Here is a 137,026-nt window from a genome sequence, read left to right on the forward strand (position 1 = left end):
ATGTGTCTTTTCAATAGCCCTCAGCCGCTGCCAGCGCAACAGCGACCTCCTTCGCTTCCACTATCCTGGAGCTACGTGTAGTTGCGCAGCTGATTAGCTTGCCTGCGTTGTCAACCACTACCGAAGCTGCCTTAATGTAATTTGTATGTCTATTGCATGGATACAGTGATGCACCCGTGAAAACCGTGTTTTCTAGTTTGGCTGAATGCCTTTCCACATAATCTGCCCGCGCCTGCCTTCTGGCCGCGTGGAGATTTGGATCCATGTTTTTCGGAATGGGATTGACCTGCAGGGTCTTACGGATCTCGTCGGGTATATCGGCGGATCGATCGAGATGCCTCCTTGGGTCGCGATCTAACCTTGTCAGGATCGCTCTTCCCGTAGCCGTGTCTCTGAGTCGGTGAAACTGTGCTCCAAGCTGTGCTTCTGCAGTTCGGCGAAGGTGTTGCTAATCCCTAGCTGTAGCAGCTTGTCGTTCGGTGTGTTTCTTGGAAGGTAGAGTGCCGTCTTGTAGGCCTTCCGCAGGATTGTCTCTGCTTGTTCAGTTTCGCTCTTGATCTTCATCAAGTAATAAATACGGGCTTTGCTGTTGCTTTCACAGGCGCGCGCAAAGCAAATATATTACTGACGCAGATCTAGATGCGATGATTGTCGATGTATACAGGCATTCAAGACTAAAGCAATTAACATTACGTTCAGTGGTAATTGAAACATTCAAGAGACTGGTGAAATCTCCTCCAATGACAGTCGGTTCTTGCATTACAATCCTGTTGTACGATTTCTAGGTGTCATTTTTGTCAGAATTTTCCGTCGTTTCAAGATGCGATGTCTACGCCTGGTTCACCAATCTAGGTTGCCATATTTTTATTGCATAACCCACCTCGAATGGCATAGGAATATACATAGTGTTGTTTTGTGTTCCCTCCCACTCATTTTCCAATTTGTAATAAATTATGGATGAATCATCTTTTTGAATAATCCTCATATGTTATCGAAATGGTTTCTATTTATCTAAATTTACTGTAACACTGCTCGCTACCTTATTGTCTGAGAAGACAAGAGCATAGTAATCTTTGTCGGCAGCAAGAAAGGAACCAGGAGGAATAATAGCAATGTTGGTGTAATTCTAAACACATTTCTTTCCTGCAACTGTCTATGAAGTTCTTGTAACCAGCCAAAACAAAATTATTTTCACGAAATACAGGTAAATAAACCATCGCGCGTGCTTCGAGATCAGGTACACCCCTCTAGCATACACGTAGGCCCAGCGTAAAAGTCCACCTGGATTCATTTTCTTGCGAAAGTATACATATGTATCTTAATTGTATGGAATGTCATGAGTTCATCGTTTACACACTTCTTTCCTAAACTTTTCCCAATAACTTCAGCTTCAAGAAGCGTATGCTATGCTATGCTGTGCCATGCTATGCAGTCGTTGCGCAACTCTAGCCTTGGTGCTAATGGGACTATCTTGTGCAAGCTGTGTACTCAGGGAATTGGTTTTATTTTCACTTTCCTTTTTTGAAGTAGGGGGGGTGGGGGTGGTATAGTCTCGCAGCAACTTTACGTTATGCTGTGTTTGACGTACGAATTTCCCTTCTCAGCTGAAAATTAATGTCAGGCTTTAAACACCGGACGAAGCAGCACATTGTTAATTTACTTAACTTCGACATCAGCTCTTGTACTTAGAGAGAAAAAAAAGGAAACGATAATAGGAACGCGACAAATATTTTCCCACAGCAAACATTTTGGAAGTATGAGCAGTCATTCTCTGCGTAAGTGACTATTAATGCCGAAAATAAACCCTGCCAATATACACGACCGGAAACGATAATTCTCATTACAATACAAACGAACGCCTTCCCGCATTCTGAATGTATTTCGTCCGAAAGGCTGTCGACACGAGCTGCTGCGAAACACCACAAGTCTTAATGAGAAGGCAAAAAAAAAAAATGTAGCACAACGTTATCTTCCTGACAGCACGAAGTGTACCGAAGATAGCGTTCATACAGGAATTTTAGATTTGTCACAAGTATACAAAACTTGACCCATTTCGCTCAAAAGCCAAGTCGTCGTAGTCGTCAGTGCCATTCGGTCACAGCAGCATGCACCTCTGCATCGGGTTCATGGGCGACTGGGGCGGGCAGCCGAACACGTCGGCGAACTCTTTGACGTGCTTAAAGGCGGCGTCGCACTGCGCATGCGCGAAGCCGCCGGAGCGTGAGGTGCCGCCGCTGCAGCGCGTGAAACACGCGGCCACGAAGAACAGCTGGTCTCGCGAGAGGAACTCCAGGCCCTTGGCAGGATTGTCGTCGGACGCGCCGCTGCTCGACCGGTAAGCGTCCAGGCTCGTCTTCAGGGAGATGGGATCCAGGTATCGAGCCCAGCTGCTTTTATCGCGCTGTATACAGAAGCAGGATTGGCTGTGAAGAGACGCATTTGTACGACAAGTCTTCCGGTGACATGTGAAGAAGAAAATGACAAACATTACGCATATTCAACTCAAAACTTGCGTGATGCGACGTTTTCGTGAAGCGGTCACATAAACTCTGCGAAACAAAATGCGATGCATGCAGTTGTGTCATTTCCTTCTCATGCAACGTGAAACCTCACACAATATCTAGGTTTACGCACCGCACAGGTAGCAACTTTATTATTGTAATAAACATGCACTAAACGTTTCACGAGCTATGGTGAAATGGCAACGCCGAATCAGGCGAAAGCATAGCTTAAGACGTCGACGCTGCAATGTCACGTGGACGAGGGCCGTTCATTATGTTTGTCACGGCAAGAACAGTGGTGAGAAGCTTATGGCACAGATGAGGATACGAAACATGTGTAAGTACTTCTGCGGCTATCCAGTGGCACAAGAATGAAGAGGAAATATGGCGACGTTTAACTTCGTGAACACGGGTTATGCGCAAGCATATGGGTGCTTTTCCGGAGTTTATAAACTATGCCATCTTGCCTGGCACACCCGCGTTGTCGCAAGCTACCTAGCATGTTCTTCTCGAGTCTCCTGGACACGCTTAGCCCACGCCTTTTGTCGGTCTCATTCAGCTAGTGCCTAGCGCTTGCTGACAACTTCGGTGTCGGTCGATTCGCGCTCGGCCTGCCGCCGCTTGCGTTGCTGTTCCGTCCTTCTTGCTAGACACTCAGCCTCTCGACCGCCAGATCAACCCGGTACATTCCGTAGCACCCAGTACAGAGTCCGTAGCAACCACGGTGGTAATAATTGCCAGAGGCGGTGAACCCAACGCGCCTCTGCCGAACCTCCTCTTCCACGACGTTCTGCCTAAAAGACATGTTTTTTGCCGCAATTGAACACTCACAAAAGGAAGACACAAAGACAACACAGGCGGCACTTCCAACTGATTTATTTTGGGCTATGACCCAATATATATACATACACGCATGCGCTGGCTGTTCACAGATCTACGTTACCCAGCGGTCAAACAATCTTGTTTCTGATTTATAGAGCACGATAGATGTATCACTAATTCAATTTGTTCCTTTCTTTTTTATATAGTAGGCTTCCATCAGCGTCCAGTCTGTCCTATATAGGACAGACTGGACGCTGCATCCTCCCCCTTCACCGCACGCTCCTCCCTTTCTTCCTCCGTGCGCGTTCCTCCTCTCCACATTCAGGTGCCCTCCTCCTTCGGCGCTCACTTCCCTCTCCCAGTTCGGCGGCCTCCGGCTTAAAGGGACACTAAAGCGAAACAATAAATCAGTTTAGACTAATGAAGCATTGTTTGAGAACCCTGCAGGTAGTCATTTCAAAAATGTTGTTTGATTATTAGATGAGAAAATGAAGGTCCAAGTATCAGTATTTGAATTTCGCGCCGAAACCATAGCGCCGGTACGTCAGCGTGACGTCAGGGATTCCAAAGTATGTTTTCGCATTTGGGCCGCGTTGGCTGAATAAAGGTTCCCGAAACTTGCCATGTTTAATATTTCGTTCCTTTAGAACACAATGTAGTCAATTTGTACCGCTATATATAATTAGTAGGCCCTAGAAGATGCCATCAAAATCCATGACGTCACAGCCCCCAGGTGCGGGAACTTAAGTAGGCATCGCCACCCGCATTTCGTTGTTGCGCTTTTTATGGCTTACCAAACGTCTTATCGTTGTAAGAGTGGTGTTTTTGGTGTTGTAGAATGGCAATTTACTGATGCAGAAGAAATCATTTTTCACTTTAGTGTCCCTTTAATCACGCCAATCGCACAGACAGCATGTCCGCTTGCGCGTAAAAGAAAATCTCCTACCTTAGCTTTTCGCCCGGCTCTAAACGCATTTACATCGACAACACGTAAGTTTCGTAGTGGACACCGCCATCGTCCCAAAGCCTCTTTTGCAATGATGGTCTCCGAGACGTCGGAGCGCTAGGAAAACAGCACGCGCCGCCCCTTTTCTGAGGCCATGTTGCGACATGCGCAACGTCGTCCGTGTGCGCTGTCTTAGCAGTAGCACAACCAAGTGCGTTTACATACCCTGAGCCCCGAGCCCAGCCTGTTTTCTTTACTCCTTCCGCATTCTTTTATACGACCGGCGGTTTTCGTACCATATCTATGGCTGCGCAAAATCTAAATCTCTCTATTGCCTGCCGCGATATCTGAAATACTCTGAAATACATGCATTGACCGGAGTTGCGATTATTCCGGTACCATTCCACCATATTAAACACCCGGGATGGAACGGAAACGGGGTCGCGGCATCAGTCGGGAAGATGCAATGGGAATGGAATGAAAGCCCGGGATTCTGGGGTGAAGTTGGAATGGAATGGGCACATATTCATGGAGCACTAAATGTGATTTTAAGCGAGACTTCAAAGAGGGTGAATTTGCGGATTATAATAAAGTAGACTAGGTCAATTTTATTAAATTTCTCAATACTTACTCAAAACCGTACCTTCCGGTATCTACCAATAGGTGACTACCTCAGTCACGATAAAGATAAGCGATACAGTATTCTGCATTTCCGAAGACCCAGAAGCCTTTCTGCGTTGCAATGTTGAAGTGATATTAAAGACAGCATCTTTTAGTTGTGGAGAATTATTGTAGTAAGAGCAAGCGATTCGACACTGTATAGGACTGAGAGGGCGAGATAACAGGTGGTCAGAGAGGTGTGCTAGAAAATATGGTGGCCGTTAAAATGCTAGTGAAGTTTAAACAAATAGCGTCTTTAAGAAAAATATGTGAATGTGTTTCGCTTTTATTTTAGCCATATAAGCGACAGAATAATCTGGCTGGAGGCACGACACGCACACCGATGCAATATTATTTTGTACTTTGCTTTACTAGAATAAATACTGTTGCATAAGTAGTGCTGATTTTTGGATATGGCGGATGGATTTTATTTGGAAGGCAAACCTTGCTTGTATCGCCGCGTGCGATGTTGTCATGAACCGCCAAGCGTGTGAGCAGCTCATTTGACGCTCACTTCAGCGGTCACGAGTGGGTAGCTGTAGGCTAATAGTATTTGCCAGATCGCTGCACCTTGTTGTCTAAAATTATTTGGCTAAAGAAAACACTAGGCTTAATCCTAAATATAAGAAAAACTGTGTAAACACCACGAAACGAAAGTGCTTATGAAGGCGTCAGTCACTATAGAGCTTTCTTTTATTTTTTGTTATTAATTTGAAGAAGTGACTGTGCCTTTGCTTTTTTCTTTTTCTTTTTATTCACTTGTTCTCAGGTGGGAGGAACTTCGAAAAAAAAAAAGGCACCAACCACATGAGAAGCTGCTGGTCCATTTTCCCGAAACTGGCATGTTTTGTATAGATATGCGTGTATTATGGTCGCAACAACTGAACGCATTTTGTAATAACGCCACTTATTCGAGACTTCAACCTGCGCACCGAGCACACGTATCTACTGTCAATAAGAGTAGATATTTGAGATTACAGGCAACAACGCACTGCGAAGGCAAAATGCACTGAGCGCGTTTGCTTCTTTTGCGACGAAATAGGACGGATCATTATTTGAAACGTTGTTAAGACACTCAAAGTATGCTTTTCACTTACTACACACGCAAAGGCTCAAGTGTTAAGGAATTATAGAGAAATTGTTTCACACTTATTAAACTTGGAGGAACGGAATTTATTTACTATAAGCCACTGCAGGAGTGGGAATGATCCAACTTAAAGAATGCCGAGGAGTTAGAAGGAGTGGAATTATGGGAATCTCAACTCTCCGGAATGGAGTGGATGGAATGAAAAGCCCCACTTCGCAACTCTGGCGCTGACGTTCATCCCTCGGAACGGCGGTGAGTGACGAACAATCCCGCACGAATTGCGAACGATGCGTGTAACTTCCATGGCTTGCGGGTTCGGTTGCAATGCATGTTTACATTGGGGCGTGGCATCCATCCCCACATACGGCAGTGGATAAACTATTGCAGCAATGGTTCTTGTGCGACTAGAAATGCCCGAAAACGTTGCCCGCGTCTATTCACGATCCCCTGAAAAATGTAGATTATTCATTGCGTGTACGTTAGTAGGTACACCCCTGAGCAAAAGTATACGGACCAGGGATTGCGCGATAAAGCCGATTTTTTTTCCTCTGCCTGTGAACGCAATTTTGACATTGAGGACTGCAGTCCAGACTTGGCATTGCGAAATTTCCAATGTACTCGTCAATTTCAGTTTATGCATGTTAAATGCAAAGAAATTTAGTTTTTTTCGGAGACCCTGTGGTCCGTGTACTATTGCTCACGTGTGTGCGTGAGACATGTTACGGTCAACGCGCGGACAAATTATGAAGTGTGCGGCCTCATTAAGAGCTAAGCTGTAATTGCTGAACGATTGTTCGATGCCTGTTTAACATCGTTACGTGAAACACGTACCGGTTCTCCCGTTACTCAGGAAGAACGGAAGGGAAAATGCGAGGAATTGTTCACTTCGAGAGAATTGAGGCCACGTTATTACGGATAACGAGTAATGAAAGCTTGAAGTGTGTATAGGGTAAATACGAACTTTCGAAATTTCCGAATACTCGATTTCTTCCTCTATTCGTGCGTTATATGCGGGGCGTGAAGTAGGTTTATATTTTGCTAAAGTAGGAAACGTGTTCTGGGTAACGTACGATGAAAGGTTTGCTTGCGTAACTTACAGCTTTGTAAAGATTACCTGTTCAAGCGTTCCACAGCCAACAAGCGTATTTTAAGACCCACGAAGGAATTTTTCCAGATGTTCTCAAATAACTCAACGTGAACAGGGAGTGTATTATGCGTGATGGGCGGGCAAAGCTTCCAGCGCGTCAGGTGATTACGGGATTTGTAGAAAATGTTAACAATTTCTACAAAGCGCCATACGGCCGTTCCCAGATTCCTAGAAGAACTGTACGGTGCATTGAGCTCACGTTCGGCGGAAATATGCTATAGGTGATGAGTCAAGCAGGCTTAACGTTTCAGACCCAACTACAATTGTTGCAAATGATTTCTGAACTTCCATTTACTGCGTGCAACGGGCGGCGTCTCGGGCGGCATCTTCAGCAAGCCGAAGACGCCACCCGAGTCCACGGACTTCGAGCCGCTACCTGAGGCCACCACAATCAAAGATGCCGGACCATTCTTTTCAGTAAAGTTTTCCTCCTTCTTCTTCTTCTTCTCATGGAATCAGATTCTGATTCTACAAGGTCGCACAGATGCGCTGTTTTCCTTTTTTTTTTCGCCTCTATCTGCCGTCTCTCCGTTCGTATATACTATGCAGAGAGCAGCGGCGCGTGCAAGGTATGCAAATGTTACGATCACCGATTCGAGCGGTTTACACTCGTGGCAGCTGTTAGGTAACCCTCGCTGAAAGTTCATTCCGCACTCACCAAAGACGGAGAGCTGCCCTGCATGCACTTCAGGTACGTGTTGACTGCGGGGTCTATTTTGGACTTGGAGTAAGCGTCGAGGAACAACTCGCCGAGCCCCTGCGCAACAAGGCTACCCACTCCGGCGTAGTTGAAGGCGGCCGAGGCCTTCGCGTCGAAGTATGGAAAGCTGAACGCGTACGGCAACAGGGACAGGTCCGGTCCCTGCGGTACGCTGCCGTTTTGGAGCACGTATAGCCGGAGCTTCTCAATGGCACTCGACAGCCGACTGAGTGTAGGGTCGGACAGAGCATCCCGCGGAAGCAGACGCCAGTTGCCCACCAGCGACTTGCCCATGTCTGGCTGGGGTCCGCCTTTAGAGACAACGACGTCAAGGAACACAGTGTAAACACCCCGTCGATGCGAAACCGCGAATATTTTGCACCGCGCTAATCGCTCGAAAGCTCGTCATGTCAGACAATGCCTGACAGAGTGCCAAAATTTACAGTTGTTTCCTTCCAGTGTATCCAGTTAAATACGTGTACCAGAATACCGCAGGCACTTTCCTCATCAATTACCAATTTCCGAAACACTTCCTGATGATATATATATATATATATATATATATATATATATATATATATATATATATATATATATATATAATCACAGCCATAAGACGGCAACACATAACCAAGCCAAGGAAAGCATCCCACCCCACCCACTGTCTGCGAAATCAAAACTTAAGATGCGGGTGGGTTTTATTATTTTATTACAGAATACTGCAGGCCAACATGTGGCCCAGGCAGGAGTGTATTTGTTTACACAGTATTGATGCGAAATACAAACATCCTAAGGAGAAGGAAAAAATAATAATAAACAGAAAAAAACGTTGTCACAATAAAAACATCAATGTACAGTGCAAGGAAGTGCGTAAAGTAGAAATGAGAATTTTTGTGGAAAAAGTAAGAGGGAAGAAAGATTTGCAACAAGCAATGCAGACTTATCAAGCTTAACGCAGCGAGGATAGACAACATCCTTCTTGACGCGCAGGATAACATGCACTAAAGCAAGCATACGCAACTACTTTTACAACAAATGCAGTTTTTCCGTGGCATATGGTACGTTTTTGGACAGAAATACATCGGCTGCCAGGGAGTTGCATTCGTTGATTGCTATTGAAAAAAAAAAAAGGAAAACTCGAGGCAGTTAGTGCCCGCAAAAATATGGGTTATCTTGCCGGAATTATGATTCCTGGTAGGTCTGGCTGATAGGGAATGGAGATAGGATGAATGATCAAGTTGTAACATTTCCAGAGGCGGGAAAGCAATTTTAGACGTGCTACCTTTCTTCGGGATTCCAGGATGGCAATGGTATTTTCGTTCATCAAATGAGATGGGCAGTCACAACGTGCAGAGCAATTAAATATGAAGCGGGCGGCAAGTCTGTTTGTTTTCCCGTCTGTTAATGTTTATTTTCGTGAAAGGGTCCCAGACGACGCAAGCATATTCTAATCTCGACCTTACCAGTGTGTTGAACGTTGAGTTTCACGGGTGGAGGTGAGAGTTTCAGCGTGTTCCTTAGCAGACCGAATTTACGCCGAGCAGACGCACAAGCATTATTGATGCGTTGTGACCAGTTCAAGCGATTGTTGATTGTTACATCTAAATATTCAAAAGAGTCGGTTTCAGTGACTGCTGATTGGTTAATAGTGTATTGATATGGCAGAATATGTTTTATTGTTGTTTATGCGCAAAAAAACTGTTTTTCTTCATTAGGTTTCATGTCCCAGGTATCGCACTGTTCAGAAATCGCAGTAAGTCTCTTGTTCGGGATTACTTCGTCATTAGTATGGTGAATCACCTTGTAATGTATAAGCAGCCACCCGCGAACAATTTAATATTTACGCTATCGTCAGTGCATGCGGTTATATCATTAATGTCTACTAGGAAAAGCAGCGGTCCAATGCATAACAAAAGAAATTTATCGGATTGTGTGCATTTCTTACTTTTCCTTACGTTAACTTCATGTTCAAAGAACTAATAAGGCTTCAAAAACATTTACAGCGTGTTTCCACCTGTGTTAAACAAACTCTCAGAACGGAGACGCACTACGTTTAAAACATGTTTTACACTAGCCTGGCGTTTCTTGTGGGTTAAATGAATAGCAAATTGCCGGTGTAGTTTTGGCAAAAGATCGGAGTCCGAAGGTGAGGGAAACATAAGTTATCGGGAATCAATGCACGAAAGTCACCGTGCGCGAAGGACGCGGTGACGAAAGCGCTTCCGGAAGTGTTTTGAAGATTGGTCATTGATGCAGAAAATGGGCCTGCGGTATTCTGGCATAAGTATCTACAATGGAAGGTAACAATTACAGATTTTGGCACTCTGTTAGACATTGTTTTACCCAGAATAAGTGCTTGAATAGTACGAGTTGGCAAAGGGAAACCAAGGGCACACATTCGAAACCACAGATTCTCGTGTTTACGGTATCTGACGTCCTCTGTCATTTCATAAACATAGAGAAAGACAGAATTGGCGTTTTTAAACCAGTTACAATAGAACATGGCCTTTACAAAGTAAAATCTTTTCGTGCGATTCACCAGCCGCTCAATGTGAAGGTCTGCAGCTACAGTCATGGTGCTTCATAACAACCTAGAAATTTTAATTATGTGTCAGATGGACAAGATCAGACAAAAACAAGAATCAGGAGGAGACATGCTACTAATTTGGTGACTTTTATTTGTTTTATTTGTATTTTTTGTGAGCGCTAGAGGTATTTCAATTCTGTGTCGCAGATTTTCTCTGAACCCAAATTTTCGCGTTTCTTTCGTGCCCCAACAGACATAACTATATTTCTAATAAAAAATTCAATTATACTTTGCATAACTATTTATTACGTAGTTGGTTTGGCAATGAGCCTCATAAAACCGTACGACAGTTTCTGACATGGCTTTTGATATGATATGGCGGGGTCGTGCAGGCGTTACCAAAGCGATTGCGCAGGCGTTGGCACCAAACTTGTAATAATTCACACTCGTCCAGACTGATTGACCGAGTTACTTTGATGTTACGAACCAAGAATGGGGCTCCGAGTCAGCAGTTGCCAGCACACAGGATTCTCCGACGTGCACCTAAATCTAGCTGCAAGGGGGGTCTTACATTCTGCAACTCCCGAGATGTGGCCGCCAGGCGTGTGAATCAAATCCGCGACCACGAACTTGGCAGCAGAATGGCTAAGCCAATGGGCCTCCGCGGCCGTTCAAGTTAAATATATTACCGCGTAGAATGCATAATGCCATTGCGATTGCATAGCTGTATTAAAGTGGAAAGTTGGCCGAGTTGATATACATTCGTAATGGTAACAGCGCGAGCAAGATGGCGACGGAGTGAAAGGACGAGCGCTCGTCCTGTGCCCTTTCACTCCGTGAAAGGGCACAGGAGCCCGTCCTGAGCCCTTTCACGTCCTGAGCCCTTTCGTCCTGAGCCGTCCTGAGCCCTTTCACGTCCTGAGCCGTCCTGAACCGTCCTGAGCCCTTTCACGTCCTGTGCCCTTTCACTCCGTGAAAGGGCACAGGACGTGAAAGGGCTCAGGTCGCCGTCTTGTTCGCGCTGTTACCATTACGGATGCACAGCTGAGCTGCAGTATTCCGAGATCAGGGGAAACGGTGACGCACTCGTTTGCCGGGTCCCGGCGCGGGCGTTGGCGCTGCCCTCTTCGTGCAGGTACTTGAGCGCTGTTCGCGTGGAGTACCAGTCGCCGACGATGGTGACGTTGCCGTCGTATCGACTCCAACTGCGAACGCGGCGTTCCAGGGCTCGGCGAACGTCCGCGACGACCGTCTCGGCCACGTGACCCGACTCCTCTGGCAGGAATTCGTTCCGGTACCTGAACGGCAGCTTCGTTTTTGTGAGCGTGCTCAGATTCTGGACGCAGGACAGATATACGGCTTCCATCACCGCTGCATCGTCTCCAAACGGGTGGAGCAAAGCTAATGTAAAATAATTTTAGATGCCTAACAAACACTAATCTTGTTTTAATCTTGACTGATGTTCTTGGCTAGACGCCGACGGCAAAGAAAACCTGCTTCCTGAAGACACGTTCCAAATCTGACGGCATTCTGCGTTGTTACCTGGCGAGAGCATGACACGGGTACGCAGCGTTGAAGTACGCGGTGGGAGTAGGTTGACACGTTCGCTGTTAATAATTGTTACTTAGGGTAGCAATAATTGCAATAGACTGTAACAAACTTTCAATGTGACAATGGTAATATCAAAGCACAAAATGTAGAAAACAAGATCCTTCTTGTGCATTTTTTTTCTATGTAAGTTAATCGGCTATTGAAACCCGACGGTTTAAAGAATTGTGTCACGAACATGGCGCCTGGCAGCGAATGATGTCACTGAGGTTCGTGTTTGAGTATGCAAAAAAAAAGGAAATAAAAATCCTTTCGACGGCACGTCCGACCGCGTTGCTGATTGTAATGAATTCAAACGAGTAGATAAAATTTATTCATATTAAGATACCAAGTATGCTTTGAATTATGCAGCAATATTTCAATTTCACCATTTCAAAGATCTGGCACCTTGTTAGATATGAAAGATCAAATAAATGAGATGGGAAAATCCGCATGCTCGAGAAACTTGGTGGCAGGCAGAGCGACTACCTTGGCATGCGATGGTGCAGCGTTCGATACCCATACCAGAGTAAACTTTCGTTCAGAGGCGAAAGCTTTAGAAAAACCGTACAGGTTTCCTTTGCCGAAACTTTTCACGTGTACCTTAAACCATGTTTCATGAGTTGGTATAAAACTACGCGCGACAATGCGGCCCATGCGAATTTGTTTCGTTTATAGAACGTTACGTGAAAAATAAGCATCTGCAAACACTACTTATAACTAAATACATTTCAAATAGATTGGTGTTTCACATAGCCATCTATGACCGTACTTTAGGGCAACATATGTCCACGTGTAAAATTGTGCACCACCACCACAGCTAAAAATTTGTTAATTATTGACGTAAGCTCACAGCGAAAGTATTTGGGGTCGCTAAAGAACACACCAAGCAATGTTGGATACGCGCAGCGCATACATGATGTTTTTAAACGCTTGCCACAAGTTAGCTGAGACACCCGGTACTTCTATGAGCCACGCAAATTATCTTACGCGTAAATTGCCTCGTCGCCAACGAAGAGGAGCGTCTTGCTGAAGCAGTACGCGCCATGGCCGGCGCTTGCTTTTGACGGGCTGCCGTAGAAGTTGGCCTGCAACATCTGGTTCGAGAACAGCGCCGCCACCTGGACGGTGCCCCAGGAAATGAACATGTGCATGTTCTCCTCACGGTACTGCTCCCACTTCACGAGGAAATTGTTTACGAAAGTGGGATTATTGGTCACGAACACGATATCGTCATTTTTGCGCATCTTGACGCCGTAGTCACGCAAAGCGTCGATCCAAACCGCACGATAGCCCTTGGCCGTCCTGTACATAAACAAGTCACTGGTTGTCGCTTCGTTTCTTGTGCTCTCGTAGCTATCTAAAAGGCCCACAATGTCAAGTTCCGCGATGTGGGTATCCTCAAATGACACGATGTCTTCATCCGTAACGATGTCTCCTTCGCTCTTGAAGTTATATCTCAGAACGTCGAAGTATCGTTTCCGAGCGCCAGGCGAAGGCTGGTGCTCCGCGAGCTTGGAACTTAGGCTATAGAACCATGGCGGTATTCGTAGGTAAATTTGCGTGTCCCTCTTGCGCGGCACAACCTCGAGGTCGAGGAGGCTGGCCCAGCGCAGTCTCACGGACGTGTAAAGGAGCGTCTTCACGACAGCCGGACTGCGTGCCCTGTGCGGCCAGACGATGCCCGCCTGTCGCAGCAGCGCCTTCACCTTCTGCAGCTCGTCGCACTCGCCCCTGCTGACGCACGCGCAGCTCAGGTAGAAGGCGGTCGCGCGCTGCATCGCGTTCTGACCGTTGGCCGGCACCGCGCTGTCCTCCGCCAAACGATACACCCGGCCGAGTGCTGCGAGAATGGTGTCCTCGCTGACGTTCAGGTCGTGGCCGCTGCGCCAGCCGTCGCAGACGTAGCGGCTGAAGCTTTCGCACGGCTTCACCGACGAGTTGATGGAGGCGAGCAGCAGCCTGGAGTAGGCCTCGCACGCCGGCGTATCGCAGGCGGCGTGGGTCCTACCGGAGCTCTGCCGAATCAAGAAGTAGAACAGCAGTGCCGCAAAGGCGAGCAAGATGAAGGCGAACACGGCGTAGGCCATCGGCTGCAAGCCACCCTCGGGCGTGTACAGGCACTGAAACAAATGGGAAACTCCGAAATGAGACGCACATGAGCTTGCGGCCGGGCGTTGTGGAAGCTTGAACAGTTTGGCTCTGGCGCCGTGCATACCCTTAAATTACGAAGAATACCCGTCCAACGAAAGCAGTCGTTTCTAAACTGCAGTTGCCAAGCCACGTGATAGCGGGTGCCTTCGTTAGCCTTCGTTATCTTCTCTTCGCAGTCCTTCACAATCGACAGTTAAATCATTGAACAAAAGTGCACTTGATTGCTATTTGATTGGCGGTACTTTTCACATGGTACGAGGTCGCCATGTGTTCCAAGGCTGCATTCACTCACTACACGCATTTCCGTCTGTCAGGCTTAACGCAACAATAACACGTGGGATACGATGGCGACGAAACGCCTTACACGTAACGAAAGTGGCCGTACGTCGAGTCGCATCGGTCACAGTTAGAACTCCAAATCTCCTTCGCCTCCGAACCTTCGCGCCGAATAATGAGTCGTTGCTCGAGTGCACCGCATAGGGCTGATAGTGGAGCGGTGCAGGCGGACTAACATAGCTCACCATGAGTGGATTCTCCCAAGGCCTGCCCGTGTCATGGGGATCTATCACCGCCACTCTCACGGGTGGTTCCGGGATCTCTGGGCCTTGTGTGCCTGGAGCTGGCTCGGCTGCGCTCTCAGGTGTCGTGTGCTGCTCGGGTAGAACCTGCTGGCCAGCGACTAGAGTCGCGGGAGTGTGCGGTACCGGAGTCGGTACCGCACTCCGTGTACGACTGCGACTTGTTGGTAGCGATCTTTTGCCCTCGCCTTCGCGACCAACGGTAACCATGTTCTGGTTGGCCGGAACTGCGTCTCTCTGCCCTGACCCGACCGGAGATTCCGTTCCACTTTTCGGTCTACGAGGTGTCGGTGCTCTGGAAAGCCGGTCTTGCGGGGTCACTGGCGTGGCCTCCTGGTCGTAGCAAAAAAAAATCGCCGTACACTGTCGTCAACGCTGGAGGAAAACTTTCTCAACCCGTTTGTCACACGACCACCTTAAGAAGGCAACCCAGTGCTCACGTACTCTGTGTGTGCTCACTCCACACATTAAATACAATTTAGCGCGCCTTGCATTCCCGAGTGCTTGACTAACTCATCAGTGCCGTTGCGCTGATTCCGTGTATAAATCAGAATTCTCAAGATTTCAAATGCGCCTAGTGAATCGTCACTAAATATTCCCGCCGTCTTGTTTCATAAGACACCCTTGTTTCTTTTCATTTCTAAGTACGCTACTACATATGATCCCTGCTTCGCTAGAAACACGAAAGCCAGCACCGTATGCGTGTTTTCTTCAGGTCTTCTAGGCTGTCCTCTATTTAATGTGACTTACCACCTCGCCCTAGGTTCGAGCCTTGTCCCTCCCACAAGGCTGCGTCTCTTTCGTTATCCATTTGGCTTTTGCTCACCACAATCGTAACGTACCGGTTGACGCCTGGTATTTATTTATTTATTTATTATTTATTTCAAATTGCCAAGTGTAGCGGTGTAAACGTGAGTGCACGGAGCACGCTCTTTTTTCGAACGTACAATTCTAGCGAAGAGCGAAATCCCGGAAAAATAGGCAGTAAGATCATCTAGGCGCGCGTGTAAATCGTTAATGGCTTTTGTCGATCGTTTTTCACCGGCCAATCACTGTTATAATGTAATCGCCCAGCGAAGGACGCGCGTTAATGTATCGGAACTCCCTCGAATGTTCTCTACGTTTCTATATAGTGAAGAATAGCCCTGTCTCACCAGATCGCATGCGTGACGCGAGTATTGTTGTACATTCTTGAACGCATTTGCGAGCACAGGCGATTACGCTGGAACCTAGGAGCAGCGTTGCCATTTTTTTGTTCGAGTGTGTCACCAAACTTAGACGCAGAAGTCATTAAAGTTTCGCGAGATCTTGCTGTAAAGCCACTGTCGCTTGAACCGTATATAGCGTGCATTTTCAATATTGTAGGAGCTTTGGAACAATTCATTATATGGGCGAACATGACGTAACGCATAAACCTAATCATTTCACTTTCATCTATAGTGTCCGTGTGGATGGTTAGGAATTGATGTCGAACTTAAAAGAAGGGTGTAGCGGAGGACCTTTACTTCACTAATTGAAATGAAATTGTTGGGTTTTGTGTGCCAAACCCGCAATGTTACTATGAGGTACGCCGTAGCGCGGTATTCCGAATTAATTTTGGCCTCCTGGGGTCTTTTAACGCGTACCAAAGGCACGGTACACAGGCTATCTTGCATTTCGCCCCCATCAAAAGGCGGCCATCGCGCCCGGTATTTGACATCGCGCCCTCGACCTTGGCAGCGTAACGGCATTTATAGTCGCTAAGCCACCGGGGCGGTCTTACTATAGTTACAGACATTCGGACGGTTATAAGTGAAACTATGCTTCTGCTACCGCCTTGTAAGGTTTTAAATACCCCCAGCACGGTTTAAGAAAGATATCACAGGTAACCCGGCTTTCCGAGGGCTATGAAGCACTTGTTCTACGTTATGCCCGAAATTTCTATACTTGTCGGCATTCGTTGAAGAACGTCGATAATCCACGACGACACCCGTATCGTTATCTTAACGCGGTGATATTTACGCGACCATTATAAAGGTCAAACACTACGTTACTGCTCCTTTGTCCCCCCGATTATCCTACATTATTGATTTGTACCAAAGCCGTGCGGAGTGGAAGCCGTGCGTGCAGGTTCCCGAGGACCAACCCAGTCGCTCCGATATGTACGCCTTTCTGCAGCTGATCTAAATGCTGCCATAAAATTCACTGCAGTAAATTTCGATAAGTTATACTGCCACGCTTGCGAATGACCTCCAATGGAACGTATTTACTAAAACAATACAGTGCCAACAGCATTTGGGCAATGGGTTTAGTAAAGAGCGCAGTTGAAATCCTTCGGCGCTATTAACCACAGCGTTTGGTCACAAAGCCCACACGCCGTACCGCCTATTTCTTCTACCTATACCTGTAGATATTGAACTTTAATGTATACTTTAGAAAGCCACTTAAGAAGCAACTTTCTGTGCAAGCAAGTCACCAATCGTTCTGCCATGTCGTCAAGAAATGTCGCTGGTCGCTATATATAGAAAACATTTGTCGCTAAACAGACCGAAAACGTCGCTGAATATGGAGACAAAATTGCTAAAATTGCAACACTGTCGTCGTTCTGGTCTGAGTGTTACTTGTTTCGCTCGACATAAGTTCCAACCTCGCCCAATGAAAAGTGAACTTCTTAGGGCGCACATCTGGTCGTGTCTCAGTCACCGTGGCGTAGCTAGGTCGTCTGGCACCCGGGGCCCCCTAAGCTCTTCTGTTACGCTCTCCTCCCCCCCCCCCCCCGTGTGTAGTCGAGGAAGGCGAGGATATCGACAATTTTCGGGTGTCTTCAGACGTATGTGACACCCCCCCCCCCCTACTGGCCCCGTGCACCCGGGGCCCCCGACCCCCTCCCCCCCCCCCCGTTGCTACGCCACTGCTCAGTCATCCCCGTCACGGCAACATGGCAATATAGCTTACACAGAAAATTTCTTCACCGGGTTCTCCTATACAAAACGGGATATCACAGCGTTCGCCAATGATCATAATTGCGGTGACCAAGTGCCCCTAACAAACGCCGGTTCCGTAAAGGTGAAGGGACGGGACGTATGAGAACTGCGTGAATCAGGCCTAAATAAAGAGTCCAGGTAAAGCTACATGTCGAAATGAATTCACCTTGTCTAGTTCGCCAGCTGTTGCCTTGCGAACCGTGCCAGGTTGCTCGGCAGACCCTGAAGAGGCACGTTCTCCTCGCGGCTTTCCCCGTTCCAGGTGTTGCTGCTGGCTCGAGCGTTTCGATAGGTTGGGCGTCGACTTTCCTGACTTCGAGGACGCCCTCCTGGACTCCGGGGTCTTGAGTGAAGCCTTGTCCTTGATTCCCGTTTCGATGGCGTTTGCGCTCTGCGGCTGCTGCTTAGGAGTCTTGTCTGTTGGCTCAGGTTTCATGGCGCTTGACGTCTTACGTGCGTCGATCACAGTGCCGAAGTCAGTTTCGACGAAACCTTGGGTTGCACTAAAGCCGTTGTCGCAGAGCTGTCGACAGCATCAGATAGCTTTGCGGTGAAAACTACGATGGTTTCGATGATGGAGGGCGCTCGAGCCAGAGATTGCTTCTGCTGCACGGATCACGTGATCACGCGCTCACGTTGCGGGCTTGGTCAGAGAATAGTGGCGATGTTGATTATTTGAAAGACAGTGGCGCATGTGAAGCTTTTTGGCGGATGACTCGTTGCGGATGTGTGCAGTATCGTCCTCGTATGAACTAAGGGAGATTGGCGAGGAATCGGGTGGAGTAAAAAAAAAATGCATTTGAGGGATTAAAAACGATGATCCGGTCGATTGTAGTGATAAATGAATGAAAGCAAGTGGGTGAATACGTGTTATTGAAGAATAAGACGGGCCGCATTTTAGTTTGTTTGTACAGAGAGAGAGAGAGAAAGAAACTTAAGGTCATTGAGCCCTGCGATGGTGGATGATCAGCGAAGCTCTAAACATCGTGGTAAGAAAACTTGTAAAGATTTTATTGAATCGCTCATTCTCACTTAGTAACGACAGTCACAACGGCTTTGTGGTCGCTATGATATATACTGATCGGCATGTATTTTGATATACACTGATCGGCAAACGCGTTCTTTGATAATGTCACATCGATGCACGTACGCCGCTGGGTGGTCGGTTGGGGCCAGGTCGGTGTGGAATCACAAGCGATACGTCTGCAACACGAAACGCGTGAACTGCTCCCTTCTTGGTCCCGGCACATCCACACTGAAATCGCCGACGACGTCCACAGGAGTAGTGTCATCGCAACTAACGTACTCAAAGCGAGTAGCCACGAACCTTACGGCGCTGCGTGCCGGTGCATATTTTGCTTGCTTACGGGGGTATTAGCCCCTGATGATGATAGCTTGTGTGCGCACACGCATGCAGCGGATTTCTGTCACGAAGGCTCCCCGCAACCGTCAGCGAAGGCGGTGGCGAAACGCGACACGGTTTCACCAGGATCCCACGAATGAGGCACCGACGACATACCACGAGATAACAAACTACTACAAGCAAAAAAGGCGAATCTACCCACCTCCAAACGCAAGCCTCACGCGAGCGCAAGCCTCAATCCTGCGTCGAATCCAAACTAAGTCGTTCCCCAGCCCACATTGGCTGGCCATAATGACCAACGGGCAATGGAACCCCAATATGTAAAAACTGCACAAATCAAACATTGGCTACCCAAAATCACATTCTTTGGGGGTGCGAGGGCTTACCCCCTCCCAGGTCGCTCCTGCCAGCTCCCTCACAACAGACGTGGGAGGAGCTGCTTAGAACGCCGGATGAAAAACTACAAAAAGCCCTCGTTGCCTGGGCCGAAAGGGTCGCTCCTCGTGAGGGGCCATCCTAGGACTCGGGCCTGCCAGATAACTGTGCAGAATCTCAATAAAGTTGTTACCACCACCACCAGAACGTTAACTTGACCTAGTTGATAATGCACGAAGTTAAACAAGAAACAGAACAGGCAGAGGGAAATCTGCGCACACTTTCCAACGCCAGGCGCTGTAGGGAGAACACACGCAGCATTTAAGTAGTACTGCCACTTATTCAACTGCAGAAGGAATCTTACCTTCCGGTACAACGCAAGCACAATATTATTCCGGCGCGCGGCATGGTTAAAGTTGCTACGAATCTCATTGCTTTTCCAAAATAAGTTTACTTCTTCCATTACCTTCGAATTTCTTCTTTTTTTCATTATCGCTCAGGAGATGCTTACAGTAGGCGCCGACAAAGGTAACCTGGCTTTTCTTTTTCTTTCCAAAACAAGCCAAGTGATAGGATCATGCATTACATTGAACAATCAGCGTCAAAAATGCGATCTTGCTGACAAACTTGAGCAAGAACGAGACAACAGTAAGCGCGATATCTTTGCTCCGCGATTTCAAAAGGAAAGCAATTCTCTCTAGACAGTGCAGTTCTGCAGTGAGCTAGGCTGTCTAGAGTGCCGACTAGACAGTCCGCTCCATTCGCGTGCTTCGCGCAAGAATCTACTTATTTACTCAACATAAGCCAGGTTGCCTCCTCCTGTGTATGCTACTCTTGCTGAAGGAGCTCTCGCACACACGTGATCCTCCCCTGTCTACTTCGGATGAGAACTCTACAGGACCATACCCAAAGTGCACTTGAGAACTTCCAACTTTATTCCGCCAGAGAACAATACAAGAGCACAGCTAACACTGACTGCGCCACAGTAACGAGCAAGACAGTTGACAAAGACTCTAGGAAAAAGCAAGTTGGTGCACTGACTTTCAAACGGACGTACAACCAGCAGCCCGTGTCAGCTGTGCGAAACAGACGTTCAATACAACATCATTACAGCGCGAACGTAATAAATTCCGCGTCAACTCGTAAACATTTTCATGGACATGAACTGAGAGCCCTGTACTGACAGCTGACACAGACCGCGTCGACTGCAGGAAACGGGCGTCTCTCAGAACAGCGTAAGACAAGAGTGATAGGCTGAACTTCGACCCAAGAACGCTTCCGTGGACGTCGCCATGACTGGTTCAACTGACCCGTACTTGAAAGCACAATTACTAAAACAAAGTGCACCTGTTTAACCACATATATGCGAAATTCTCGCAAAAGTATAACGTATCCGCGAATTTGTTAAGTAGGCAAACAATCGATCGAACGTCGCTGATGCGCGGTTCCCTTTATGGCAACCTCTAATTTACATATTATATACTATTCAGACGGCGCGGTCGGCGGACGGCGTAGGGCCTGGTGACGAAGCTCTGTCCCACTTGCGATACCTGGAGAAAAACGACCGTTATTACCATTTTGAGTGAGGAGAAACGGGAGAACCGGAGAGGCACTGTAAATCTCTCTAAACAACATCCTTAATGTTTGCGATAATATATTCGAATGTTCAGTTTTGTTCATTCGAAAGATTTAATATCCACAGCTCGTCCCGTCAGCTCATGAGGCCATCTCAAATCTGACGAAATGAGCGTCACGTCACGTTACGCACGTCATTTGAAACTATAGGAGTCAAATGCTTACAACAGCACAAAATTACCAAGGCTTCGCAATGTGCACGTATGCTACATCTACAGGTGGACAAGGCAGTATAGAAGTGTAATGGTATGCGTATACGTGCATGCATTTGCAGAATGTGTGCTGTGTCACGCATGCGTGAGACTTGCCACAGCGCGAATTTCACCAATAGGTAAAAGCGGCGCCATTTCGACGAAATAGCAATTAATACGCTATAAATGATGGTAGTTGGCCCTAGATAGTGTTGTTACAGCATTCACAGTGCATTCCTCCCCCCCCCCCCCTTGAAAATTGTGATAAAATCGTGATATTGCGATGCTGCGAAAATTGTGAGAAGATCCAAGTCTGCGAGGGCTATCGCCTTCCTTTACGGTAAAGAAACGCAGTTTAAACGTAAAAGAAAAAAGTATTAAAAATGTGCATATTTACGCCACCACATTTAGAGCGCGACTACCGAGATCTCACAGCCCGGACGTACACCACTCACCGGGCTCAGTCGAGCAGCTTGATGAGCAGCAGGATCATCTTGAGCCTGCTCATGGGCGCGTACTGGCCGTCCACGTTGAACTCGGTGGCCTGGTTCGCCAGCGCCGGCACCGATGGGAAGTGGCGCTCGAACGCCTCCAGCTCGCCGAGCACCTCGTCCTGGTTGCGTGGAAAGACCACGGCGATGGCGTCGTCGGTGGAGCCGAATTCCTCGCTCAGCCGGCGCATGAGTGGCTCCAGCTGGCTGCTCGGCATGACGCTGAAGACAGCCGCCGACGTCACCTGCCAGGAGGTAGTACAACCGAAATGGGCCGCGTGTTTTCACTGCAGCTCGCAACAACGACGACCAAGAATCAGTGTTTAATGTGTCCGTGCACTTGAGTTAGGGCGTTCAGACTAAACATTTTGTCACCTTTAGGTGTGTAAATCAGTTTGTCGCCAGATGAACAACCTTCGGGTGCTAACACAAGCACCCTTATCTGAAAGGGTCCGCGGCTGAGGTAGAAGCGAAATGAAAGAAAAATATCGCCCCCAGCTCGTCGTACTTTCCGCCGTTTATGAGTCGTAAGATGGCAGCGAGCTATAGCCGGTAATGTTAGCGAGCAGCTACTCTGCAGAAATTATGAGTGAAGTTCCTGCCCTCTAGTATACCTACCCCATTAGTGATGTGAGCTCTCCATCGTACCCACTACAAGCGGTCTTGGCTCTTTGCGCGTAACTGGGTGTGACCGTCATTTGCTCATTGCTGATGAATATCTAAGGCACGTCCTTCGACCTGGCTGAATTTTCAGCGGAACCATTTCCTTGGAGCGCACCATTCGTCCCGATCGCCGATACCTGCACGGTCCTGCCGGTGGCCTCCTCCGTGAAGATCGAGGTGACCGCGTTGCCCTCGATGTTGGCCGCGGTCACGTGCAGCGCCTGGAACACGAGCACGCCGGGGAGCACGTTGCGAAACAACGCACCTCGCTCGCCTCCCGACGCCAGACGCGGACGGCGAGGCCACGGGCGCAGCGGTGCCACTGCGGTGGACGGGACGGGCAGGTCTGCAGCGAGGCCCGGTGGCGGCGCGCACTGCGCGTCCAGGCCACGGGGTCGCCACCGTTCGCGGTTCGAGCCAGATGTCGAAGAAGACGGCCTGCAACAGTATTGAAGCGTTTTGCTACTTGGTCAACCTACTTGCTAGTCCTTTTGAGAAGTCTCTTTGGTCTCTTGCAGAGACGACCTCAAAGTCGTCTTGTAAAGTATTTCAAGACGGCTTGTTCTTTCAGGCGCACCCTGTTCCAAGCGGCTGAAGTCGGACGTGTTGCCTATACTTTGCCGTACAAATGAACCTTTCGTCCAAGGAAGATAACGCTTGTCAACTGAACCCTATATATTTCTTTTTCTTTAGGCCTCCTGATGCCGGCCTCTTGCTTTATTTTTACTGACCTGATGGCAAATAAAATCATAATAACATCAGCTGAAGGAGTGCATAAGAAACTGCTAACATTGGCCATCATCTGAACTTTCCAGAGAAGTTGCGGCATTCGGCGGGCTCAGCGATTCATCGCATTCGTGGTCGCAGGGATGGAGCGTGTTCAAATCACCACTGGCTGCTCAAGTTCACGTATCGTGCGCCGACACTCGCCTTACGTGTTGTGCGAGTGTGGATCCTATCCAGGCATCAGTGTGCCAGTCCTGGAGTGTGAATGAACATGCCTCGCAAGTTGTGTTTTTCTCGAAATTCTCGTAAAGATTCATAGCCGCGTTGCTGCAGATACTATTGCTGACAAGCAGAAAGGCGCGCACGTTCACGGGTTGAGATATCCCGTCACACAGAGTGATGTAGCGAGGACTGGAAGCCTTGTTGCATTTCTGTTTAGTAAACACGCAATTCAAGCAGCTCATGAATGAGCCCCATTATCGTTGTAAATCCCATTATACTTGCTTTGCTTCCTGTATTCTGCATTATGAATAAAGGACATCATTAGTAGCCAAATACATCGCAAGCTCTTTCGCGTATCCTTTTCAGTACCTTACCTGTACATACTGTAGAGTCAACTAGTTCTGCCGTGATTTTACCTGTTAGCCTTTAAGCAGATGCATAGATAAATCAAATGCTCGGCAGTGGTATCAGGCATACTAGGTTTTCTTTGGTCAAGTGACGTCAAAATTCGGAATATGGACTGAGGTGTGACACGCCCTCCCCCACATTAGGCAGACCTTGTGACCGCTTCAAGACTTTAGGATAGCTTCAGGCGACCGGCGGGACTGTGCCACATTTTCTCGATTCTAACGAGCACTTAGTTCTACCGTGCCCTTAATTGTAACACAAACATTGACCCAACTAACCAGATTTTAACGTCGACTTGACCTTTAAGTTTACTTAATCTTAACGTAACGACAAGATTTTTATTGTAGAAGAGACAGCAACAATTTTTTTTTATAATTTGATGTAAGTTTTATTGCATTACAGCCACAGCGGGCAGGAGATCGATCATCGTCGCTGTGGGACGCCTCCTTATCATTATCCCGTTGCTTCTCATGCTCGGTTCCCTCCGTGGCATTTTAAATGTATTTCGCTTTGCCGGCGATGGTAGCCTAATGAGCTTACAAAGCAGGCACAAACGATGTCGCAGCTACCGCGCCCCCTCCCGGCTGCAGTGTACGCGTGGATTGGATTGCGGCTGTTTCGAACGACAATGACAATAGCTGGCCACTATCAGTCTTGTGTTCCGTACCCCGTTTAAACGCACTGGCCGTGTTTCTGGGAAAAGAAGTGCGCGACAGAATCGAGTAGATACGGTACTGGTCTCCTTCTACCACAGTACCATCATCCACTAGGCTGCGAGTATTTGAGAGACATCAGGCTCAGTTATTTTGGGGCCCACATAGGGCATAGCGGTAATTACCATGACTACTCACCCGGGGATGGCGCCATCCGGTTGCTGCCACGGCTGGTCATCGGCCTCTTCGGAGGTGGTGGCTGCCGCTTCCGCGGACACGTCTTCCTCGACGCGGAACAGGAACTCGCCGAAGATGCCCTCGTGCGTGGCGTCCTCGGCGTCGTTCACGGTTGGGACGAGCTCCAGCTTGAAATACACGATGACTGAGCCCGGGTGCAGGAACTCGCGCAGGCGCTCCACCACTGCGCGGGGACAGCAGGTCTGGTGCTTTTTCAAATGTTCACACTTCACGGGAACTTCAAGCGTCGAGTTTTTCCTCGACTGATAAAAATTTCCAGTGAAGAGCTACTCATCTCAATGGGAAATACTAGTAACGCAGCTGAATACTGCGAAACGGCAAAGACGTCAGAGAATTCATACACATGGATGGGCCGCCTGTAAAATTTTTTTATTGTTAATTATCACGCCTGTGCACAACGTTTTTGAATTATGCGCTGGTTCCAATTAATGGTGTACCATTCAAACGGAAATCAGCCGATTGCTATTCGCTTTGTTCCGCAGAGATTTCCGCAACTGTTTTGCAATGATAAGCGTAATATGGGTTATTTCCCCCGAGTTACAAAGCGTCCGTCAGATGACAGCAAATTGTTCATTGCAGTAATGATTTCTTGGCAGGCATCGCCGCGATATGGAAAGCTGTAGAAATAATCGACGATGACCGTCTAAGTAAGGGGATAACTGATGTGGGCCGCAAAGAACAAATGGCGACACTAAAAATGCTTGAGAAGTACGCGCTGTTTTTTCATAATACTATACAAAAGTTTTAAAAATCGCCAGTTACAGATAGCACAATTCTAATCCTTGAACTAGATTACTCGAAGAGGCGGACCTCAAACGAGAAACCAAAATGCGTAATTGTCTAAATAATAAATTTAACTAGTAACGCTTTTACTATGATTACTTAACACCTATTGCAATTTACAAATTCTATATGGTGAGTTTAACGAATTCCGAGTATCGTACCGGCTTTGATGTCCTGTTGCACTGTTGTTCTATTTACAAACACCGTTTCATGCATTGAAGCACTAAAGTAACTGGAACGCCAAATTTCGTCACCCGTTATGGGAATGAATAGCTCGAAAGTGATGTCTCCCTGGGAATTCTTTCCAATTGCATAAGACTTGCCAACTCACCGGCTAAAATTCATAAATCCCAATATGTGCCGTAAAGCAATCAAGAAAAAAAATTCAGCGAATTTTCGATAATTCGTTGTTTATGCACTTCGATTTCGTGCGCAAGAAATGCCTCTAGAGTAATCCACCTCAAGGACTAAAATTGTGGTATAAGCCACAGATGATTTTTTGTAATTGTGTACAGTCTAAAAAATGCATCCAGTATATTGGCTAGCGTCGATAAAATGTTTGACGGTAGCGGCACAAATTATGTTCGGTATGTTTTGGTGCGGACGACATTCATTAAAGTGTGACAATGACATTGTTACGTCAGCCGGCGTTACGACAATATAACTGGCGGCACCACACCGACGGCGGTGTGGCTTAGACAACGTGACAACAGAACCACAACGGCATGACGACGAAGGCGCGATGACATCGGCATGAAACGGAATGACGACAGCGTGATGGCGAAGACGGCACCACAACGGGTGCGCACTTCCCCTTTCTCCTCCTCTCGTTTACTCCCCTCAGGCCCGATACTCCTCTGACCATTGAATTTAAGAGCAAGCTCGGGGCAAGACGACTGGACAGGACATGCTCACGAGGTTATGACGCCGAACGCGCCACGCTGCCGTCAGGAGGTGCTTCGATAGCCCAGCTCTCCACTGCTATGAAGAAACGCGACATCGCCACCGCCGATCTCAGACATCGGCAACTTAAGACGCCGCAAAGCTCTCACGCGACAGCACGTACGTTTCAAATTGGTACGTCTCTGAATGATACGTCTCAGAGTGATACGTCTCAGAGTGATACGTCTCAGATTAATACGTTTCATAGTGATACGTTTCATGGTGATACGTCTCAGGGTGATACGTCTCACAGAGTGATACGTGTCACAGAGTGATACGTGTCACAGTGATGCGTCTCACAGAATGATACGTATCAAAGGGGTACGTCTCAAAGTGGTACGTCTCACAGAGTGATACGTCTCAGAGTGATACGTCTCAAAGTGGTACCTGCGTCTGAATTTGCTAAAAATTGCACAAGATAAGACTTCAAACAAGAGTATACGACAGCACCTGTCCTGTCATGTATGCTAATTAGTCCTCTTGTTTTGTGCCAATTCCACCAAGATCAACCTGCACCAACTAGGCCAACAAGAAGTCCTACTCAGCCAAGCATTAGCTCGATCGGATACAGGGTCGCATGAGGGCACATGCTTGCAGCGGAAGAAGTCCGCTGATCAGCACGAAAACAGGCGAAAGAAACGAAGATAGTTGTTCGCTTTAGTACGTTAGTTGTTCCCACCTAGCCTCCACAGCTTGCGAGCTGTCGTGCCATTCCCACCTTTGTCGTCGAGCCAGCTAACACGGTTCCGCGTCAATTTCATGATCACGATAATGAGCCGATTTGTCTCCACTGCAGGGTGAAGCCCTCTCTAGCTTTCTTCAACTACCTACCCCTGTCCTATACGTAAACTGACTCCGTTTTATGCTTATAAGTTTCCAGAACTCATGGCCCCTTCTAACCTTGCGTCCTCCACCTCTGCGTTCTGTTGCTTTAATAGCCTTGCCCAAAACTGCTCTTCCTAATCTAAATAAAATATTAGCTGCGCTCCCTCGCTTTCCCATCAACACAGCTGTCTTCCTGTCTCCGAGTTACGCCTGATATTTTTTTCCGTTCCAAGGCTGTTATAGCGGCACTAAGGTTCTTAGGTCTCATTGGCTCCCTACGTTCTGAAAAACAGAATGCATTTACATTCATTTTATGTTTGAGTTGTTCCTATAGTTCCTTCCGTCGCTTACAATCAACGCGACAATCGGTGTGACGGCCAGTTAGCGTTCCGCGTTATTGAAACACTGCACGCCCGACGGTAAGCTCCGGAACTGTCACGATTCCAGCACTCCCGCGGCGCCATATATATACAAGTTGCGTACCTCGCTTGTCCTCACCGAGGTCGACGTGGTGGGAGAGGAACACCAGCGACGGTCGCAGTCCTGCCATGCGCGCGATGTTTCGGAAGCGCGAAAACTTGGAACAGAAGATGTCAACGCACACGTGCGAGCCGCCCAGCGCTGAGGCGAGGGCAGCCCGCTCCGAGTCCTGCAACGGCGCGCTCACGTTTTCACTGCTGCTTGCCGCTTCTTTGAACTATCACACGTGCTTCTAGTGGTCCACATCCAGTTTCACAGTATAACCTCGCATTCAGCAGTGTGTTTACCGATTCTGAGCTCTGAAGCTCAAAGCTGAGCACAAGACGCTGTGACAAAAAATGAGAGATGGATGGAGGTGGAGAGAAGTAATACTGCAATAGTATACAACGCTGGTACTCCGACGGCACAATACTACTACAATACATACTCTAAAATTGGCACTTCTACAATGCTGCTTTAATAATGTAGCCGAGCTACGTGAGTGCGGTCGCAATCAGCTAGTGGCCCCACCTGCATGGCTGCGAAACGGTGCCATTATGTTATACATATCCGTAGGCTGCTTCATGGCTTATTGCTGGAGAATTGGTCGCAGAAACGGAAGCGACGTGGCTCACCGGCGTGCAGCAGACGGATACCGAGACCAGCTTCCTGCGCAGCAGGGACAGGGCGACCGACTGCCACAGCCGGTTCACCTCGGCGCACGTGAAGAGCTCATCGGTCTCCAAGTAGTCGAGGACGCTCTCCACCAGGAAGTCCCTGGCGGCGAAGGGGCTCTCCTCCATGGCGCGACCGGGGGCTGGGCTCTTCCAGAGGTTCCAGCGGTGCAGAACGCGGCCGCACTCCGCGTGGCGTTTTCTTCTTCTCTGAAGGTGCGCACGAGCCTCGCGAGGTCATTCGCCCACCTGCTTCTTCTTTTCAAGTTGACTGGAGTCGTAAAAGCTTCACTGTTATATATTCTCATTAAATATACTGATTATCTTTTTCAAATATTTTCATTGTATTTATTTTATCACTTAAATTCTGAATTCTGCGGCCAATTCCCATCGTGGTTGTGTGCCACGCGCATGCTCCTGCGCCTTGTATCGGACGCAGCAACAACCGCAAGGCGGCGCCCCGTAGAGCGAAGAGAGCACCTGTAAAGCGAGATACAAGAAGGAACAAGAAGTATCCGCTCGCTGCAGTAAAGCTAGGGAAACTATGCAGCATGTTTTATTAGAATGTGAAGACGTCTGCCCAGCGGTCGACTTAGGCACCACTGGCCTCCTTGACGCCGTTGGGTTCAGCGAGAGCAGTGGAACAGTAAACATGGCCGCAGTAGGGATTAGTAAGAGGCGATTAGAGGATTGGTGGAAGAAAAGTAGGGAAATGACAAAGAACGGAGACGTACAAAAGCAAAGTTTACAATAGGGGTCAGGAAATTTGGTTGTGGGAGTTCATCGTGTTCTTTTTTCTTTTTTCTTTTTACCTAGGTAGGACATTAGGCAGTATAATAGCAAGAGCTTGGTGGCGCAACCCACCGCCCCGTTCCAAAGGGTATGCTCATAACATCCATCTATCCATCCAGAGCGGCTCGCGCGCTCTACACATCGGTACATCGCTCTGTACCGGAAACGAAGATAGCGTGGCGATAGCGCCACTCAGCCTTGAATTGATGACTGACTTCGTATTCCTGATGTAGAATTGCATCTTGGATCATTTCTATCGCTCTCTCTTTTTTTCTCTTCCAATCCAAAACGCATTCTGTTCCCTCCGCTGCAATTTCAGCGGCATCCCGGCTCCATATACGAGTTCAACGAACTTGGGCACTTCGTGCTTTACGTGGATGGCACGGTAGAGACAAAAGCGCGCGTCGAAACTGCGATCCTTGTCCAGGCCGCGCATGCTGAAAAAGAAAAACGTTCATCGCTCGCTGCGCCGCATTTTCCTGGTCTCGGTACCGAAGATTCTGTCGAACTTACCGCTCGCACACTATACTCACACACGTGCGCGTGCCACCTTCACGCTTAAAGCGCAGCGCACGCGGTTCTTCTGCTGCAAGCTACGCATCAAGCACCCGCAAAAACACGAAAGCTAAATACGTCGTCCCCGGAACTACGCTGGCTATGCAGCGCATCGCTCTCGAACAGCATCGGCTGCACCCAGCTTTGTGATGCAGCCGCGGATGCGGCTCACGTGATGGCTGTATGGGAGCGCGCAGGCGTTGCCGCATCTGGTTCTTACAACCATACGAAGTCAGGGAAAGAAGTGGCCTCGAGGGGCGCTGACTAACACTCCTATAAGTGTTATATACCGGATTATATCTCAAGTCTATAGGTGACTATAGTTGTCGCTGCCACGTTTCAAAGGCTATGCCAGTAGAGATCAGAGTTATAGGGGCTAACCTTAAAGATATAGGGCTAACCACAAAAACTCCAGAAAGTGGGCAGTAGGATGGCCGCCGCGGTAACTTCATTCGCAAAGCACACACCACACGCGCATTGCGGAAGATGCGGGTACGCCTCCCACCTGCGACAAGTTATCTTTTCGTTCACTCTCATGTGCATTTGCTTTATTGTTTCTGAACTTTGTTTAAACAAAACACTGAGGTGCAATCCTGTGCTTTCTCAGGATGCATTGGTTGTTGCTTCGTACGGTTCGGACACGCCGTGGTTGCTTAGTGGCCTAAGCGCGACGTCGCGGGATCACATCGCGGCCGCATTTCGGTGGGGGAGAAATGCAAGAACGCCTGTGTACCGTCCGTTAGGTGCAAGTTAATGAACCCCAAGCGATCGAAATAAATACGTAGTCCCCCACTACTGCGTGCTTCATAATCAGATCGTGGTTTTGGCGCGTAAAGATGTAATTTATTTTCACGCGGTTCGCGCTGGTTTTGGCACGTAAGGTGCCAAATTTAATTAAAAAATGAACAAAACAATTCTCCAATTCACAGCGAGTGCTTTCCCGCATATCAGGGCCGATTATCAACGGCGTAGTCATTCGCGCAAAAATATTTATGACCAATGATAGCTTTAAAAAAAAAAAAGACTATCGAAAGCGCGTAAGCATTCTCGATAGTGTTTAAACGCTACGTCCCAGTTTCTTTGATACCGACACGCCCTCCCAAGCCTTGCAGGGCTGGTCTGTGATAACACAGCGCATACATATTGCGGTGGCGGCCATGTGGTGCGCTCAGTACCCGACTCGTGCTTCACTGAGCTAGTTGCATCCCCCACAAGCCCACGATGGCGTCATACGAGTTGCCCGCAAACGCCAGACAGGCGATGCTTAGACTCCGCATAGAAGAAGCGCGAGGCAACCTCCAGGAATTGAACGTATCTAACTGCATCGTCGCGAAACCGGGAGACATCCTGTGGTATATATCCGGCCTGGAAAAGCTTCAAACTCTCAGGAGTGTTGCGTGTCCCTTCAGTGCGAACTTTCTTCTGGACAGCCTGCTCAGGTCGTTGGAGAACGTGACTCACCTCGAATTCTCGCTTGTCGACAGCAAGGAGGATGCCGAAGAGCAACAGATCAAGATCAGGCATATCAAGCACGTGGCGAACGGGCGTAGGAAAGAAGAGACAGGACTTGGCAAGGTGTTTGTCGAGGTCGAGGGCGAAGAGAACATGCAAGTGCTCTCCGCGTTCTTGGCGTACTGTCCGCACGTGACGGACCTTCACGTTCACGTGGTGCATCCTGCTCGCTCCGACGTAGCCTTCTTCCAGTTCTCTGAGACCTTGGAAGCCGATAGACATTTCGTATAAAGTGCCGCCAGTTTTTCAAGCATTATGTCTCCTCCATGTTTGATTAAATCGACTGTTATTCCATCTCCTGCCGCTTTTCCCTGTTTCATGTCTTACAAGGCCCTTCTAACTTCGTCGCTGGTTATAGGAGTCTCTGTAACCTGTTCATTACTGCATCAATGAATGTATCGTTGCTGCTCTGGGTACTGTACTGGTCATTATAAAATTCTTCCGCTGCTTTTACTACATCTTCGAAATTGCTGATGATATTACCCTGTTTATCTTTCAATACATACATCTTGTCCTACGCCTAGTTGTCTTCTCATTGATTTCTTGCTGCGCCCATTTTTTTTACTGCTTCCTCAGTCTTACTCGCGTTGTAATTTCGAATATCACTTATTTTCGCCTTGTTGATAAGTTTTGACTGTTCCGCGAATTCCATCTGATCTCCGCTTTCGATCTTTGTCGTTTCTTAGGTTTTTCGTTACTTCGGAGAGTTTACCTACAGGTTGCCTAGTTGTACATCATCAGCCTAGTTGCACATCCTGCTGAATTGGGAGAGAAGATAACAAATTATTCAATAAATGTGGTGAAAGAATGTAATCCCTGTGGCATATGCCTCTCGTATGTTTATTTATACCTGACGTCACCCCATGCTTGCAACAAAAAATATTCGTAAATCCGAAAGGAACTCTTGTATCCAGGCCACTATCTAGTCTGGAACAGCGCAACTTGCTTATCTTGAAATAAAGATTCCATGTTCGACACTATCATAAACTTTTGCAATACATAAATGTACTAATGCCAGGACATCTGATAGTCCTCACGAGTCGAATGTGGCTGTCTAAATCAGCGTGAGCTGACCATATGGAATATTGATGTCCAAGTATTTTTCTCTAGCACAGTATACCCTGCGATAAAGTAAATTAATTGAGACGGACGTGGTTTGCTTTTTCAATTATTTTGATTGTATTTCCCCTGCATTCTCAAGTTCCTCTTCGTTTCGCATAGTACTAGCACATGTCTGTGAATGGGGTGGCCAGCTGATCTAGCGACACAGCAACAGCGATAACGTCGAGAATTTGTCCGGGGTGACAGCAGCCGTTCTACCTCTTAGCTTGCACTCTGGGCCGGTATGGTTAAGCAACGGATCATTTTTTTCGTTAGTTTCGTTGCTTACTGTGTTCGCTTCTTTTTTTTTCATTTTAGGTTGAAGCAACGCCTTTTACTTTGGCACATTTGAGACCGCACTAATGTCCAGGAATTCCCTTGGACATGGGCGTTCGCCTTGGTCAACCCCTCTTCAAAATGGACTACCTCTAGGCCTCTCTCTCCGCAGGTGCGTGAGCAACACTCCCGTCGCGCTGCAGGGTGCCCTTGGGTGGAGACTTTGCCAGCTTGAACAACCCTAAGGCTGTCCAGGAGCAACTACATGCGGTGGCTCCCGACTACCAGAGTATCACTGGTATCCGGCAGTTTGGTCGAGGCGAGACAGTGTGCAGGTCGCCAGACCAAACGTGTGTAGCGGACCTGCCCAAGTGTTCCTCGTTTGCATCCATCCCGGTGAGTGCGTGTATACAACATCTTTCATGCATAAAGAGTATCGTGTGTGGCGTCGACTCGAAACTGAGTTCACTTGAGACCTTGGAGAAGCTCTCTGTGGCCGGGAGTGGTAGCTGTTTAAGGCTGAAATCACGTTCCGGATACTAAGGGAGTCCTCATGGAGTCGGTGATTGCGACTTTCGCCGGTGCTTCTTGTCCATCGGAAATTAAAGCGTCGCCTTTAGTGTTCACAGTTGATCCGCTGGCGTCACGTCCCCTAGAATGCCGGAATTGCTGGTGATATGGCTATAGTGCTGGCGATTGTAAATCTGCTTCACGATGCTGCACATGTGGTGAGGGTCACTCTAACAGTGATTGTGTGGCCCAAGATGATAGATGTTGCCTTTGTGGTGGATCACACCCCGCAGGCTATTCAATCTGTCCAGCTTGAGTAAAGGTATTAGAAATAATTGCCAGAAGGAGTTGCTTTACTAGAGTTCCGGCCCGTCGGACAGTTTTTTCTAGCCAATGCATATTTTCCTTCAGGTGTTCATGACGCGAACCCTTTGTATACTATAATTACTACTCGTAGAAAGGATATGTTACTAGCGGGGGACATTAACTCCCATAGTAATTAATGTGATTTAAAAACAGGACATCCTACTATTCAGGACAACCTACTATGGTCAGAGGGTCAGCTTGCTTCTGCCCTAGACTTGACTTTACAAGCTCAAGCCTATCCTTGACCGCCTGGTCGACTGTTGATTATGCCACAAATAGCGACAACATGCCGTTTATTTTTTATACGTCCACTAACCTCCTCAGTATCTAATATGTGTACTTTTATATATTACAGTAAATTTTAAAATTTTTTGCGATCCTCATTGGCTTTCCTGACTGATGCAAGTCTCAAATCGAAAACATTCAGCATTCATTCTGTTTTAACCCCCTCCCCCCCCCCATTAGAGCCCAAGAAAAATCTACCAGCTACGTTTTTTTTTTCGTGTCAGATGATCTTTTCACACTGCAAATACATTGTGAAAGTTTTGTGAGAGCGCTTTGTTCTTTGAAACGCTACGACAGTGTACTTTAGAAAGTGCGCTGGGCCTTTATGGGAGCAAAACCTGATGTAGTTCACGAAATAGATGTATGCTATATCCTGGAGCTTCCAAAAACAAAAAAGGCTCTGCAGCGCAGCCTTCTGGTGGTAGCAAAATTAGCATTTTAGTGGGAAAATATTGTTTGTTTTGGAGGTGGTTTTACTTATCACACCCGCCGTGGTTGCTCAGTGGCTATGGTGTTGGGCTGCTGAGCACGAGGTCGCGGGATCGAATCCCGGCCACGGCGGCCGCATTTCGATGGGGGCGAAATGCGAAAACACCCGTGTGCTTAGATTTAGGTGCACGTTAAAGAACCCCAGGTGGTCAAAATTTCCGGAGTCCTCCACTACGGCGTGCCTCATAATCAGAAAGTGGTTTTGGCACGTAAAACCCCAAATATTATTATTTACTTATCAAGTGTGTAGAGAGAGAGAGAGAGAGAGAAAACTTTATTTGGTCCATTAAGGGTTTAGCGTTCGGTCTTCGTCTTCATCGCTGCAGACGTTTGACCTTCTTAGCAGGGCTGGGCCCCTAGTCCAGGGCTCCACTGAGCCGCGCTGCTTCGCTTGCGTGCTGCACCATTGCCCTTTGGGCGGCGAGCTCGCAGCTGGTGAGCCGGCTCTCCCACTGCTCCGCACTCGGCGTTTTGTGTTGGTGGAATGTGTAGTTACGTTTACACTCCCAGGTTATATGGTAAAGCGTGGGGGTTGCCCCGCACCACGGGCAAGTGATCCTAAATTGTGTAGGATACATCTTGCTTAGTATATATAAGTTAGAGAAGGTTCCCGTTTGCAGCCTCCGCCAACTAGATGCTTCTTGCTGTGTTAAGGCTTTGTGTGCCGGGGAGTATCTAATTCTCTTGCCTCTGTGGTAGTTCAGTAACTCTGAATAGCCGATCTCCACGGTGAAGTGCTGTCCCAGGGCGTGTGGCCGCTCGACTCGGTACGTGATCTCGCGAGCCAAGCTGTCTGCCCTTTCATTTCCTTCTATCCCCGTGTGTGCCGGAATCCAGATTAGTTTGTGGGTTGCGGTGTGTCTGAGGTGTTCTGCCTTGCGGAGGATAGCTCACGCAGCCCTGCAGATTCAACCCTTTGTGTAGTTCCTGCATGTCTCTTTTGAATCCGTTAAAATGACCATTGATGTGTCTTTTCAATAGCCCTCAGCCGCTGCCAGCGCAACAGCGACCTCCTTCGCTTCCACTATCCTGGAGCTACGTGTAGTTGCGCAGCTGATTAGCTTGCCTGCGTTGTCAACCACTACCGAAGCTGCCTTAATGTAATTTGTATGTCTATTGCATGGATACAGTGATGCACCCGTGAAAACCGTGTTTTCTAGTTTGGCTGAATGCCTTTCCACATAATCTGCCCGCGCCTGCCTTCTGGCCGCGTGGAGATTTGGATCCATGTTTTTCGGAATGGGATTGACCTGCAGGGTCTTACGGATCTCGTCGGGTATATCGGCGGATCGATCGAGATGCCTCCTTGGGTCGCGATCTAACCTTGTCAGGATCGCTCTTCCCGTAGCCGTGTCTCTGAGTCGGTGAAACTGTGCTCCAAGCTGTGCTTCTGCCAGTTCGGCGAAGGTGTTGCTAATCCCTAGCTGTAGCAGCTTGTCGTTCGGTGTGTTTCTTGGTAGGTGGAGTGCCGTCTTGTAGGCCTTCCGCAGGATTGTCTCTGCTTGTTCCGTTTCGCTCTTGATCTTCATCAAGTAATAAATACGGGCTTTGCTGTTGCTTTCACAGGCGCGCGCAAAGCAAATATATTACTGACGCAGATCTAGATGCGATGATTGGCGATGTATACAGGCATTCAAAACTAAAGCAATTAACATTACGTTCAGTGGTAATTGAAACATTCAAGAGACTGGTGAAATCTCCTCCAATGACAGTCGGTTCTTGCATTACAATCCTGTTGTACGATTTCTAGGTGTCATTTTTGTCAGAATTTTCCGTCGTTTCAAGATGCGATGTCTACGCCTGGTTCACCAATCTAGGTTGCCTTAATTTTATTGCATAACCCACCTCGAATGGCATAGGAATATACATAGTGTTGTTTTGTGTTCCCTCCCACTCATTTTCCAATTTGTAATAAATTATGGATGAATCATCTTTTTGAATAATCCTCATATATTATCGAAATGGTTTCTATTTATCTAAATTTACTCTAACACTGCTCGCTACCTTATTGTCTGAGAAGACAAGAGCATAGTCATCTTTTTCGGCAGCAAGAAAGGAACCAGGAGGAATAATAGCAATGTTGGTGTAATTCTAAACACATTTCTTTCCTGCAACTGTCTATGAAGTTCTTGTAACCAGTCAAAACAAAATTATTTTCACGAAATATAGGTAAATAAACCATCGCGCGTGCTTCGAGATCAGGTACACCCCTCTAGCATACACGTAGGCCCAGCGTAAAAGTCCACCTGGATTCATTTTCTTGCGAAAGTATACATATGTATCTTAATTGTATGGAATGTCATGAGTTCATCGTTTACACACTTCTTTCCTAAACTTTTCCCAATAACTTCAGCTTCAAGAAGCGTATGCTATGCTATGCTGTGCCATGCTATGCAGTCGTTGCGCAACTCTAGCCTTGGTGTTAATGGGACTATCTTGTGCAAGCTGTGTACTCAGGGAATTGGTTTTATTTTCACTTTCCTTTTTTGAAGTAGGGGGGGTGGGGGTGGTATAGTCTCGCAGCAACTTTCCGTTATGCTGTGTTTGACGTACGAATTTCCCTTCTCAGCTGAAAATTAATGTCAGGCTTTAAACACCGGACGAAGCAGCACATTGTTAATTTACTTAACTTCGACATCAGCTCTTGTACTTAGAGAGAAAAAAAAGGAAACGATAATAGGAACGCGACAAATATTTTCCCACAGCAAACATTTTGGAAGTATGAGCAGTCATTCTCTGCGTAAGTGACTATTAATGCCGAAAATAAACCCTGCCAATATCCACGACCGGAAACGATAATTCTCATTACAATACAAACGAACGCCTTCCCGCAGTCTGAATGTATTTCGTCCGAAAGGCTGTCGACACGAGCTGCTGCGAAACACCACAAGTCTTAATGAGAAGGCAAAAAAAAAATGTAGCACAACGTTATCTTCCTGACTGCACGAAGTGTACCGAAGATAGCGTTCATACAGGAATTTTAGATTTGTCACAAGTATACAAAACTTGACCCATTTCGCTCAAAAGCCAAGTCGTCGTAGTCGTCAGTGCCATTCGGTCACAGCAGCATGCACCTCTGCATCGGGTTCATGGGCGACTGGGGCGGGCAGCCGAACACGTCGGCGAACTCTTTGACGTGCTTAAAGGCGGCGTCGCACTGCGCATGCGCGAAGCCGCCGGAGCGTGAGGTGCCGCCGCTGCAGCGCGTGAAACACGCGGCCACGAAGAACAGCTGGTCTCGAGAGAGGAACTCCAGGCCCTTGGCAGGATTGTCGTCGGACGCGCCGCTGCTCGACCGGTAAGCGTCCAGGCTCGTCTTCAGGGAGATGGGATCCAGGTATCGAGCCCAGCTGCTTTTATCGCGCTGCATACAGAAGCAGGATTGGCTGTGAAGAGACGCATTTGTACGACAAGTCTTCCGGTGACATGTGAAGAAGAAAATGACAAACATTACGCATATTCAACTCAAAACTTGCGTGAAGCGACGTTTTCGTGAAGCGGTCACATAAACTCTGCGAAACAAAATGCGATGCATGCAGTTGTGTCATTTCCATCTCATGCAACGTGAAGCCTCACACAATATCTAGGTTTACGCACCGCACAGGTAGCAACTTTATTATTGTAATAAACATGCACTAAACGTTTCACGAGCTATGGTGAAATGGCAACGCCGAATCAGGCGAAAGCACAGCTTAAGACGTCGACGCTGCAATGTCACGTGGACGAGGGCCGTTCATTATGTTTGTCACGGCAAGAACAGTGGTGAGAAGCTTATGGCACAGATGAGGATACGAAACATGTGTAAGTACTTCTGCGGCTATCCAGTGGCACCAGAATGAAGAGGAAATATGGCGAAGTTTAACTTCGTGAACACGGGTTATGCGCAAGCATATGGGTGCTTTTCCGGAGTTTATAAACTATGCCATCTTGCCTGGCACGTCTTATCGTCTTATCGTCTTATAAACGTCTTATCGTTGTAAGAGTGGTGTTTTTGGTGTTGTAGAATGGCAATTTACTGATGCAGAAGAAATCATTTTTCACTTTAGTGTCCCTTTAATCACGCCAATCGCACAGACAGCATGTCCGCTTGCGCGTAAAAGAAAATCTCCTACCTTAGCTTTTCGCCCGGCTCTTAACGCTTTTACATCGACAACACGTTAGTTTCGTAGTGGACACCGCCATCGTCCCAAAGCCTCTTTTGCAATGATGGCCTCCGAGACGTCGGAGCGCTAGGAAAACAGCACGCGCCGCCCCTTTTCTGAGGCCATGTTGCGACATGCACAACGTTGTCCGTGTGCGCTGTCTTAGCAGTAGCACAACCAAGTGCGTTTACATACCCTGAGCCCCGAGCCCAGCCTGTTTTCTTTACTCCTTCCGCATTCTTTTATACGACCGGCGGTTTTCGTACCATATCTATGGCTGCGCAAAATCTAAATCTCTCTATTGCCTGCCGCGATATCTGAAATACTCTGAAATACATGCATTGACCGGAGTTGCGATTATTCCGGTACCATTCCACCATATTAAACACCCGGGATGGAACCGAAATGGGGTCACGGCATCAGTCGGGAAGATGCAATGGGAATGGAATGAGAGCCCGGGATTCTGGGGTGAAGTTGGAATGGAATGGGCAGATATTCATGGAGCACTAAATGTGATTTTAAGCGAGACTTCAAAGAGGGTGAATTTGCGGATTATAATAAAGTAGACTAGGTCAATTTTATTAAATTTCTCAATACTTACTCAAAACCGTATCTTCCGGTATCTACCAATAGGTGACTACCTCAGTCACGATAAAGATAAGCGACACAGTATTCTGCATTTCCGAAGACCCAGAAGCCTTTCTGCGTTGCAATGTTGAAGTGATATTAAAGACAGCATCTTTTAGTTGTGGAGAATTATTGTAGCAAGAGCAAGCGATTCGACACTGTATAGGACTGAGAGGGCGAGATAACAGGTGGTCAGAGAGGTGTGCTAGAAAATATGGTGCACCGTTAAAATGCTAGTGAGGTTTAAACAAATAATAGCGTCCTTAAGAAAAATATGTGAATGTGTTTCGCTTTTATTTTAGCCATATAAGCGACAGAATAATCTGGCTGGAGGCACGACACGCACACCGATGCAATATTATTCTGTACTTTGCTTTACTCGAATAAATACTGTTGCATAAGTAGTACTGATTTTTGGATATGGTGGATGGATTTTATTTAGAAGGCAAACCTTGCTCGTATCGCCGCGTGCGATGTTGTCATGAACCGCCAAGCGTGTGAGCAGCTCAATTGACACTAACTTCAGCGGTCACGAGTGGGTAGCTGTAGGCTAATAGTATTTGCCAGATCGTTGCACCTTGTAGTCTAAAATTATTTGGCTAAAGAAAACATTAGGCTTAATCCTAAATATAAGAAAAACTGTGTAAACACCACGAAACGAAAGTGCTTATGAAGGCGTCAGTCACTATAGAGCTTTCTTTTATTTTTTGTTATTAATTTGAAGAAGTGACTGTGCCTTTGCTTTTTTTCTTTTTCTTTTTATTCACTCGTTCTCAGGTGGGAGGAACTTCGAAAAAAAAAGGCACCACATGAGAAGCTGCTGGTCCATTTTCCCGAAACTGGCATGTTTTGTAGATATGCGTGTGTTATGGTCGCAACAACTGAACGCATTTTGTAATAACGCCACTTATTCGAGACTTCAACCTGCGCACCGAGCACACGTATCTACTGTCAATAAGAGTAGATATTTGAGATTACAGGCAACAACGCACTGCGAAGGCAAAATGCACTGAGCGCGTTTGCTTCTTTTGCGACGAAATAGTACGGATCATTATTTGAAACGTTGTTAAGACACTCAAAGTATGCTTTTCACTTACTACACACGCAAAGGCTCAAGTGTTAAGCAATTATAGAGAAATTGTTTCACACTTATTAAACTTGGAGGAACGGAATTTATTTACTATAAGCCACTGCAGGAGTGGGAATGATCCAACTTTAAGCATGCCGAGGAGTTAGAAGGAGTGAAATTATGGGAATCTCAACTCTCCGGAATGGAGTGGATGGAATGAAAAGCCCCACTTCGCAACTCTGGCGCTGACGTTCATCCCTCGGAACGGCGGCGAGTGACGAACAATACCGCACGAATTGCGAACGATGCGTGTAACTTCCATGGCTTGCGGGTTCGGTTGCAATGCATGTTTACATTGGGGCGTGGCATCCATCCCCACATACGGCAGTGGATAAACTATTGCAGCAATGGTTCTTGTGCGACTAGAAATGCCCGAAAACGTTGCCCGCGTCTATTCACGATCCCCTGAAAAATGTAGATTATTCATTGCGTGTACGTTAGTAGGTACACCCGTGAGCAAAAGTATACGGACCAGGGATTGCGCGATAAAGCCGATTTTTTTCCCTCTGCCTGTGAACGCAATTTGACATTGAGGACTGCAGTCCAGACTTGGCATTGCGAAATTTCCAATGTACTCGTCAATTTCAGTTTATGCATGTTAAATGCAAAGAAATTTAGTTTTTTTCGGAGACCCTGTGGTCCGTGTACTATTGCTCACGTGTGTGCGTGAGACATGTTACGGTCAACGCGCGGGCAAATTATGAAGTGTGCGGCCTCATTAAGAGCTAAGCTGTAATTGCTGAACGATTGTTCGATGCCTGTTTAACATCGTTACGTGAAACACGTACCGGTTCTCCCGTTACTCAGGAAGAACGGAAGGGAAAATGCGAGGAATTGTTCACTTCGAGAGAATTGAGGCCACGTTATTACGGATAACGAGTAATGAAAGCTTGAAGTGTGTATAGGGTATATACGAACTTTCGAAATTTCCGAATACTCGATTTCTTCCTCTATTCGTGCGTTATATGCGGGGCGTGAAGTAGGTTTATATGTTGCTAAAGTAGGAAACGTGTTCTGGGTAACGTACGATGAAAGGTTTGCTTGCGTAACTTACAGCTTTGTAAAGATTACCTGTTCAAGCGTTCCACAGCCAACAAGCGTATTTTAAGACCCACGAAGGAATTTTTCCAGATGTTCTCAAATAACTCAACGTGAACAGGGAGTGTATTATGCGTGATGGGCGGGCAAAGTTTCAAGCGCGTCAGGTGATTACGTGATTTGTAGAAAATGTTAACAATTTCTACAAAGCGCCATACGGCCGTTCCCAGATTCCTAGAAGAACTGTACGGTGCATTGAGCTCACGTTCGGCGGAAATATGCTATAGGTGATGAGTCAAGCAAGCTTAACGTTTCAGACCCAACTACAATTGCTGCAAATGATTTCTGAACTTCCATTTACTGCGTGCAACGAGCGGCGTCTCGGGCGGCATCTTCAGCAAGCCGAAGACGCCACCCGAGTCCACGGACTTCGAGCCGCTACCTGAGGCCACCACAGTCAAAGATGCCGGACCATTCTTTTTAGTAAAGTTTTCCTTCTTCTTCTTCTTCTCATGGAATCAGATTCTGATTCTACAAGGTCGCACAGATGCGCTGTTTTCCTTTTTTTTTTCGCCTCTATCTACCGTCTCTCCGTTCGTATATACTATGCAGAGAGCAGCGGCGCGTGCAAGGTATGCAAATGTTACGATCACCGATTCGAGCGGTTTACACTCGTGGCAGCTGTTAGGTAACCCTCGCTGAAAGTTCATTCCGCACTCACCAAAGACGGAGAGCTGCCCTGCATGCACTTCAGGTACGTCTTGACGGCGGGGTCTATTTTGGACTTGGAGTAAGCGTCCAGGAACAACTCGCCGAGCCCCTGCGCAACGAGGCTACCCACTCCGGCGTAGTTGAAGGCGGCCGAGGCCTTCGCGTCGAAGTATGGAAAGCTGAACGCGTACGGCAACAGGGACAGGTCCGGTCCCTGCGGTACGCTGCCGTTTTGGAGCACGTATAGCCGGAGCTTCTCAATGGCACTCGACAGCCGACTGAGTGTAGGGTCGGACAGAGCATCCCGCGGAAGCAGACGCCAGTTGCCCACCAGCGACTTGCCCATGTCTGGCTGGGGTCCGCCTTTGGAGACAACGACGTCAAGGAACACAGTGTAAACACCCCGTCGAAGCGAAACCGCGAATATTTTGCACCGCGCTAATCGCTCGAAAGCTCGTCATGTCAGACAATGCCTGACAGAGTGCCAAAATTTACAGTTGTTTCCATCCAGTGTATCCAGTTAAATACGTGTACCAGAATACCGCAGGCACTTTCCTCATCAATTACCAATTTCCGAAACACTTCCTGATGATATATATATATATATATATATATATATATATATATATATATATATATATATATATATATATATATATATATATATATATAATCACAGCCATAAGACGGCAACACATAACAAAGCCAAGGAAAGCATCCCACCCCACCCACTGTCTGCGAAATCAAAACTTAAGATGCGGGTGGGTTTTATTATTTTATTACAGAATACTGCAGGCCAACATGTGGCCCAGGCAGGAGTGTATTTGTTTACACAGTATTGATGCGAAATACAAACATCCTAAGGAGAAGGAAAAAATAATAATAAACAGAAAAAAACGTTGTCATAATAAAAACATCCATGTACAGTGCAAGGAAGTGCGTAAAGTAGAAAGGAGAATTTTTGTGGAAAAATTGAGAGGGAAGAAAGATTTGCAACAAGCAATGCAGACTTATCAAGCTTAACGCAGCGAGGATAGACAACATCCTTCTTGACGCGCAGGATAACATGCACTAAAGCAAGCATACGCAACTACTTTTACAACAAATGCAGTTTTTCCGTGGCATATGGTACGTTTTTGGACAGAAATACATCGGCTGCCAGGGAGTTGCATTCGTTGATTGCTATTCAAAAAAAAAAAAAAGGAAAACTCGAGGCAGTTAGTGCCCGCAAAAATATGGGTTATCTTGCCGGAATTATGATTCCTAGTAGGTCTGGCTGATAGGGAATGGAGATAAGATGAATGATCAAGTTGTAACATTTCCAGAGGCGGGAAAGCAATTTTAGACGTGCTACCTTTCTTCGGGATTCCAGGATGGCAATGGTATTTTCGTTCATCAAATGAGATGGGCAGTCACAACCTGCAGAGCAATTAAATATGAAGCGGGCGGCAAGTCTGTTTATGTTTTCCCGTCTGTTAATGTTTATTTTCGTGAAAGGGTCCCAGACGACGCAAGCATATTCTAATCTCGACCTTACCAGTGTGTTGAACGTTGAGTTTCACGGGTGGAGGTGAGAGTTTCAGCGTGTTCCTTAGCAGACCGAATTTACGCCGAGCAGACGCACAAGCATTATTGATGCGTTGTGACCAGTTCAAGCGATTGTTGATTGTTACATCTAAATATTCAAAAGAGTCGGTTTCAGTGACTGCTGATTGGTTAATAGTGTATTGCTATGGCAGAATATGTTTTATTGTTGTTTATGCGCAAAAAAATTGTTTTTCTTCATTAGGTTTCATGTCCCAGGTATCGCACTGTTCAGAAATCGCAGTAAGTCTCTTGTTGGGGATTACTTCGTCATGTGTATGGTGAATCACCTTGTAATGTATAAGCAGCCACCCGCGAACAATTTAATATTTACGCTATCGTCAGTGCATGCGGTTATATCATTAATGTCTACTAGGAAAAGCAGCGGTCCAATGTATAACAAAAGAAATTTATCGGATTGTGTGCATTTCTTACTTTTCCTTACGTTAACTTCATGTTCAAAGAACTAATAAGGCTTCAAAAACATTTACAGCGTGTTTCCACCTGTGTTAAACAAACTCTCAGAACGGAGACGCACTACGTTTAAAACATGTTTTACACTAGCCTGGCGTTTCTTGTGGGTTAAATGAATAGCAAATTGCCGGTGTAGTTTTGGCAAAAGATCGGAGTCCGAAGGTGAGGGAAACTTAAGTTATCGGGAATCAATGCACGAAAGTCACCGTGCGCGAAGGACGCGGTGACGAAAGCGCTTCCGGAAGTGTTTTGAAGATTGGTCATTGATGCAGAAAATGGGCCTGCGGTATTCTGGCATAAGTATCTACAATGGAAGGTAACAATTACAGATTTTGGCACTCTGTTAGACATTGTTTTACCCAGAATAAGTGCTTGAATAGTACGAGTTGGCAAAGGGAAACCAAGGGCACACATTCGAAACCTCAGATTCTCGTGTTTACGGTATCTGACGTCCTCTGTCATTTCATAAACATAGAGAAAGACAGAATTGGCGTTTTTAAACCAGTTACAATAGAACATGGCCTTTACAAAGTAAAATCTTTTCGTGCGATTCACCAGCCGCTCAATGTGGAGGTCTGCAGCTACAGTGATGGTGCTTCATAACAACCTAGAAATTTTAATTATGTGTCAGATGGACAAGATTAGACAAAAACAAGAATCAGGAGGAGACATGCTACTAATTTGGTGACTTTTATTTGTTTTATTTGTTTTATTTGTATTTTTTGTGAGCGCTAGAGGTATTTCAATTCTGTGTTGCAGATTTTCTCTGAACCCAAATTTTCGCGTTTCTTTCGTGCCCCAACAGACATAACTATATTTCTAATAAAAAATTCAATTATACTTTGCATAGCTATTTATTACGTAGTTGGTTTGGCAATGAGCCTCATAAAACCGTACGACAGTTTCTGACATGGCTTTTGATATGATATGGCGGGGTCGTGCAGGCGTTACCAAAGAGATTGCGCAGGTGTTGGCACCAAATTTGTAATAATTCACACTCGTCCAGACTGATTGACCGAGTTACTTTGATGTTACGAACCAAGAATGGGGCTCCGAGTCAGCAGTTGCCAGCACACAGGGTTCTCCGACGTGCACATAAATCTAGCTGCAAGGGGGGTCTTACATTCTGCCACTCCCGAGATGTGGCCGCCAGGCGTGTGAATCAAATCCGCGACCACGAACTTGGCAGCAGAATGGCTAAGCCAATGGGCCTCCGCGGCCGTTCAAGCTAAATATATGTCGCGTAGAATGCATAATGCCATTGCGATTGCATAGCTGTATTAAAGTGGAAAGTTGGCCGAGTTGATATACATTCGTAATGGTAACAGCACGAACAAGATGGCGACGGAGAGAAAGGACGAGCGCTCGTCCTGTGCCCTTTCACTCCGTGAAAGGGCACAGGACGTGAAAGGGCTCAGGACGAAAGGGCACAGGTCGCCGTCTTGTTCGCGCTGTTACCATTACGGATGCACAGCTGAGCTGCAGTATTCCGAGATTAGGGGAAACGGTGACGCACTCGTTTGCCGGGTCCCGGTGCGGGCGTTGGCGCTGCCCTCTTCGTGCAGGTACTTGAGCGCTGTTCGCGTGGAGTACCAGTCGCCGACAATGGTGACGTTGCCGTCGTATCGACTCCAACTGCGAACGCGGCGTTCCAGGGCTCGGCGAACGTCCGCGACGACCGTCTCGGCCACGTGACCAGACTCCTCTGGCAGGAATTCGTTCCGGTACCTGAACGGCAGCTTCGTTTTTGTGAGCATGCTCAGATTCTGGGCGCAGGACAGATATACGGCTTCCATCACCGCTGCATCGTCTCCAAACGGGTGGAGCAAAGCTAATGTAAAATAATTTTAGATGCCTAACAAACACTAATCTTGTTTTAATCTTGACTGATGTTCTTGGATAGACGCCGACGGCAAAGAAAACCTGCTTCCTGAAGACACGTTCCAAATCTGACGGCATTCTGCGTTAATTGTTACCTGGCGAGAGCATGACACGGGTACGTAGCGTTGAAGTACGCGGTGGGAGTAGGTTGACACGTTCGCTGTTAATAATTGTTACTTAGGGTAGAAATAATTGCAATAGACTGTAACAAACTTTCAATGTGACAATGGTAATATCAAAGCACAAAATGTAGAAAACAAGATCCTTGTGCATTTTTTTTTCTATGTAAGTTAATCGGCTATTGAAACCCGACGGTTTAAATAATTGTCTCACGAACATGACGCCTGGCAGCGAATGATGTCACTGAGGTTCGTGTTTCAGTATGCAAAAAAAAAAGGAAATAAAAATCCTTTCGACGGCACGTCCGACCGCGTTGCCGATTGTAATGAATTCAAACGAGTAGATAAAATTTATTCATATTAAGATACCAAGTATGCTTTGAATTATGCAGCAATATTTCAATTTCACCATTTCAAAGATCTGGCACCCTGTTAGATATGAAAGATCAAATAAATGAGATGGGAAAATCCGCATGCTCGAGGAAACTTGGTGGAAGGCAGAGCGACTACCTTGGCATGCGATAGTGCAGCGTTCGATACCCATACCAGAGTAAACTTTCGTTCAGAGGCGAAAGCTTTAGAAAAACCGTACAGGTTTCCTTTGCCGAAACTTTTCACGTGTACCTTAAACTATGTTTCATGAGTTGGTATAAAACTACGCGCGACAATGCGGCCCATGCGAATTTGTTTCGTTTATAGAACGTTACGTGAAAAATAAGCATCTGCAAACACTACTTATAACTAAATACATTTCAAATAGATTGGTGTTTCACATAGCCATCTATGACCATACTTTAGGGCAACATATGTCCACGTGTGAAATTGTGCACCACATTTGCCCTTAACAAACCGTAGGTCATATGTGTAGTAATCTTATCATCGTATCGTAGCAATTATGTTGCAGCAATATTTAGCTTATATCAGTATTTGCATTTCGGTTAGCTAAAAATTTGTTAATTATTGACGTAAGCTCACAGCGAAAGTATTTGGGGTCGCTAAAGAACACACCAAGCAATGTTGGATACGCGCAGCGCATACATGATGTTTTTAAACGCTTGCCACAAGTTAGCTGAGACACCCGGTACTTCTATGAGCCACGCAAATTATCTTACGCGTAAATTGCCTCGTCGCCAACGAAGAGGAGCGTCTTGCTGAAGCAGTACGCGCCATGGCCGGCCCTTGCTTTTGACGGGCTGCCGTAGAAGTTGGCCTGCAACATCTGGTTCGAGAACAGCGCCGCCACCTGGACGGTGCCCCAGGAAATGAACATGTGCATGTTCTCCTCACGGTACTGCTCCCACTTCACGAGGAAATTGTTTACGAAAGTGGGGTTATTGGTCACGAACACGATATCGTCATTTTTGCGCATCTTGACGCCGTAGTCACGCAAAGCGTCGATCCAAACCGCACGATAGCCCTTGGCCGTCCTGTACATAAACAAGTCACTGGTTGTCGCCTCGTTTCTTGTGCTCTCGTAGCTATCTAAAAGGCCCACAATGTCAAGCTCCGCGATGTGGGCGTCCTCAAATGCCACGATGTCTTCATCCGTAACGATGTCTCCTTCGCTCTTGAAGTTATGTCTCAGAACGTCGAAGTATCGTTTCCGAGCGCCAGGCGAAGGCTGGTGCTCCGCGAGTTTGGAACTTAGGCTATAGAACCATGGCGGTATTCGTAGGTAAATTTGCGTTTCCCTCTTGCGCGGCACAACCTCGAGGTCGAGGAGGCTGGCCCAGCGCAGTCTCACGGACGTGTAAAGGAGCGTCTTCACGACAGCCGGACTGCGTGCCCTGTGCGGCCAGACGATGCCCGCCTGTCGCAGCAGCGCCTTCACCTTCTGGAGCTCGTCGCACTCGCCCCTGCTGACGCACGCGCAGCTCAGGTAGAAGGCGGTCGCGCGCTGCATCGCGTTCTGACCGTTGGTCGGCACCTCGCTGTCCGCCGCCAAACGATACACCCGGTCGAGTGCTGCGAGAATGGCGTCCTCGCTGACGTTCAGGTCGTGGCCGCTGCGCCAGCCGTCGCAGACGTAGCGGCTGAAGCTTTCGCACGGCTTGACCGACGAGTTGATGGAGGCGAGCAGCAGCCTGGAGTAGGCCTCGCACGCCGGCGTATCGCAGGCGCCGTGGGTCCTACCGGAGCTCTGCCGAATCAAGAAGTAGAACAGCAGTGCCGCGAAGGCGAGACAGAAGAAGGCGAACACGGCGTAGGCCATCGGCTGCAAGCCATCCTCGGGCGTGTACAGGCACTGAAACAAATGGGAAACTCCGAAATGAGACGCACATGAGCTTGCGGCCGGGCGTTGTGGAAGCGTGAACAGTTTGGCTCTGGCGCCGTGCATACCCTTAAATTACGAAGAATACCCGTCCAACGAAAGCAGTCGTTTCTAAACTGCAGTTGCCAAGCCACGTGATAGCGGGTGCCTTCGCTAGCCTTCGTCGTCATCTCTTCGCAGTCCTTCACAATTGACAGTTAAATCATTGAACAAAAGTGCACTTGATTGCTATTTGATTGGCGGTACTTTTCACATGGTACGAGGTCGCCATGTGTTCCAAGGCTGCATTCACTCACTACACGCATTTCCGTCTGTCAGGCTTAACGCAACAATAACACGTGGGATACGATGGCGACGAAACGCCTTACACGTAACGAAAGTGGCCGTACGTCGAGCCGCATCGGTCACAGTTAGAACTCCAAATCTCCTTCGCCTCCGAACCTTCGCGCCGAATAATGAGTCGTTGCTCGAGTGCACCGCACAGGGCTGATAGTGGAGCGGTGCAGGCGGACTAACATAGCTCACCATGAGTGGATTCTCCCAAGGCCTGCCCGTGTCATGGGGATCTATCACCGCCACTCTCACGGGTGGTTCCGGGATCTCTGGGCCTTGTTGTGTACCTGGAGCTGGCTCGGCTGCGCTCTCAATTGTCGTGTGCTGCTCGGGTAGAACCTGCTGGCCAGCGACTAGAGTCGCGGGAGTGTGCGGTACCGGAGTCGGTACCGCACTCCGTGTACGACTGCGACTTGTTGGTAGCGATCTTTTACCCTCGCCTTCGCGACCAACGGTAACCATGTTCTGGTTGGCCGGAACTGCGTCTCTCTGCCCTGACCCGACCGGAGATTCCGTTCCACTTTTCGGTCTACGAGGTGTCGGTGCTCTGGAAAGCCGGTCTTGCGGGGTCACTGGCGTGGCCTCCTGGTCGTAGCAAAAAAAATCGCCGCACACTGTTGTCAGCGCTGGAGGAAAACTTTCAACCCGTTTGTCACACAACCACCTTAAGAAGGCAACCCAGTGCTCACGTACGCTGTGTGTGCACACTCAACACATTAAATACAATTTAGCGAGCCTTGCATTCCCGAGTGCTTGACTAACTCATCAGTGCCGTTGCGCTGATTCCGTGTATAAATCAGAATTCTCAAGATTTCAACTGCGCCTCGTGAATCGTCACTAAATATTCCCGCCGTCTTGTTTCATTAGACACCCTTGTTTCTTTTCATTTCTAAGTACGCTACTACATATGATCCCTGCTTCGCTAGAAACACGAAAGCCAGCACCGTATGCGTGTTTTCTTCAGGTGTTCTAGGCTGTCCTCTATTTAATGTGACTTACCACCTCGCCCTAGGTTCGAGCCTTGTCCCTCCCACAAGGTTGCGTCTCTTTCGTTATCCATTTGGCTTTTGCTCACCACAATCGTAACGTACCGGTTGACGCCTGGTATTTATTTATTTATTTATTATTTATTTCAAATTTCCAAGTGTAGGGGTGTAAACGTGAGTGCACGGAGCACGCTCTGTTTTCGAACGTACAATTCTAGCGAAGAGCGAAATCCCGGAAAAATAGGCAGTAAGATCATCTAGGCGCGCGTGTAAATCGTTAATGGCTTTTGTCGATCGTTTTTCACCGGCCAATCACTGTTATAATGTAATCGCTCAGCGAAGGACGCGCGTTAATGTATCGGAACTCCCTCGAATGTTCTCTACGTTTCTATATAGTGAGGAATAGCCCTGTCTCACCAGATCGCGTGCGTGACGCGAGCAGTGTTGTGCATTCTTGAACGCATTTGCGAGCACAAGCGATTACGCTGGAACCTAGGAGCAGCGTTGCCATTTTTTTGTTTGAGTGTGTCACCAAACTTAGACGCATAAGTCATTAAAGTTTCGCGAGATCTTGCTGTAAAGCCACTGTCACATGAACCGTATATAGCATGAATTGTCAATATTGGAGACGCTTTGGAACAATTCATTATATGGGCCAACACGACGTAACGCATCAACCTAATCATTTCACTTTCATCTATAGTGTCCGTGTAGATGATTAGGAATTGACGTCGAACTTAAAAGAAGGGTGTAGCGGAGGACCTTTACTTCACTAATTGAAATGAAATTGTTGGGTTTTGTGTGCCAAACCCGCAATGTTACTATGAGGTACGCCGTAGCGCGGTATTCCGAATTAATTTTGGCCTCCTGGGGTCTTTTAACGCGTACCAAAGGCGCGGTACACAGGCTATCTTGCATTTCGCCCCCATCAAAAGGCGGCCATCGCGCCCGGTATATTTGACATCGCGCCCTCGACCTTGGCAGCGTAACGGCATATTATAGTCGCTAAGCCACTGGGGCGGTCTTACTATAGTTACAGACATTCGGACGGTTATAAGTGAAACTATGCTTCTGCCCGCCTTGTAAGGTTTTAAATACCCCCAGCACGGTTTAAGAAAGATATCACAGGTAACCCGGCTTTCCGAGGGCTATGAAGCACTTGTTCTACGTTATGCCCGAAATTTCTATACTTGTCGGCATTCGTTGAAGAACGTCGATAATCCACGACGACACCCGTATCGTTATCTTAACGCGGTGATATTTACGCGACCATTATAAAGGTCAAACACTACGTTACTGCTCCTTTGTCCCCCCGATTATCCTACATTATTGATTTGTACCAAAGCCGTGCGGAGTGGAAGCCGTGCGTGCAGGTTCCCGAGGACCAACCCAGTCGCTCCGATATGTACGCCTTTCTGCAGCTGATCTAAATGCTGCCATAAAATTCACTGCAGTAAATTTCGATAAGTTATACTGCCACGCTTGCGAATGACCTCCAATGGAACGTATTTACTAAAACAATACAGTGCCAACAGCATTTGGGCAATGGGTTTAATAAAGAGCGCAGTTGAAATCCTTCGGCGCAATTAACCACAGCGTTTGGTCACAAAGCCCACACGCCGTACCGCCTATTTCTTCTACCTATACCTGTAGATATTGAACTTTAATGTATACTTTAGAAAGCCTCTTAAGAAGCAACTTTCTGTGCAAGCAAGTCACCAATCGTTCTGCCATGTCGTCAAGAAATGTCGCTGGTCGCTATATAGAAAACATTTGTCGCTAAACAGACCGAAAACGTCGCTGAATATGGAGACAAAATTGCTAAAATTGCAACACTGTCGTCGTTCTGGTCTGAGTGTTACTTCTTTCGCTCGACATAAGTTCCAACCTCGCCCAATGAAAAGTGAACTTCTCAGGGCGCACATCTGGTCGTGTCTCAGTCACCGTGGCGTAGCTAGGTCGTCTGGCACCCGGGGCTCCCTAAGCTCTTCTGTTACACTCCCCCCCCTCTCTCCCCCCCGTGTGTAGTCGAGGAAGGCGAGGATATCGACAATTTTCGGGTGTCTTCAGACGTATGTGACACCCCCCCCCCTACTGGCCCCGTGCACCCGGGGCCCACGACCCCCCCCCCTCCCCCCGTTGCTGCGCTACTGCTCAGTCATCCCCGTCACGACAACATGGCAATATAGCTTACACAGAAAATTTCTTCACCGGGTTCTCCTACACAAAACGGGATATCACAGCGTTCGCCAATGATCATAATTGTCATCGCCGACGTCCCGTACGCGAGGAGAAAGCGGTGACCAAGTGCCCCTAACAAACGCCGGCTCCGTAAAGGTGAAGGGACGGGACGTATGAGAACTGCGTGAATCAGGCCTAAATAAAGAGGCCAGGTAAAGCTACATGTCGAAATGAATTCACCTTGTCTAGTTCGCCAGCTGTTGCCTTGCGAACCGTGCCAGGTTGCTCGGCAGACCCTGAAGAGGCACGTTCTCCTCGCGGCTTTCCCCGTTCCAGGTGTTGCTGCTGGCTCGAGCGTTTCGATAGGTTGGGCGTCGACTTTCCTGACTTCGAGGACGCCCTCCTGGACTCCGGGGCCTTGAGTGAATTCTTGTCCTTGATGCCCGTTTCGATGGTGTTCGCGCTCTGCGGCTGCTGCTTAGGAGTCTTGTCTGTGGGCTCAGGTTTCATGGCGCTTGACGTCTTACGTGCGTCGATCACAGTGCCGAAGTCAGTTTCGACGAAACCTTGGGTTGCACTGAAGCCGTTGTCGCAGAGCTGTCGACAGCGTCAGATAGCTTTGCGGTGAAAACTACGATGGTTTCGATGATGGAGGGCGCTCGAGCCAGAGATTGCTTCTGCTGCACGGATCACGTGATCACGCGCTCACGTTGCGGGCTTGGTCAGAGAATAGTGGCGATGTTGATTATTTGAAAGACAGTGGCGCATGTGAAGCTTTTTGGCGGATGACTCGTTGCAGATGTGTGCAGTATCGTCCTCGTATGAACTAAGGGAGATTGGCGAGGAATCGGGTGGAGTAAAAAAAAGTGCATTTGAGGGATTAAAAACGATGATCCGGTCGATTCTAGTGATAAATGAATGAAAGCAAGTGGGTGAATACGTGTTATTGAAGAATAAGACGGGCCGCATTTTAGTTTGTTTGAACAGAGAGAGAGAGAGAGAGAGAGAAAGAAACTTAAGGTCATTGAGCCCTGCAATGGTGGATGATCAGCGAAGCTGTAAACATCGTGGTAGGAAAACTTGTAAAGATTTTATTGAATCGCTCATTCTCACTTAGTAACGACAGTCACAACGGCTTTGTGGTTGCTGTGATATATACTGATCGACATGTATTTTGATATACACTGATCGGCAAACGCGTTCTTTGATAATGTCAGATCGATGCACGTACGCCGCTGGGTGGTCGGTTGGGGCCAGGTCGGTGTGGAATCACAAGCGATACGTCTGCAACACGAAACGCGTGAACTGCTCCCTTCTTGGTCCCGGCACATCCACACTGAAATCGCCGACGACGTCCACAGGAGTAGTGTCATCGCAACTAACGTACTCAAAGCGAGTAGCCACGAACCTTACGGCGCTGCGAGCCGGTGCATATTTTGCTTGCTTACGGGGGTATTAGCCCCTGATGATGATAGCTTGTGTGCGCACACGCATGCAGCGGATTTCTGTCACGAAGGCTCCCCGCAACCGTCAGCGAAGGCGGTGGCGAAACGCGACACGGTTTCACCAGGATCCCACGAATGAGGCACCGACGGCATACCAGGAGATAACAAACTACTACAAGCAAAAAAGGCGAATCTACCCGCCTCCAAACGCAAGCCTCACGCGAGCGCAAGGCTCAATCCTGCGTCGAATCCAAACTAAGTCGTTCCCCAGCCCACATTGGCTGGCCATAATGACCAACGGGCAATGGAACCCCAATATGTAAAAACTGCACAAATCAAACATTGGCTACCCAAAATCACATTCTTTGGGGGTGCGAGGGCTTACCCCCTCCCAGGTCGCTCCTGCCAGCTCCCTCACAACAGACGTGGGAGGAGCTGCTCAGAACGCCGGATGAAAAACTACAAAAAGCCCTCGTTGCCTGGGCCGAAAGGGTCGCTCCTCGTGAGGGGCCATTCTAGGACTCGGGCCTGCCAGATAACTGAGCAGAATCTCAATAAAGTTGTTACCACCACCACCAGAACGCTAACTTGACCTAGTTGATAATGCATGAAGTTAAACAAGAAACAGAACAGGCAGAGGGAAATCTGCGCACACTTTCCAACGCCAGACGCTGTAGAGAGAACACACGCAGCATTTAAGTAGCACTGCCACTTATTCGACTGCAGAAGGAATCTTACCTTCGGGTACAACGCAAGCACATGATTATTCCGGCGCGCGGCATGGTTAAAGTTGCTACGAATCTCATTGCTTTTCCAAAATAAGTTTACTTCTTCGATTACCTTCGAATTTCTTCTTTTTTTTTCATTATCGCTCAGGAGATGCTTACAGGAGGCGCCGACAAAGGTAACCTGGCTTTTCTTTTTCATTCAAAAATAAGGCAAGAGACAGGATCATGCATTACACTGAACAATCAGCGTCGAAAATGCGATCTTGCTGACAAACTTGAGCAAGAACGAGACAACAGTGAACGCGATATCTTTGCTCCGCGATTTCAAAAGGAAAGCAATTCTCTCTAGACAGTGTAGTTCTGCAGTGAGCTAGGCTGTCTAGAGTGCCGACTAGACAGTCCGCTCCATTCGCGTGCTTCGCGCAAGAATCTACTTATTTACTCAACATAAGCCAGGTTGCCTCCTTCTGTGTATGCTACTCTTGCTGAAGGAGCTTTCGCACACACTTGATCCTCCCCTGTCTACTTCGGATGAGAACTCTACAGGACCATACCCAAAGTGCACTTGACAACTTTCAACTTTATTCCGCCAGAGAACAATACAAGAGCACAGCTAACACTGACTGCGCCACAGTAACGAGCAAGACAGTTGACAAAGACTCTAGGAAAAAGCAAGTTGGTGCACTGACTTTCAAACGGACGTACAACCAGCAGCCCGTGTCAGCTGTGCGAAACAGACGTTCAATACAACATCATTACAGCGCGAACGTAATAAATTCCGCGTCAACTCGTAAACATTTTCATGGACATGAACTGAGAGCCCTGTACTGACAGCTGACACAGACCGCGTCGACTGCAGGAAACGGGCGTCTCTCAGAAGAGCGTAAGACAAGAGTGATAGGCTGAACTTCGACCCAAGAACGCTTCCGTGGACGTCGCCATGACTGGTTCAACTGACCCGTACTTGAAAGCACAATTACTAAAACAAAGTACACCTGTTTAACCACATATATGCGAAATTCTCGCAAAAGTATAACGTATCCGCGAATTTGTTAAGTAGGCAAACAATCGATCGAACGTCGCTGATGCGCGGTTCCCTTTCTGGCAACCTCTAATTTACATATTATATACAATTCAGACGGCGCGGTCGCCGGGCAGCGTAGGGCCTGGTGACGAAGCTCTGTCCCACTTGCGATACCTGGAGAAAAACGACCGTTATTACCATTTTGAGTGAGGAGAAACGGGAGAACCGGAGAGGCACTGTAAATCTCTCTAAACAACATCCTTAATGTTTGCGATAATATATTTGAATGTTCAATTTTGTTCATTCGAAAGATTTATATCCACAGCTCGTCCCGTCAGCTCCATCTCAAATCTGACGAAATGAGCGTCACGTCACGTTACGCACGTCATTTGAAACTATAGGAGTCAAATGCTTACAACAGCAAAATACCACCATGGCTTCGCAATGTGCACGTATGCTACATCTACAGGTGGACAAGGCAGTATAGAAGTGTAATGGTATGCGTATACGTGCATGCATTTGCAGAATGTGTGCTGTGTCACGCATGCGTGTAGACTTGCCACAGCGCGAATTTCACCAATAGGTAAAAGCGGCGCCATTTCGACGAAATAGCAATTAATACGCCATAAATGATGGTAGTTGGCCCTAGATAGTGTTGTTACAGCATCACAGTGCATTCCCCCCCCCCCTGAAAATTGTGATAAAAACGTGATATTGCGATGCTGCGAAAATTGTGAGAAGATCCAAGTCTGCGAGGGCTATCGCCTTCCTTTACGGTAAAGAAACGCAGTTTAAACGTAAAAGAAAAAAGTATTAAAAATGTGCATATTTACGCCACCACATTTAGAGCGCGACTACCGAGATCTCACAGCCCGGACGTACACCACTCACCGGGCTCAGTCGAGCAGCTTGATGAGCAGCAGGATCATCTTGAGCCTGCTCATGGGCGCGTACTGGCCGTCCACGTTGAACTCGGTGGCCTGGTTCGCCAGCGCCGGCACGGAGGGGAAGTGGCGCTCGAACGCCTCCAGCTCGCCGAGCACCTCGTCCTGGTTGCGTGGAAAGACCACGGCGATGGCGTCGTCGGTGGAGCCGAACTCCTCGCTCAGCCGGCGCATGAGTGGCTCCAGCTGGCTGCTCGGCATGACGCTGAAGACAGCCGCCGACGTCACCTGCCAGGAGGTAGTACAACCGAAATGGGCCGGGTGTTTTCACTGCAGCTCGCAACAACGACGACCCAGAATCAGTGTTTAATGTGTCTGTGCACTTGAGTTAGGGCGTTCAGACTAAACATTTTGTCACCTTCAGGTGTGTAAATCAGTTTGTCGCCAGATGAGCAACCTTCGGGTGCTAACACAAGCACCCTTATCTGAAAGGGTCCGCGGCTGAGGTAGAAGCGAAATGAAAGAAAAATATCGTCCCCAGCTCGTCGTACTTTCCACCGTTTATGAGTCGTAAAATGGCAGCGAGCTATAGCCGGTAATGTTAGCGAGCAGCTACTCTGCAGAAACTATGAGTGAAGTCCCTGCCCTCTAGTATACCTACCCCATTTGTGATGTGAGCTCTCCATCGTACCCACTACAAGCGGTCTTGGCTCTTTGCGCGTAACTGGGTGTGACCGTCATTTGCTCATTGCTGATGTATATCTAAGGCGCGCCCTTCGACCTGGCTGAATTTTCAGCGGAACCATTTCCTTGGAGCGCACCATTCGTCCCGATCGCCGATACCTGCACGGTCCTGCCGGTGGCCTCCTCCGTGAAAAACGAGGTGACCGCGTTGCCCTCGATGTTGGCCGCGGTCACGTGCAGAGCCTGGAACACGAGCACGCCGGGGAGCACGTTGCGAAACAACGCACCTCGCTCGCCGCCCGACGCCAGACGCGGACGGCGAGGCCACGGGCGCAGCGGTGCCACCGGGTCGGACGGGCCGGGCAGGTCTGCAGCGAGGACCGCTGGCGGCGCGGACGGCGCGTCCAGGCCACGGGGTCGCCACCGTTCGCGGTTCGAGCCAGATGTCGAAGAAGACGGCCTGCAACAGTATTGAAGCGTTTTGCTACTTGGTCAACCTACTTGCTAGTCCTTTTGCGAAGTCTCTTTAGTCTCTTGCAGAGACGACCTCAAAGTCGTCTTGTAAAGTATTTCAAGACGGCTTGTCCTTTCAGGCGCACCCAGTTCCAAGCGGCTGAAGTCGGACGTGTTGCCTATACTTTGCCGTACAAATGGACCTTTCGTCCAAGGAAGATAACGCTTGTCAACTGAACCCTATATATTTCTTTTTCTTTAGGCCTCCTGATGCCGGCCTCTTGCTTTATTTTTACTGACCTGATGGCAAATAAAATCATAATAACATCAGTTGAAGGAGTGCATAAGAAACTACTAACATTGGCCATCATCTGAACTTTCCAGAGAAGTTGCGGCATTCGGCGGGCTCAGCTATTCATCGCATTCGTGGTCGCAGGGATGGAGCGTGTTCAAATCACCACTGGCTGCTCAAGTTCACGTATCGTGCGCCGACACTCGCCTTACGTGTTGTGCGAGTGTGGATCCTATCCAGGCATCAGTGTGCCAGTCCTGGAGTGTGAATGAACGTGCCTCGCAAGTTGTGTTTTTCTCGAAATTCTCGTAAAGATTCATAGCCGCGTTGCTGCAGATACTATTGCTGACAAGCAGAAAGGCGCGCACGTTCACGGGTTGAGATATCCCGTCACACAGAGTGATGTAGCGAGGACTGGAAGCCTTGTTGCATTTCTGTTTAGTAAACACGCAATTCAAGCAGCTCATGAATGAGCCCCATTATCGTTGTAAATCCCATTATACTTGCTTTGCTTCCTGTATTCTGCATTACGAATAAAGGACATCATTAGTAGCCAAATACAGCGCAAGCTCTTTCGCGTATCCTTTTCAGTACCTTACCTGTACATACTGTAGAGTCAACTAGTTCTGCCGTGATTTTACCTGTTAGCCTTTAAGCAGATGCATAGATAAATCAAATGCTCGGCAGTGGTATCAGGCATACTAGGTTTTCTTTGGTCAAGTGACGTCAAAATTCGGAATATGGACTGAGGTGTGACACGCCCTCCCCCACATTAGGCAGACCTTGTGACCGCTTCAAGACTTTAGGATAGCTTCAGGCGACCGGCGGGACTGTGCCACATTTTCTCGATTCTAACGAGCACTTAGTTCTACCGTGCCCTTAATTGTAACGCAAACATTGACCCAACTAACCAGATTTTAACGTCGACTTGACCTTTAAGTTTACTTAATCTTAACGTAACGACAAGATTTTTATTGTAGAAGAGACAGCAACAATTTTTTTTAATAATTTGATTTAAGTTTTATTGCATTACAGCCACAGCGGGCAGGAGGTCGATCATCGTCGCTGTGGGACGCCTCCTTATCATTATTCCGTAGCTTCTCATGCTCGGTTCCCTCCGTGGCATTTTAAATGTATTTCGCTTTGCCGGCGATGGTAGCCTAATGAGCTTACAAAGCAGGCACAAACGATGTCGCAGCTACCGCGCCCCCTCCCAGCTGCAGTGTACGCGTGGATTGGATTGCGGCTGTTTCGAACGACAATGACAATAGCTGGCCACTATCAGTCTTGTGTTCCGTACCCCGTTTAAACGCACTGGCCGTGTTTCTGGGAAAAGAAGTGCGCGACAGAATCGAGTAGATACGGTACTGGTCTCCTTCTACCACAGTACCATCATCCACTAGGCTGCGAGTATTTGAGAGACATCAGGCTCAGTTATTTTGGGGCCCACATAGGGCATAGCGGTAATTACCATGACTGCTCACCCGGGGATGGCGCCATCCGGTTGTTGCCACGGCTGGTCATCGCCCTCTTCGGAGGTGGTGGCTGCCGCTTCCGCGGACACGTCTTCCGCGATGCGGAACAGGAACTCGCCGAAGATGCCCTCGTGCGTGGCGTCCTCGGCGTCGTTCACGGTTGGGACGAGCTCCAGCTTGAAATACACGATGACTGAGCCCGGGTGCAGGAACTCGCGCAGGCGCTCCACCACTGCGCGGGGACAGCAGGTCTGGTGTTTGTTCAAATGTTCACACTTCACTGGAACTTCAAGCGTCGAGTTTTTCCTCGACTGATAAAAATTTCCAGTGAAGAGCTACTCATCTCAATGGGAAATACTAGTAACGCAGCTGAATACTGCGAAACGGCAAAGACGTCACAGAAACCATACACATGGATGGGCCGCCTGTAAAATTTTTTATTATTAATTATCACGCCTGTGCACAACGTTTTTGAATTACGCGCTGGTTCCAATTAATGGTGTACCATTCAAACGGAAATCAGCCGATTGCTATTCGCTTTGTTCCGCAGAGATTTCCGCAACTGTTTTGCAATGATAAGCGTAATATGGGTTATTTCCTCCGAGTTACAAAGCGTCCGTCAGATGACAGCAAATTGTTCATTGCAGTAATGATTTCTTGGCAGGCATCGCCGCGATATGGAAAGCTGTAGAAATAATCGACGATGACTGTCTAAGTAAGGGGATAACTGATGTGGGCCGCGAAGAACAAATGACGACGCTAAAAATGCTTGAGAAGTACGCGCTGTTTTTTCATAATACTATACAAAAGTTTTAAAAATCGCCAGTTACAGATAGCACAATTCTAATCCTTGAACTAGATTACTCGAAAAGGCGGACCTCAAACGAGAAACCAAAATGCGTAATTGTCTAAATAATAAATTTAACTAGTAACGCTTTTACTATGATTACTTAACACCTATTGCAATTTACAAATTCTATATGGTGAGTTTAACGAATTCCGAGTATCGTACCGGCTTTGATGTCCTGTTGCACTGTTGTTCTATTTACAAACACCGTTTCATGCATTGAAGCACTGGAAGTAACTGGAACGCCAAATTTCGTCACCCGTTATGGGAATGAATAGCTCGAAAGTGATGTCTCCCTGGGAATTCTTTCCAATTGCATAAGACTTGCCAACTCACCGGCTAAAATTCATAAATCCCAATATGTGCCGTAAAGCAATCAAGAAAAAAAATTCAGCGAATTTTCGGTAATTCGTTGTTTATGCACTTCGATTTCGTGCGCAAGTAATGCCTCTAGAGTAATCCACCTCAAGGACTAAAATTGTGGTATAAGCCACAGATGATTTTTTGTAATTGTGTACAGTCTAAAAAATGCATCCAGTATATTGGCTAGCGTCGATAAAATGTTTGACGGTAGCGGCACAAATTATGTTCGGTATGTTTTGGTGCGGACGACATTCATTAAAGTGTGACAATGACATTGTTACGTCAGCCGGCGTTACGACAATATAACTGGCGGCACCACACCGACGGCGGTGTGGCTTAGACCACGTGACAACAGAACCACAACGGCATGACGACGAAGGCGCGACGACATCGGCATGAAACGGAATGACGACAGCGTGATGGCGAAGACGGCACCACAACGGGTGCGCACCTCCCCTTTCTCCTCCTCTCGTTTACTCCCCTCAGGCCCGATACTCCTCTGACCATTGAATTTGAGAGCAAGCTCGGGGCAAGACGACTGGACAGGACATGCTCACGAGGTTATGACGCCGAACGCGCCACGCTGCCGTCAGGAGGTGCTTCGATAGCCCAGCTCTCCACTGCTACGAAGAAACGCGACAGCGCCACCGCCGATCTCAGACATTGGCAACTTAAGACGCCGCAAAGCTCTCACACGACAGCACGTACGTTTCAAATTGGTACGTCTCTGAATGATACGTCTCAGAGTGATACGTCTCAGAGTGATACGTCTCAGATTAATACGTTTCATGGTGATACGTCTCAGGGTGATACGTCTCACAGAGTGATACGTGTCACAGAGTGATACGTGTCACAGTGATGCGTCTCACAGAATGATACGTCTCAGAGTGATACGTATCAAAGGGGTACGTCTCAAAGTGTTACGTCTCACAGAGTGATACGTCTCAGAGTGATACGTCTCAGAGTGATACGTCTCAAAGTGGTACCTGCGTCTGAATTTGCTAAAAATTGCACACGATAAGACGTCAAACAAGAATATACGACAGCACCTGTCCTGTCATGTATGCTAATTAGTCCTCTTGTTCTGTGCCAATCCCACCAAGATCAACCTGCACAAACTAGGCCAACAAGGAGTCCTACTCAGCCTAGCATTAGCTCGATCGGATGCAGGGTCGCATGAGGGGACATGCTTGCAGCGGAAGAAGTCCGCTGACCAGCACGAAAACAGGCGAAAGAAACGAAGATAGTTGTTCGCTTTAGTACGTTAGTTGTTCCCACCTAGCCTCCACAGCTTGCGAGCTGTCGTGCCATTGCCACCTTTGTCGTCGAGCCAGCTAACACGGTTCCGCGTCAATTTCATAATCACGATAATGAGTCGATTTGTCTCCTTTGCAGGGTGAAGCCCTCTGTAGCTTTCTTCAACTACATACCACTGTCCTATACGTAAACTGACTCCGTTTTATGCTTGTAAGTTTCCAGAACTCATGGCCCCACCTAACCTTGCGTCCTCCACTTCTGCGTTCTGTTGCTCTAATAGCCTTGCCCAAAACTGCTCGTCCTAATCTAAATAAAATATTAGCCGCACTCCCTCGCTTTCCCATCAACACAGCTGTCTTCCTGTCTCCGAGTTACGCCTGATATTTTTTTTTCCGTTCCAAGGCTGTTATAGCGGCCCTAAGGCTCTTAGGTCTCATTGTTAACGCTGCTTTGGCTCCCTACGTTCGGAAAAACAGAATGCATTTATCATACATTTTATGTTTGAGTTGTTCCTATAATTCCTTCCGTCGCTCACAAGCAACGCGGCAATCGGTGTGACGGCCAGTTAGCGTGCCGCGTTATTTAAACACTACGCGCCCGACGGTAAGCTCCGGAACTGTCACGATTCCAGCACTCCCGCGGCGCCATATATATAAGTTGCGTACCTCGCTTGTCCTCACCGAGGTCGACGTGGTGGGAGAGGAACACCAGCGACGGTCGCAGTCCTGCCATGCGCGCGATGTTTCGGAAGCGTGAAAACTTGGAACAGAAGATGTCAACGCACACGTGCGAGCCGCCCAGCGCTGAGGCGAGGGCAGCCCGCTCCGAGTCCTGCGACGGCGCGCTCACGTTTTCACTGCTGCTTGCCGCTTCTTTGAACTATCACACGTGCTTCTAGCGCTCCACATCCAGTTTCACAGTATAACCTCGCATTCAGCAGTGTGTTTACCGATCCTGAGCTCTGACGCTCAAAGCTGAGCAGAAGACGCTGTGACAAAAAAACCCGCCGTGGTTGCTCAGTGGCTATGGTGTTGGGCTGCTGAGCACGAGGTCGCGGGATCGAATCCCGGCCACGGCGGCCGCATTTCGATGGGGGCGAAATGCGAAAACACCCGTGTGCTTAGATTTAGGTGCACGTTAAAGAACCCCAGGCGGTCAAAATTTCCGGAGTCCTCCACTACGGCGTGCCTCATAATCAGAAAGTGGTTTTGGCACGTAAAACCCCAAATATTATTATTGTGACAAAAAATGAGAGGTGGAGGTGGAGAGGAGTAATACTGCAATAGTATACAACGCTGGTACTCCGACGGCACAATACTACTACAATACATACTCTAAAATTGGCACTTCTACAATGCTGCTCTAATAATGTAGCCGAGCTACGTGAGTGCGGTCGCAATCAGCTAGTGGCCCCACCTGCATGGCTGCGAAACGGTTCCATTATGTTATACATATCCGTAGGCTGCTTCATGGCTTATTGCTGGAGAATTGGTCGCAGAAACGGAAGCGACGTGGCTCACCGGCGTGCAGCAGACGGATACCGAGACCAGCTTCCTTCGCAGCAGGGACAGGGCGACCGACTGCCACAGCCGGTTCACCTCGGCGCACGTGAAGAGCTCATCGGTCTCCAAGTAGTCGAGGACGCTCTCCACCACGAAGTCCCTGGCGGCGAAGGGGCTCTCCTCCATGGCGCGACCGGGGGGTTGGGCTCTTCCAGAGGTTCCAGCGGTGCAGAACGCGGCCCCACTCCGCGTGGCGTTTTCTTCTTCTCTGAAGGTGCGCACGAGCCTCGCGAGGTCATTCGCCCACCTGCTTCTTCTTTTCAAGTTGACTGGAGTCGTAAAAGCTTCACTGTTATATATTCTCATTAAATATACTGATTATCTTTTTCAAATATTTTCATTGTATTTATTTTATCACTTAAATTCTGAATTCTGCGGCCAATTCCCATCGTGGTTGTGTGCCACGCGCATGCTCCTGCGCCTTGTATCGGACGCAGCAACAACCGCAAGGCGGCGCCCCGTAGAGCGAAGAGAGCACCTATAAAGCGAGATACAAGAAGGAACAAGAAGTATCCGCTCGCTGCAGTAAAGCTAGGGAAACTATGCAGCATGTTTTATTAGAATGTGAAGACGTCTGCCCAGCGGTCAATTTAGGCACCACTGGCCTCCTTGACGCCGTTGGGTTCAGCGAGAGCAGTGGAACAGTAAACATGACCGCAGTAAGGATTAGTAAGAGGCGATTAGAGGATTGGTGGAAGAAAAGTAGGGAAATGACAAAGAACGGAGACGTACAAAAGCAAAGTTTACAATAGGGGTCAGGAAATTTGGTTGTGGGAGTTCATCGTGTTCATTTTTCTTTTTTTTTTTACCTAGGTAGGACATTAGGCAGTATAATAGCAAGAGCTTGGTGGCGCAACCCACCGCCCCGTTCCAAAGGGCACGCTCATAACATCCATCTATCCATCCAGAGCGGCTCGCGCGCTCTACACATCGGTACATCGCTCTGTACCGGAAACGAAGTTAGCGTGGCGATAGCGCTACTCAGCCTTGAATTGATGACTGACTTCGTATTCCTGATGTAGAATTGCACCTTGGATCATTTTTATCGCTCTCTCTTTTTTTCTCTTCCTATCCAAAACGCATTCTGTTCCCTCCGCTGCAATTTCAGCGGCATCCCGGCTTCATATAAGAGTGCAACGAACTTGGGCACTTCGTGCTTTACGTAGATAGCACGCTAGAGATAAAGGCGCGTCGAAACTGCGATCCTTGTCCAGGCCGCGCATGCTGAAAAAGAAAAACGTTCATCGCTCGCTGCGCCGCCTTTTCCTGGTCTCGGTACCGAAGATTCTGTCGAACTTACCGCTCGCACACTATACTCACGCACGTGCGCGTGCCACCTTCACGCTTAAAGCGCAGCGCACGCGGTTCTTCTGCTGCAAGCTACGCATCAAGCACCCGCAAAAACACGAAAGCTAAATACGTCGTCCCCGGAACTACGCTGGCTATGCAGCGCATCGCTCTCGAACAGCATCGGCTGCACCCAGCTTTGTGATGCAGCCGCGGATGCGGCTCACGTGATGGCTGTATGGGAGCGCGCAAGCGTTGCCGCATCTGGTGCTTACAACCATACGAAGTCAGGGAAAGAAGTGGCCTCGAGGGGCGCTGACTAACACTCCTATAAGTGTTATATACCGGATTATATCTCAAGTCTATAGGTGACTATAGTCGTCGCTGCCACGTTTCAAAGGCTATGCCAGTAGATATCAGAGTCATAGGGGCTAACCTTAAAGACATAGGGCTAACCACAAGAACTCCAGAAAGTGGGCAGTAGGATGGCCGCCGCGGTAACTTGATTCGCAAAGCACACACCACACGCGCATTGCGGAAGATGCGGGTACGACTCCCACCTGCGACAAGTTATCTTTTCGTTCACTCTCATGTGCATTTGCTTTATTGTTTCTGAACTTTGTTTAAACAAAACACTCAGGTGCAATCCTGTGCTTTCTCAGGATGCATTGGTTGTTGCTTCATACGGTTCGGACACGCCGTGGTTGCTTAGTGGCCTAAGCGCGACGTCGCGGGATCACATCGCGGCCGCATTTCGGTGGGGGAGAAATGCAAGAACGCCCGTGTACCGTCCGTTAGGTGCAAGTTAATGAACCCCAAGCGATCGAAATAAATACGTAGTCCCCCACTACTGCGTGCTTCATAATCAGATGGTGGTTTTGGCGCGTAAAGGTGTAATTTATTTTCACGCGGTTCGCGCTGGTTTTGGCACGTAAGGTGCCAAATTTAATTAAAAAATGAACAAAACAATTCTCCAATTCACAGCGAGTGCTTTCCCGCATATCAGGGCCGATTATCAACGGCGTAGTCATTCGCGCAAAAATATTTATGACCAATGATAGCTTTAAAAAATAGACTATCGAAAGCGCTTAAGCATTCTCGATAGTGTTTAAACGCTACGTCCCAGTTTCTTTGATACCGACACGCCCTCCCAAATCTTGCACGGCTGGTCCGTGATAACACAGCGCATACATATTGCGGTGGCGGCCATGTGGTGCGCTCAGTACCCGACTCGCGCTTCACTGAGCTAGTTGCATCCCCCACAAGCCCACGATGGCGTCATACGAGTTGCCCGCAAACGCCAGACAGGCGATGCTTAGACTCCGCATAGAAGAAGCGCGAGGCAACCTCCAGGAATTGAACGTATCTAACTGCATCGTCGCGAAACCGGGAGACATCCTGTGGTATATATCCGGCCTGGAAAAGCTTCAAACTCTCAGGAGTGTTGCGTGTCCCTTCAGTGCGAACTTTCTTCTGGACAGCCTGCTCAGGTCGTTGGAGAACGTGACTCACCTCGAATTCTCGCTCGTCGACAGCAAGGAGGATGCCGAAGAGCAACAGATCAAGATCAGGCATATCAAGCACGTGGCGAACGGGCGTAGGAAAGAAGAGACAGGACTTGGCAAGGTGTTTGTCGAGGTCGAGGGCGAAGAGAACATGCAAGTGCTCTCCGCGTTCTTGGCGTACTGTCCGCACGTGACGGACCTTCACGTTCACGTGGTGCATCCTGCTCGCTCCGACGTAGCCTTCTTCCAGTTCTCTGAGACCTTGGAAGCCGATAGACATTTCGTATAAAGTGCCGCCAGTTTTTCAAGCATTATGTCTCCTCCATGTTTGATTAAATCGACTGGTATTCCATCTCCTGCCGCTTTTCCCTGTTTCATGTCTTACAAGGCCCTTCTAACTTCGTCGCTGGTTATAGGAGTCTCTGTAACCTGTTCATTACTGCATCAATGAATGTATCGTTGCTGCTCTGGGTACTGTACTGGTCATTATAAAATTCTTCCGCTGCTTTTACTACATCTTCGAAATTGCTGATGATATTACCCTGTTTATCTTTCAATACATACATCTTGTCCTACGCCTAGTTGTCTTCTCATTGATTTCATGCTGCGCCCATTTTTTTTACTGCTTCCTCAGTCTTACTCGCGTTGTAATTTCGAATATCACTTATTTTCGCCTTGTTGATAAGTTTTGACTGTTCCGCGAATTCCATCTGATCTCCGCTTTCGATCTTTGTCGTTTCTTAGGTTTTTCGTTACTTCGGAGAGTTTACCTACAGGTTGCCTAGTTGTACATTATCAGCCTAGTTGCACATCCTGATGAATTGGGAGAGAAGATAACAAATTATTCAACAAATGTGGTGAAAGAATGTAATCCCTGTGGCATATGCCTCTCGTATGTTTATTTATACTTGACGTCACCCCATGCTTGCAACAAAATATATTCGTAATCCGAAAGGAACTCTTGTATCCAGGCCACTATCTAGTCTGGAACAGCGCAACTTGCTTATCTTGAAATAAAGATTCCATGTTCGTCACTATCATAAACTTTTGCAATACATAAATGTACTAATGCCAGGACATCTGATAGTCCTCACGAGTCGAATGTGGCTGTCTAAATCAGCGTGAGCTGACCATATGGAATATTGATGTCCAAGTATTTTTCTCTAGCACAGTATACCCTGCGATAAAGTAAATTAATTGAGACGGACGTGGTTTGCTTTTTCAATTATTTTGATTATATTTCCCCTGCATTCTCAAGTTCCTCTTCGTTTCGCATAGTACTAGCACATGTCTGTGAATGGGGTGGCCAGCTGATCTAGCGACACAGCAACAGCGATAACGTCGAGAATTTGTCCGGGGTGACAGCAGCCGTTCTACCTCTTAGCTTGCACTCTGGGCCGGTATGGTTAAGCAACGGATCATTTTTTTCGTTAGTTTCGTTGCTTACTGTGTTCGCTTCTTTTTTTTTCATTTTAGGTTGAAGCAACGCCTTTTACTTTGGCACATTTGAGACCGCACTAATGTCCAGGAATTCCCTTGGACATGGGCGTTCGCCTTGGTCAACCCCTCTTCAAAATGGACTACCTCTAGGCCTCTCTCTCCGCAGGTGCGTGAGCAACACTCCCGTCGCGCTGCAGGGTGCCCTTGGGTGGAGACTTTGCCAGCTTGAACAACCCTAAGGCTGTCCAGGAGCAACTACATGCGGTGGCTCCCGACTACCAGAGTATCACTGGTATCCGGCAGTTTGGTCGAGGCGAGACAGTGTGCAGGTCGCCAGACCAAACGTGTGTAGCGGACCTGCCCAAGTGTTCCTCGTTTGCATCCATCCCGGTGAGTGCGTGTATACAACATCTTTCATGCATAAAGAGTATCGTGTGTGGCGTCGACTCGAAACTTGAGTTCACTTGAGACCTTGGAGAAGCTCTCTGTGGCCGGGTGTGGTAGCTGTTTAATGCTGAAATCACGTTCCGGATACTAAGGGAGTCCTCATGGAGTCGGTGATTGCGACTTTCGCCGGTGCTTCTTGTCCATCGGAAATTAAAGCGTCGCCTTTAGTGTTCACGGTCGATCCGCTGGCGTCACGTCCCCTAGAATGCCGTAATTTCTGGTGATATGGCTATAGTGCTGGCGATTGTAAATCTGCTTCACGATGCTGCACATGTGGTGAGGGTCACTCTAACAGTGATTGTGTGGCCCAAGATGATAGATGTTGCCTTTGTGGTGGATCACACCCCGCAGGCTATTCAATCTGTCCAGCTTGAGTAAAGGTATTAGAAATAATTGCCAGAAGGAGGTGCTTTACTAGAGTTCCGGCCCGTCGGACAGTTTTTTCTAGCCAATGCATATTTTTCTTCAGGTGTTCATGACGCGAACCCTTTGTATGCTATAATTACTACTCGTAGAAAGGATATGTTACTAGCGGGGGACATTAACTCCCATAGTAATTAATGTGATTTCAAAACAGGACATCCTACTATTCAGGACAACCTACTATGGTCAGAGGGTCAGCTTGCTTCTGCCCTAGACTTGACTTTACAAGCTCAAGCCTATCCTTGACCGCCTGGTCGACTGTTGATTATGCCACAAGTAGCGACAACATGCCGTTTATTTTTTATACGTCCACTAACCTCCTCAGTATCTAATATGTGTACTTTTATATATTACAGTAAATTTTAAAATTTTTTGCGATCCTCATTGGCTTTCCTGACTGATGCAAGTCTCAAATCGAAAACATTCAGCATTCATTCTGTTTTAACCCCCCCCCCCCCCCCCATTAGAGCCCAAGAAAAATCTACCAGCTACGTTTTTTTTTTTTTTCGTGTCAGATGATCTTTTCACACTGCAAATACATTGTGAAAGTTTTGTGAGAGCGCTTTGTTCTTTGAAACGCTACGACAGTGTACTTTAGAAAGTGCGCTGGGCCTTTATGGGAGCAAAACCTGATGTAGTTCACGAAATAGATGTATGCTATATCCTGGAGCTTCCAAAAACAAAAAAGGCTCTGCAGCGCAGCCTTCTGGTGGTAGCAAAATTAGCATTTTAGTGGGAAAATATTGTTTGTTTTGGAGGTGGTTTTACTTATCAAGTGTGTAGAGAGAGAGAGAGAGAGAGAAAACTTTATTTGGTCCATTAAGGGTTTAGCGTTGGGTCTTCGTCTTCATCGCTGCAGACGTTTGACCTTCTTAGCAGGGCTGGGCCCCTAGTCCAGGGCTCCACTGAGCCGCGCTGCTTCGCTTGCGTGCTGCACCATTGCCCTTTGGGCGGCGAGCTCGCAGCTGGTGAGCCGGCTCTCCCACTGCTCCGCACTCGGGGTTTTGTGTTGGTGGAATGTGTAGTTACGTTTACACTCCCAGGTTATATGGTAAAGCGTGGGGGTTGCCCCGCACCACGGGCAAGTGTTCCTAAATTGTGTAGGATACATCTTGCTTAGTATATATAAGTTAGAGAAGGTTCCCGTTTGCAGCCTCCGCCAACTAGCTGCTTCTTGCTGTGTTAAGGCTTTGTGTGCCGGGGAGTATCTAATTCTCTTGCCTCTGTGGTAGTTCAGTAACTCTGAATAGCCGATCTCCACGGTGAAGTGCTGTCCCAGGGCGTGTGGCCGCTCGACTCGGTACGTGATCTCGCGAGCCAAGCTGTCTGCCCTTTCATTTCCTTCTATCCCCGTGTGTGCCGGAATCCAGATTAGTTTGTGGGTTGCGGTGTGTCTGAGGTGTTCTGCCTTGCGGAGGATAGCTAACGCAGCCCTGCAGATTCTACCCTTTGTGTAGTTCCTGCATGTCTCTTTTGAATCCGTTAAAATGAGCATTGATGTGTCTTTTCAATAGCCGTCAGCCGCTGCCAGCGCAACAGCGACCTCCTTCGCTTCCACTATCCTGGAGCTACGTGTAGTTGCGCAGCTGATTAGCTTGCCTGCGTTGTCAACCACTACCGAAGCTGCCTTAATGTAATTTGTATGTCTATTGCATGGATACAGTGATGCACCCGTGAAAACCGTGTTTTCTAGTTTGGCTCAATGCCTTTCCACATAATCTGCCCGCGCCTGCCTTCTGGCCGCGTGGAGATTTGGATCCATGTTTTTCGGAATGGGATTGACCTGCAGGGTCTTACGGATCTCGTCGGGTATATCGGCGGATCGATCGAGATGCCTCCTTGGGTCGCGATCTAACCTTGTCAGGATCGCTCTTCCCGTAGCCGTGTCTCTGAGTCGGTGAAACTGTGCTCCAAGCTGTGCTTCTGCAGTTCGGCGAAGGTGTTGCTAATCCCTAGCTGTAGCCGCTTGTCGTTCGGTGTGTTTCTTGGAAGGTAGAGTGCCGTCTTGTAGGCCTTCCGCAGGATTGTCTCTGCTTGTTCCGTTTCGCTCTTGATCTTCATCAAGTAATAAATACGGGCTTTGCTGTTGCTTTCACAGGCGCGCGCAAAGCAAATATATTACTGACGCAGATCTAGATGCGATGATTGTCGATGTATACAGGCATTCAAGACTAAAGCAATTAACATTACGTTCAGTGGTAATTGAAACATTCAAGAGACTGGTGAAATCTCCTCCAATGACAGTCGGTTCTTGCATTACAATCCTGTTGTACGATTTCTAGGTGTCATTTTTGTCAGAATTTTCCGTCGTTTCAAGATGCGATGTCTACGCCTGGTTCACCAATCTAGGTTGCCTTATTTTTATTGCATAACCCACCTCGAATGGCATAGGAATATACATAGTGTTGTTTTGTGTTCCCTCCCACTCATTTTCCAATTTGTAATAAATTATGGATGAATCATCTTTTTGAATAATCCTCATATGTTATCGAAATGGTTTCTATTTATCTAAATTTACTGTAACACTGCTCGCTACCTTATTGTCTGAGAAGACAAGAGCATAGTAATCTTTGTCGGCAGCAAGAAAGGAACCAGGAGGAATAATAGCAATGTTGGTGTAATTCTAAACACATTTCTTTCCTGCAACTGTCTATGAAGTTCTTGTAACCAGCCAAAACAAAATTATTTTCACGAAATACAGGTAAATAAACCATCGCGCGTGCTTCGAGATCAGGTACACCCCTCTAGCATACACGTAGGCCCAGCGTAAAAGTCCACCTGGGTTCATTTTCTTGCGAAAGTATACATATGTATCTTAATTGTATGGAATGTCATGAGTTCATCGTTTACACACTTCTTTCCTAAACTTTTCCCAATAACTTCAGCTTCAAGAAGCGTATGCTATGCTATGCTGTGCCATGCTATGCAGTCGTTGCGCAACTCTAGCCTTGGTGCTAATGGGACTATCTTGTGCAAGCTGTGTACTCAGGGAATTGGTTTTATTTTCACTTTCCTTTTTTGAAGTAGGGGGGGGGGTGGTATAGTCTCGCAGCAACTTTACGTTATGCTGTGTTTGACGTACGAATTTCCCTTCTCAGCTGAAAATTAATGTCTGGCTTTAAACACCGGACGAAGCAGCACATTGTTAATTTACTTAACTTCGACATCAGCTCTTGTACTTAGAGAGAAAAAAAAGGAAACGATAATAGGAACGCGACAAATATTTTCCCACAGCAAACATTTTAGAAATATGAGCAGTCATTCTCTGCGTAAGTGACTATTAATGCCGAAAATAAACCCTGCCAATATACACGACCGGAAACGATAATTCTCATTACAATACAAACGAACGCCTTCCCGCAGTCTGAATGTATTTCGTCCGAAAGGCTGTCGACACGAGCTGCTGCGAAACACCACAAGTCTTAATGAGAAGGCAAAAAAAAAAATGTAGCACAACGTTATCTTCCTGACAGCACGAAGTGTACCGAAGATAGCGTTCATACAGGAATTTTAGATTTGTCACAAGTATACAAAACTTGACCCATTTCGCTCAAAAGCCAAGTCGTCGTAGTCGTCAGTGCCATTCGGTCACAGCAGCATGCACCTCTGCATCGGGTTCATGGGCGACTGGGGCGGGCAGCCGAACACGTCGGCGAACTCTTTGACGTGCTTAAAGGCGGCGTCGCACTGCGCATGCGCGAAGCCGCCGGAGCGTGAGGTGCCGCCGCTGCAGCGCGTGAAACACGCAGCCACGAAGAACAGCTGGTCTCGAGAGAGGAACTCCAGGCCCTTGGCAGGATTGTCGTCGGACGCGCCGCTGCTCGACCGGTAAGCGTCCAGGCTCGTCTTCAGGGAGATGGGATCCAGGTATCGAGCCCAGCTGCTTTTATCGCGCTGCATACGGAAGCAGGATTGGCTGTGAAGAGACGCATTTGTACGACAAGTCTTCCGGTGACATGTGAAGAAAATGACAAACATTACGCATATTCAACTCAAAACTTGCGTGAAGCGACGTTTTCGTGAAGCGGTCACATAAACTCTGCGAAACAAAATGCGATGCATGCAGTTGTGTCATTTCCATCTCATGCAACGTGAAACCTCACACAATAATATCTAGGTTTACGCACCGCACAGGTAGCAACTTTATTATTGTAATAAACATGCACTAAACGTTTCACGAGCTACGGTGAAATGGCAACGCCGAATCAGGCGAAAGCACAGCTTGAGAGTCGACGCTGCAATGTCACGTGGACGAGGGCCGTTCATTGTTTTTCACGGCAAGAACAGTGGTGAGAAGCTTATGGCACAGATGAGGATACGAAACATGTGTAAGTACTTCTGCGGCTATCCAGTGGCACCAGAATGAAGAGGAAATATGGCGACGTTTAACTTCGTGAACACGGGTTATGCGCAAGCGTTTGGGTGTTTTTCCGGAGTTTATAAACTATGCCATCTTGCCTGGCACACCCGCGTTGTCGCAAGCTATACCTAGCATGTTCTTCGCGAGTTTCCTGGGCACGCTTAGCCCACGCCTTTTGTCGGTCTCATTCAGCTTGTGCCTAGCGCTTGCTGACAACTTCGGTGTCGGTCGATTCGCGCTCGGCCTGCCGCCGCTTGCGTTGCTGTTCCGTCCTTCTTGCTAGACACTCAGCCTCTCGACCGCCAGATCAACCCGGTACATTCATAGCGCACACAGAGTCCGTAGCAACCACGGTGGTAATAATTGCCAGAGGCGGTGAACCCAGCGCGCCTCTGCCGAACCTCCTCCTCCACGACGTTCCGCCTAAAAGACATGTTTTTTGCCGCAATTGAACACTCACAAAAGGAAGACACATAAAGACAACACAGGCGGCACTTCGAACTGATTTATTTTGGGCTGTGCCCCAAGAATATATATATACATACATGCATGCGCTGGCTGTTCACAGATCTACGTTACCCAGCGGTCAAACAATCTTGTTTCTGATTTATAGAGCACGATAGATGTATCACTAATGCAATTTGTTCCTTTCTTTTTATATAGTAGGCTTCCATCAGCTCACGTGCTGTTTGAAATCTACTTCTGCCAAGAATCCTAATCTCAGAAAACCGCGGTTTGCACATGCAGGCCTTGCAGTGCGCAGGCAAATGTGCCACGCCATCTTTCATTAGATTTAGTTCGTGTTCCCTGGCTCGTTCATTTATGCAGCGTCCAGTCTGTCCTATATAGGACAGACTGGACGCTGCATCCTCCCCCTTAACCGCACGCTCCTCCCTTTCTTCCTCCGTGCGCGTTCCTCCTCTCCACCTTCAGGTGCCCTCCTCCTTCCGCGCTCACTTCCCTCTACCCGTTAAGCCGCCTCCGGCTTAAAGGGACACTAAAGCGAAACAATAAATCAGTTTAGACTAATGAAGCATTGTTTGAGAACCCTGCAGGTAGTCATTTCAAAAATGTTGTTTGATTATTAGATGAGAAAATGAAGGTCCAAGTATCAGTATTTGAATTTCGCGCCGAAACCATAGCGCCGGTACGTCAGCGTGACGTCAGGGATTCCAAAGTATGTTTTCGCATTTGGGCAGCGTTGGCTGAATAAAGGTTTCCGAAACTTGCCATGTTTAATATTTCGTTCCTTTAGAACACAATGTAGTCAATTTGTACCGCTATATATAATTAGTAGGCCCTAGAAGATGCCATCAAAATCCATGACGTCACAGCCCCCAGGTGCGGGAACTTAAGTAGGCATCGCCACCCGTATTTCGTTGTTGCGCTTTTTATGGCTTACCAAACGTCTTATCGTTGTAAGAGTGGTGTTTTTGGTGTTGTAGAATGGCAATTTACTGATGCAGAAGAAATCATTTTTCACTTTAGTGTCCCTTTAATCACGCCAATCGCACAGACAGCATGTCCGCTTGCGCGTAAAAGAAAATCTCCTACCTTAGCTTTTCGCCCGGCTCTTAACGCATTTACATCGACAACACGTAAGTTTCGTAGTGGACACCGCCATCGTCCCAAAGCCTCTTTTGCAATGATGGTCTCCGAGACGTCGGAGCGCTAGGAAAACAGCACGCGCCGCCCCTTTTCTGAGGCCATGTTGCGACATGCGCAACGTCGTCCGTGTGCGCTGTCTTAGCAGTAGCACAACCAAGTGCGTTTACATAGCCTGAGCCCCGAGCCCAGCCTGTTTTCTTTACTCCTTCCGCATTCTTTTATACGACCGGCGGTTTTCGTACCATATCTATGGCTGCGCAAAATCTAAATCTCTCTATTGCCTGCCGCGATATCTGAAATACTCTGAAATACATGCATTGACCGGAGTTGCGATTATTCCGGTACCATTCCACCATATTAAACACCCGGGATGGAACGGAAATGGGGTCACGGCATCAGTCGGGAAGATGCAATGGGAATGGAATGAGAGCCCGGGATTCTGGGGTGAAGTTGGAATGGAATGGGCAGATATTCATGGAGCACTAAATGTGATTTTAAGCGAGACTTCAAAGAGGGTGAATTTGCGGATTATAATAAAGTAGACTAGGTCAATTTTATTAGATTTCTCAATACTTACTCAAAACCGTACCTTCCGGTATCTACCAATAGGTGACTACCTCAGTCACGATAAAGATAAGCGACACAGTATTCTGCATTTCCGAAGCCTTTGTGCGTTGCAATGTTGAAGTGATATTAAAGACAGCATCTTTTAGTTGTCGACACTGTATAAGACTGAGAGGGCAAGATAACAGGTGGTCAGAGAGGTGTGCTAGAAAATATGGTGGCCGTTAAAATGCTAGTGAAGTTTAAACAAATAGTAGCGTCTTTAAGAAAAATATGTGCATGTGTTTCGCTTTTATTTTAGCCATATAAGCGACAGAATAATCTGGCTGGAGGCACGACACGCACACCGATGCAATATTATTTTGTACTTTGCTTTACTCGAATAAATACTGTTGCATAAGTAGTACTGATTTTTGGATATGGTGGATGGATTTTATTTGGAAGGCAAACCTTGCTTGTATCGCCGCGTGCGATGTTGTCATGAACCGCCAAGCGTGTGAGCAGCTCAATCAACGCTAACTTCAGCGGTCACGAGTGGGTAGCTGTAGGCCAATAGTATTTGCCAGATCGCTGCACCTTGTTGTCTAAAATTATTTGGCTAAAGAAAACATTAGGCTTAATCCTAAATATAAGAAAAACTGTGTAAACACCACGAAACGAAAGTGCTTATGAAGGCGTCAGTCACTATAGAGCTTTCTTTTATTTTTTGTTATTAATTTGAAGAAGCCTAGAAAGTGACTGTGCCTTTGCTTTTTTTCTTTTTCTTTTTATTCACTTGTTCTCAGGTGGGAGGAACTTCGAAAAAAAAAGGCACCAACCACATGAGAAGCTGCTGGTCCATTTTCCCGAAACTGGCATGTTTTGTAGATATGCGTGTATTATGGTCGCAACAACTGAACGCATTTTGCACTAACGCCACTTATTCGAGACTTCAACATGCGCACCGAGCACACGTATCTACTGTCAATAAGAGTAGATATTTGAGATTACAGGCAACAACGCACTGCGAAGGCAAAATGCACTGAGCGCGTTTGCTTCTTTTGCGACGAAATAGTACGGATCATTATTTGAAACGTTGTTAAGACACTCAAAGTATGCTTTTCACTTACTACACACGCAAAGGCTCAAGTGTTAAGCAATTATAGAGAAATTGTTTCACACTTATTAAACTTGGAGGAACGGAATTTATTTACTATAAGCCACTGCAGGAGTGGGAATGATCCAACTTTAAGCATGCCGAGGAGTTAGAAGGAGTGGAATTATGGGAATCTCAACTCTCCGGAATGGAGTGGATGGAATGAAAAGCCCCACTTCGCAACTCTGGCGCTGACGTTCATCCCTCGGAACGGCGGCGAGTGACGAACAATCCCGCACGAATTGCGAACGATGCGTGTAACTTCCATGGCTTGCGGGTTCGGTTGCAATGCATGTTTACATTGGGGCGTGGCATCCATCCCCACATACGGCAGTGGATAAACTATTGCAGCAATGGTTCTTGTGCGACTAGAAATGCCCGAAAACGTTGCCCGCGTCTATTCACGATCCCCTGAAAAATGTAGATTATTCATTGCGTGTACGTTAGTAGGTACACCCGTGAGCAAAAGTATACGGACCAGGGATTGCGCGATAAAGCCGATTTTTTTTTCCTCTGCCTGTGAACGCAATTTTGACATTGAGGACTGCAGTCCAGACTTGGCATTGCGAAATTTCCAATGTACTCGTCAATTTCAGTTTATGCATGTTAAATGCAAAGAAATTTAGTTTTTTTCGGAGACCCTGTGGTCCGTGTACTATTGCTCACGTGTGTGCGTGAGACATGTTACGGTCAACGCGCGGGCAAATTATGAAGTGTGCGGCCTCATTAAGAGCTAAGCTGTAATTGCTGAACGATTGTTCGATGCCTGTTTAACATCGTTACGTGAAACACGTACCGGTTCTCCCGTTACTCAGGAAGAACGGAAGGGAAAATGCGAGGAATTGTTCACTTCGAGAGAATTGAGGCCACGTTATTACGGATAACGAGTAATGAAAGCTTGAAGTGTGTATAGGGTAAATACGAACTTTCGAAATTTCCGAATACTCGATTTCTTCCTCTATTCGTGCGTTATATGCGGGGCGTGAAGTAGGTTTATATTTTGCTAAAGTAGGAAACGTGTTCTGGGTAACGTACGATGAAAGGTTTGCTTGCGTAACTTACAGCTTTGTAAAGATTACCTGTTCAAGCGTTCCACAGCCAACAAGCGTATTTTAAGACCCACGAAGGAATTTTTCCAGATGTTCTCAAATAACTCAACGTGAACAGGGAGTGTATTATGCGTGATGGGCGGGCAAAGTTTCCAGCGCGTCAGGTGATTACGGGATTTGTAGAAAATGTTAACAATTTCTACAAAGCGCCATACAGCCGTTCCCAGATTCCTAGAAGAACTGTACGGTGCATTGAGCTCACGTTCGGCGGAAATATGCTATAGGTGATGAGTCAAGCAGGCTTAACGTTTCAGACCCAACTACAATTGTTGCAAATGATTTCTGAACTTCCATTTACTGCGTGCAACGAGCGGCGTCTCGGGCGGCATCTTCAGCAAGCCGAAGACGCCACCCGAGTCCACGGACTTCGAGCCGCTACCTGAGGCCACCACAATCAAAGATGCCGGACCATTCTTTTTAGTAAAGTTTTCCTTCTTCTTCTCATGGAATCAGATTCTGATTCTACAAGGTCGCACAGATGCGCTGTTTTCCTTTTTTTTTTTCGCCTCTATCTGCCGTCTCTCCGTTCGTATATACTATGCAGAGAGCAGCGGCGCGTGCAAGGTATGCAAATGTTACGATCACCGATTCGAGCGGTTTACACTCGTGGCAGCTGTTAGGTAACCCTCGCTGAAAGTTCATTCCGCACTCACCAAAGACGGAGAGCTGCCCTGCATGCACTTCAGGTACGTCTTGACGGCGGGGTCTATTTTGGACTTGGAGTAAGCGTCCAGGAACAACTCGCCGAGCCCCTGCGCAACAAGGCTACCCACTCCGGCGTAGTTGAAGGCGGCCGAGGCCTTCGCGTCGAAGTATGGAAAGCTGAACGCGTACGGCAACAGGGACAGGTCCGGTCCCTGCGGTACGCTGCCGTTTTGGAGCACGTATAGCCGGAGCTTCTCAATGGCACTCGACAGCCGACTGAGTGTCGGGTCGGACAGAGCATCCCGCGGAAGCAGACGCCAGTTGCCCACCAGCGACTTGCCCATGTCTGGCTGGGGTCCGCCTTTAGAGACAACGACGTCAAAGAACACAGTGTAAACACCCCGTCGAAGCGAAACCGCGAATATTTTGCACCGCGCTAATCGCTCGAAAGCTCGTCATGTCAGACAATGCCTGACAGAGTGCCAAAATTTACAGTTGTTTCCATCCAGTGTATCCAGTTAAATACGTGTACCAGAATACCGCAGGCACTTTCCTCATCAATTACCAATTTCCGAAACACTTCCTGATGATATATATATATATATATATATATATATATATATATATATATATATATATATATATATATATATATATATATATATATATATATATATATATATATATATATATATATATATATATAATCACAGCCATAAGACGGCAACACATAACCAAGCCAAGGAAAACATCCCACCCCACCCACTGTCTGCGAAATCAAAACTTAAGATGCGGGTGGATTTTATTATTTTATTACAGAATACTGCAGGCCAACATGTGGCCCAGGCAGGAGTGTATTTGTTTACACAGTATTGATGCGAAATACAAACATCCTAAGGAGAAGGAAAAAATAATAATAAACAGAAAAAAACGTTGTCATAATAAAAACATCAATGCACAGTGCAAGGAAGTGCGTAAAGTAGAAATGAGAATTTTTGTGGAAAAAGTAAGAGGGAATAAAGATTTGCAACAAGCAATGCAGACTTATCAAGCTTAACGCAGCGAGGATAGACAACATCCTTCTTGACGCGCAGGATAACATGCACTAAAGCAAGCATACGCAACTACTTTTACAACAAATGCAGTTTTTCCGTGGCATATGGTACGTTTTTGGACAGAAATACATCGGCTGCAAGGGAGTTGCATTCGTTGATTGCTATTGAAAAAAAAAAGGAAAACTCGAGGCAGTTAGTGCCCGCAAAAATATGGGTTATCTTGCCGGAATTATGATTCCTAGTAGGTCTGGCTGATAGGCAACGGAGATAAGATGAATGATCAAGTTGTAACATTTCCAGAGGCGGGAAAGCAATTTTAGACGTGCTACCTTTCTTCGGGATTCCAGGATGGCAATGGTATTTTCGTTCATCAAATGAGATGGGCAGTCACAACGTGCAGAGCAATTAAATATGAAGCGGGCGGCAAGTCTGTTTGTTTTCCCGTCTGTTAATGTTTATTTTCGTGAAAGGGTCCCAGACGACGCAAGCATATTCTAATCTCGACCTTACCAGTGTGTTGAACGTTGAGTTTCACGGGTGGAGGTGAGAGTTTCAGCGTGTTCCTTAGCAGACCGAATTTACGCCGAGCAGACGCACAAGCATTATTGATGCGTTGTGACCAGTTCAAGCGATTGTTGATTGTTACATCTAAATATTCAAAAGAGTCGGTTTCAGTGACTGCTGATTGGTTAATAGTGTATTGATATGGCAGAATATGTTTTATTGTTGTTTATGCGCAAAAAAACTGTTTTTCTTCATTAGGTTTCATGTCCCAGGTATCGCACTGTTCAGAAATCGCAGTAAGTCTCTTGTTCGGGATTACTTCGTCATTAGTATGGTGAATCACCTTGTAATGTATAAGCAGCCACCCGCGAACAATTTAATATTTACGCTATCGTCAGTGCATGCGGTTATATCATTAATGTCTACTAGGAAAAGCAGCGGTCCAATGCATAACAAAAGAAATTTATCGGATTGTGTGCATTTCTTACTTTTCCTTACGTTAACTTCATGTTCAAAGAACTAATAAGGCTTCAAAAACATTTACAGCGTGTTTCCACCTGTGTTAAACAAACTCTCAGAACGGAGACGCACTACGTTTAAAACATGTTTTACACTAGCCTGGCGTTTCTTGTGGGTTAAATGAATAGCAAATTGCCGGTGTAGTTTTGGCAAAAGATCGGAGTCCGAAGGTGAGGGAAACATAAGTTATCGGGAATCAATGCACGAAAGTCACCGTGCGCGAAGGACGCGGTGACGAAAGCGCTTCCGGAAGTGTTTTGAAGATTGGTCATTGATGCAGAAAATGGGCCTGCGGTATTCTGGCATAAGTATCTACAATGGAAGGTAACAATTACAGATTTTGGCACTCTGTTAGACATTGTTTTACCCAGAATAAGTGCTTGAATAGTACGAGTTGGCAAAGGGAAACCAAGGGCACACATTCGAAACCTCAGATTCTCGTGTTTACGGTATCTGACGTCCTCTGTCATTTCATAAACATAGAGAAAGACAGAATTGGCGTTTTTAAACCAGTTACAATAGAACATGGCCTTTACAAAGTAAAATCTTTTCGTGCGATTCACCAGCCGCTCAATGTGAAGGTCTGCAGCTACAGTGATGGTGCTTCATAACAACCTAGAAATTTTAATTATGTGTCAGATGGACAAGATCAGACAAAAAGAAGAATCAGGAGGAGACATGCTACTAATTTGGTGACTTTTATTTGTTTTATTTGTATTTTTTGTGAGCGCTAGAGTTATTTCAATTCTGTATCGCAGATTTTCTCTGAACCCAAATTTTCGCGTTTCTTTCGTGCCCCAACAGACATAACTATATTTCTAATAAAAAATTCAATTATACTTTGCATAACTATTTATTACGTAGTTGGTTTGGCAATGAGCCTCATAAAACCGTACGACAGTTTCTGACATGGCTTTTGATATGATATGGCGGGGTCGTGCAGGCGTTACCAAAGCGATTGCGCAGGCGTTGGCACCAAATTTGTAATAATACACACTCGTCCAGACTGATTGACCGAGTTACTTTGATGTTACGAACCAAGAATGGGGCTCCGAGTCAGCAGTTGCCAGCACACAGGATTCTCCGACGTGCACCTAAATCTAGCTGCAAGGGGGGTCTTACATTCTGCAACTCCCGAGATGTGGCCGCCAGGCGTGTGAATCAAATCCGCGACCACGAACTTGGCAGCAGAATGGCTAAGCCAATGGGCCTCCGCGGCCGTTCAAGCTAAATATATTACCGCGTAGAATGCATAATGCCATTGCGATTGCATAGCTGTATTAAAGTGGAAAGTTGGCCGAGTTGATATACATTCGTAATGGTAACAGCGCGAGCAAGATGGCGACGGAGTGAAAGGACGAGCGCTCGTCCTGTGCCCTTTCACTCCGTGAAAGGGCACAGGAGCACGTCCTGAGCCCTTTCACGTCCTGAGCCCTTTCGTCCTGAGCCGTCCTGAACCCTTTCACGTCCTGAGCCGTCCTGAACCGTCCTGAGCCCTTTCACGTCCTGTGCCCTTTCACTCCGTGAAAGGGCACAGGACGTGAAAGGGCTCAGGTCGCCGTCTTGTTCGCGCTGTTACCATTACGGATGCACAGCTGAGCTGCAGTATTCCGAGATCAGGGGAAACGGTGACGCACTCGTTTGCCGGGTCCCGGCGCGGGCGTTGGCGCTGCCCTCTTCGTGCAGGTACTTGAGCGCTGTTCGCGTGGAGTACCAGTCGCCGACGATGGTGACGTTGCCGTCGTATCGACTCCAACTGCGAAAACGCGGCGTTCCAGGGCTCGGCGAACGTCCGCGACGACCGTCTCGGCCACGTGACCCGACTCCTCTGGCAGGAATTCGTTCCGGTACCTGAACGGCAGCTTCGTTTTTGTGAGCGTGCTCAGATTCTGGACGCAGGACAGATATACGGCTTCCATCACCGCTGCATCGTCTCCAAACGGGTGGAGCAAAGCTAATGTAAAATAATTTTAGATGCCTAACAAACACTAATCTTGTTTTAATCTTGACTGATGTTCTTGGCTAGACGCCGACGGCAAAGAAAACCTGCTTCCTGAAGACACGTTCCAAATCTGACGGCATTCTGCGTTAATTGTTACCTGGCGAGAGCATGACACGGGTACGCAGCGTTGAAGTACGCGGTGGGAGTAGGTTGACACGTTCGCTGTTAATAATTGTTACTTAGGGTAGCAATAATTGCAATAGACTGTAACAAACTTTCAATGTGACAATGGTAATATCAAAGCACAAAATGTAGAAAACAAGATCCTTCTTGTGCATTTTTTTTTCTATGTAAGTTAATCGGCTATTGAAACCCGACGGTTTAAAGAATTGTGTCACGAACATGGCGCCTGGCAGCGAATGATGTCACTGAGGTTCGTGTTTAAGTATGCAAAAAAAAAGGAAATAAAAATCCTTTCGACGGCACGTCCGACCGCGTTGCTGATTGTAATGAATTCAAACGAGTAGATAAAATTTATTCATATTAAGATACCAAGTATGCTTTGAATTATGCAGCAATATTTCAATTTCACCATTTCAAAGATCTGGCACCTTGTTAGATATGAAAGATCAAATAAATGAGATGGGAAAATCCGCATGCTCGAGGAAACTTGGTGGAAGGCAGAGCGACTACCTTGGCATGCGATAGTGCAGAGTTCGATACCCATACCAGAGTAAACTTTCGTTCAGAGGCGAAAGCTTTAGAAAAACCGTACAGGTTTCCTTTGCCGAAACTTTTCACGTGTACCTTAAACTATGTTTCATGAGTTGGTATAAAACTACGCGCGACAATGCGGCCCATGCGAATTTGTTTCGTTTATAGAACGTTACGTGAAAAATAAGCATCTGCAAACACTACTTATAACTAAATACATTTCAAATAGATTGGTGTTTCACATAGCCATCTATGACCATACTTTAGGGCAACATATGTCCACGTGTGAAATTGTGCACCACATTTGCCCTTAACAAACCGTAGGTCATATGTGTAGTAATCTTATCATCGTATCGTAGCAATTATGTTGCAGCAATATTTAGCTTATATCAGTATTTGCATTTCGGTTAGCTAAAAATTTGTTAATTGTTGACGTAAGCTCACAGCGAAAGTATTTGGGGTCGCTAAAGAACACACCAAGCAATGTTGGATACGCGCAGCGCATACATGATGTTTTTAAACGCTTGCCACAAGTTAGCTGAGACACCCGGTACTTCTATGAGCCACGCAAATTATCTTACGCGTAAATTGCCTCGTCGCCAACGAAGAGGAGCGTCTTGCTGAAGCAGTACGCGCCATGGCCGGCCCTTGCTTTTGACGGGCTGCCGTAGAAGTTGGCCTGCAACATCTGGTTCGAGAACAGCGCCGCCACCTGGACGGTGCCCCAGGAAATGAACATGTGCATGTTCTCCTCACGGTACTGCTCCCACTTCACGAGGAAATTGTTTACGAAAGTGGGGTTATTGGTCACGAACACGATATCGTCATTTTTGCGCATCTTGACGCCGTAGTCACGCAAAGCGTCGATCCAAACCGCACGATAGCCCTTGGCCGTCCTGTACATAAACAAGTCACTGGTTGTCGCCTCGTTTCTTGTGCTCTCGTAGCTATCTAAAAGGCCCACAATGTCAAGCTCCGCGATGTGGGCGTCCTCAAATGCCACGATGTCTTCATCCGTAACGATGTCTCCTTCGCTCTTGAAGTTATGTCTCAGAACGTCGAAGTATCGTTTCCGAGCGCCAGGCGAAGGCTGGTGCTCCGCGAGTTTGGAACTCAGGCTATAGAACCATGGCGGTATTCGTAGGTAAATTTGCGTGTCCCTCTTGCGCGGCACAACCTCGAGGTCGAGGAGGCTGGCCCAGCGCAGTCTCACGGACGTGTAAAGGAGCGTCTTCACGACAGCCGGACTGCGTGCCCTGTGCGGCCAGACGATGCCCGCCTGTCGCAGCAGCGCCTTCACCTTCTGCAGCTCGTCGCACTCGCCCCTGCTGACGCACGCGCAGCTCAGGTAGAAGGCGGTCGCGCGCTGCATCGCGTTCTGACCGTTGGCCGGCACCGCGCTGTCCTCCGCCAAACGATACACCCGGTCGAGTGCTGCGAGAATGGCGTCCTCGCTGACGTTCAGGTCGTGGCCGCTGCGCCAGCCGTCGCAGACGTAGCGGCTGAAGCTTTCGCACGGCTTGACCGACGAGTTGATGGAGGCGAGCAGCAGCCTGGAGTAGGCCTCGCACGCCGGCGTATCGCAGGCGCCGTGGGTCCTACCGGAGCTCTGCCGAATCAAGAAGTAGAACAGCAGTGCCGCGAAGGCGAGACAGATGAAGGCGAACACGGCGTAGGCCATCGGCTGCAAGCCATCCTCGGGCGTGTACAGGCACTGAAACAAATGGGAAACTCCGAAATGAGACGCACGTGAGCTTGCGGCCGGGCGTTGTGGAAGCGTGAACAGTTTGGCTCTGGTGCCGGGCATACCCTTAAATTACGAAGAATACCCGTCCAACGAAAGCAGTCGTTTCTAAACTGCAGTTGCCAAGCCACGTGATAGCGGGTGCCTTCGTTAGCCTTCGTCGTCATCTCTTCGCAGTCCTTCACAATTGACAGTTAAATCATTGAACAAAAGTGCACTTGATTGCTATTTGATTGGCGGTACTTTTCACATGGTACGAGGTCGCCATGTGTTCCAAGGCTGCATTCACTCACTACACGCATTTCCGTCTGTCAGGCTTAACGCAACAATAACACGTGGGATACGATGGCGACGAAACGCCTTACACGTAACGAAAGTGGCCGTACGTCGAGCCGCATCGGTCACAGTTAGAACTGCAAATCTCCTTCGCCTCCGAACCTTCGCGCCAAATAATGAGTCGTTGCTCGAGTGCACCGCATAGGGCTGATAGTGGAGCGGTGCAGGCGGACTAACATAGCTCACCATGAGTGGATTCTCCCAAGGCCTGCCCGTGTCATGGGGATCTATCACCGCCACTCTCACGGGTGGTTCCGGGATCTCTGGGCCTTGTTGTGTACCTGGAGCTGGCTCGGCTGCGCTCTCAATTGTCGTGTGCTGCTCGGGTAGAACCTGCTGGCCAGCGACTTGAGTCGCGGGAGTGTGCGGTACCGGAGTCGGTACCGCACTCCGTGTACGACTGCGACTTGTTGGTAGCGATCTTTTACCCTCGCCTTCGCGACCAACGGTAACCATGTTCTGGTTGGCCGGAACTGCGTCTCTCTGCCCTGACCCGACCGGAGATTCCGTTCCACTTTTCGGTCTACGAGGTGTCGTTGCTCTGGAAAGCCGGTCTTGCGGGGTCACTGGCGTGGCCTCCTGGTCGTAGCAAAAAAAATCGCCGCACACTGTTGCCAGCGCTGGAGGAAAACTTTCTCAACCCGTTTGTCACACAACCACCTTAAGAAGGCAACCCAGTGCTCACGTACGCTGTGTGTGCACACTCAACACATTAAATACAATTTAGCGCGCCTTGCATTCCCGAGTGCTTGACTAACTCATCAGTGCCGTTGCGCTGATTCCGTGTATAAATCAGAATTCTCAAGATTTCAACTGCGCCTCGTGAATCGTCACTAAATATTCCCGCCGTCTTGTTTCATAAGACACCCTTGTTTCTTTTCATTTCTAAGTACGCTACTACATATGATCCCTGCTTCGCTAGAAACACGAAAGCCAGCACCGTATGCGTCTTTTCTTCAGGTGTTCTAGACTGTCCTCTATTTAATGTGACTTACCACCTCGCCCTAGGTTCGAGCCTTGTCCCTCCCACAAGGTTGCGTCTGTTTCGTTATCCATTTGGCTTTTACTCACCACAATCGTAACGTACCGGTTGACGCCTGGTATTTATTTATTTATTTATTATTTATCTCAAATTTCCAAGTGTAGGGGTGTAAACGTGAGTGCACGGAGCACGCTCTGTTTTCGAACGTACAATTCTAGCGAAGAGCGAAATCCCGGGAAAATAGGCAGTAAGATCATCTAGGCGCGCGTGTAAATCGTTAATGGCTTTTGTCGATCGTTTTTCACCGGTCAATCACTGTTATAATGTAATCGCTCAGCGAAGGACGCGCGTTAATGTATCGGAACTCCCTCGAATGTTCTCTACGTTTCTATATAGTGAAGAATAGCCCTGTCTCACCAGATCGCGTGCGTGGCGCGAGTAGTGTTGTACATTCTTGAACGCATTTGCGAGCACAGGCGATTACGCTGGAACCTAGGAGCAGCGTTGCCATTTTTTCGTTCGAGTGTGTCACCAAACTTAGACGCAGAAGTCATTAAAGTTTCGCGAGATCTTGCTGTAAAGCCATAGTCGCTTGAACCGTATATAGCGTGAATTTTCAATATTGTAGGAGCTTTGGAACAATTCATTATATGGGCGGACACGACGTAACGCATCAACCTAATCATTTCACTTTCATCTATAGTGTCCGTGTAGATGATTAGGAATTGACGTCGAACTTAAAAGAAGGGTGTAGCAGAGGACCATTACTTCACTAATTGAAATGAAATTTTTGGGTTTTGTGTGCCAAACCTGCAATATTACTATGAAGTACGCCGTAGCGCGGGATGCCGAATTAATTTTGTCCTCCTGGGGTCTTTTAACGCGTACCAAAGGCAATTTTTCATTTCGCCCCCATCGAAAGGCGGCCATCGAGCCCGGTATTTGACATCGCGCCCTCGACCTTGGCAGCGTAACGGCATATTATAGTCGCTAAGCCGCCTGGGCGGTCTTACTATAGTTACAGACATACGGACGGTTACAAATGAAATTATGCTTCTGCTACCGCCTTGTAAGGTTGCAAATACCCCCAGCACGGTTTAAGAAAGATATCACAGGTAACCTGGTTTTCCGAGGGCTATGAAGCACTTGTTCTGCGTTATGCCCGAAATTTCTTTACTTGTCGGCATTCGTTGAAGAACATCGATAATCCATGACGACACCCGTCTCGATCGTTATAGTAACGCGGTGATATTTACGCGACCATTATAAAGGTCAAACACTACGTTACTGCTCCTTTGCCCCCCGATTATCCTGCATTATTGATTTGTACCAAAGCCGTGCGGAGTGGAAGCCGTGCGTGCAGGTTCCCGAGAAACAACCCAGTCGCTCCGATATGTACGCCTTTCTGCAGCTGATCTAAATGCTGCCATAAGATTCACTGCAGTAAATTTCGATAAGTTATACTGCCACGCTTGCGAATGACCTCCAATGGAACGTATTTACTAAAACAATACAGTGCCAACAGCATTTGGACAATGGGTTTAATAAAAAGAGCTCAGTTGAAATCCTTCGGCGCAATTAAGCACAGCGTTTGGTAACAAAGCCCACACGCCGTACCGCCTATTTCTTCTACCTATACCTGTAGATATTGAACTTTAATGTATACTTTAGAAAGCCACTTAAGAAGCAACTTTCTGTGCAAGCAAGTCACCAATCGTTCTGCCATGTCGTCAAGAAATGTCGCTGGTCGCTATATATAGAAAACATTTGTCGCTAAACAGACCGAAAACGTCGCTGAATATGGAGACAAAATTGCTAAAATTGCAACACTGTCGTCGTTCTGGTCTGAGTGTTACTTGTTTCGCTCGACATAAGTTCCAACCTCGCCCAATGAAAAGTGAACTTCTTAGGGCGCACATCTGGTCGTGTCTCAGTCACCGTGGCGTAGCTAGGTCGTCTGGCACCAGGGGCTCCCTAAGCTCTTCTGTTACACTCTCCTCCCCCCCCCCCCCCCCCCGTGTGTAGTCGAGGAAGGCGAGGATATCGACAATTTTCGGGTGTCTTCAGACGTATGTGACACCCCCCCCCCTACTGGCTCCGTGCACCCGGGGCCCCCGACCCCCTCCCTCCCCCCCCCCCCCCCCCCCGTTGCTACGCCACTGCTCAGTCATCCCCGTCACGGCAACATGGCAATATAGCTTACACAGAAACTTTCTTCACCGGGTTCTCCTATACAAAACGGGATATCACAGCGTTCGCCAATGATCATAATTGCGGTGACCAAGTGCCCCTAACAAACGCCGGCTCCGTAAAGGTGAAGGGACGGGACGTATGAGAACTGCGTGAATCAGGCCTAAATAAAGAGTCCAGGTAAAGCTACATGTCGAAATGAATTCACCTTGTCTAGTTCGCCAGCTGTTGCCTTGCGAACCGTGCCAGGTTGCTCGGCAGACCCTGAAGAGGCACGTTCTCCTCGCGGCTTTCCCCGTTCCAGGTGTTGCTGCTGGCTCGAGCGTTTCGATAGGTTGGGCGTCGACTTTCCTGACTTCGAGGACGCCCTCCTGGACTCCGGGGTCTTGAGTGAAGCCTTGTCCTTGATTCCCGTTTCGATGGCGTTTGCGCTCTGCGGCTGCTGCTTAGGAGTCTTGTCTGTTGGCTCAGGTTTCATGGCGCTTGACGTCTTACGTGCGTCGATCACAGTGCCGAAGTCAGTTTCGACGAAACCTTGGGTTGCACTAAAGCCGTTGTCGCAGAGCTGTCGACAGCATCAGATAGCTTTGCGGTGAAAACTACGATGGTTTCGATGATGGAGGGCGCTCGAGCCAGAGATTGCTTCTGCTGCACGGATCACGTGATCACGCGCTCACGTTGCGGGCTTGGTCAGAGAATAGTGGCGATGTTGATTATTTGAAAGACAGTGGCGCATGTGAAGCTTTTTGGCGGATGACTCGTTGCGGATGTGTGCAGTATCGTCCTCGTATGAACTAAGGGAGATTGGCGAGGAATCGGGTGGAGTAAAAAAAAATGCATTTGAGGGATTAAAAACGATGATCCGGTCGATTCTAGTGATAAATGAATGAAAGCAAGTGGGTGAATACGTGTTATTGAATAATAAGACGGGCCGCATTTTAGTTTGAACAGAGAGAGAGAGAGAGAGAGAGAGAAAGAAACTTAAGGTTATTGAGCCCTGCGATGGTGGATGATCAGCGAAGCTCTAAACATCGTGGTAAGAAAACTTGTAAAGATTTTATTGAATCGCCCATTCTCACTTAGTAACGACAGTCACAATGGCTTTGTGGTTGCTGTGATATATACTGATCGACATGTATTTTGATATACACTGATCGGCAAACGCGTTCTTTCATAATGTCAGATCGATGCACGTACGCCGCTGGGTGGTCGGTTGGGGCCAGGTCGGTGTGGAATCACAAGCGATACGTCTGCAACACGAAACGCGTGAACTGCTCCCTTCTTGGTCCCGGCACATCCACACTGAAATCGCCGACGACGTCCACAGGAGTAGTGTCATCGCAACTAACGTACTCAAAGCGAGTAGCCACGAACCTTACGGCGCTGCGAGCCGGTGCATATTTTGCTTGCTTACGGGGGTATTAGCCCCTGATGATGATAGCTTGTGTGCGCACACGCATGCAGCGGATTTCTGTCACGAAGGCTCCCCGCAACCGTCAGCGAAGGCGGTGGCGAAACGCGACACGGTTTCACCAGGATCCCACGAATGAGGCACCGACGACATACCACGAGATAACAAACTACTACAAGCAAAAAAGGCGAATCTACCCGCCTACAAACGCAAGCCTCACGCGAGCGCAAGCCTCAATCCTGCGTCGAATCCAAACTAAGTCGTTCCCCAGCCCACATTGGCTGGCCATAATGACCAACGGGCAATGGAACCCCAATATGTAAAAACTGCACAAATCAAACATTGGCTACCCAAAATCACATTCTTTGGGGGTGCGAGGGCTTACCCCCTCCCAGGTCGCTCCTGCCAGCTCCCTCACAACAGACGTGGGAGGAGCTGCTCAGAACGCCGGATGAAAAACTACAAAAAGCCCTCGTTGCCTGGGCCGAAAGGGTCGCTCCTCGTGAGGGGCCATCCTAGGACTCGGGCCTGCCAGATAACTGTGCAGAATCTCAATAAAGTTGTTACCAGCACCACCAGAACGTTAACTTGACCTAGTTGATAATGCATGAAGTTAAACAAGAAACAGAACAGGCAGAGGGAAATCTGCGCACACTTTCCAACGCCAGGCGCTGTAGGGAGAACACACGCAGCATTTAAGTAGTACTGCCACTTATTCAACGGCAGAAGGAATCTTACCTTCCGGTACAACGCAAGCACAAGGTTATTCCGGCGCGCGGCATGGTTAAAGTTGCTACGAATCTCATTGCTTTTCCGAAATAAGTTTACTTCTTCTTCCATTACCTTCGAATTTCTTCTTTTTTTTTCATTATCGCTCAGGAGATGCTTACAGGAGGCACCGACAAAGGTAACCTGGCTTTTCTTTTTCATTCAAAAATAAGGCAAGAGACAGGATCATGCATTACACTGAACAATCAGCGTCGAAAATGCGATCTTGCTGACAAACTTGAGCAAGAACGAGACAACAGTAAGCGCGATATCTTTGCTCCGCGATTTCAAAAGGAAAGCAATTCTCTCTAGACAGTGTAGTTCTGCAGTGAGCTAGGCTGTCTAGAGTGCCGACTAGACAGTCCGCTCCATTCGCGTGCTTCGCGCAAGAATCTACTTATTTACTCAACATAAGCCAGGTTGCCTCCTTCTGTGTATGCTACTCTTGCTGAAGGAGCTTTCGCACACACGTGATCCTCCCCTGCCTACATCGGATGAGAACTCTACAGGACCATACCCAAAGTGCACTTGACAGCTTCCAACTTTATTCCGCCAGAGAACAATACAAGAGCACAGCTAACACTGACTGCGCCACAGTAACGAGCAAGACAGTTGACAAAGACTCTAGGAAAAAGCAAGTTGGTGCACTGACTTTCAAACGGACGTACAACCAGCAGCCCGTGTCAGCTGTGCGAAACAGACGTTCAATACAACATCATTACAGCGCGAACGTAATAAATTCCGCGTCAACTCGTAAACATTTTCATGGACATGAACTGAGAGCCCTGTACTGACAGCTGACACAGACCGCGTCGACTGCAGGAAACGGGCGTCTCTCAGAACAGCGTAAGACAAGAGTGATAGGCTGAACTTCGACCCAAGAACGCTTCCGTGGACGTCGCCATGACTGGTTCAACTGACCCGTACTTGAAAGCACAATTACTAAAACAAAGTGCACCTGTTTAACCACATATATGCGAAATTCTCGCAAAAGTATAACGTATCCGCGAATTTGTTAAGTAGGCAAACAATCGATCGAACGTCGCTGATGCGCGGTTCCCTTTATGGCAACCTCTAATTTACATATTATATACTATTCAGACGGCGCGGTCGGCGGACGGCGTAGGGCCTGGTGACGAAGCTCTGTCCCACTTGCGATACCTGGAGAAAAACGACCGTTATTACCATTTTGAGTGAGGAGAAACGGGAGAACCGGAGAGGCACTGTAAATCTCTCTAAACAACATCCTTAATGTTTGCGATAATATATTCGAATGTTCAGTTTTGTTCATTCGAAAGATTTAATATCCACAGCTCGTCCCGTCAGCTCATGAGGCCATCTCAAATCTGACGAAATGAGCGTCACGTCACGTTACGCACGTCATTTGAAACTATAGGAGTCAAATGCTTACAACAGCAAAATATCACCATGGCTTCGCAATGTGCACGTATGCTACATCTACAGGTGAACAAGGCAGTATAGAAGTGTAATGGTATGCGTATACGTGCATGCATTTGCAGAATGTGTGCTGTGTCACGCATGCGTGTAGACTTGCCACAGCGCGAATTTCACCAATAGGTAAAAGCGGCGCCATTTCGACGAAATAGCAATTAATACGCTATAAATGATGGTAGTTGGGCCTAGATAGTGTTGTTACAGCATTCACAGTGCATTCCTCCCCCCCCCCCCCCCTTGAAAATTGTGATAAAATCGTGATATTGCGATGCTGCGAAAATTGTGAGAAGATCCAAGTCTGCGAGGGCTATCGCCTTCCTTTACGGTAAAGAAACGCAGTTTAAACGTAAAAGAAAAAAGTATTAAAAATGTGCATATTTGCGCCACCACATTTAGAGCGCGACTACCGAGATCTCACAGCCCGGACGTACACCACTCACCGGGCTCAGTCGAGCAGCTTGATGAGCAGCAGGATCATCTTGAGCCTGCTCATGGGCGCGTACTGGCCGTCCACGTTGAATTCGGTGGCCTGGTTCGCCAGCGCCGGCACGGAGGGGAAGTGGCGCTCGAACGCCTCCAGCTCGCCGAGCACCTCGTCCTGGTTGCGTGGAAAGACCACGGCGATGGCGTCGTCGGTGGAGCCGAATTCCTCGCTCAGCCGGCGCATGAGTGGCTCCAGCTGGCTGCTCGGCATGACGCTGAAGACAGCCGCCGACGTCACCTGCCAGGAGGTAGTACAACCGAAATGGGCCGGGTGTTTTCACTGCAGCTCGCAACAACGACGACCAAGGATCAGTGTTTAATGTGTCCGTGCACTTGAGTTAGGGCGTTCAGACTAAGCATTTCGTCACCTTCAGGTGTGTAAATCAGTTTGTCGCCAGATGAACAACCTTCGGGTGCTAACACAAGCACCGTTATCTGAAAGGGTCCGCGGCTGAGGTAGAAGCGAAATGAAAGAAAAATATCGTCCCCAGCTCGTCGTACTTTCCACCGTTTATGAGTCGTAAAATGGCAGCGAGCTAGCCGGTAATGTTAGCGAGCAGCTACTCTGCAGAAATTATGAGAAGTCCCTGCCCTCTAGTATACCTACCCCATTAGTGATGTGAGCTCTCCATCGTACCCACTACAAGCGGTCTTGGCTCTTTGCGCGTAACTGGGTGTGACCGTCATTTGCTCATTGTTGATGAATACCTAAGGCACGTCCTTCGACCTGGCTGAATTTCCAGCGGCACCATTTCCTTGGAGCGCACCATTCGTCCCGATCGCCGATACCTGCACGGTCCTGCCGGTGGCCTCCTCCGTGAAGAACGAGGTGACCGCGTTGCCCTCGATGTTGGCCGCGGTCACGTGCAGAGCCTGGAACACGAGCACGCCGGGGAGCACGTTGCGAAACAACGCACCTCGCTCGCCTCCCGACGCCAGACGCGGACGGCGAGGCCACGGGCGCAGCGGTGCCACTGCTGTGGACGGGCCGGGCAGGTCTGCAGCGAGGCCCGGTGGCGGCGCGCACTGCGCGTCCAGGCCACGGGGTCGCCACCGTTCGCGGTTCGAGCCAGATGTCGAAGAAGACGGCCTGCAACAGTATTGAAGCGTTTTGCTACTTGGTCAACCTACTTGCTAGTCCTTTTGCGAAGTCTCTTTGGTCTCTTGCAGAGACGACCTCAAAGTCTTCTTGTAAAGTATTTCAAGACGGCTTGTCCTTTCAGGCGCACCCTGTTCCAAGCGGCTGAAGTCGGACGTGTTGCCTATACTTTGCCGTACAAATGGACCTTTCGTCCAAGGAAGATAACGCTTGTCAACTGAACCCTATATATTTCTTTTTCTTTAGGCCTCCTGATGCCGGCCTCTTGCTTTATTTTTACTGACCTGATGGCAAATAAAATCATAACATCAGCTGAAGGAGTGCATAATAAACTACTAACGTTGGCCATCATCTGAACTTTCCAGAGAAGTTGCGGCATTCGGCGGGCTCAGCGATTCATCGCATTCGTGGTCGCAGGGATGGAGCGGGTTCAAATCACCACTGGCTGCTCAAGTTGGCGTATCGTGCGCCGACACTCGCCTTACGTGTTGTGCGAGTGTGGATCCTATCCAGGCATCAGTGTGCCAGTCCTGGAGTGTGAATGAACGTGCCTCGCAAGTTATATTTTGCTCGAAATTCTCGTAAAGATTATTAGCCGCGTTGCTGCAGATACTATTGCTGACAAGCAGAAAGGCGCACATCTTCACGGGTTGAGATATCCCGTCACACAAAGTGATTTAGCGAGGACGAAGCCTTGTTGCATTTCTGTTTAGTAAACACGCAATTCAAGCAGCTCATGAATGAGCCCCATTATCGTTGTAAATCCCATTATACTTGCTTTGCTTCCTGTATTCTGCATTACGAATAAAGGACATCATTAGTAGCCAAATACAGCGCAAGCTCTTTCGCGTATCCTTTTCAGTACCTTACCTGTACATACTGTCGAGTCAACTAGTTCTGCCGTGATTTTACCTGTTAGCCTTTGAGAAGATGCATAGATAAATCAAATGCTCGGCAGTGGTATCAGGCATACTAGGTTTTCTTTGGTCAAGTGACGTCAAAATTCGGAATATGGACTGAGGTGTGACACGCCCTCCCCCACATTAGGCAGACCTTGTGACCGCTTCAAGACTTTAGGATAGCTTCAGGCGACCGGCGGGACTGTGCCACATTTTCTCGATTCTAACGAGCACTTAGTTCTACCGTGCCCTTAATTGTAACGCAGACATTGACCCAACTAACCAGATTTTAACGTCGACTTAACCTTTAAGTTTACTTAATCTTAACGTAACGACAAGATTTTTATTGTAGAAGAGACAGCAACAATTTTTTTTTTATAATTTGATGTAAGTTTTATTCCATTACAGCCACAGCGAGCAGGAGGTCGATCATCGTCGCTGTGGGACGCCTCCTTATCATTATCCCGTAGCTTCTCATGTTCGGTTCCCTCCGTGGCATTTTAAATGTATTTCGCTTTGCCGGCGATGGTAGCCTAACGAGCTTACAAAGCATGCACAAACGATGTCGCAGCTACCGCGCCCCCTCCCGGCTGCAGTGTACGCGTGGATTGGATTGCGGCTGTTTCGAACGACAATGACAATAGCTGGCCACTATCAGTCTTGTGTTCCGTACCCCGTTTAAACGCACTTGCCGTGTTTCTGGGAAAAGAAGTGCGCGACAGAATCGAGTAGATACGGTACTGGTCTCCTACCACAGTACCATCATCCACTAGGCTGCGAATATTTGAGAGACATCAGGCTCAGTTATTTTGGGGCCCACATAGGGCATAGCGGTAATTACCATGACTACTCACCCGGGGATGGCGCCATCCGGTTGTTGCCACGGCTGGTCATCGGCCTCTTCGGAGGTGGTGGCTGCCGCTTCCGCGGACACGTCTTCCTCGACGCGGAACAGGAACTCGCCGAAGATGCCCTCGTGCGTGGCGTCCTCGGCGTCGTTCACGGTTGGGACGAGCTCCAGCTTGAAATACACGATGACTGAGCCCGGGTGCAGGAACTCGCGCAGGCGCTCCACCACTGCGCGGGGACAGCAGGTCTGGTGCTTGTTCAAATGTTCACACTTCACTGGAACTTCAAGCGTCGAGTTTTTCCTCGACTGATAAAAATTTCCAGTGAAGAGCTACTCATCTCAATGGGAAATACTAGTAACGCAGCTAAATACTGCGAAACGGCAAAGACGTCAGAGAAACCATACACATGGATGGGCCGCCTGTAAAATTTTTTATTGTTAATTATCACGCCTGTGCACAACGTTTTCGAATTATGCGCTGGTTCCAATTAATGGTGTACCATTCAAACGGAAATCAGCCGATTGCTATTCGCTTTGTTCCGCAGAGATTTCCGCGACTGTTTTGCAATGATAAGCGTAATGGGTTATTTCCCCCGAGTTACAAAGCGTCCGTCAGATGACAGCAAATTGTTCATTGCAGTAATGATTTCTTGGCAGGCATCGCCGCGATATGGAAAGCTGTAGAAATAATCGACGATGACTGTCTAAGTAAGGGGATAACTGATGTGGGCCGCAAAGAACAAATGGCGACACTAAAAATGCTTGAGAAGTACGCGCTGTTTTTTCATAATACTATACAAAAGTTTTAAAAATCGCCAGTTACAGATAGCACAGTTCTAATCCTTGAACTAGATTACTCGAAGAGGCGGACCTCAAACGAGAAACCAAAATGCGTAATTGTCTAAATAATAAATTTAACTAGTAACGCTTTTACTATGATTACTTAACACCTATTGCAATTTACAAATTCTATATGGTGAGTTTAACGAATTCCGAGTATCGTACCGGCTTTGATGTCCTGTTGCACTGTTGTTCTATTTACAAACACCGTTTCATGCATTGAAGCACTAAAGTAACGAACGCCAAATTTCGTCACCCGTTATGGGAATGAATAGCTCGAAAGTGATGTCTCCCTGGGAATTCTTTCCAATTGCATAAGACTTGCCAACTCACCGGCTAAAATTCATAAATCCCAATATGTGCCGTAAAGCAATCAAGAAAAAAAAATTCAGCGAATTTTCGATAATTCGTTGTTTATGCACTTCGATTTCGTGCGCAAGTAATGCCTCTAGAGTAATCCACCTCAAGGACTAAAATTGTGGTATAAGCCACAGATGATTTTTTGTAATTGTGTACAGTCTAACAAATGCATCCAGTATATTGGCTAGCGTCGATAAAATGTTTGACGGTAGCGGCACAAATTATGTTCGGTATGTTTTGGTGCGGACGACATTCATTAAAGTGTGACAATGACATTGTTACGTCAGCCGGCGTTACGACAATATAACTGGCGGCACCACACCGACGGCGGTGTGGCATAGACCACGTGACAACAGAACCACAACGGCATGACCACGAAGGCGCGATGACATCGGCATGAAACGGAATGACGACAGCGTGATGGCGAAGACGGCACCACAACGGGTGCGCACCTCCACTTTCTCCTCCTCTCGTTTACTCCCCTCAGGCCCGATACTCCTCTGACCATTGAATTTAAGAGTAAGCTCGGGGCAAGACGACTGGACAGGACATGCTCACGAGGTTATGACGCCGAACGCGCCACGCTGCCGTCAGGAGGTGCTTCGATAGCCCAGCTCTCCACTGCTACGAAGAAACGCGACAGCGCCACCGCCCATCTCAGACATCGGCAACTTAAGACGCCGCAAAGCTCTCACGCGACAGCACGTACGTTTCAAATTGGTACGTCTCTGAATGATACGTCTCAGAGTGATACGTCTCAGAGTGATACGTCTCAGAGTGATACGTCTCAGATTAATACGTTTCATGGTGATACGTTTCATGGTGATACGTCTCAGGGTGATACGTCTCACAGAGTGATACGTGTCACAGTGATGCGTCTCACAGAATGATACGTCTCAGAGTGATACGTATCAAAGGGGTACGTCTCAAAGTGGTACGTCTCACAGAGTGATACGTCTCAGAGTGATACGTCTCAAAGTGGTACCTGCGTCTGAATTTGCTAAAAATTGCACAAGATAAGACGTCAAACAAGAGTATACGACAGCACCTGTCCTGTCATGTATGCTAATTAGTCCTCTTGTTTTGTGCCAATTCCACCAAGATCAACCTGCACCAACTAGGCCAACAAGAAGTCCTATTAGCTCGATCGGATACAGGGTCGCATGAGGGCACATGCTTGCAGCGGAAGAAGTCCGCTGATCAGCACGAAAACAGGCGAATGAAGCGAAGATAGTTGTTCGCTTTAGTACGTTAGTTGTTCCCACCTAGCCTCCACAGCTTGCGAGCTGTCGTGCCATTCCCACCTTTGTCGTCGAGCCAGCTAACACGGTTCCGCGTCAATTTCATAATCACGATAATGAGCCGATTTGTCTCCACTGCAGGGTGAAGCCCTCTCTAGCTTTCTTCAACTGCCTACCCCTGTCCTATACGTAAACTGACTCCGTTTTATGCTTATAAGTTTCCAGAACTCATGGCCCCACCTAACCTTGCGTCCTCCACCTCTGCGTTCTGTTGCTTTAATAGCCTTGCCCAAAACTGCTCTTCCTAATCTAAATAAAATATTAGCTGCGCTCCCTCGCTTTCCCATCAACACAGCTGTCTTCCTGTCTCCGAGTTACGCCTGATATTTTTTTCCGTTCCAAGGCTGTTATAGCGGCCCTAAGGTTCTTAGGTCTCATTGTTAACGTCGCTTTGACTCCCTACGTTCTGAAAAACAGAATGCATTTATCATACATTTTATGTTTGAGTTGTTCCTATAATTGCTTCCGTCGCTCACAAGCAACGCGGCAATCGGTGTGACGGCCCGTTAGCGTGCCGCGTTATTTAAACACTGCGCGCCCGACGGTAAGCTCCGGAACTGTCACGATTCCAGCACTCCCGCGGCGCCATATATATAAGTTGCGTACCTCGCTTGTCCTCACCGAGGTCGACGTGGTGGGAGAGGAACACCAGCGACGGTCGCAGTCCTGCCATGCGCGCGATGTTTCGGAAGCGCGAAAACTTGGAGCAGAAGATGTCAACGCACACGTGCGAGCCGCCCAGCGCTGAGGCGAGGGCAGCCCGCTCCGAGTCCTGCAACGGCGCGCTCACGTTTTCACTGCTGCTTGCCGCTTCTTTGAACTATCACACGTGCTTCTAGTGCTCCACATGCAGTTTCACAGTATAACCTCGCATTCAGCAGTGTGTTTACCGATTCTGAGCTCTGACGCTCAAAGCTGGGCACAAGACGCTGTGACAAAAAATGAGTGGTGGAGGTGGAGAGAAGTAATACTGCAATAGTATACAACGCTGGTCCTCCGACAGCACAATACTACTACAATACATACTCTAAAATTGGCACTTCTACAATGCTACTTTAATAATGTAGCCGAGCTACGTGAGTGCGGTCGCAATCAGCTAGTGGCCCCACCTGCATGGCTGCGAAACGGTGCCATTATGTTATACATATCCGTAGGCTGCTTCATGGCTTATTGCTGGAGAATTGGTCGCAGAAACGGAAGCGACGTGGCTCACCGGCGTGCAGCAGACGGAGACCGAGACCAGCTTCCTTCGCAGCAGGGACAGGGCGACCGACTGCCACAGCCGGTTCACCTCGGCGCACGTGAAGAGCTCCTCGGTCTCCAGGTAGTCGAGGACGCTCTCCACCACGAAGTCCCTGGCGGCGAAGGGGCTCTCCTCCATGGCGCGACCGGGGGGCTGGGCTCTTCCAGAGGTTCCAGCGGGGCAGAACGCGGCCCCACTCCGCGTGGCGTTTTCTTCTTCTCTGAAGGTGCGCACGAGCCTCGCGAGGTCATTCGCCCACCTGCTTCTTCTTTTCAAGTTGACTGGAGTCGTAAAAGCTTCACTGTTATATATTCTCATTAAATATACTGATTATCTTTTTCAAATATTTTCATTGTATTTATTTTATCACTTAAATTCTGAATTCTGCGGCCAATTCCCATCGTGGTTGTGTGCCACGCGCATGCTCCTGCGCCTTGTATCGGACGCAGCAACAACCGCAAGGCGGCGCCCCGTAGAGCGAAGAGAGCACCTGTAAAGCGAGATACAAGAAGGAACAAGAAGTATCCGCTCGCTGCAGTAAAGCTAGGGAAACTATGCAGCATGTTTTATTAGAATGTGAAGACGTCTGCCCAGCGGTCGACTTAGGCACCACTGGCCTCCTTGACGCCGTTGGGTTCAGCGAGAGCAGTGGAACAGTAAACATGGCCGCAGTAGGGATTAGTAAGAGGCGATTAGAGGATTGGTGGAAGAAAAGTAGGGAAATGACAAAGAACGGAGACGTACAAAAGCAAAGTTTACAATAGGGGTCAGGAAATTTGGTTGTGGGAGTTCATCGTGTTCTTTTTTCTTTTTTCTTTTTACCTAGGTAGGACATTAGGCAGTATAATAGCAAGAGCTTGGTGGCGCAACCCACCGCCCCGTTCCAAAGGGTATGCTCATAACATCCATCTATCCATCCAGAGCGGCTCGCGCGCTCTACACATCGGTACATCGCTCTGTACCGGAAACGAAGATAGCGTGGCGATAGCGCCACTCAGCCTTGAATTGATGACTGACTTCGTATTCCTGATGTAGAATTGCATCTTGGATCATTTCTATCGCTCTCTCTTTTTTTCTCTTCCAATCCAAAACGCATTCTGTTCCCTCCGCTGCAATTTCAGCGGCATCCCGGCTCCATATACGAGTTCAACGAACTTGGGCACTTCGTGCTTTACGTGGATGGCATGGTAGAGACAAAAGCGCGCGTCGAAACTGCGATCCTTGTCCAGGCCGCGCATGCTGAAAAAGAAAAACGTTCATCGCTCGCTGCGCCGCATTTTCCTAGTCTCGGTACCGAAGATTCTGTCGAACTTACCGCTCGCACACTATACTCACACACGTGCGCGTGCCACCTTCACGCTTAAAGCGCAGCGCACGCGGTTCTTCTGCTGCAAGCTACGCATCAAGCACCCGCAAAAACACGAAAGCTAAATACGTCGTCCCCGGAACTACGCTGGCTATGCAGCGCATCGCTCTCGAACAGCATCGGCTGCACCCAGCTTTGTGATGCAGCCGCGGATGCGGCTCACGTGATGGCTGTATGGGAGCGCGCAGGCGTTGCCGCATCTGGTTCTTACAACCATACGAAGTCAGGGAAAGAAGTGGCCTCGAGGGGCGCTGACTAACACTCCTATAAGTGTTATATACCGGATTATATCTCAAGTCTATAGGTGACTATAGTTGTCGCTGCCACGTTTCAAAGGCTATGCCAGTAGAGATCAGAGTTATAGGGGCTAACCTTAAAGATATAGGGCTAACCACAAAAACTCCAGAAAGTGGGCAGTAGGATGGCCGCCGCGGTAACTTGATTCGCAAAGCACACACCACACGCGCATTGCGGAAGATGCGGGTACGCCTCCCACCTGCGACAAGTTATCTTTTCGTTCACTCTCATGTGCATTTGCTTTATTGTTTCTGAACTTTGTTTAAACAAAACACTCAAGTGCAATCCTGTGCTTTCTCAGGATGCATTGGTTGTTGCTTCGTACGGTTCGGACACGCCGTGGTTGCTTAGTGGCCTAAGCGCGACGTCGCGGGATCACATCGCGGCCGCATTTCGGTGGGGGAGAAATGCAAGAACGCCCGTGTACCGTCCGTTAGGTGCAAGTTAATGAACCCCAAGCGATCGAAATAAATACGTAGTCCCCCACTACTGCGTGCTTCATAATCAGATCGTGGTTTTGGCGCGTAAAGATGTAATTTATTTTCACGCGGTTCGCGCTGGTTTTGGCACGTAAGGTGCCAAATTTAATTAAAAAATGAACAAAACAATTCTCCAATTCACAGCGAGTGCTTTCCCGCATATCAGGGCCGATTATCAACGGCGTAGTCATTCGCGCAAAAATATTTATGACCAATGATAGCTTTAAAAAAAAAAAAGACTATCGAAAGCGCGTAAGCATTCTCGATAGTGTTTAAACGCTACGTCCCAGTTTCTTTGATACCGACACGCCCTCCCAAGCCTTGCAGGGCTGGTCTGTGATAACACAGCGCATACATATTGCGGCGGCGGCCATGTGGTGCGCTCAGTACCCGACTCGCGCTTCACTGAGCTAGTTGCATCCCCCACAAGCCCACGATGGCGTCATACGAGTTGCCCGCAAACGCCAGACAGGCGATGCTTAGACTCCGCATAGAAGAAGCGCGAGGCAACCTCCAGGAATTGAACGTATCTAACTGCATCGTCGCGAAACCGGGAGACATCCTGTGGTATATATCCGGCCTGGAAAAGCTTCAAACTCTCAGGAGTGTTGCGTGTCCCTTCAGTGCGAACTTTCTTCTGGACAGCCTGCTCAGGTCGTTGGAGAACGTGACTCACCTCGAATTCTCGCTCGTCGACAGCAAGGAGGATGCCGAAGAGCAACAGATCAAGATCAGGCATATCAAGCACGTGGCGAACGGGCGTAGGAAAGAAGAGACAGGACTTGGCAAGGTGTTTGTCGAGGTCGAGGGCGAAGAGAACATGCAAGTGCTCTCCGCGTTCTTGGTGTACTGTCCGCACGTGACGGACCTTCACGTTCACGTGGTGCATCCTGCTCGCTCCGACGTAGCCTTCTTCCAGTTCTCTGAGACCTTGGAAGCCGATAGACATTTCGTATAAAGTGCCGCCAGTTTTTCAAGCATTATGTCTCCTCCATGTTTGATTAAATCGACTGGTATTCCATCTCCTGCCGCTTTTCCCTGTTTCATGTCTTACAAGGCCCTTCTAACTTCGTCGCTGGTTATAGGAGTCTCTGTAACCTGTTCATTACTGCATCAATGAATGTATCGTTGCTGCTCTGGGTACTGTACTGGTCATTATAAAATTCTTCCGCTGCTTTTACTACATCTTCGAAATTGCTGATGATATTACCCTGTTTATCTTTCAATACATACATCTTGTCCTACGCCTAGTTGTCTTCTCATTGATTTCATGCTGCGCCCATTTTTTTTACTGCTTCCTAAGTCTTACTCGCGTTGTAATTTCGAATATCACTTATTTTCGCCTTGTTGATAAGTTTTGACTGTTCCGCGAATTCCATCTGATCTCCGCTTTCGATCTTTGTCGTTTCTTAGGTTTTTCGTTACTTCGGAGAGTTTACCTACAGGTTGCCTAGTTGTACATCATCAGCCTAGTTGCACATCCTGATGAATTGGGAGAGAAGATAACAAATTATTCAACAAATGTGGTGAAAGAATGTAATCCCTGTGGCATATGCCTCTCGTATGTTTATTTATACCTGACGTCACCCCATGCTTGCAACAAAAAATATTCGTAATCCGAAAGGAACTCTTGTATCCAGGCCACTATCTAGTCTGGAACAGCGCAACTTGCTTATCTTGAAATAAAGATTCCATGTTCGACACTATCATAAACTTTTGCAATACATAAATGTACTAATGCCAGGACATCTGATAGTCCTCACGAGTCGAATGTGGCTGTCTAAATCAGCGTGAGCTGACCATATGGAATATTGATGTCCAAGTATTTTTCTCTAGCACAGTATACCCTGCGATAAAGTAAATTAATTGAGACGGACGTGGTTTGCTTTTTCAATTATTTTGATTATATTTCCCCTGCATTCTCAAGTTCCTCTTCGTTTCGCATAGTACTAGCACATGTCTGTGAATGGGGTGGCCAGCTGATCTAGCGACACAGCAACAGCGATAACGTCGAGAATTTGTCCGGGGTGACAGCAGCCGTTCTACCTCTTAGCTTGCACTCTGGGCCGGTATGGTTAAGCAACGGATCATTTTTTTCGTTAGTTTCGTTGCTTACTGTGTTCACTTCTTTTTTTTCATTTTAGGTTGAAGCAACGCCTTTTACTTTGGCACATTTGAGACCGCACTAATGTCCAGGAATTCCCTTGGACATGGGCGTTCGCCTTGGTCAACCCCTCTTCAAAATGGACTACCTCTAGGCCTCTCTCTCCGCAGGTGCGTGAGCAACACTCCCGTCGCGCTGCAGGGTGCCCTTGGGTGGAGACTTTGCCAGCTTGAACAACCCTAAGGCTGTCCAGGAGCAACTACATGCGGTGGCTCCCGACTACCAGAGTATCACTGGTATCCGGCAGTTTGGTCGAGGCGAGACAGTGTGCAGGTCGCCAGACCAAACGTGTGTAGCGGACCTGCCCAAGTGTTCCTCGTTTGCATCCATCCCGGTGAGTGCGTGTATACAACATCTTTCATGCATAAAGAGTATCGTGTGTGGCGTCGACTCGAAACTGATTTCACTTGAGACCTTGGAGAAGCTCTCTGTGGCCGGGTGTGGTAGCTGTTTAATGCTGAAATCACGTTCCGGATACTAAGGGAGTCCTCATGGAGTCGGTGATTGCGACTTTCGCCGGTGCTTCTTGTCCATCGGAAATTAAAGCGTCGCCTTTAGTGTTCACGGTCGATCCGCTGGCGTCACGTCCCCTAGAATGCCGTAATTTCTGGTGATATGGCTATAGTGCTGGCGATTGTAAATCTGCTTCACGATGCTGCACATGTGGTGAGGGTCACTCTAACAGTGATTGTGTGGCCCAAGATGATAGATGTTGCCTTTGTGGTGGATCACACACCGCAGGCTATTCAATCTGTCCAGCTTGAGTAAAGGTATTAGAAATAATTGCCAGAAGGAGGTGCTTTACTAGAGTTCCGGCCCGTCGGACGGTTTTTTCTAGCCAATGCATATTTTCCTTCAGGTGTTCATGACGCGAACCCTTTGTATACTATAATTACTACTCGTAGAAAGGATATGTTCCTAGCGGGGGACATTAACTCCCATAGTAATTAATGTGATTTAAAAACAGGACATCCTACTATTCAGGACAACCTACTATGGTCAGAGGGTCAGCTTGCTTCTGCCCTAGACTTGACTTTACAAGCTCAAGCCTATCCTTGACCGCCTGGTCGACTGTTGATTATGCCACAAATAGCGACAACATGCCGTTTATTTTTTATACGTCCACTAACCTCCTCAGTATCTAATATGTGTACTTTTATATATTACAGTAAATTTTAAAATTTTTTGCGATCCTCATTGGCTTTCCTGACTGATGCAAGTCTCAAATCGAAAACATTCAGCATTCATTCTGTTTTAACCCCCCCCCCCCCCATTAGAGCCCAAGAAAAATCTACCAGCTACGTTTTTTTTTTTCGTGTCAGATGATCTTTTCACACTGCAAATACATTGTGAAAGTTTTGTGAGAGCGCTTTGTTCTTTGAAAGGCTACGACAGTGTACTTTAGAAAGTGCGCTGGGCCTTTATGGGAGCAAAACCTGATGTAGTTCACGAAATAGATGTATGCTATATCCTGGAGCTTCCAAAAACAAAAAAGGCTCTGCAGCGCAGCCTTCTGGTGGTAGCAAAATTAGCATTTTAGTGGGAAAATATTGTTTGTTTTGGAGGTGGTTTTACTTATCAAGTGTGTAGAGAGAGAGAGAGAGAGAGAAAACTTTATTTGGTCCATTAAGGGTTTAGCGTTCGGTCTTCGTCTTCATCGCTGCAGACGTTTGACCTTCTTAGCAGGGCTGGGCCCCTAGTCCAGGGCTCCACTGAGCCGCGCTGCTTCGCTTGCGTGCTGCACCATTGCCCTTTGGGCGGCGAGCTCGCAGCTGGTGAGCCGGCTCTCCCACTGCTCCGCACTCGGGGTTTTGTGTTGGTGGAATGTGTAGTTACGTTTACACTCCCAGGTTGTATGGTAAAGCGTGGGGGTTGCCCCGCACCACGGGCAAGTGTTCCTAAATTGTGTAGGATACATCTTGCTTAGTATATATAAGTTAGAGAAGGTTCCCGTTTGCAGCCTCCGCCAACTAGCTGCTTCTTGCTGTGTTAAGGCTTTGTGTGCCGGGGAGTATCTAATTCTCTTGCCTCTGTGGTAGTTCAGTAACTCTGAATAGCCGATCTCCACGGTGAAGTGCTGTCCCAGGGCGTGTGGCCGCTCGATTTGGCACGTGATCTCGCGAGCCAAGCTGTCTGCCCTTTCATTTCCTTCTATCCCCGTGTGTGCCGGAATCCAGATTAGTTTGTGGGTTGCGGTGTGTCTGAGGTGTTCTGCCTTGCGGAGGATAGCTAACGCAGCCCTGCAGATTCTACCCTTTGTGTAGTTCCTGCATGTCTCTTTTGAATCCGTTAAAATGACCATTGATGTGTCTTTTCAATAGCCGTCAGCCGCTGCCAGCGCAACAGCGACCTCCTTCGCTTCCACTATCCTGGAGCTACGTGTAGTTGCGCTGCTGATTAGCTTGCCTGCGTTGTCAACCACTACCGAAGCTGCCTTAATGTAATTTGTATATCTATTGCATGGACACAGTGATGCACCCGTGAAAACCGTGTTTTCTAGTTTGGCTGAATGCCTTTCCACATAATCTGCCCGCGCCTGCCTTCTGGCCGCGTGGAGATTTGGATCCATGTTTTTCGGAATGGGATTGACCTGCAGGGTCTTACGGATCTCGTCGGGTATATCGGCGGATCGATCGAGATGCCTCCTTGGGTCGCGATCTAACCTTGTCAGGATCGCTCTTCCCGTAGCCGTGTCTCTGAGTCGTTGAAACTGTGCTCCAAGCTGTGCTTCTGCCAGTTCGGCGAAGGTGTTGCTAATCCCTAGCTGTAGCAGCTTGTCGTTCGGTGTGTTTCTTGGTAGGTGGAGCGCCGTCTTGTAGGCCTTCCGAAGGATTGTCTCTGCTTGTTCCGTTTCGCTCTTGATCTTCATCAAGTAATAAATACGGGCTTTGCTGTTGCTTTCACAGGCGCGCGCAAAGCAAATATATTACTGACGCAGATCTAGATGCGATGATTGGCGATGTATACAGGCATTCAAAACTAAAGCATTTAAGATTACGTTCAGTGGTAATTGAAACATTCAAGAGACTGGTGAAATCTCCTCCAATGACAGTCGGTTCTTGCATTACAATCCTGTTGTACGATTTCTAGGTGTCATTTTTGTCAGAATTTTCCGTCGTTTCAAGATGCGATGTCTACGCCTGGTTCACCAATCTAGGTTGCCTTACTTTTATTGCATAACCCACCTCGAATGGCATAGGAATATACATAGTGTTGTTTTGTGTTCCCTCCCACTCATTTTCCAATTTGTAATAAATTATGGATGAATCATCTTTTTGAATAATCCTCATATGTTATCGAAATGGTTTCTATTTATCTAAATTTACTCTAACACTGCTCGCTACCTTATTGTCTGAGAAGACAAAAGCATAGTCATCTTTGTCGGCAGCAAGAAAGGAACCAGGAGGAATAATAGCAATGTTGGTGTAATTCTAAACACATTTCTTTCCTGCAACTGTCTATGAAGTTCTTGTAACCAGCCAAAACAAAATTTTCACGAAATACAGGTAAATAAACCATCGCGCGTGCTTCGAGATCAGGTACACCCCTCTAGCATACACGTAGGCCCAGCGTAAAAGTCCACCTGGATTCATTTTCTTGCGAAAGTATACATATGTATCTTGTATGGAATGTCATGAGTTCATCGTTTACACACTTCTTTCCTAAACTTTTCCCAATAACTTCAGCTTCAAGAAGCGTATGCTATGCTATGCCGTGCCATGCTATGCAGTCGTTGCGCAACTCTAGCCTTGGTGCTAATGGGACTATCTTGTGCAAGCTGTGTACTCAGGGAATTGGTTTTATTTTCACTTTCCTTTTTTGAAGAAGGGGGGGTGGGGGTGGTATAGTCTCGCAGCAACTTTACGTTATGCTGTGTTTGACGTACGAATTTCCCTTCTCAGCTGAAAATTAATGTCAGGCTTTAAACACCGGACGAAGCAGCACATTGTTAATTTACTTAACTTCGACATCAGCTCTTGTACTCAGAGAGAAAAAAAAGGAAACGATAATAGGAACGCGACAAATATTTTCCCACAGCAAACATTTTGGAAGTATGAGCAGTCATTCTCTGCGTAAGTGACTATTAATGCCGAAAATAAACCCTGCCAATATACACGACCGGCAACGATAATTCTCATTACAATACAAACGAACGCCTTCCCGCAGTCTGAATGTATTTCGTCCGAAAGGCTGTCGACACGACCTGCTGCGAAACACCACAAGTCTTAATGAGAAGGCAAAAAAAAAAAATGTAGCATAACGTTATCTTCCTGACAGCACGAAGTGCACCGAAGATAGCGTTCATACAGGAATTTTAGATTTGTCACAAGTATACAAAACTTGACCCATTTCGCTCAAAAGCCAAGTCGTCGTAGTCGTCAGTGCCATTCGGTCACAGCAGCATGCACCTCTGCATCGGGTTCATGGGCGACTGGGGCGGGCAGCCGAACACGTCGGCGAACTCTTTGACGTGCTTAAAGGCGGCGTCGCACTGCGCATGCGCGAAGCCGCCGGAGCGTGAGGTGCCGCCGCTGCAGCGCGTGAAACACGCGGCCACGAAGAACAGCTGGTCTCGAGAGAGGAACTCCAGGCCCTTGGCAGGATTGTCGTCGGACGCGCCGCTGCTCGACCGGTAAGCGTCCAGGCTCGTCTTCAGGGAGATGGGATCCAGGTATCGAGCCCAGCTGCTTTTATCGCGCTGCATACAGAAGCAGGATTGGCTGTGAAGAGACTCATTTGTACGACAAGTCTTCCGGTGACATGTGAAGAAGAAAATGACAAACATTACGCATATTCAGCTCAAAACTTGCGTGAAGCGACGTTTTCGTGAAGCGGTCACATAAACTCTGCGAAACAAAATGCGATGCATGCAGTTGTGTCATTTCCATCTCATGCAACGTGAAACCTCACAAAATATCTAGGTTTACGCACCGCACAGGTAGCAACTTTATTATTGTAATAAACATGCACTAGACGTTTCACGAGCTATGGTGAAATGGCAACGCCGAATCAGGCGAAAGCACAGCTTAAGACGTCGACGCTGCAATGTCACGTGGACGAGGGCCGTTCATTATGTTTGTCACGGCAAGAACAGTGGTGAGAAGCTTATGGCACAGATGAGGATACGAAACATGTGTAAGTACTTCTGCGGCTATCCAGTGGCACCAGAATGAAGAGGAAATATGGCGACGTTTAACTTCGTGAACACGGGTTATGCGCAAGCATATGGGTGCTTTTCCGGAGTTTATAAACTATGCCATCTTGCCTGGCACACCCGCGTTGTCGCAAGCTACCTAGCATGTTCTTCTCGAGTCTCCTGGACACGCTTAGCCCACGCCTTTTGTCGGTCTCATTCAGCTTGTGCCTAGCGCTTGCTGACAACTTCGGTGTCGGTCGATTCGCGCTCGGCCTGCCGCCGCTTGCGTTGCTGTTCCGTCCTTCTTGCTAGACACTCAGCCTCTCGACCGCCAGATCAACCCGGTACATTCATAGCGCACACAGAGTCCGTAGCAACCACGGTGGTAATAATTGCCAGAGGCGGTGAACCCAACGCGCCTCTGCCGAACCTCCTCCTCCACGACGTTCCGCCTAAAAGACATGTTTTTTGCCGCAATTGAACACTCACAAAAGGAAGACACATAAAGACAACACAGGCGGCACTTCCAACTGATTTATTTTGGGCTATGACCCAATATATATACATACACGCATGCGCTGGCTGTTCACAGATCTACGTTACCCAGCGGTCAAACAATCTTGTTTCTGATTTATAGAGCACGATAGATGTATCACTAATGCAATTTGTTCCTTTCTTCTTTATATAGTAGGCTTCCATCAGCTCACGTGCTGTTTGAAATCTACTTCTGCCAAGAATTCTAATCTCAGAAAACCGCGGTTTGCACATGCAGGCCTTGCAGTGCGCAGACAAATGTTCCACGCCATCTTTCATTAGATTTAGTTCGTGTTCCCTGGCTCGTTCATTTATGCAGCGTCCAGTCTGTCCTATATAGGACAGACTGGACGCTGCATCCTCCCCCTTCACCGCACGCTCCTCCCTTTCTTCCTCCGTGCGCGTTCCTCCTCTCCACATTCAGGTGCCCTCCTCCTTCGGCGCTCACTTCCCTCTCCCAGTTCGGCGGCCTCCGGCTTAAAGGGACACTAAAGCGAAACAATAAATCAGTTTAGACTAATGAAGCATTGTTTGAGAACCCTGCAGGTAGTCATTTCAAAAATTTTGTTTGATTATTAGATGAGAAAATGAAGGTCCAAGTATCAGTATTTGAATTTCGCGCCGAAACCATAGCGCCGGTACGTCAGCGTGACGTCAGGGATTCCAAAGTATGTTTTCGCATTTGGGCCGCGTTGGCTGAATAAAGGTTCCCGAAACTTGCCATGTTTAATATTTCGTTCCTTTAGAACACAATGTAGTCAATTTGTACCGCTATATATAATTAGTAGGCCCTAGAAGATGCCATCAAAATCCATGACGTCACAGCCCCCAGGTGCGGGAACTTAAGTAGGCATCGCCACCCGTATTTCGTTGTTGCGCTTTTTATGGCTTACCAAACGTCTTATCGTTGTAAGAGCGGTGTTTTTGGTGTTGTAGAATGGCAATTTACTGATGCAGAAGAAATCATTTTTCACTTTAGTGTCCCTTTAATCACGCCAATCGCACAGACAGCATGTCCGCTTGCGCGTAAAAGAAAATCTCCTACCTTAGCTTTTCGCCCGGCTCTTAACGCATATACATCGACAACACGTAAGTTTCGTAGTGGACACCGCCATCGTCCCAAAGCCTCTTTTGCAATGATGGTCTCCGAGACGTCGGAGCGCTAGGAAAACAGCACGCGCCGCCCCTTTTCTGAGGCCATGTTGCGACATGCGCAACGTCGTCCCTGTGCGCTGTCTTAGCAGTAGCACAACCAAGTGCGTTTACATACCCTGAGCCCCGAGCCCAGCCTGTTTTCTTTACTCCTTCCGCATTCTTTTATACGACCGGCGGTTTTCGTACCATATCTATGGCTGCGCAAAATCTAAATCTCTCTATTGCCTGCCGCGATATCTGAAATACTCTGAAATACATGCATTGACCGGAGTTGCGATTATTCCGGTACCATTCCACCATATTAAACACCCGGGATGGAACGGAAATGGGGTCACGGCATCAGTCGGGAAGATGCAATGGGAATGGAATGAGAGCCCGGGATTCTGGGGTGAAGTTGGAATGGAATGGGCAGATATTCATGGAGCACTAAATGTGATTTTAAGCGAGACTTCAAAGAGGGTGAATTTGCGGATTATAATAAAGTAGACTAGGTCAATTTTATTAAATTTCTCAATACTTACTCAAAACCGTATCTTCCGGTATCTACCAATAGGTGACTACCTCAGTCACGATAAAGATAAGCGACACAGTATTCTGCATTTCCGAAGACCTAGAAGCCTTTCTGCGTGGCAATGTTGAAGTGATATTAAAGACAGCATCTTTTAGTTGTGGAGAATTATTGTAGTAAGAGCAAGCGATTCGACACTGTATAGGACTGAGAGGGCGAGATAACAGGTGGTCAGAGAGGTGTGCTAGAAAATATGGTGGCCGTTAAAATGCTAGTGAGGTTTAAACAAATAATAGCGTCCTTAAGAAAAATATGTGAATGTGTTTCGCTTTTATTTTAGCCATATAAGCGACAGAATAATCTGGCTGGAGGCACGACACGCACACCGATGCAATATTATTTTTGTACTTTGCTTTACTCGAATAAATACTGTTGCATAAGTAGTACTGATTTTTGGATATGGCGGATGGATTTTATTTAGAAGGCAAACCTTGCTCGTATCGCCGCGTGCGATGTTGTCATGAACCGCCAAGCGTGTGAGCAGCTCATTTGACGCTCACTTCAGCGGTCACGAGTGGGTAGCTGTAGGCTAATAGTATTTGCCAGATCGCTGCACCTTGCTGTCTAAAATTATTTGGCTAAAGAAAACATTAGGCTTAATCCTAAATATAAGAAAAACTGTGTAAACACCACGAAACGAAAGTGCTTATGAAGGCGTCAGTCACTATAGAGCTTTCTTTTATTTTTTGTTATTAATTTGAAGAAGCCTAGAAAGTGACCGTGCCTTTGCTTTTTTCTTTTTCTTTTTATTCACTTGTTCTCAGGTGGGAGGAACTTCGAAAAAAAAAAAGGCACCAACCACATGAGAAGCTGCTGGTCCATTTTCCCGAAACTGGCATGTTTTGTAGATATGCGTGTATTATGGTCGCAACAACTGAACGCATTTTGTAATAACGCCACTTATTCGAGACTTCAACCTGCGCACCGAGCACACGTATCTACTGTCAATAAGAGTAGATATTTGAGATTACAGGCAACAACGCACTGCGAAGGCAAAATGCACTGAGCGCGTTTGCTTCTTTTGCGACGAAATAGTACGGATCATTATTTGAAACGTTGTTAAGACACTCAAAGTATGCTTTTCACTTACTACACACGCAAAGGCTCAAGTGTTAAGCAATTATAGAGAAATTGTTTCACACTTATTAAACTTGGAGGAACGGAATTTATTTACTATAAGCCACTGCAGGAGTGGGAATGATCCAACTTTAAGCATGCCGAGGAGTTAGAAGGAGTGGAATTATGGGAATCTCAACTCTCCGGAATGGAGTGGATGGAATGAAAAGGCCCACTTCGCAACTCTGGCGCTGACGTTCATCCCTCGGAACGGCGGCGAGTGACGAACAATCCCGCACGAATTGCGAACGATGCGTGTAACTTCCATGGCTTGCGGGTTCGGTTGGAATGCATGTTTACATTGGGGCGTGGCATCCATCCCCACATACGGCAGTGGATAAACTATTGCAGCAATGGTTCTTGTGCGACTAGAAATGCCCGAAAACGTTGCCCGCGTCTATTCACGATCCCCTGAAAAATGTAGATTATTCATTGCGTGTACGTTAGTAGGTACACCCGTGAGCAAAAGTATACGGACCAGGGATTGCGCGATAAAGCCGATTTTTTTCCCTCTGCCTGTGAACGCAATTTGACATTGAGGACTGCAGTCCAGACTTGGCATTGCGAAATTTCCAATGTACTCGTCAATTTCAGTTTATGCATGTTAAATGCAAAGAAATTTAGTTTTTTTCGGAGACCCTGTGGTCCGTGTACTATTGCTCACGTGTGTGCGTGAGACATGTTACGGTCAACGCGCGGGCAAATTATGAAGTGTGCGGCCTCATTAAGAGCTAAGCTGTAATTGCTGAACGATTGTTCGATGCCTGTTTAACATCGTTACGTGAAACACGTACCGGTTCTCCCGTTACTCAGGAAGAACAGAAGGAAAAATGCGAGGAATTGTTCACTTCGAGAGAATTGAGGCCACGTTATTACGGATAACGAGTAATGAAAGCTTGAAGTGTGTATAGGGTAAATACGAACTTTCGAAATTTCCGAATACTCGATTTCTTCCTCTATTCGTGCGTTATATGCGGGGCGTGAAGTAGGTTTATATGTTGCTAAAGTAGGAAACGTGTTCTGGGTAACGTACGATGAAAGGTTTGCTTGCGTAACTTACAGCTTTGTAAAGATTACCTGTTCGAGCGTTCCACAGCCAACAAGCGTATTTTAAGACCCACGAAGGAATTTTTCCAGATGTTCTCAAATAACTCAACGTGAACAGGGAGTGTATTATGTGTCATGGGCGGGCAAAGTTTCAAGCGCGTCAGGTGATTACGTGATTTGTAGAAAATGTTAACAATTTCTACAAAGCGCCATACGGCCGTTCCCAGATTCCTAGAAGAACTGTACGGTGCATTGAGCTCACGTTCGGCGGAAATATGCTATAGGTGATGAGTCAAGCAGGCTTAACGTTTCAGACCCAACTACAATTGTTGCAAATGATTTCTGAACTTCCTTTTACTGCGTGCAACGGGCGGCGTCTCGGGCTGCATCTTCAGCAAGCCGAAGACGCCACCCGAGTCCACGGACTTCGAGCCGCTACCTGAGGCGACCACAGTCAAAGATGCCGGACCATTCTTTTTAGTAAAGTTTTCCTCCTTCTTCTTCTTCTCATGGAATCAGATTCTGATTCTACAAGGTCGCACAGATGCGCTGTTTTCCTTTTTTTTTCGCCTCTATCTGCCGTCTCTCCGTTCGTATATACTATGCAGAGAGCAGCGGCGCGTGCAAGGTATGCAAATGTTACGATCACCGATTCGAGCGGTTTACACTCGTGGCAGCTGTTAGGTAACCCTCGCTGAAAGTTCATTCCGCACTCACCAAAGACGGAGAGCTGCCCTGCATGCACTTCAGGTACGTCTTGACGGCGGGGTCTATTTTGGACTTGGAGTAAGCGTACAGGAACAACTCGCCGAGCCCCTGCGCAACAAGGCTACCCACTCCGGCGTAGTTGAAGGCGGCCGAGGCCTTCGCGTCGAAGTATGGAAAGCTGAACGCGTACGGCAACAGGGACAGGTCCGGTCCCTGCGGTACGCTGCCGTTTTGGAGCACGTATAGCCGGAGCTTCTCAATGGCACTCGACAGCCGACTGAGTGTCGGGTCGGACAGAGCATCCCGCGGAAGCAGACGCCAGTTGCCCACCAGCGACTTGCCCATGTCTGGCTGGGGTCCGCCTTTAGAGACAACGACGTCAAGGAACACAGTGTAAACACCCCGTCGAAGCGAAACCGCGAATATTTTGCACCGCGCTAATCGCTCGAAAGCTCGTCATGTCAGACAATGCCTGACAGAGTGCCAATATTTACAGTTGTTTCCTTCCAGTGTATCCAGTTAAATACGTGTACCAGAATACCGCAGGCACTTTCCTCATCAATTACCAATTTCCGATACACTTCCTGATGATATATATATATATATATATATATATATATATATATATATATATATATATATATATATATATATATATATATATAATCACAGCCATAAGACGGCAACACATAACCAAGCCAAGGAAAGCATCCCACCCCACCCACTGTCTGCGAAATCAAAACTTCAGATGCGGGTGGGTTTTATAATTTTATTACAGAATACTGCAGGCCAACATGTGGCCCAGGCAGGAGTGTATTTGTTTACACAGTATTGATGCGAAATACAAACATCCTAAGGAGAAGGAAAAAATAATAATAAACAGAAAAAAACGTTGTCATAATAAAAACATCAATGTACAGTGCAAGGAAGTGCGTAAAGTAGAAATGAGAATTTTTGTGGAAAAATTAAGAGGGAAGAAAGATTTGCAACAAGCAATGCAGACTTATCAAGCTTAACGCAGCGAGGATAGACAACATCCTTCTTGACGCGCAGGATAACATGCACTAAAGCAAGCATACGCAACTACTTTTACAACAAATGCAGTTTTTCCGTGGCATATGGTACGTTTTTGGACAGAAATACATCGGCTGCCAGGGAGTTGCATTCGTTGATTGCTATTGAAAAAAAAAAAAGGAAAACTCGAGGCAGTTAGTGCTCGCAAAAATATGGGTTATCTTGCCGGAATTATGATTCCTAGTAGGTCTGGCTGATAGGGAATGGAGATAAGATGAATGATCAAGTTGTAACATTTCCAGAGGCGGGAAAGCAATTTTAGACGTGCTACCTTTCTTCGGGATTCCATGATGGCAATGGTATTTTCGTTCATCAAATGAGATGGGCAGTCACAACCTGCAGAGCAATTAAATATGAAGCGGGCGGCAAGTCTGTTTGTTTTCCCGTCTGTTAATGTTTATTTTCGTGAAAGGGTCCCAGACGACGCAAGCATATTCTAATCTCGACCTTACCAGTGTGTTGAACGTTGAGTTTCACGGGTGGAGGTGAGAGTTTCAGCGTGTTCCTTAGCAGACCGAATTTACGCCGAGCAGACGCACAAGCATTATTGATGCGTTGTGACCAGTTCAAGCGATTGTTGATTGTTACATCTAAATATTCAAAAGAGTCGGTTTCAGTGACTGCTGATTGGTTAATAGTGTATTGATATGGCAGAATATGTTTTATTGTTGTTTATGCGCAAAAAAACTGTTTTTCTTCATTAGGTTTCATGTCCCAGGTATCGCACTGCTCAGAAATCGCAGTAAGTCTCTTGTTCGGGATTACTTCGTCATTAGTATGGTGAATCACCTTGTAATGTATAAGCAGCCACCCGCGAACAATTTAATATTTACGCTATCGTCAGTGCATGCGGTTATATCATTAATGTCTACTAGGAAAAGCAGCGGTCCAATGTATAACAAAAGAAATTTATCGGATTGTGTGCATTTCTTACTTTTCCTTACGTTACCTTCATGTTCAAAGAACTAATAAGGCTTCAAAAACATTTACAGCGTGTTTCCACCTGTGTTAAACAAACTCTCAGAACGGAGACGCACTACGTTTAAAACATGTTTTACACTAGCCTGGCGTTTCTTGTGGGTTAAATGAATAGCAAATTGCCGGTGTAGTTTTGGCAAAAGATCGGAGTCCGAAGGTGAGGGAAACATAAGTTATCGGGAATCAATGCACGAAAGTCACCGTGCGCGAAGGACGCGGTGACGAAAGCGCTTCCGGAAGTGTTTTGAAGATTGGTCATTGATGCAGAAAATGGGCCTGCGGTATTCTGGCATAAGTATCTACAATGGAAGGTAACAATTACAGATTTTGGCACTCTGTTAGACATTGTTTTACCCAGAATAAGTGCTTGAATAGTACGAGTTGGCAAAGGGAAACCAAGGGCACACATTCGAAACCTCAGATTCTCGTGTTCACGGTATCTGACGTCCTCTGTCATTTCATAAACATAGAGAAAGACAGAATTGGAGTTTTTAAACCAGTTACAATAGAACATGGCCTTTACAAAGTAAAATCTTTTCGTGCGATTCACCAGCCGCTCAATGTGGAGGTCTGCAGCTACAGTGATGGTGCTTCATAACAACCTAGAAATTTTAATTATGTGTCAGATGGACAAGATCAGACAAAAAGAAGAATCAGGAGGAGACATGCTACTAATTTGGTGACTTTTATTTGTTTTATTTGGTTTTATTTGTATTTTTTGTGAGCGCTAGAGGTACTTCAATTCTGTGTTGCAGATTTTCTCTGAACCCAAATTTTCGCGTTTCTTTCGTGCCCCAACAGACATAACTATATTTCTAATAAAAAATTCAATTATACTTTGCATAACTATTTATTACGTAGTTGGTTTGGCAATGAGCCTCATAAAACCGTACGACAGTTTCTGACATGGCTTTTGATATGATATGGCGGGGTCGTGCAGGCGTTACCAAAGAGATTGCGCAGGTGTTGGCACCAAATTTGTAATAATTCACACTCGTCCAGACTGATTGACCGAGTTACTTTGATGTTACGAACCAAGAATGGGGCTCCGAGTCAGCAGTTGCCAGCACACAGGGTTCTCCGACGTGCACCTAAATCTAGCTGCAAGGGGGGTCTTACATTCTGCCACTCCCGAGATGTGGGCGCCAGGCGTGTGAATCAAATCCGCGACCACGAACTTGGCAGCAGAATGGCTAAGCCAATGGGCCTCCGCGGCCGTTCAAGCTAAATATATGTCGCGTAGAATGCATAATGCCATTGCGATTGCATAGCTGTATTAAAGTGGAAAGTTGGCCGAGTTGATATACATTCGTAATGGTAACAGCGCGAACAAGATGGCGACGGAGAGAAAGGACGAGCGCTCGTCCTGTGCCCTTTCACTCCGTGAAAGGGCACAGGACGTGAAAGGGCTCAGGACGAAAGGGCACAGGTCGCCGTCTTGTTCGCGCTGTTACCATTTCGGATGCACAGCTGAGCTGCAGTATTCCGAGATTAGGGGAAACGGTGACGCACTCGTTTGCCGGGTCCCGGTGCGGGCGTTGGCGCTGCCCTCTTCGTGCAGGTACTTGAGCGCTGTTCGCGTGGAGTACCAGTCGCCGACGATGGTGACGTTGCCGTCGTATCGACTCCAACTGCGAACGCGGCGTTCCAGGGCTCGGCGAACGTCCGCGACGACCGTCTCGGCCACGTGACCCGACTCCTCTGGCAGGAATTCGTTCCGGTACCTGAACGGCAGCTTCGTTTTTGTGAGCGTGCTCAGATTCTGGGCGCAGGACAGATATACGGCTTCCATCACCGCTGCATCGTCTCCAAACGGGTGGAGCAAAGCTAATGTAAAATAATTTTAGATGCCTAACAAACACTAATCTTGTTTTAATCTTGACTGATGTTCTTGGCTAGACGCCGACGGCAAAGAAAACCTGCTTCCTGAAGACACGTTCCAAATCTGACGGCATTCTGCGTTAATTGTTACCTGGCGAGAGCATGACACGGGTACGTAGCGTTGAAGTACGCGGTGGGAGTAGGTTGACACGTTCACTGTTAATAATTGTTACTTAGGGTAGCAATAATTGCAATAGACTGTAACAAACTTTCAATGTGACAATGGTAATATCAAAGCACAAAATGTAGAAAACAAGATCCTTGTGCATTTTTTTTTCTATGTAAGTTAATCGGCTATTGAAACCCGACGGTTTAAATAATTGTGTCACGAACATGACGCCTGGCAGCGAATGATGTCACTGAGGTTCGTGTTTCAGTATGCAAAAAAAAAGAAATAAAAATCCTTTCGACGGCACGTCCGACCGCGTTGCTGATTGTAATGAATTCAAACGAGTAGGTAAAATTTATTCATATTAAGATACCCCAGCACCAAGTATGCTTTGAATTATGCAGCAATATTTCAATTTCACCATTTCAAAGATCTGGCACCCTGTTAGATATGAAAGATCAAATAAATGAGATGGGAAAATCCGCATGCTCGAGGAAACTTGGTGGCAGGCAGAGCGACTACCTTGGCATGCGATGGTGCAGCGTTCGATACCCATACCAGAGTAAACTTTCGTTCAGAGGCGAAAGCTTTAGAAAAACCGTACAGGTTTCCTTTGCCGAAACTTTTCACGTGTACCTTAAACTATGTTTCATGAGTTGGTATAAAACTACGCGCGACAATGCGGCCCATGCGAATTTGTTTCGTTTATAGAACGTTACGTGAAAAATAAGCGTCTGCAAACACTACTTATAACTAAATACATTTCAAATAGATTGGTGTTTCACATAGCCATCTATGACCATACTTTAGGGCAACATATGTCCACGTGTGAAATTGCGCACCACATTTGCCCTTAACAAACCGTAGGTCATATGTGTAGTAATCTTATCATCGTATCGTAGCAATTATGTTGCAGCAATATTTAGCTTATATCAGTATTTGCATTTCGGTTAGCTAAAAATTTGTTAATTATTGACGTAAGCTCACAGCGAAAGTATTTGGGGTCGCTAAAGAACACACCAAGCAATGTTGGATACGCGCAGCGCATACATGATGTTTTTAAACGCTTGCCACAAGTTAGCTGAGACACCCGGTACTTCTATGAGCCACGCAAATTATCTTACGCGTAAATTGCCTCGTCGCCAACGAAGAGGAGCGTCTTGCTGAAGCAGTACGCGCCATGGCCGGCCCTTGCTTTTGACGGGCTGCCGTAGAAGTTGGCCTGCAACATCTGGTTCGAGAACAGCGCCGCCACCTGGACGGTGCCCCAGGAAATGAACATGTGCATGTTCTCCTCACGGTACTGCTCCCACTTCACGAGGAAATTGTTTACGAAAGTGGGATTATTGGTCACGAACACGATATCGTCATTTTTGCGCATCTTGACGCCGTAGTCACGCAAAGCGTCGATCCAAACCGCACGATAGCCCTTGGCCGTCCTGTACATAAACAAGTCACTGGTTGTCGCCTCGTTTCTTGTGCTCTCGTAGCTATCTAAAAGGCCCACAATGTCAAGTTCCGCGATGTGGGTATCCTCAAATGACACGATGTCTTCATCCGTAACGATGTCTCCTTCGCTCTTGAAGTTATATCTCAGAAAGTCGAAGTATCGTTTCCGAGCGCCAGGCGAAGGCTGGTGCTCCGCGAGCTTGGAACTTAGGCTATAGAACCATGGCGGTATTCGTAGGTAAATTTGCGTGTCCCTCTTGCGCGGCACAACCTCGAGGTCGAGGAGGCTGGCCCAGCGCAGTCTCACGGACGTGTAAAGGAGCGTCTTCACGACAGCCGGACTGCGTGCCCTGTGCGGCCAGACGATGCCCGCCTGTCGCAGCAGCGCCTTCACCTTCTGCAGCTCGTCGCACTCGCCCCTGCTGACGCACGCGCAGCTCAGGTAGAAGGCGGTCGCGCGCTGCATCGCGTTCTGACCGTTGGCCGGCACCGCGCTGTCCTCCGCCAAACGATACACCCGGCCGAGTGCTGCGAGAATGGTGTCCTCGCTGACGTTCAGGTCGTGGCCGCTGCGCCAGCCGTCGCAGACATAGCGGCTGAAGCTTTCGCACGGCTTGACCGACGAGTTGATGGAGGCGAGCAGCAGCCTGGAGTAGGCCTCGCACGCCGGCGTATCACAGGCGCCGTGGGTCCTACCGGAGCTCTGCCGAATCAAGAAGTAGAACAGCAGTGCCGCGAAGGCGAGCAAGATGAAGGCGAACACGGCGTAGGCCATCGGCTGCAAGCCACCCTCGGGCGTGTACAGGCACTGAAACAAATGGGAAACTCCGAAATGAGACGCACATGAGCTTGCGGCCGGGCGTTGTGGAAGCTTGAACAGTTTGGCTCTGGCGCCGTGCATACCCTTAAATTACGAAGAATACCCGTCCAACGAAAGCAGTCGTTTCTAAACTGCAGTTGCCAAGCCACGTGATAGCGGGTGCCTTCGTTGGCCTTCGTTATCTTCTCTTCGCAGTCCTTCACAATTGACAGTTAAATCATTGAACAAAAGTGCACTTGATTGCTATTTGATTGGCGGTACTTTTCACATGGTACGAGGTCGCCATGTGTTCCAAGGCTGCATTCACTCACTACACGCATTTCCGTCTGTCAGGCTTAACGCAACAATAACACGTGGGATACGATGGCGACGAAACGCCTTACACGTAACGAAAGTGGCCGTACGTCGAGCCGCATCGGTCACAGTTAGAACTCCAAATCTCCTTCGCCTCCGAACCTTCGCGCCGAATAATGAGTCGTTGCTCGAGTGCACCGCACAGGGCCGATAGTGGAGCGGTGCAGGCGGACTAACATAGCTCACCATGAGTGGATTCTCCCAAGGCCTGCCCGTGTCATGGGGATCTATCACCGCCACTCTCACGGGTGGTTCCGGGATCTCTGAGCCTTGTGTGCCTGGAGCTGGCTCGGCTGCGCTCTCAGGTGTCGTGTGCTGCTCGGGTAGAACCTGCTGGCCAGCGACTAGAGTCGCGGGAGTGTGCGGTACCGGAGTCGGTACCGTACTCCGTGTACGACTGCGACTTGTTGGTAGCGATCTTTTACCCTCGCCTTCGCGACCAACGGTAACCATGTTCTGGTTGGCCGGCCCTGACCCGACCGGAGATTCGGTTCCACTTTTCGGTCTACGAGGTGTCGTTGCTCTGGAAAGCCGGTCTTGCGGGGTCACTGGCGTGGCCTCCTGGTCGTAGCAAAAAAAATCGCCGCACACTGTTGCCAGCGCTGGAGGAAAACTTTCTCAACCCGTTTGTCACACAACCACCTTAAGAAGGCAACCCAGTGCTCACGTACGCTGTGTGTGCACACTCAACACATTAAATACAATTTAGCGAGCCTTGCATTCCCGAGTGCTTGACTAACTCATCAGTGCCGTTGCGCTGATTCCGTGTATAAATCAGAATTCTCAAGATTTCAACTGCGCCTCGTGAATCGTCACTAAATATTCCCGCCGTCTTGTTTCATAAGACACCCTTGTTTCTTTTCATTTCTAAGTACGCTACTACATATGATCCCTGCTTCGCTAGAAACACGAAAGCCAGCACCGTATGCGTCTTTTCTTCAGGTCTTCTAGGCTGTCCTCTATTTAATGTGACTTACCACCTCGCCCTAGGTTCGAGCCTTGTCCCTCCCACAAGGTTGCGTCTCTTTCGTTATCCATTTGGCTTTTGCTCACCACAATCGTAACGTACCGGTTGACGCCTGGTATTTATTTATTTATTTATTATTTATTTCAAATTTCCAAGTGTAGGGGTGTAAACGTGAGTGCACGGAGCACGCTCTGTTTTCGAACGTACAATTCTAGCGAAGAGCGAAATCCCGGAAAAATAGGCAGTAAGATCATCTAGGCGCGCGTGTAAATCGTTAATGGCTTTTGTCGATCGTTTTTCACCGGCCAATCACTGTTATAATGTAATCGCTCAGCGAAGGACGCGCGTTAATGTATCGGAACTCCCTCGAATGTTCTCTACGTTTCTATACAGTGAGGAATAGCCCTGTCTCACCAGATCGCGTGCGTGACGCGAGCAGTGTTGTGCATTCTTGAACGCATTTGCGAGCACAAGCGATTACGCTGGAACCTAGGAGCAGCGTTGCCATTTTTTTCTTTGAGTGTGTCACCAAACTTAGACGCAGAAGTCATTAAAGTTTCGCGAGATCTTGCTGTAAAGCCACTGTCACATGAACCGTATATAGCATGAATTTTCAATATTGTAGGCGCTTTGGAACAATTCATTATATGGGCGAACACGACGTAACGCATCAACCTAATCATTTCACTTTCATCTATAGTGTCCGTGTAGATGATTAGGAATTGACGTCGAACTTAAAAGAAGGGTGTAGCGGAGGACCTTTACTTCACTAATTGAAATGAAATTGTTGGGTTTTGTGTGCCAAACCCGCAATGTTACTATGAGGTACGCCGTAGCGCGGTATTCCGAATTAATTTTGGCCTCCTGGGGTCTTTTAACGCGTACCAAAGGCGCGGTACACAGGCTATCTTGCATTTCGCCCCCATCAAAAGGCGGCCATCGCGCCCGGTATTTGACATCGCGCCCTCGACCTTGGCAGCGTAACGGCATATTATAGTCGCTAAGCCACCGGGGCGGTCTTACTATAGTTACAGACATTCGGACGGTTATAAGTGAAACTATGCTTCTACCCGCCTTGTAAGGTTTTAAATACCCCCAGCACGGTTTAAGAAAGATATCACAGGTAACCCGGCTTTCCGAGGGCTATGAAGCACTTGTTCTACGTTATGCCCGAAATTTCTATACTTGTCGGCATTCGTTGAAGAACGTCGATAATCCACGACGACACCCGTATCGTTATCTTAACGCGGTGATATTTACGCGACCATTATAAAGGTCAAACACTACGTTACTGCTCCTTTATCCCCCCGATTATCCTACACATTATTGATTTGTACCAAAGCCGTGCGGAGTGGAAGCCGTGCGTGCAGGTTCCCGAGGACCAACCCAGTCGCTCCGATATGTACGCCTTTCTGCAGCTGATCTAAATGCTGTCATAAAATTCACTGCAGTAAATTTCGATAAGTTATACTGCCACGCTTGCGAATGACCTCCAATGGAATGTATTTACTAAAACAATACAGTGCCAACAGCATTTGGGCAATGGGTTTAATAAAGAGCGCAGTTGAAATCCTTCGGCGCAATTAACCACAGCGTTTGGTCACAAAGCCCACACGCCGTACCGCCTATTTCTTCTGCCTATACCTGTAGATATTGAACTTTAATGTATACTTTAGAAAGCCACTTAAGAAGCAACTTTCTGTGCAAGCAAGTCACCAATCGTTCTGCCATGTCGTCAAGAAATGTCGCTGGTCGCTGTATAGAAAACATTTGTCGCTAAACAGACCGAAAACGTCGCTGAATATGGAGACAAAATTGCTAAAATTGCAACACTGTCGTCGTTCTGGTCTGAGTGTTACTTGTTTCGCTCGACATAAGTTCCAACCTCGCCCAATGAAAAGTGAACTTCTTAGGGCGCACATCTGGTCGTGTCTCAGTCACCGTGGCGTAGCTAGGTCGTCTGGCACCCGGGGCCCCCTAAGCTCTTCTGTTACACTCTCCCCCCTCCCCCCCCCCCCGTGTGTAGTCGAGGAAGGCGAGGATATCGACAATTTTCGGGTGTCTTCAGACGTATGTGACACCCCCCCCCCCCCCCCCCCGTTGCTACGCCACTGCTCAGTCATCCCCGTCACGGCAACATGGCAATATAGCTTACACAGAAAATTTCTTCACCGGGTTCTCCTATACAAAACGGGATATCACAGCGTTCGCCAATGATCATAATTGCGGTGACCAAGTGCCCCTAACAAACGCCGGTTCCGTAAAGGTGAAGGGACGGGACGTATGAGAACTGCGTGAATCAGGCCTAAATAAAGAGGCCAGGTAAAGCTACATGTCGAAATGAATTCACCTTGCCTAGTTCGCCAGCTGTTGCCTTGCGAACCGTGCCAGGTTGCTCGGCAGACCCTGAAGAGGCACGTTCTCCTCGCGGCTTTCCCCGTTCCAGGTGTTGCTGCTGGCTCGAGCGTTTCGATTGGTTGGGCGTCGACTTTCCTGACTTCGAGGACGCCCTCCTGGACTCCGGGGTCTTGAGTGAAGCCTTGTCCTTGATTCCCGTTTCGATGGCGTTTGCGCTCTGCGGCTGCTGCTTAGGAGTCTTGTCTGTTGGCTCAGGTTTCATGGCGCTTGACGTCTTACGTGCGTCGATCACAGTGCCGAAGTCAGTTTCGACGAAACCTTGGGTTGCACTGAAGCCGTTGTCGCAGAGCTGTCGACAGCTTCAGATAGCTTTGCGGTGAAAACTACGATGGTTTCGATGATGGAGGGCGCTCGAGCCAGAGATTGCTTCTGCTGCACGGATCACGTGATCACGCGCTCACGTTGCGGGCTTGGTCAGAGAACAGTGGCGATGTTGATTATTTGAAAGACAGTGGCGCATGTGAAGCTTTTGGCGGATGACTCGTTGGGGATGTGTGCAGTGTCGTCCTCGTATGAACTAAGGGAGATTGGCGAGGAATCGGGTGGAGTAAAAAAAATGCATTTGAGGGATTAAAAACGATGATCCGGTCGATTGTAGTGATAAATGAATGAAAGCAAGTGGGTGAATACGTGTTATTGAAGAATAAGACGGGCCGCATTTTAGTTTGTTTGAACAGAGAGAGAGAGAGAGAGAGAAAGAAACTTAAGGTCATTGAGCCCTGCGATGGTGGATGATCAGCCAAGCTGTAAACATCGTGGTAAGAAAACTTGTAAAGATTTTATTGAATCGCTCATTCTCACTTAGTAACGACAGTCACAACGGCTTTGTGGTCGCTATGATATATACTGATCGGCATGTATTTTGATATACACTGATCGGCAAACGCGTTCTTTGATAATGTCAGATCGATGCACGTACGCCGCTGGGTGGTCGGTTGGGGCCAGGTCGGTGTGGAATCACAAGCGATACGTCTGCAACACGAAACGCGTGAACTGCTCCCTTCTTGGTCCCGGCACATCCACACTGAAATCGCCGACGACGTCCACAGGAGTAGTGTCATCGCAACTAACGTACTCAAAGCGAGTAGCCATGAACCTTAAGGCGCTGCGGGCCGGTGCATCTTTTGCTTGCTTACGGGCGTATTAGCCTCTGATGATGATAGCTTGTGTGTGCACACGCATGCAGCGGATTTCTGTCACGAAGGCTCCCCGCAACCGTCAGCGAAGGCGGTGGCGAAACGCGACACGGTTTCACCAGGATCCCATGAATGAGGCACCGACGACATACCACGAGATAAAAAACTACTACAAGCAAAAAAGGCGAATCTACCCGTCTCCAAACGCAAGCCTCACGCGAGCGCAAGCCTCAATCCTGCGTCGAATCCAAACTAAGTCGTTCCCCAGCCCACATTGGCTGGCCAACGGGCAATGGAACCCCAATATGTAAAAACTGCACAAATCAAACATTGGCTACCCAAAATCACATTCTTTGGGGGTGCGAGGGCTTACCCCCTCCGAGGTCGCTCCTGCCAGCTCCCTCACAACAGACGTGGGAGGAGCTGCTCAGAACGCCGGATGAAAAACTACAAAAAGCCCTCGTTGCCTGGGCCGAAAGGGTCGCTCCTCGTGAGGGGCCATCCTAGGACTCGGGCCTGCCAGATAACTGTGCAGAATCTCAATAAAGTTGTTACCACCACCACCAGAACGTTAACTTGACCTAGTTGATAATGCATGAAGTTAAACAAGAAACAGAACAGGCAGAGGGAAATCTGCGCACACTTTCCAACGCCAGGCGCTGTAGGGAGAACACACGCAGCATTTAAGTAGTACTGCCACTTATTCAACGGCAGAAGGAATCTTACCTTCCGGTACAACGCAAGCACAAGATTATTCCGGCGCGCGGCATGGTTAAAGTTGCTACGAATCTCATTGCTTTTCCAAAATAAGTTTACTTCTTCTTCCATTACCTTCGAATTTCTTCTCTTTTTTTTCATTATCGCTCAGGAGATGCTTACAGGAGGCGCCGACAAAGGTAACCTGGCTTTTCTTTTTCATTCAAAAATAAGGCAAGAGACAGGATCATGCATTACACTGAACAATCAGCGTCGAAAATGCGATCTTGCTGACAAACTTGAGCAAGAACGAGACAACAGTAAGCGCGATATCTTTGCTCCGCGATTTCAAAAGGAAAGCAATTCTCTCTAGACAGTGTAGTTCTGCAGTGATCTAGGCTGTCTAGAGTGCCGACTAGACAGTCCGCTCCATTCGCGTGCTTCGCGCAAGAATCTACTTATTTACTCAACATAAGCCAGGTTGCCTCCTTCTGTGTATGCTACTCTTGCTGAAGGAGCTTTCGCACACACGTGATCCTCCCCTGTCTACTTCGGATGAGAACTCTACAGGACCATACCCAAAGTGCACTTGAGAACTTCCAACTTTATTCCGCCAGAGAACAATACAAGAGCACAGCTAACACTGACTGCGCCACAGTAACGAGCAAGACAGTTGACAAAGACTCTAGGAAAAAGCAAGTTGGTGCACTGACTTTCAAACGGACGTACAACCAGCAGCCCGTGTCAGCTGTGCGAAACAGACGTTCAATACAACATCATTACAGCGCGAACGTAATAAATTCCGCGTCAACTCGTAAACATTTTCATGGACATGAACTGAGAGCCCTGTACTGACAGCTGACACAGACCGCGTCGACTGCAGGAAACGGGCGTCTCTCAGAACAGCGTAATACAAGAGTGATAGGCTGAACTTCGACCCAAGAACGCTTCCGTGGACGTCGCCATGACTGGTTCAACTGACCCGTACTTGAAAGCACAATTGCTAAAACAAAGTACAGCTGTTTAACCACATATATGCGAAATTCTCGCAAAAGTATAACGTATCCGCGAATTTGTTAAGTAGGCAAACAATCGATCGAACGTCGCTGATGCGCGGTTCCCTTTATGGCAACCTCTAATTTACATATCATATACAATTCAGACGGCGCGGTCGGCGGCCGGCGTAGGGCCTGGTGACGAAGCTCTGTCCCACTTGCGATACCTGGAGAAAAACGACCGTTATTACCATTTTGAGTGAGGAGAAACGGGAGAACCGGAGAGGCACTGTAAATCTCTCTAAACAACATCCTTAATGTTTGCGATAATATATTCGAATGTTCAATTTTGTTCATTCGAAAGATTTATATCCACAGCTCGTCCCGTCAGCTCATGAGGCCATCTCAAATCTGACGAAATGAGCGTCACGTCACGTTACGCACGTCATCTGAAACTATAGGAGTCAAATGCTTACAACAGCAAAATATCACCATGGCTTCGCAATGTGCACGTATGCTACATCTACAGGTGGACGAGGCAGTATAGAAGTGTAATGGTATGCGTATACGTGCATGCATTTGCAGAATGTGTGCTGTGTCACGCATGCGTGTAGACTTGCCACAGCGCGAATTTCACCAATAGGTAAAAGCGGCGCCATTTCGATGAAATAGCAATTAATACGCTACAAATGATGGTAGTTGGCCCTAGATAGTGTTGTTACAGCATTCACAGTGCATTCCTCCCCCCCCCCCCTGAAAATTGTGATAAAATCGTGATATTGCGATGCTGCGAAAATTGTGAGAAGATCCAAGTCTGCGAGGGTTATCGCCTTCCCTTACGGTAAAGAAACGCAGTTTAAACGTAAAAGAAAAAAGTATTAAAAATGTGCATATTTACGCCACCACATTTAGAGCGCGACTACCGAGATCTCACAGCCCGGACGTACACCACTCACCGGGCTCAGTCGAGCAGCTTGATGAGCAGCAGGATCATCTTGAGCCTGCTCATGGGCGCGTACTGGCCGTCCACGTTGAACTCGGTGGCCTGGTTCGCCAGCGCCGGCACGGAGGGGAAGTGGCGCTCGAACGCCTCCAGCTCGCCGAGCACCTCGTCCTGGTTGCGTGGAAAGACCACGGCGATGGCGTCGTCGGTGGAGCCGAATTCCTCGCTCAGCCGGCGCATGAGTGGCTCCAGCTGGCTGCTGGGCATGACGCTGAAGACAGCCGCCGACGTCACCTGCCAGGAGGTAGTACAACCGAAATGGGCCGGGTGTTTTCACTGCAGCTCGCAACAACGACGACCAAGAATCAGTGTTTAATGTGTCCGTGCACTTGAGTTGGGGCGTTCAGACTAAACATTTTGTCACCTTTAGGTGTGTAAATCAGTTTGTCGCCAGATGAACAACCTCCGGGTGCTAACACAAGCACCCTTATCTGAAAGGGTCCGCGGCTGAGGTAGAAGAGAAATGAAAGAAAAATATCGTCCCCAGCTCGTCGTACTTTCCGCCGTTTATGAGTCGTAAAATGGCAGCGAGCTAGCCGGTAATGTTAGCGAGCAGCTACTCTGCAGAAATTATGAGAAGTCCCTGCCCTCTAGTATACCTACCCCATTAGTGATGTGAGCTCTCCATCGTACCCACTACAAGCGGTCTTGGCTCTTTGCGCGTAACTGAGTGTGACCGTCATTTGCTCATTGCTGATGAATATCTAAGGCACGTCCTTCGACCTGGCTGAATTTTCAGCGGAACCATTTCCTTGGAGCGCACCATTCGTCCCGATCGCCGATACCTGCACGGTCCTGCCGGTGGCCTCCTCCGTGAAGAACGAAGTGACCGCGTTGCCCTCGATGTTGGCCGCGGTCACGTGCAGCGCCTGGAACACGAGCACGCCGGGGAGCACGTTGTGAAACAACGCACCTCGCTCGCCTCCCGACGCCAGACGCGGACGGCGAGGCCACGGGCGCAGCGGTGCCACCGGGTTGGACGGGCCGGGCAGGTCTGCAGCGAGGCCCGGTGGCGGCGCGGACGGCGCGTCCAGGCCACGGGGTCGCCACCGTTCGCGGTTCGAGCCAGATGTCGAAGAAGACGGCCTGCAACAGTATTGAAGCGTTTTGCTACTTGGTCAAGCTACTTGCTAGTCCTTTTGCGAAGTCTCTTTGGTCTCTTGCAGAGACGACCTCAAAGTCGTCTTGTAGAGTATTTCAAGACGGCTTGTCCTTTCAGGCGCACCCTGTTCCAAGCGGCTGAAGTCGGACGTGTTGGCTACTTTGCCGTACAAATGGACCTTTCGTCCAAGGAAGATAACGCTTGTCAACTGAACCCTATATATTTCTTTTTCTTTAGGCCTCCTGATGCCGGCCTCTTGCTTTATTTTTACTGATCTGATGGCAAATAAAATCATAATAACATCAGCTGAAGGAGTGCATAAGAAACTACTAACATTGGCCATCATCTGAACTTTCCAGAGAAGTTGCGGCATTCGGCGGGCTCAGCGATTCATCGCATTCGTGGTCGCAGGGATAGAGCGTGTTCAAATCACCACTGGCTGCTCAAGTTCACGTATCGTGCGCCGACACTCGCCTTACGTGTTGTGCGAGTGTGGATCCTATCCAGGCATCAGTGTGCCAGTCCTGGAGTGTGAATGAACGTGCCTCGCAAGTTGTGTTTTTCTCGAAATTCTCGTAAAGATTCATATCCGCGTTGCTGCAGATACTATTGCTGACAAGCAGAAAGGCGCGCACGTTCACGGGTTGAGATATCCCGTCACACAGAGTGATGTGGCGAGGAGTGGAAGCCTTGTTGAATTTCTGTTTAGTAAACACGCAATTCAAGCAGCTCATGAATGAGCCCCATTATTGTTGTAAATCCCATTATACTTGCTTTGTTTCCTGTATTCTGCATTACGAATAAAGGACATCATTAGTAGCCAAATACAGCGCAAGCTCTTTCGCGTATCCTTTTCAGTACCTTACCTGTACATACTGTAGAGTCAACTAGTTCTGCCGTGATTTTACCTGTTAGCCTTTAAGCAGATGCATAGATAAATCAAATGCTCGGCAGTGGTGTCAGGCATACTTGGTTTTCTTTGGTCAAGCGACGTCAAAATTCGGAATATGGACTGAGGTGTGACACGCCCTCCCCCACATTAGGCAGACCTTGTGACCGCTTCAAGACTTTAGGATAGCTTCAGGCGACCGGCGGGACTGTGCCACATTTTCTCGATTCTAACGAGCACTTAGTTCTACCGTGCCCTTAATTGTAACGCAAACATTGACCCAACTAACCAGATTTTAACGTCGACTTGACCTTTAAGTTTACTTAATCTTAACGTAACGACAAGATTTTTATTGTAGAAGAGACAGCAACAATTTTTTTTTATAATTTGATGTAAGTTTTATTGCATTACAGCCACAGCGGGCAGGAGATCGATCATCGTCGCTGTGGGACGCCTCCTTATCATTATTCCGTAGCTTCTCATGCTCGGTTCCCTCCGTGGCATTTTAAATGAATTTCGCTTTGCCGGCGATGGTAGCCTAATGAGCTTACAAAGCAGGCACAAACGATGTCGCAGCTACCGCGCCCCCTCCCGGCTGCAGTGTACGCGTGGATTGGATTGCGGCTGTTTCGAACGACAATGACAATAGCTGGCCACTATCAGTCTTGTGTTCCGTACCCCGTTTAGACGCACTGGCCGTGTTTCTGGGAAAAGAAGTGCGCGACAGAATCGAGTAGATACGGTACTGGTCTCCTTCTACCACAGTACCATCATCCACTAGGCTGCGAGTATTTGAGAGACATCAGGCTCAGTTATTTTGGGGCCCACATAGGGCATAGCGGTAATTACCATGACTACTCACCCGGGGATGGCGCCATCCGGTTGTTGCCACGGCTGGTCATCGGCCTCTTCGGAGGTGGTGGCTGCCGCTTCCGCGGACACGTCTTCCTCGACGCGGAACAGGAACTCGCCGAAGATGCCCTCGTGCGTGGCGTCCTCGGCGTCGTTCACGGTTGGGACGAGCTCCAGCTTGAAATACACGATGACTGAGCCCGGGGGCAGGAACTCGCGCAGGCGCTCCACCACTGCGCGGGGACAGCAGGTCTGGTGCTTGTTCAAATGTTCACACTTCACTGGAACTTCAAGCGTCGAGTTTCTCCTCGACTGATAAAAATTTCCAGTGAAGAGCTACTCATCTCAATGGGAAATACTAGTAACGCAGCTGAATACTGCGAAACGGCAAAGACGTCAGAGAAACCATACACATGGATGGGCCGCCTGTAAAATTTTTTATTGTTAATTATCACGCCTGTGCACAACGTTTTTGAATTATGCGCTGGTTCCAATTAATGGTGTACAATTCAAACGGAAATCAGCCGATTGCTATTCGCTTTGTTCCGCAGAGATTTCCGCAACTGTTTTGCAATGATAAGCGTAATATGGGTTATTTCCCCCGAGTTACAAAGCGTCCGTCAAATGACAGCAAATTGTTCATTGCAGTAATGATTTCTTGGCAGGCATCGCCGCGATATGGAAAGCTGTAGAAATAATCGACGATGACTGTCTAAGTAAGGGGATAACTGATGTGGGCCGCAAAGAACAAATGGCGACACTAAAAATGCTTGAGAAGTACGCGCTGTTTTTTCATAATACTATACAAAAGTTTTAAAAACCGCCAGTTACAGATAGCACAATTCTAATCCTTGAACTAGATTACTCGAAGAGGCGGACCTCAAACGAGAAACCAAAATGCGTAATTGTCTAAATAATAAATTTAACTAGTAACGCTTTTACTATGATTACTTAACAGCTATTGCAATTTACAAATTCTATATGGTGAGTTTAACGAATTCCGAGTATCGTACCGGCTTTGATGTCCTGTTGCACTGTTGTTCTATTTACAAACACCGTTTCATGCATTGAAGCACTAAAGTAACTGGAACGCCAAATTTCGTCACCCGTTATGGGAATGAATAGCTCGAAAGTGATGTCTCCCTGGGAATTCTTTCCAATTGCATAAGACTTGCCAACTCACCGGCTAAAATTCATAAATCCCAATATGTGCCGTAAAGCAATCAAGAAAAAAAAATTCAGCGAATTTTCGATAATTCGTTGTTTATGCACTTCGATTTCGTGCGCAAGTAATGCCTCTAGAGTAATCTACCTCAAGGACTAAAATTGTGTTATAAGCCACAGATGATTTTTTGTAATTGTGTACAGTCTAAAAAATGCATCCAGTATATTGGCTAGCGTCGATAAAATGTTTGACGGTAGCGGCACAAATTATGTTAGGTATGTTTTGGTGCGGACGACATTCATTAAAGTGTGACAATGACATTGTTACGTCAGCCGGCGTTACGACAATATAACTGGCGGCACCACACCGACGGCGGTGTGGCATAGACCACGTGACAACAGAACCACAACGGCATGACGAAGGCGCGATGACATCGGCATGAAACGGAATGACGACAGCGTGATGGCGAAGACGGCACCACAACGGATGCGCACCTCCCCTTTCTCCTCCTCTCGTTTACTCCCCTCAGGCCCGATACTCCTCTGACCATTGAATTTAAGAGCAAGCTCGGGGCAAGACGACTGGACAGGACATGCTCACGAGGTTATGACGCCGAACGCGCCACGCTGCCGTCAGGAGGTGCTTCGATAGCCCAGCTCTCCACTGCTACGAAGAAACGCGACAGCGCCACCGCCGATCTCAGACATCGGCAACTTAAGACGCCGCAAAGCTCTCACGCGACAGCACGTACGTTTCAAATTGGTACGTCTCTGAATGATACGTCTCAGAGTGATACGTCTCAGAGTGATACGTCTCAGAGCGATACGTCTCAGATTAATACGTTTCATGGTGATACGTTTCATGGTGATACGTCTCAGGGTGATACGTCTCACAGAGTGATACGTGTCACAGAGTGATACGTGTCACAGTGATGCGTCTCACAGAATGATACGTCTCAGAGTGATACGTATCAAAGGGGTACGTCTCAAAGTGGTAAGTCTCACAGAGTGATACGTCTCAGAGTGATACGTCTCAAAGTGGTACCTGCGTCTGAATTTGCTAAAAATTGCACAAGATAAGACTTCAAACAAGAGTATACGACAGCACCTGTCCTGTCATGTATGCTAATTAGTCCTCTTGTTTTGTGCCAATTCCACCAAGATCAACCTGCACCAACTAGGCCAACAAGAAGTCCTACTCAGCCTAGCATTAGCTCGATCGGATACAGGGTCGCATGAGGGCACATGCTTGCAGCGGAAGAAGTCCGCTGATCAGCACGAAAACAGGCGAAAGAAACGAAGATAGTTGTTCGCTTTAGTACGTTAGTTGTTCCCACCTAGCCTCCACAGCTTGCGAGCTGTCGTGCCATTCCCACCTTTGTCGTCGAGCCAGCTAACACGGTTCCGCGTCAATTTCATAATCACGATAATGAGCCGATTTGTCTCCACTGCAGGGTGAAGCCCTCTCTAGCTTTCTTCAACTACCTACCCCTGTCCTATTCATAAACTGACTCCGTTTTATGCTTGTAAGTTTCCAGAACTCATGGCCCCACCTAACCTTGCGTCCTCCACTTCTGCGTTCTGTTGCTCTAATAGCCTTGCCCAAAACTGCTCGTCCTAATCTAAATAAAATATTAGCCGCACTCCCTCGCTTTCCCATCAACACAGCTGTCTTCCTGTCTCCGAGTTACGCCTGATATTTTTTTTCCGTTCCAAGGCTGTTATAGCGGCCCTAAGGTTCTTAGGTCTCATTGTTAACGTCGCTTTGGCTCCCTACGCTCTGAAAAACAGAATGCATTTATCATACATTTTATGTTTGAGTTGTTCCTATAATTCCTTCCGTCGCTCACAAGCAACGTGGCAATCGGTTTGACGGCCAGTTAGCGTGCCGCGTTATTTAAACACTACGCGCCCGACGGTAAGCTCCGGAACTGTCACGATTCCAGCACTCCCGCGGCGCCATATATATAAGTTGCGTACCTCGCTTGTCCTCACCGAGGTCGACGTGGTGGGAGAGGAACACCAGCGACGGTCGCAGTCCTGCCATGCGCGCGATGTTTCGGAAGCGCGAAAACTTGGAGCAGAAGATGTCAACGCACACGTGCGAGCCGCCCAGCGCTGAGGCGAGGGCAGCCCGCTCCGAGTCCTGCAACGGCGCGCTCACGTTTTCACTGCTGCTTGCCGCTTCTTTGAACTATCACACGTGCTTCTAGTGCTCCACATCCAGTTTCACAGTATAACCTCGCATTCAGCAGTGTGTTTACCGATCCTGAGCTCTGACGCTCAAAGCTGGGCACAAGACGCTGTGACAAAAAATGAGTGGTGGAGGTGGAGAGAAGTAATACTGCAATAGTATACAACGCTGGTCCTCCGACGGCAGAATACTACTACAATACATACTCTAAAATTGGCACTTCTACAATGCTGCTCTAATAATGTAGCCGAGCTACGAGAGTGCGGTCGCAGTCAGCTAGTGGCCCCACCTGCATGGCTGCGAAACGGTGCCATTATGTTATACATATCCGTAGGCTGCTTCATGGCTTATTGCTGGATAATTGGTCGCAGAAACGGAAGCGACGTGGCTCACCGGCGTGCAGCAGACGGAGACCGAGACCAGCTTCCTTCGCAGCAGGGACAGGGCGACCGACTGCCACAGCCGGTTCACCTCGGCGCACGTGAAGAGCTCATCGGTCTCCAAGTAGTCGAGGACGCTCTCCACCAGGAAGTCCCTGGCGGCGAAGGGGCTCTCCTCCATGGCGCGACCGGGGGGCTGGTCTCTTCCAGAGGTTCCAGCGGGGCAGAACGCGGCCGCACTCCGCGTGGCGTTTTCTTCTTCTCTGAAGGTGCGCACGAGCCTCGCGAGGTCATTCGCCCAGCTGCTTCTTCTTTTCAAGTTGACTGGAGTCGTAAAAGCTTCACTGTTATATGTTCTCATTAAATATACTGATTATCTTTTTCAAATATTTTCATTTTATTTATATTATCACTTAAATTCTGAATTCTGCGGCCAATTCCCATCGTGGTTGTGTGCCACGTTGAAAGAAAATCAACATCAACAAGCTGGTGATGGTGTTGAGTCGAGAGGGATTTCCCAATAGCACGCTTGGCCGGCATTTGCGTCGCCTGAGCGTGTGATGCGTTGTTGGCGTTGGCGTGCTGCCAAACGTCGGTCAACACAGTCCCTCGGAGAGAGGCAATAAAAAGGGGTAAAACTCCTTTCCAGATTACTCGGGGTCCTTCAGGGAACGCTACGTCTTGAAGGCTCGCATGTGAAAGACCTTTCTTCAGTAGGCTCTGAAGCAACGCCTTCCGTTGCGCGTCGAACAGTGGGCACAACCAGACGAAGTGTTCCACATTACCAATTTTCCCACAATATAGGAAAAACGCGGAGGCGCGGGTCTACTTCAAGTAACCACCCCTAGGTGTAGGTGGGCCTAGTCATAGCGTGATACAGTGGGATATATTTTGGATATATTAATGGAGGAAGAGGTCAAGAAAGTTGGCAACCAAGTACATGACGGAATAACTGTACGGCACCGAAGAACGAGCACAGACGAAAAGAACAGACAAGACGAGCGTCCTGTTTCCTCTGTCCTCGTTCTTCGCCGCTGCACAGTTATTTCACCATGTCTTACAAACTGGCCCAAGCTCCCGTGCTTTTAAACCAAGTACAAGGTAATCGAAAGCGTAAGTAGACAACCAGGAGTCGTCAGAAAGAAAGTTAAGAGAAACAGAGACAGCCAATTGGATGTCAAGAATATAAACAAAAAATACCACGGAGATTTGGAAGTTTGAGGAGAAAGAAATTAGAAGGGAAAATATGTACTGTGACACAAAAAGCAGAGCCTTGCTACTTGAAGCTCGAGCTCGTTGCCTAAGGACAAAAAGTATACCGGAGCAAATATTCGCAACAAAATGAGTCATTATGCAAGAAAGGTGAGGCGTGCAGACAGGACACAAGAGAAGAGAAGTGGACAACACGAACGCCGTTCACTTCTCTTCTCTTGTGTCCTGTCTGCACGCCTCACCTTTTTTTGCATAATGAATCCTTACCAACTAGCTCAGCTTTCTGTCGTTCTAAAGAAATGAGGCACATGTCTTCTACAGAAAAATTCTGGAGACGCAATCAGCGGATCCTAATGGAATGCGAACGTATTCATGCAGCGAGACCCGTAGATGTAGTGTTTATCTTCCAGAAGCGTTGGAATTCAAAGATGGAAGGACTAACTGGTCAGCAGTCAAGATAAGTAAGGGACGTTTATAGCATTGGTGGATATGGAGCCAGTGCAAGCGTACGTAACGGTAAGATATATCCATCATACCTTGCTGGTGAAGCAGCATTGTAATGCGTTTTAAATACGAAAGATCGAGATTACATAGGCAGAAGACTAGATAGCGATAGGTGTAGTAAATCCTCCTTAAACCAAGAAGGATAGGTGATTATTTGTCGACGCTTCGTATGACAGGGTATGCCAATCATCATCGTATTCGTCATTTCCTCGCTAAGCTCTCCGCTCGCTACGAAAGATGAATTCGCTATTAGAGCAGCCTAAGCTTTCAATCTAGCTCCACGTAATATTTTCCTTAAACTTTGTTGCTGTGCGAGTTGTACTAATATACTAAGAAATGCATTTTAGCGCTACGAGGAAAAAAATACTTTGGAAGGAGAGAGAAGAAATAAAGAGAGTGGACGCTGAACTTCAACTGTTCTGTCATTTCTCTATGACTATATGCTGAGAAAGGTGTCCGAGTTTGTGCGTCTAGGAGCATGCGCAGAACCGCTTTTTTACGGACGACGACGTTGGTAAGCGCGTTCGTTTAAGGTCACATGCACTCGGCCTTTTGGCGCTCGCTGCACCGCGAGCCATAGATTGATGCGGATGGGCTGATAAGCTACACCCGATCCCTTTGCAACAAAAAATGCTACAGAAATCTTGAGAATTGTCTACAAATTCTTTGGCTCGACTGTTACTGCGCTTTTGCGTACTTATGTTGCTCGTTTATGCATGTCTACCCGTCGCTTTTTCCAGAGCCTAAGAATGCTTACGTATATTAATAGACGTATATTAATAGACGATTCTCAGAATTTCTGTACCATTTATTTGTCGAGCGTCGCCCTATAACGTCGTTTTCGATCCCCTTGTGAACGCCTCTTTTCCTCTTCTTGCTATTGATTGTCCCCTAGTTCCTGTCGCTGTTCTCGTTGTTCCTTCTGCCGACTACGATATTCCCGTTGTCGTTCAGCGTTCCTGCGCCCCTTCTCCGTTTCACCAAGCGTACGTTTCCTTGGTGCCATTGCATGAACTCGTCTCGGGCCCTCGGCACATCCAACCCACTTCAAGGCGATCCTATAAACAGCCTAACCGTTACCGCAACGCGCTTATTGACAAACCACATCTACCAATCAGTTATTCTTATCATTTTATAGTTTTTTGCAGTGGAACTGTTAGAACCTCGCCGGGCTTCTCTTGACGTGCGCAGCTTCGCCGAGCTGGTGGAGAGAAAGCTGAGAGAGACTTCGCCGAGCTGGTGGAGAGAAAGCTGAGAGAGAGTGAAAAAAGAGTATAAAAATAGCATCGCGCCGCATAGCGACGCGGCGAGGCGAAGACACAGGTGGTGTGACTTCACTGCTCTCCGATAAAGACCCGCGCGCTCGCTTCCGCGGTCCTCTTTCTTGCAATGGAAAAAGAAATTATGCATGGCTCTGCTATCGCAAATACCAGGGACCAGCGGAGCTGGGAAAAGCCCAGAAAAAGTTAGGCTAAGTGTGCGGTTGGGCACTACTTTACTAATTTACCCCTAGCTCCGCTGGTCTTTGGTGTGTGCGATAGCAGAGCCACGCATAATTTTTATTGCGGCAAATGACTATGTCGAGGCGACGACGACTCCTCCTTCGATCATCTACAGTTACACTATTATGACGATTAAATGTCTCCACGTGGCCAATTACGCACTTATTTCCCAGTTACAAAGCATGATGGGACAGACACGGTTTCGCCGGAGTACTCGCCAAATTATTCTTACGCATTAATAGTGCGCGCTTATTAAGTATCTGAGATACGTGCCGTTCGTCTTTCGCTGTGAGTCGAGAAGCCATGGCCAAACTGGGAATTCAGCTAAGGTTCTTGGTATACGTACCGCTATTCTAGTCATTGCCAGCATTATGCATTCACTTTATTGTCTGATGAAGTCATCTGAGATCGGTGAAGAGAATGTGCTTTCGCACCAAGTGACGTGACCAATCGCACCCGTCACCATCCCATGTGCGTGGCGGGATTGCCCTACGACGCAGTGAGACGGCGCCGGTCCTCAGGCCATGCGCACATCAGGCAAAACAAAAGCGCTTACCAGCATCACCGCTGGTTTAAATCAATGCGCGTAGACCTCATGTCTCTTAGGACGCGCAGCGCATGCTCCTGCGCCTTGCATCGGACGCAGCAACAACCGCAAGGCGGCGCCCCGTATAGAGCGAAGAGAGCACCTATAAAGCGAGATACAAGAAGGAACAAGAAGCATCCGCTCGCTGCAGTAAAGCTAGGGAAACTATGCAGCATGTTTTATTAGAATGTGAAGACGTCTGCCCAGCGGTCGATTTAGGCACCACTGGCCTCCTTGAAGCCGTTGGGTTCAGCG

At 47.8% G+C, this 137,026-nt stretch overlaps 9 protein-coding genes across 14 annotated transcripts; all 9 read right to left on the reverse strand.

Moving 5' to 3' along the window:
- Window positions 1–981: 981 nt before the first annotated feature.
- LOC142560530 (uncharacterized) lies at window positions 982–29,176 on the reverse strand. Of its 5 annotated transcripts, none has more exons than XM_075672701.1 (6): window positions 28,302–29,176; window positions 27,691–27,856; window positions 24,598–24,820; window positions 22,656–22,828; window positions 21,692–21,972; window positions 982–2,401 (listed from the first exon to the last, which is right to left on the reverse strand). In XM_075672701.1, exons 1-6 carry the CDS (start codon window positions 28,467–28,469, stop codon window positions 2,096–2,098), a joined length of 1,317 nt encoding a protein of 438 aa, XP_075528816.1. In that variant the 5' UTR covers window positions 28,470–29,176; the 3' UTR covers window positions 982–2,095. The 5 variants fall into 5 exon arrangements, with proteins under 5 accessions (XP_075528816.1, XP_075528818.1, XP_075528819.1 ...); XM_075672703.1 differs by having other exon boundaries at window positions 2,309–2,401; window positions 22,528–22,828; window positions 28,302–29,171; XM_075672704.1 differs by lacking the exon at window positions 982–2,401 and adding an exon at window positions 14,972–15,042 and having other exon boundaries at window positions 22,528–22,828; window positions 28,302–29,171.
- On the reverse strand, window positions 11,405–18,108 carry LOC142559810 (uncharacterized). The gene is made up of 4 exons (XM_075671474.1): window positions 17,839–18,108; window positions 14,653–14,796; window positions 12,968–14,100; window positions 11,405–11,688 (listed from the first exon to the last, which is right to left on the reverse strand). The coding sequence occupies exons 1-4, from the start codon at window positions 18,106–18,108 to the stop codon at window positions 11,421–11,423; spliced, it is 1,815 nt and encodes a 604-aa protein (XP_075527589.1). The 3' UTR covers window positions 11,405–11,420.
- Window positions 29,177–36,682: 7,506 nt separating the features above from the next.
- LOC142560532 (endothelin-converting enzyme 1-like) lies at window positions 36,683–41,978 on the reverse strand. The gene is made up of 2 exons (XM_075672707.1): window positions 41,884–41,978; window positions 36,683–37,590 (listed from the first exon to the last, which is right to left on the reverse strand). The coding sequence occupies exons 1-2, from the start codon at window positions 41,905–41,907 to the stop codon at window positions 37,285–37,287; spliced, it is 330 nt and encodes a 109-aa protein (XP_075528822.1). The 5' UTR covers window positions 41,908–41,978; the 3' UTR covers window positions 36,683–37,284.
- Window positions 41,979–42,008: 30 nt separating this feature from the next.
- Window positions 42,009–49,111, reverse strand: LOC142560531 (uncharacterized). The gene is made up of 3 exons (XM_075672706.1): window positions 48,729–49,111; window positions 47,044–48,176; window positions 42,009–42,236 (listed from the first exon to the last, which is right to left on the reverse strand). The coding sequence occupies exons 1-3, from the start codon at window positions 48,996–48,998 to the stop codon at window positions 42,131–42,133; spliced, it is 1,509 nt and encodes a 502-aa protein (XP_075528821.1). The 5' UTR covers window positions 48,999–49,111; the 3' UTR covers window positions 42,009–42,130.
- Window positions 49,112–54,442: 5,331 nt separating this feature from the next.
- On the reverse strand, window positions 54,443–62,880 carry LOC142559230 (uncharacterized). The gene is made up of 6 exons (XM_075670858.1): window positions 62,676–62,880; window positions 61,821–61,986; window positions 58,698–58,920; window positions 56,628–56,928; window positions 55,792–56,072; window positions 54,443–55,074 (listed from the first exon to the last, which is right to left on the reverse strand). Exons 1-5 carry the CDS (start codon window positions 62,841–62,843, stop codon window positions 55,797–55,799), a joined length of 1,134 nt encoding a protein of 377 aa, XP_075526973.1. The 5' UTR covers window positions 62,844–62,880; the 3' UTR covers window positions 54,443–55,074; window positions 55,792–55,796.
- Window positions 62,881–71,407: 8,527 nt separating this feature from the next.
- On the reverse strand, window positions 71,408–87,967 carry LOC142559231 (neprilysin-1-like). Its single transcript, XM_075670859.1, has 6 exons — window positions 87,435–87,967; window positions 84,241–84,633; window positions 82,556–83,688; window positions 81,033–81,169; window positions 77,249–77,601; window positions 71,408–71,713 (listed from the first exon to the last, which is right to left on the reverse strand). Exons 1-6 carry the CDS (start codon window positions 87,702–87,704, stop codon window positions 71,408–71,410), a joined length of 2,592 nt encoding a protein of 863 aa, XP_075526974.1. The 5' UTR covers window positions 87,705–87,967.
- Window positions 87,968–89,934: 1,967 nt separating this feature from the next.
- Window positions 89,935–98,073, reverse strand: LOC142559232 (uncharacterized). The gene is made up of 6 exons (XM_075670860.1): window positions 97,906–98,073; window positions 97,299–97,464; window positions 94,196–94,418; window positions 92,133–92,433; window positions 91,301–91,581; window positions 89,935–90,566 (listed from the first exon to the last, which is right to left on the reverse strand). The coding sequence occupies exons 1-5, from the start codon at window positions 98,071–98,073 to the stop codon at window positions 91,306–91,308; spliced, it is 1,134 nt and encodes a 377-aa protein (XP_075526975.1). The 3' UTR covers window positions 89,935–90,566; window positions 91,301–91,305.
- An 8,463-nt stretch (window positions 98,074–106,536) lies between these two features.
- LOC142559233 (neprilysin-1-like) lies at window positions 106,537–122,758 on the reverse strand. Its single transcript, XM_075670861.1, has 6 exons — window positions 122,489–122,758; window positions 119,358–119,501; window positions 117,673–118,805; window positions 116,071–116,282; window positions 112,516–112,868; window positions 106,537–106,940 (listed from the first exon to the last, which is right to left on the reverse strand). The coding sequence occupies exons 1-6, from the start codon at window positions 122,756–122,758 to the stop codon at window positions 106,635–106,637; spliced, it is 2,418 nt and encodes an 805-aa protein (XP_075526976.1). The 3' UTR covers window positions 106,537–106,634.
- LOC142560533 (uncharacterized) lies at window positions 119,670–133,235 on the reverse strand. 2 transcript variants are annotated; one of them, XM_075672709.1, is made up of 6 exons: window positions 132,981–133,235; window positions 132,374–132,539; window positions 129,240–129,462; window positions 127,172–127,472; window positions 126,340–126,620; window positions 119,670–119,732 (listed from the first exon to the last, which is right to left on the reverse strand). In XM_075672709.1, the coding sequence occupies exons 1-5, from the start codon at window positions 133,146–133,148 to the stop codon at window positions 126,345–126,347; spliced, it is 1,134 nt and encodes a 377-aa protein (XP_075528824.1). In that variant the 5' UTR covers window positions 133,149–133,235; the 3' UTR covers window positions 119,670–119,732; window positions 126,340–126,344. The 2 variants fall into 2 exon arrangements, with proteins under 2 accessions (XP_075528824.1, XP_075528823.1); XM_075672708.1 differs by lacking the exon at window positions 119,670–119,732 and adding an exon at window positions 124,975–125,610.
- Window positions 133,236–137,026: the final 3,791 nt, after the last annotated feature.

Source organism: Dermacentor variabilis, chromosome 10 (genome assembly GCF_050947875.1).
Source record: "Dermacentor variabilis isolate Ectoservices chromosome 10, ASM5094787v1, whole genome shotgun sequence".
NCBI lineage: Eukaryota > Metazoa > Arthropoda > Arachnida > Ixodida > Ixodidae > Dermacentor > Dermacentor variabilis.

What these genes read in the sequence shown, in the direction of transcription:
- LOC142559232 (XM_075670860.1), bottom strand. Translation starts at nt 98,073, where the DNA reads ATGGAGGAGAGCCCCTTCGCCGCCAGGGACTTCGTGGTGGAGAGCGTC. An exon ending in TCTCCGTCTGCTGCACGCCG is followed by an intron (nt 97,465 to 97,905) that starts GTGAGCCACGTC and finishes GCGCCGTTGCAG; the next exon opens with GACTCGGAGCGGGCTGCCCT. An exon ending in CCTCGGTGAGGACAAGCGAG is followed by an intron (nt 94,419 to 97,298) that starts GTACGCAACTTA and finishes GTCCCCGCGCAG; the next exon opens with TGGTGGAGCGCCTGCGCGAG.
- LOC142560531 (XM_075672706.1), bottom strand. Translation starts at nt 48,998, where the DNA reads ATGGTTACCGTTGGTCGCGAAGGCGAGGGTAAAAGATCGCTACCAACA. An exon ending in CTTGGGAGAATCCACTCATG is followed by an intron (nt 48,177 to 48,728) that starts GTGAGCTATGTT and finishes CATTTGTTTCAG; the next exon opens with TGCCTGTACACGCCCGAGGA. An exon ending in GGCGACGAGGCAATTTACGC is followed by an intron (nt 42,237 to 47,043) that starts GTAAGATAATTT and finishes TTGTCTCCAAAG; the next exon opens with GCGGACCCCAGCCAGACATG.
- LOC142560532 (XM_075672707.1), bottom strand. Translation starts at nt 41,907, where the DNA reads ATGCAGGGCAGCTCTCCGTCTTTG. An exon ending in AGGGCAGCTCTCCGTCTTTG is followed by an intron (nt 37,591 to 41,883) that starts GTGAGTGCGGAA and finishes TTCTGTATGCAG; the next exon opens with CGCGATAAAAGCAGCTGGGC.
- LOC142559231 (XM_075670859.1), bottom strand. Translation starts at nt 87,704, where the DNA reads ATGAAACCTGAGCCAACAGACAAGACTCCTAAGCAGCAGCCGCAGAGC. An exon ending in CTTGGGAGAATCCACTCATG is followed by an intron (nt 83,689 to 84,240) that starts GTGAGCTATGTT and finishes CATTTGTTTCAG; the next exon opens with TGCCTGTACACGCCCGAGGA. An exon ending in GGCGACGAGGCAATTTACGC is followed by an intron (nt 81,170 to 82,555) that starts GTAAGATAATTT and finishes GCTGCCGTTCAG; the next exon opens with GTACCGGAACGAATTCCTGC.
- LOC142559233 (XM_075670861.1), bottom strand. Translation starts at nt 122,758, where the DNA reads ATGAAACCTGAGCCAACAGACAAGACTCCTAAGCAGCAGCCGCAGAGC. An exon ending in GGCGACGAGGCAATTTACGC is followed by an intron (nt 116,283 to 117,672) that starts GTAAGATAATTT and finishes GCTGCCGTTCAG; the next exon opens with GTACCGGAACGAATTCCTGC. An exon ending in AGGGCAGCTCTCCGTCTTTG is followed by an intron (nt 106,941 to 112,515) that starts GTGAGTGCGGAA and finishes TTCTGTATGCAG; the next exon opens with CGCGATAAAAGCAGCTGGGC.
- LOC142560533 (XM_075672709.1), bottom strand. Translation starts at nt 133,148, where the DNA reads ATGGAGGAGAGCCCCTTCGCCGCCAGGGACTTCCTGGTGGAGAGCGTC. An exon ending in CCGGATGGCGCCATCCCCGG is followed by an intron (nt 127,473 to 129,239) that starts GTGAGTAGTCAT and finishes ATACTGTTGCAG; the next exon opens with GCCGTCTTCTTCGACATCTG. An exon ending in CCACCGGCAGGACCGTGCAG is followed by an intron (nt 126,621 to 127,171) that starts GTATCGGCGATC and finishes ACCTCCTGGCAG; the next exon opens with GTGACGTCGGCGGCTGTCTT.
- LOC142560530 (XM_075672701.1), bottom strand. Translation starts at nt 28,469, where the DNA reads ATGGAGGAGAGCCCCTTCGCCGCCAGGGACTTCCTGGTGGAGAGCGTC. An exon ending in CCTCGGTGAGGACAAGCGAG is followed by an intron (nt 24,821 to 27,690) that starts GTACGCAACTTG and finishes GTCCCCGCGCAG; the next exon opens with TGGTGGAGCGCCTGCGCGAG. An exon ending in AAGCTGCTCGACTGAGCCCG is followed by an intron (nt 2,402 to 21,691) that starts GTGAGTGGTGTA and finishes TTCTGTATACAG; the next exon opens with CGCGATAAAAGCAGCTGGGC.
- LOC142559230 (XM_075670858.1), bottom strand. Translation starts at nt 62,843, where the DNA reads ATGGAGGAGAGCCCCTTCGCCGCCAGGGACTTCGTGGTGGAGAGCGTC. An exon ending in TATCCGTCTGCTGCACGCCG is followed by an intron (nt 61,987 to 62,675) that starts GTGAGCCACGTC and finishes GCGCCGTCGCAG; the next exon opens with GACTCGGAGCGGGCTGCCCT. An exon ending in CCACCGGCAGGACCGTGCAG is followed by an intron (nt 56,073 to 56,627) that starts GTATCGGCGATC and finishes ACCTCCTGGCAG; the next exon opens with GTGACGTCGGCGGCTGTCTT.
- LOC142559810 (XM_075671474.1), bottom strand. Translation starts at nt 18,108, where the DNA reads ATGAAACCTGAGCCAACAGACAAGACTCCTAAGCAGCAGCCGCAGAGC. An exon ending in CAGCTGGCGAACTAGACAAG is followed by an intron (nt 14,797 to 17,838) that starts GTGAATTCATTT and finishes GCTGGCCAGCAG; the next exon opens with GTTCTACCCGAGCAGCACAC. An exon ending in GGCGACGAGGCAATTTACGC is followed by an intron (nt 11,689 to 12,967) that starts GTAAGATAATTT and finishes GCTGCCGTTCAG; the next exon opens with GTACCGGAACGAATTCCTGC.